Here is a 101,750-nt window from a genome sequence, read left to right on the forward strand (position 1 = left end):
AACTCTGAGCTTATAAGACTCTGCGATATGGAATCAAATCACACTCATATTCTCGCAGATACTTCATTTTATAAATTTTTTTAATTCATAATTAGCGCATCTTATTCATTATTAGTAACTTTAATTCCTATTCTAATAGTTCTATTAAAATTTCCTTTAAAAATTGTGCTTTAGTTCTTTTTGTTTTTTTTTATTTCTTATTGGTTTATATGGATTATGCATAGTTCTTTTATAGTTTCGTTTTACTGATATGCATATTCGTGTAGGGGAAGTTTCTGTAGACAAGGATTTCTAAAATACATTGGTTTCTAGATTATTTTATAAAAAATTAATTTTTAAAAAATTTAATTTTTTAAGAAAAAGTTTAATTCTTGACTTTACTTGCTTGTTTCTCAAAAGACTTAATTAGTATTTTCCTTTTTGAACTTTAATTCTTTAATGTTAATACTTAAACGTTAATTTCTAAGAGTACCACTTTATTGGAATTACTTTTGGTTTTGACTTTTACCCTTGCCTGCATGAATGACGAAACACGAATTGAATGATTGGAGAGTTAGGTTTGGAGGCAACTTACCCTTGATAGTCTGTCTCCTGCCTACTCTACGATCATTCACATATGCAGTTTTAAAAAAAATTGTTTAATTTAATTTTAATTTATTAAATTAGTAGATTTATTTTCATGGATAGATTTTACACTTGATTTACTTATGCTTCTGAATTTAAATGATATTGTAGATTAGTTCGAGAATTAAATCTTTTACATTTTTGCATATTTTAAAATTATTTTAAATTATTTTGGCTTTTTTCCCTTTTTTTTAGAATTTAAATTTGCTTTTCTACTTTTTTACTTTTATACGTATTTGTTTAGAATTTAAATTTGTTTAAATTTAAATTTCATTCCTTGCAGCAATGGCGCAAAGAATATTTAATTAAATATGTAGTTAAATTTAATTTTTTTAATTAAACTCAATTTATTCTTATGAAACAATTATCATATGTCATGATACTATTTTATTACATATTACGTAATTTCTCATCACACTTATCTCGTATTACATAACTCAGTGCAACGTATTACTGTAAATCATACTATGATATTTGTTCCATAATTAATGTTTCTGTTACACTATTCCTATAACATTTGCTTCTGAAAAACCTCTCCTCATTAACAATAAACATGCACTTTGAACCTATTAGTCTAGACTTGACGTCTTCCAATATTAGGGACAAAGTTTACAGAAAAAGAAACAGGAAAAAAATTCCCAGGTGTAGCAACTTCGGCTTTATTTTAAAATCCGCATATCTCATTGTCTGCAATGCTATTCAGCAAGACAGAAATAAGATTCATATCCTTGTTAGCATCTAATTGTAACTTTGATGTTGAATCGAATTACAAAAAATGAGGCTATAGAACTGTTAAGTTTTCTGGAGAGAGAATTGTGAAAAATCAGCTACATCATGGTGAAATTCAAAGCACGGATCTTCCAACTGTGGTAACACGTTGTACTGTTCCGAGTGGTAACACGTCCAACAGCTAGCCGGACATGTTACCACTTACACCACACACAAGCACACACTAGGGAAAGCAATACAGTGATAGCTTGGTATACGCCATTAATCTGTTTCAGATTCTTGGACGTTGGACGTTTACGAAGCCAACTTTTCCAATAAGAAATTAAGAAAAATAATCCGGTCTTATAAAAAAGTCCCATTATTATTATTATTATAACTGTTTAATAATAAAATGCAAACGCAGTGAATGTAATATATATATATATACTGCACATAAATGAAGCGCTGCACATAATGCTGTACTTAAATGTTTCTGTGTATCCGGATCAATAATTTTTTAACATGCTCTAACGTCTCTGATCTTCGTTTGGTAATCGATTTCACCCCCTTCGTAACGTCAGGGAATATTAATAACGCCTTTGTTTTTCACAATCGTAAGCAATAATCATGTGGTAAGCAACAGTCAAGTCCCGGATGCGTAATTGCAAACCGCACATTTAGTTGAACAATGTTAAGCAAATTTCGCTTATTGCGCATGCTTGATGGTGTACCTTTGGCGCGGGGAGAAATATTGGCGACTAAGCAACCCTACGCTAGCTTATCCGTGATCACCATGGCTGTCGAGTGTGTTCGAATGATGTTTACAATTGTAATGTTGTGGAACTTTGCTTATTAGTTATTTTAACGTCCATACCGATTGTACTTGCTTATTTTTCTAATATATATTTCATTGTAATTTGTCAATAACAGTGCATTTAATATTTGTTAACATATGTTCGTAATAATTCGTTATTTAAATGTAATTTGTTTACATGTTATAATTCAGTAATTGTAAACTGGAGTATCTCGCTTAGTTTGTTAGCGTATATTCGCGCTTTTATTTTCTCATTTCAAAGAATTTAATAACTAGCATTAAGGAATTGTAAAATTTCTTCAGTGTTATTTGCAAGCACTTGTTATATTCCTCAGTGTTTCTTTATGTATGTACGAATGGAACGTATGGTAAATGCTGAATTGTTTTTATTGCTTAAAAGTATAATGAATAAATTTTCAACTAATATATCCTAAATTTCAGTCTTTTTCTGAACGAAAATTTGTATAGTTCCAAAGGAATGTGCAGAATTTCATAGGTATTATATTTTACATTTTGAATGCAAACACTGCTTCACATTACTTCGCAATAATTTCAGCTTTCTAGTTGTTTGAGCAGTACAGCAAAAAATAGTATTTTAACACAGTAATTAATTTAAATTTACATTATACTCTACGAAGATTTAAATGCCAGATTTGATTACGATCAGATGGCGGTACATCTACCATATACCGTATTTATCTTCTTTTCAAATCGCACCAACATAGTAATTACGCCAAATTGTTTTCTGGGCATGCGCAGTATGCGACATTCGTTTAACACTGTTCAACTTAATGTGCGGTCTGCCACTACGCGTCCCGGATACGCATGCCATCTTTATATTTTTCAACAATCTCTTTTTTTTTTTCACTTCCATGGAGATTCTAACAGATTTCCGGAGGTACCATTCTAGTTCCTTTGAAGAGTGTTGTGACTGAATGAGAAAAACAAATGCACTTCAGTTTTAAAGTTTAAATCTTCTTTTAATGTCGATTTTAGTTGAAAGAATTTCAAGTATTTTACAGCATGTTCTGTTCCCTATTGATAATGCAAGTTCAATATGACGCGAAATTCGCTCAAAGCAAGACCAGACTAAACTCCGGTGTATGCGGTTTATCAACTGAAGCTGCTTTTAAATGTTTTTAAATTCTTGATTTATTTCGTTACTTTAAAATTGCCATTTCGCTTTATGTCACCAGTCACTTTTCATTAGTTAATGAAGATATAAAGTGATTTTCAAACAACGTTTTCCCCCTATTCGAAAAGAAAAGTCAAAGAAAGAATTTTACAAGGTTTTTATTATCCATTTTGATGCAAGAACTTTCTACCTCGAACACAACCTTTGCTGTCTACTACTCATATATTTTTGAATGGACCAATTAGATGCGCTAGCACTATTTCCTCTCCGAGAAACTCCGAATTACTTGCATTTGATTACTGATAAATAGTATTACGTCCCTCATTGATAGTACAAAAGAAATTTTGATAGAGCTTTTTACATTACAGATTTGAATATTTAAGTATATAAATTCTTTTACCGCTTCCCGCCCTTTTTTTAGCCCAAAGGAGTGTTAGCCCAGGAAGGCTATTATTCTCGAAACGCATTTTGCGTTGGTTTACTCTAAGCGGCGTATCACTTTTTAAATTGTTGTCACCAAATATTGTCGCCCTGTATTATATTTAAAGAAATTAAATAATGAAGAAGCTGCGTGAATGTATGTATTTTTTTCGCATTATGAAAAAACAACGGTATTTAGAGCCATCAAATTTTGCATAACGTAGATTTGCATCCGAATATGGACACCAAGAAGCCCGAGTTTGGAATTGGTTTTATTGTGTATTTCATATTTTGTAAAACTTTAACGGATTTTTGATTTACAGACTCAATGATTTCAAAGAGAGCAATGGCAACATTGTACGGGGGGAAAGAAATTTATCTCCAGTACACAAGACTGTCTATTGGAAATTCTAAAGATATGCTCTTTTTAAATATTTTTAGCCCAAAGGGACATTAGCCCTAATGTTTTCGAAATGTGTACATGTAAATGAAAATAAAAACGCCCCTTTGGTCCTAATATAAAATCTGAAAGCTTTTAGACTTTTTTATTTTATACAGTCAAAAGTCTTTAATCCGGACTCGTCGGGACTTCGGCGATTCCGGATTATCGATTTTTCCGCATTATAGATCATCAGTTTAAATCTGGTAAGATGGTATGCAGAAATTATAAAACTAAAAATATGAAACTGTAATTTATGAAATAAAGAACAATTATGATCTAAAGGGTATCAAAATTTACAAAAAAAAAAAAAAAAAAAAAAAAAAAAAAAAAGGCTTATTATTTATTTGTTTACTTTATTAAACATTTCTTTCAACGCGCGCATGCGTGAAGCAATACGTTACGCATAGTCGAAATTAGAAAATTGCAACCAGAAAACTATTTATAATGAATTTGATTTAAATCATATCAAAGACACAGTACATCGAGATGAAATACTACATTTAGTAATGAACTATAAGCCGAATAAAATAAAAACATCTGCCCTGAAGATAAGGATGGTGCTGACAGATCAACTTCCAGTTCATTGCGCGCCGCGATGTTCCCCCCCCCCGCAGAGCAGCGTGAAATTGATAAACAGATTTCGCAATGGTTAGAGAAACAAAGGATATGCCTTTATCCATTTTTTTGCAGCAATTCCACTTTTTGTTTGATGGACATCGAAACATGCTTTCGCTTTGTAGATCCTTTGGCAGCTCCAGAATCGGAAATTCTTTTTGACATAATCGAAAGTTCAAGTTTACTTTTATAAAATTGCTCTAACAGCAATAAAAATAATAGGCCGGATTCAATTTGAAGATTAAGGAACAACGCAATCTGCAACATTAACTGAAATAAATAATTAGATAATTTTAGCTTAGCATATACCGTCCGTTATACATTTAACGCGCATGCGTAAACGTATTATTAGCATGCGTACAAGCATATGCGCACGCGTAAAGGTATTACGCGCATGCTTCAACGCATATGCGCATGCGTGAACGCATTATGTGTTGACGCATGCGCAAAAAGTTTGTAGCTTTGAGGTCCGGGTTATAGATTATTCCGGATTATGGGCGTCCTGATTAACGACTTTTGACTGTATCTATTTGTTTGTTGTGTTCTTTTTGTTTCCGACAAGGGCAGAATTCAAATGAGAACTGATAGTATAGATTCAGTAATGTCTAAAATGCGCTTGTACATTGAGATTTGTATACCAACACATTTTAATTATCTATTTTATCATTTATCGCATTATAAATGTAGGTAAGTAAATATATGAAGCAAGTTTTGGTTTCTCCACTCGTTGCTTTCGTAACGTAACTTATAAGCCATTCGGTCAGCAACTGAAAGATCGGGAGTTCGGATCCCGAGAGCAACATTTTTTCCCATTTCCGGCTATCGGGATCCATTAAAAGGACGATGGGCGATAACTTTGGCTGACTAGGTGTCGTTTCCCTCTCCCGGTTTGTCCTTTAAAGGGGGAGAACGTAAAGAATTTTCACCTTCCTTATTAGTGCTCTCGAGGTGTAACTAATAGCATATACGCCTAATAGTTGCAAGATTCTAATCCTAATTGGAACTAACTTCGAATCCTAACTGGAGTATACATGATTTCGTATGTTCCTCGTTTCAAAAATCTAATAGGTTTTTACAATTATAATCTGTAAAGGTACAGGAAGGTTGTTTGGGGAAAAATGAACAAAACAGAAATATAAAATAGTTAGATGTATATATGATACAGTTTAAAATACTGTTGTTAAGAAATGTGTTTAAATGTCTTTACTAATGCAAGTAAACTTTTCAGTGAGTATGTCATATTACACTATGATCTTTCTTCAAAACTAAATAATTTATTTTCGTATAACTCAATTTTAAAATAATGTTTTTAACTTATGTCGATCATCAGAAATGTTTCAAAAATGTTTAATGTATATATTTTATCAACTGTAAATGAATATTTTTTCCGGTAAACAGTAGTTTCATATTCAGAGAATTTCAAAAACTAAAATTGCCATCCTACAAATTATCACTTTTCCCTCTTAATTTACATTAAAATTAACATTAAAAACCATTTCTTATTAGCAAATTAATGTTTTAAAAATTTCAGTTAGCACAAATATGTTCTAACCTCTGCATCGAATTTACACTGAAATTCAAACGAATTATTTGATAGTTAACTGAACTTATGACGGATAATTTAAAAGAATAAGTCTGCGTAATTTCTATTTTTTTTTTAATGTAATGCCAGAAATATACTCATCGAAGAAAGGCTAAGTTCTTAAAATTTCTGGCACTAAAAACAACACCTACGAAGAGATAGCTTGTGTAAAGCAATAATTAATTTAGACTCTTATTAGGCATTTTGAACTTAACTTTATGTGTGAAAATAATTCCTCTAATTCCTAAATAAGAAATATCCTTTGCATGATATATTGTATGTAGGAGCTATTAATCGAGAGATATCGATTGCGATGAGTTTCATTTTACAAGTTTTCATTCCATGACATAAAAAAGGATAGAAAATTCTGTAATTTTTCTCAGCGCATAAAATTTTTGAATTTGAAAATAACAAAATTGTGTTTTCCCCAGAAGCAGTCTAAAAATTTTAATTAGATTTCAGCCTAGATTCAAAACTATGTAACATTCAAACTAAGCGATATGCCAAACGATAATACTTACATTGCTTTTGCCATTAAGTATAAGAAAAGATTCGTTAAATTCCTGCTGAGCGACAGCCAACGTAGTGACTTACAAAGCTCTCATTAGCAAATTCAAGCTCCAGCAGATTTAAGATTGGAAAGCTCCAAGGAGCTGAATCGCTAAGCAGTTTTAATTGGATTTCCTTGTAACTAACTAACCCGTTTACTTTCGGAAGTGCACAAGTATGATGAATATGCCTATCTGTTATCCAATGGACTGTGATTCGTTGTTAAGTTAAAAATCTGATCAATAATAGGAAGCTAAATTCAGGCGGATAAAAGGCGAGTTAATTGATACTGTTCCTTTAAATCATCATTTGTAAACTGTACGGTAATTTAGAAAGCTTCTTTAGTGTTCATACATCCGAAGAATGTTCCGTGAACGATAGTTCGAAAACTTCGAAAGTCCTGTTTCAGTGAAAGATATTATTAGCCATTTTGCTTGGAAATCAATAAATATTGTTTCGTGCGTACGGGTTCCTAATAGATTGAATGACCAAGTCCGATAAAAAGTTAATAAAATTTATTAACTTATCACGAGAAATATGACAAAATGCTGGATTTTCTCCTCACAGATATTCGTATAATATCACAATATCACGCAATATCATGCAGTAGTTATATTTTAAACTACTAAAACGTTAAATGGAACGCAATTCAAAGCGCAAAGAAAGACGCAGAATGCGCTACAATCAACAGCAAAGTAAACAACTGAACTGAGATGTTTTTTTCGGCTTTTTAAAGCTTTTTAATCGTGCACGAGAATGTTCTGGTAATTTTCGTTTTCTCGAGATTTCTGGAAAAGTCACAGTAGTCAATTATATTTATTCAGTTCAAATATAAATTACGAGATATCTATTTATTAATTGCGTGTGCTCCTGTATTTTTACTTTTCCGGCATAGCTTTCTCTTAAAATATGTCTAGTGCTGCATCACACGGGGATATAAAACAATTTTAATTACAGTCTCCTAAAAATAGCTAACTAAATACAAAATCCGTAACAATATGTTCAGATAAACAATTAACTTCATTGCATAGGTTTACGGCAAAAGGTGTTCTTCAAGTTAAGAAAGTATAGATACGAATATGAAACAAGTAAAGAACTTCCGTTGATTAGCCTTAAAAAGAGTAGCAAAAAATTATGAAATAATAATTTCTTGTAAATGAATTTGTAGCTAGCGAAACTTATTTTTTTTTTTTTTTTTTTTTTTTTTTTACAATTAAAATTAGAGTTTCTACGCAAAAGCAAATAAGTCAGCGAACGGGCAGGAAGAAAAAAATGGTGCACTAAATTGAAAGTTATCTTTTGGTCACACTGGGCATAAAGACACTGAAGTAAATGCACCAGCTGATTTTATTCACTGTTCTGCTAAGAGTTTCAAATCTAAATGGCCTCTATAGGCTTAACATCACTTTTAAATTGTTGATAATCCCAAAACTAATGCATACACATTAACTAAAAAGACATAAAAACCTTAAACGGAATATAAGACCAATATGATTCAATCACTTTTATAGCAAAACATGCACGATTTACCGATACCCAAGAATAAAAAAAACTGAGCTCACAGAACTGGTCACAGTAACAGAGTGGAAATATTTATATATATCTTTATAAGGCTACTCCTAAAAAAAAAAAAAAAAAAAAAAAAAAAAAGAGAGAGAGAGAGAGAGAGAGAAAGAGAGAGTCCTCATGTAGAAACATCGTTCAAGTGGATTTGAGAGCGGCCAAAATGGATATTTTCGCTGAAATATGATACCCAAAATTTTTCGCGATTACCATACTTTCTCAGAATTACAGGTTTTTTATCTGCAACATTTCAACGCAGTGATGAACTAAATAGGTTTTTTAAGAAGTTACTAAAGTGATTATGCAAATAAAAGAAAAAAGTAACAAATACAAAAGTCCTCAAAAGACTTATCAGAAATGCCATTGTACTACGACTGTGATACAAATGAACATTGTTAAAAATGAAATAAAGAAATGACCCTGCCTGAGAGAAAGGATCGCTTCAAATTGCGATAAATATTTTGTAATAGTATAATCTATACTTGAAATGAAATTGTTAAAAAGCTCCTATGGTAACACTGATCATTTTTGTAATTAATTAACAACTGCTGACAAGTTCGGGTGTGATGCGATTTGTCAACCCAGGACATCTGTCGTGACTTTCGTAAGCAGAAGGCCATCGCACTTCTCAAGCAATTTGGAGACGAGTCATTGTTTCCATCCATCGTATTGGACATTTTTGCAACTGGCCACACATGGGATTGGCATGTTACTGTTAATGGTTAACTTTGTCAGTTTATAAGGTATTTCTCCTGCCTTCTTATCATGCCTTCGTAGTATAATGATCACCCCACTCGGCGCGTATTCGAGAGGTTCGAGTACCGGCTAAGGCATTGTTCATTTTTCAAGTCTTCCCCGGCTTCAAAATAACCTAATGACTCTACAAGTTTAATACGTTAATAGTGCTTGATCCCTGTTGTGTGCCGAATCGTAAGTTTAATTACATCGAACAAAGTATGATGTTAGTATTCATCAGTTTCTAGAAGATGTCACCCCCCCCCCAAAAAAAAAAAGTTGTGAGGTCGAGAAAATTTCTCGAAGAAGAGTTATTTCAAGTAAAAGGTGTGATGCCTTCAAAATGTTTCTACGGATATAAATGAATATTGACAAGTAAATTTTAAATGATTATTTGGAATCTTGATTTCGTTTGTATCGTTAGACAACAGGGAAGACAATTCTTGTGACTGCATCACGCATTTTGAGAAATGAGGGCAAGCTTCAAATGAAAACTAATAATACTTGAAGTATAAATTAAAACAAATTGGTCAAAATCCCAGTGAAATGTCTATTTGATGAAATAGGTAAAAAATTTAGCGATCTTGTGTCCTTTCTTTACTTGAATGCGGATTTAAAGGTATCGTTAAACGTTGAGCAAATTTTAACATAGTGCATAAAAGGTTACAGTGCCCATTATCTGATGTACATAAACAAAATGGTTAAAGTTAGATAATTTACTGAAATTATCAAAAAATATGAAAAGCTTTCTCGAAAGTATAGAATGATTTTCCCCACTTCAAATGACCGAATTGAGAAAAAAAAGAAAGAAAAAGAAAGAAAGAAAAAGAAATGTGCATTACATACTTTTACTCTACTTATTGCAGATTATTATTTTATTATTTTTCTTACACTGTTTTAATTTCAAACAGGTATAATTTATGTATTTAAAAAATTACTGTCATGACTTTTTGCTTGTTAGGTTTTAATATGTATAACAAGTTACTGCTTATGTTATTAAAAACTACTACTTTATAGCATGCAAAGAACCGTTAATGAACGTAGGTAATGTATTGATAGAAGGAAAAGATTATAGTATGCGATTATTTTAAACAGCAGAAACTAAAGATAACTACATTATTTAGATATGATAAAAAGAAAGAGGTGATCTTCACAAGCATTAATGCTAAATATACAGAGGTTGAGCAAAAATAAAGAAACTCCGAAATAAAAACATATTGCTGTGATTAGTACGGTATAGGAAAACCGTTGGCATTCATAAGGTTGGCATTCATATATGCTGTCTTCTTCGAATGGATAAACGGAGGTCTTCTATGTTTTGCAAGGGAATCTTTTACTATTCTTCCTGTAAAACGTTAGCACGTTCAATTAAAGATGATGGTGGTGGATAGCGGGTGACTGTTTTAGTGGTCATGGTAGATGTGAAAGTTCACCTTCATGCGCAGAAAACCAGTTCTGGACGATGTGAGCTGAGTGAACAGGAACTCTGTCGTCTTGAAATAACAACAATCAACAAAATTTGTGCCATGGGATGGACGTGATTAGCCAAAATGGTCACATAATCCTTGGCAGTAATATGACTTTGCACAGTAATGATGGGTCCCATGGAATACAACGGTATGCCTTCCAGACCACGAGCAAACCACCGCCATGTTTCACTCTCAGCCGCAAAACCGTCTCTATCACACGTTTGGAACGGCGTTCACCAGATATAAACTCGCCTAGAACTCTGAGACAGTGGGAAGCAAGACTCATCCGACTAAATGACAATCTCCCAGTGCTCTACAATCCAGGTTTTATGACTTCGGCACCACTTTCTCCTCTTACAGGCATTTTAATAACTGACGAGTGGCTTTTGAATTGCCCAGCTGTCCCAAGAATACCCTACTTGTGGAGCTCCCTTCGTGTTGTTTTCATGCTGACAGGGTTTGCGAGTGAGACATTCAGTTCAACTTTCACTTTTGCTTCTGTAATCCTCTTATTTTCACCACAGTCCATTTCAATAATCGTTTGTCCTGATCACTCAAGGACAAACGACATCATCCGTGACTTCATCCGTGCTGTGTTTTAGGGGATATTTTCCCCCGAATTTCCTGTATAAGTTAAAAATCTTAAGATACTGTGCCTCTTGAAACACCAAACACTTCAGCTACATTGGTTGCGAAAGCACTCACCATACGGGCACCAATAATTTGACCACGTTCGTATTCCTTTAGCTCCGACATGATACACTCACAACTGCACAGAACAGTCTCGATAACGAATGAGATTTGCAACGCATTTGAGAATGTTACACAGGTGGCGTCGGTGACCAAACACATCAGAGCCATCGACAGATTTTGCAAGAATAGAAATTTCAGTTCAAACATGCATTTTACGAGGTGTTTCCATATTTTTGTCTAATCCCTGATGTAATCCACAATCATTGCATTTTTGAAACGCTGATATCAAGGAAATTCGAAATAGCTCCTAAAGTGTCAAAATATATATTAAATTGTTTTTATCTTTTTTTAGTTCATATTAATGATTGAGGACTTCTTGAAAAAATACTCAAATGTGTAAGTATCTTATGTTAATTTACCCAGTTATTATGATTTTGATCTTTACTATAATTTCTTCCTTCCGTATTCCTCATCAGAATACAAATTAGCTTTGAGAGTGCTTAAGCTGAGTGTTATGAATCTTAGAGAGAGAGAGTCTGAGACTTGCGCCATGCTGTTAGAATCCCCCCCTCAGCTATATCTAGGAGTGATTAGGTAAGCTTTTGCATTTTTTCGCTAGTCGATGTTTTGGACTTAAACGCCGGTAAATATATAGCTAGCTTATAGCTTATTTTGTTGGACGTGTAGTCTTAGACTACATTTCCCGTATTTAAATTTAACTGGCTGTTATTGCTCAATTTATATCGTCACAAATGGTTGTTTAACTGTAGTATAAGTCTTGGTGAAATGTTCGAAGATTTGAGATAAAATGAAACAGTTATTTTAAAACCTTCTCTTGTATTTGTGAATACAAGTATTTAAGACGCAGCTATAATTCGCTAAGTTGTTTAGCAGGATCTGTAGACTTTTAATTTAGTTTCTAAATCAATAGTATACTTACAAATGCCGCCCGAACTGATTACGAACTATATAGCAAAAACAGCCAAGTTTCAGCCTGGTTCTCCAAGGCTCTTCCTCCTGTAGCAGGAAGTTGGATGGAAGGCTTCGGTTTCATCATAAACGCTACGCTCGCATCAATGAAGCGATCTACCGCGTTTCGATGGTGAAACTTCGGTGTTGACCATATTTTGAAACATTTAGAAATTTACTTTTTTGATATATCCTACTGGAGAGCTGCAGAAAGTCATCATAGGAACCGTTGCGATTCAAAGATAGACTCCGAGCTGGTACAAAGGCATCGGACATTTTTAATAGTTGAACCAGGCAATGAATTTTTATAACTGATATTAAATAGTTTGTCAGCATCTATGCAGTTTAATCGGGAACTGACTGAAATTCTAAAAGTTTAACTTTTACGCCACAATCTAAGTACGAAATACCTCACAAAGATTGGCCCATGGGGTCCAGTTTTAATTTCTTTCCTGTTAGAAGAATCTATTGATACCGTCACAAAATTTATTTAATTTAAATCTTCGCAAAGTTGCTGAAACAACAGTAGTTCAATCATATTGAGAATGTGAGCTTCGCATTTTATTCTGCTTAGTCTAAACTTTATTTTAAAGAGCTTTGAAATTAATTTAGGTGAACAATCGGTTGACTTAAATATGAGATTGTAAACAGCAACGTGAAATGCCAGAGTTGCTTCAGAAGCTGCTGTTAAGAATTCTTTGTCAACTAAATCGGTACTTTTATAATATGGTCATGTATTTGTAGAAGTTCTGGCCGCTACTACTACGTTTGCCTTATGTTTCCATATTTCAAGTGATTTGTGATGTTCGAACGCACGCTATGAGGTACTGAAAATTCTAATAAGCAGAGTTCATATTTCGCTTTGTCAATATGATCAAAAACAATCGCTTTGTCAATATGATCAAAAACAATCGCTGTGTCAATAACACAGTAAAAACGCAGTTTCCTTTTAGAATTTTGGATATTAAATTAATGTACAGTACATAATAATCGCAAATGCTAACTTGAATTTGTTTGAACTTCAACTAAGATAGGATATGCGCAATAATAACGTGGCTAATGTAAGCTTCAGTGCTGCCAACTCTAATTGAAACAAAGAGATCCACATATTTTTATTTCATTGCTGTTACTTGCAGTCATTTTTTTGCTTCGCTGTTGTTAGAAATTCTGAGAAAAGTTATCTGGAAAAAAAATAAGACATCTAAATTCAGTAGGCCACATGCTACAACTGGGATGGGCAAAAGTCCTCTAGACAGTATTAAAAGTACTTAGATCTATAAATACAGAATATTTAGATTGGCAATAGCGACTATGACAGAGAGGATATATTAATTGCCAAATCGTCCTTTTACCCCAATTTTCACTATTTTTATTTCTTACATATTCGGCACTTTTGAAATTTTTTAAGATTATTTTCCGTTTATTCGAAGGGTAAAATTCAAAATTTTTCAATGAATAATTTGACGTTAAACAAGAATGTATGATAAAATTAAACACTAAAATATGTATTTACTTTTATTTTATTTTGGAAAAATAATTTTTTTTGTAATATTGTATTGTCGTCTCAAATCCGTATATCTGATAAATTATAAGATTATAAGTCAACTCTGTAGAAGGAGGTAAAAAGTAATTTACGAATTTACCCCAAACAGAAAATCTTGTTAAATAAACACTTTTCGTACAATAAAATTTTTTATAACTGTATGAATAGTCATGAAGAATGAATTTTTCAATGACGAAGAACGAATTATTCTGCTTGCCTAAACTACCCAATTTATGTGTTTTGTGCATATAAAAATAGTACACAGAGCATTAAATAACAGCATGTGAACAACATTTTATCAGTCAATAAAATATTTATATAAAAGTTGACAAAAACGTTTGTGCAAGTATTCTATTTTATGTGACCTCTTTAAATGCTTTTACTATGATTAAATCATTTATTTATTTGATTGGTTCTGTTATAAAGACAGATTGTTAATTATAATAAATAAATCCGTAAAATTGTAAAAGAAGAAATATGTCGCCAATTTTTGTTAAAAAGAAGAGAAAAGGAAGGCGAAAGATATTTAAAAGGAAAACTAAAAATGAAAAATGGGAGTTTTCTTTGAAGTAGATCTTAGATTCCGTCCTTCGAATGAAATATAATCAATATTGCTTTCCCTACATATGAAAATCAAGATCCATATTTTTGATACATTTTTAAAAAAAGGAACATAGTTCGCTTAAAATGGTAAACAATTCTTGCATAAACTGGAAAATTCTGCATACTAGAAATAAAAAGCTGGTTGAACGTAATTCAAAGAGAAGGGACTAAATTCTGAATGAAATGCTCTCAAAAGATAGGTAAATTCAAGAAAATTTGGAGTCAACAGAATGAGAAAATACAATAGAATTCAACAGAATTAGACGTATGCTATAGACTTGAGTTCATAAAATTCTAAAGGCGGAAAATAAAAAGTGCTATTCTTTTTCAAACTCTGTTCTTTTCATCTTATTATTAGTCGGGCATATTTCTAGCATCATATTTAAAATTAAATAATAGCGTGCGATTTTCGAATTACTACATCACATGCGAACCGACGCGCGTCATTTTATCTTTTCCCGCTTCTCCCGGAAGAGGGAGCTGGAGAGGCGCTCTCTCTGCGATCACGCCGCGCACAGGTAGACTTAGAATAGCGTCTCTCGGTGTCGTGAAAGGACTGCTGCAATGACGGAAGACAAACGGATGCCGTTTGATTCCTTCCGTCGTCTCTGAAGGTCTTCCAAATGGCAGAGGAAGGCGGTGCCAGTAGTGGCATCGTGGCATCCGAAGGGGAGGAGGAGAGGTCTGTAGAAGACAATGTCTCCTTTTCGTTTATGGATAAAGTTAGGTTCATGATGTACGGAGAACAGGAGAAAGAAGCCTTTCTCATCGAGAAGAAGGAGAAGGAAGAGAAGAAGAAAGGTGAGTGTGAAATTTGCTGATACACTTTCTCTCCTCTTTGCACTCTTCTCCTTTTTATCCGTTCCACTGGATAGCAGACGAGCACAGAATGCCCACCTATCATTCTCTAAGTGGGTGAATATGTCGGAAAGATTGTGCAATACTATTTCTACGTCCACTCATGATGCATAAAATCTTAGTTTCTGTTTATAAACGAATGCGGTTCCAACTTAAGATGGATGCTGATAGTAATTGACAGACATTTAACTCCAAGATAAGAGAATTCGAGAAGTAACTCTCGTTTTAATCTTCCATCAGTTTTAGTAAATGTTACGTATTTGATTTCGAAGAAAACTGTATACTCACGGCATTAAATATGCTCACGAAGCTGAAAGGGTTATATTGAGATGCAAGATGTAAATACAATACTCTTGTTTGCTCGCAGTGGGAATTCTTAGGCTTAGGTTAATGACAGGATTGCAGCTTTTCTAATATAATCTTTATATCGGAAAACTTTAAATTCAGTTACATATTATTTTATTTTCGATATAATTTGATATAGTTGTTTATATCTGAAATAGCTGTAATAAAAACTGAAATACTTAACATATGCAAAGGAAAAATACCGAATCATGATATAACTAGCAAGGTATTATAATATGGTCTGTATCTACCAGTATTTGTATTTTCAAATCCTAGGTGTAAAACATTTACAAAGTATTGTTGTCTGTTTTGGTATTAAACTCATTTAAGCACACTTATTTGTTTTTATAATTATCGGCTTTCTGTAAGCTGAGCTAAAATGTTTTCAGCAACCGTACGAAGATTCTCTTCAATTGTTATATGAAAAAAAATTAGAAAATTGCACGTTAGCATTGAATTATCAGAAAATATTAACTTAATTTATTTCAAAATATAATTAATTTCAAAATATTAACTTAATTTATTTCAAAATAAGTCTTATTTAGAAGATGGAAATTGCAGATATTGACTAATATGGAACGAAAGAATTCGACATATGTTCATGTGATCATTCATTTATTTCATGAATCAAATATACAGATTTCTTGCACGTAAGTGATTTCTAAACCTTTCCGAAAGAAAATTAGTAATTAGTTAAAAAAAAAGTTGTTGCAGTTTGCTTGTGCGCAGTTTTAGTTTTATATTAATGCTTAGTTAGAAAAATGTAGGCTTAACTTGAAGGCTAAGATTTGTTTTCAAATGATTCATCAAGCATGGGTGAATGACTTACGTTTAAATCGCTACGAATTTTTATTAGAAAAATGTGAATTTTTGATAAGTTAAAATGGCGAACTTATTCATATTATTTGATGCATTTTTATTTTAAAAACTTCATTTACATAATTGTTTCGGCTATTTTATTAACTGGGAAAATATACATATTTTTTCTACGAATAGAATTCTATGTAATTTTATTAGGAAGCGTAATGATCCTTGTTGAAAATTCCAGTATATTCATACTTCAAGTTTCATGTAAAGGTTCTTACAAGGTAAACGAATCAGCGCTGTTTAAAAGGCTAACGTATAACATTTAGTGCGATTATATGCAAAAGAGCTCTTAATTTTGAATTTCACGAGAGTACAAATAGCTTTAAACAACTTAGCAAATTTGGGGAATTGCTCACTTTTAACCAATGTAATTATTCTACAATTTCAATTCATGACCCATTACTAAATATTTAAGTCAAATAAAACTTTTTGCTGTTATTATTGAAGTTACATATAAATATTTAAGCTAAAATTACGTACAGAATAATATGTATTCTGTAATTCATTGTCTGACTTTTATAAATGGTCCCCTTTAAAAATTAATTAAATGTATGATGAATCGCAGGTTTTTAATATCTTCCAGAAAAAGCCTTACTTCTGTGAATCGAAAATTTAGCGGTTAAGTTATATTTGACTGAGGCAAAGCACGCAAAGGCTATCATAAGGGGAGATTGCCTTTGTGTCTTTTCCGATGACTTTTCCCGGAGATTTAGACATTATAAACAGATTAAAATAATGATGAATAAATAAAACAGAGAGAGGGAAATAATTAACCTCGAGGGTAAAAAACAAATGAAAATGGTAATGATAAATCAATAAACGAACTGATGAATTTAAGATAAAATTCAATTTGCAGCATGCAATACAAAATGTTTTACAAGCGTATAAATAATCTTTTGTGCTGAAAACACTTTTTAAGGTATAAAATACAATAAGAGATTTACCTATCTACACAACAGGTAAATTCTTTCAGCCCAAAGGGCTATTAATTTCGTTTTGGCATTTGCGTCGTCTACTATAAAACGGCGTTTCACTTTTCAAATTGTTGCCACTAAATATTAGAGCCCTGCATTATATTTAAAGACATTAAATAATTAAAAATCTGCTTGAATGTATGTATGTTTCTCCCACTGTGAAAAAACGACCTTATCTAGAGACAGCAAATTTTGAATAACGTAATCCTCCACTCGAATATGAGGATCTGGAAGCCCAAATTTGGAATTTATTTTATTATCTATTTAATATTTTGTAAAACTTTAACGAATTTTTTACTAAAAAAAACCAACGATTTTTAAAGCGAGCCACTGAACGAGGGGAGGAAAAAAAAAAAAAAAAAAAAAACTTTTAGTTTCAGCGCACGAGACTGCGTATCAGAAATTCTAAAGATATGCTCTTTTTAAATATTTTGTGATATTGCTGTTAAATTGAATTTTATGGTTAAGTGCGAAGAACATGATATTTAATAAATAAAAATAACACACAAAACGTTAAAAAACTTCCCTTTGGGCTAAGATAAAATCTGAAAGCTTTCAGATTTTTATATTTTTTTAAATTAAATTCTCTAATTTTTATTTTAGCAATAGTTTTTGCTAGAAAAATATTTCAAAACAGCCTCAACTTCTTTAATAAACTAAAATAGTTCTGCTAAGAAATCAAGACTGTTAATGGAATGTATGTTTTAACTAAATTTATATTTGCAGATTAATTAACTTGAGCTATTGGGTTAATTATGTTATAAAATTACGCGGCATTATATTATATAATTCTCTAACAGTAACAAAACAATGGGAAGCATGATGTCAACCAAAATTTTGCGAAAGAAACCAAAAATTGGGTTCAAGTAATTACAGTAATAAATTTTTATTTAATTTGAGGCGGTTCACAAGTAAAATAAAGAAAACAGTATTACATCGATACAAAATGCATATTGTGTGCATATACTATAAACGTGCATGTGCTCTATCTGCCGTCCCCCCTTACAAGCTTCAATCGTCCCCCCTTACAAGCTTTTGTTGAATATAATCTCTATCTTTGCTTAGTAAGGAGGGATGATAGATCACATTTATGAAAACTGTACTGTTTTTAAGGTTCAGAATTTTAGAAATACATTATTTTCCTTTTGGGTAAACCAAATAGATATTATGATTATAGAAACAATTATAAAATAATAAAGGTTTCAAATTTTCATGAGAAAAGTCAGAAGTTTTAACCTGTTGCTTAGCGCATTTTGAGTAGCGTGGCTTGAAACATTGAAGTTCTTTAAAATCTTTTAATTATTACTATCGATTTGCTTTTTCTGATTAGTTTCCACAAAATTAGATGATTAGAAATGATTACAAATTTCATTAGATGTGACAAAATTCAAGACTAAAACTGTACGTGTTTTCCAAAGGCATCAAGTATTTGTTAATATAAAGCTGGAAAAAAAAACATAAGAAGAAATTTATCGTTACTTAATATCTGAACATTGATATCCTAGTAACTTTTAAGGATAATATGTGCGAGTCGACTAAAAAAATTGAATTTTTTTAATGAAAAAAATATCTATTACCCCCCCCCCAAAATAATATATATTTTTTAAAATTTTACTGCCTGAAGCAGTTACTCGTATATATGTAAGAAGAAATTACTCAGATTCTAAATTCTACAAACCAAACTTTGCTGAAATGCAAACCAGAGAAGCTTTTTAATTAAAAATAATATACATTGTAGAAATTGGATAAAATCAAATCTTTCTCAAGAAGTAAAATAAAACTTAAAAAATACTGCAGTTTTTAAAGCCAGAAGGCTTGCTTCCATATTTACCTTTTGAATATGAAAGAGAAATGTAGAAAACAGGCAATATATTACTAAAATATCTAGACTAAAACTATAAAAAGGAAATGTATTTTTCAGTCTATATTTTGTTGTCGAATTTTATAGTTAATGCTATGTTCGATTTTGAAGGAAATGGGAATTGGTAATATAAGCAAGAATTATCGTGAGAAATTTGTAATTTATGTATGCACTTTAAGGCGGTAGAAACGTGCTTTTGGTTTAATTAATATTATATTATAAACCTCAATAATACATATTGTAAAAGGCTATTAAAGGCTATAGAATGTTTTCAAATTATTCACTTTGTTATACTGATCAACAGCATAGTTTTATAATATGGCAGATAAATAAAAGATAGTATTTATCTCATTTGAATGGCAACAACTTCCTATTCCTAGGTCGAAATTTCTACATTTCGGTCAGTGAAAAAGAATGACACTTGATTTCAGGTATAAAAAAAATGGTAATTTAAGGCAGAAGTGGAAGTATAATCTTGCCTTAATATGCATATTTATTGTTTTTTGATTTAGGTTTAAATGCTGTTTTTACAAAATAGCACAACATGTGAAGAAATTTATATGCAGAAATGTAGACTGTATTCAGTCGTTTAGTTTTCTAAATTTTAGAATGTTCAGGTATGAGGACACGGATACGGTTTTCCTTATTGCTAACAAATATGTATGAAAAATGTATCGATTTTTAAGTAAACATTCTGCGAAATAAATCTATGGTATGCACAAGTCTCCTAGTTAAAATTATAATTTATATATTATCAGTGAGTTTGAGTTCGAAATCCTGTTAAGGCTGGTTTACCAATTCGAATCTTGTTCTGAATATTTATGCTTGTAACACCAAGTCAAATTACAAATACATTAAACAAGATTACCTTAAAGTTTTCTTGTAATTAGGAAAAATAATTAGGGCTAAAATAAGAAAAAAAAATCCCCCTTGCAGAGTGAATGTATGTATGATGGCTATGAAATGCGCGTTCTTCCAATGTGCGCTTGTGAATTACCGGTCAGCTCGAGCTCATAGATCTAATTATTCGAATGTCTAAACTCTAGAGTTAAACTATAGGAGGGGGAATTTATGATTAACCTTTCTGCGTAGCTTTATTTCAAAACTCTGTTCTTAGAAAGTTTACCACGAAGGCATCCCTTCTCTCTCGATCACTTCCGATTAACTATTAAAAATGATTATCCCTTGATCTGTTCAAAGCATGTTTTTCATTGAATCTTAAAAAATGAGCAAAAGTTACGCCGATTTCTTCTCATAAAAATGAGAAAGTAAAAATTTAAAAAAAACCTGAAAGCTTTCAGATTCTATATTATGCTCAAACGAGAGTTTTTATTTATTATTATTATTTACAGACACATACACGTTTCTATATCATTTGGGCTAACGCCACTTTGGGCTAAAATATTTAAAAGCAGCATACCTTTATAATTTCCAATGGACAGTTTCGCGCGCTGGAGATAAAAATGCTATCTTCCCTATATTGTTGCCATTTTTCGCTTTGAAATTGTTGAGTTTTTTAATAAAAAGATTGTTAAAGTTTTACAGAATATAAAATAGACCATAAAACAAATTCCGGCTTTCAGGCCCGATGTTCAGGTGGAGGACTATGCTACTCAAATTTTGATGTCTTCAGGTACCGTTGTTTTTTCATAATGCGAGAAACATACGTGCCTTCATGCAGGTTACTTAGTTTCTTTAAATATAATACAGGGCGATAGTATTTGGTGGCAACAATTTGAAAAGTGATCTATCGCAGTTAAATGATAAGACGCAAATGCCATTTAGAAACTAATAGCCCTTCTGGGCTAACGCCTCTTTGGGCTAATTATTATCAATAATTTCATAATCATATTTGGCGCAGTTATGATCTTTCCTTAAGAAGTAAGGGGTATCAAGTAGACAATTTTCAAGACTCATGTCTTGTAAAAATCGAAGCGGATGATGTAATATTTATCAGACATATTTTGTGAAAGGTAGCAGAAATCCTATATTCAGTAACGCACGAAAGCATTGTAATCTTTAAGTTACCTAAATTAATGTGAAAATATTAAATTCATTACACTAAAAGAATAAAATGTGATTTCTTCTGAAGCATGCATTTACCTAGTCGTCTTCTGACACTAAACTTTTTTTTTTCCTAAAATAAATCATTAGTTTAGGAATTAATATTTTCTCTTTTAACTGAAATCCTAATTGAATACTTACTGATCTAGCAAATCAAAACTGAAATTTACTATTTCTTGAAATTTAAATCTTAAATTATTTCTAATATTTGTATAGTTATAAAATTTTTAATCTCTATAGAATGGATGCAATTTTCCTCTGTGTATCTTCTATTATATATGCACCTTATAAAGTCACCTTTCCAGTGATTTTTAGTCCAAAAGGGCAATTTGCCCAGAAGGACTTATTAATTTCGTTTTTGGCATTTTGCGTCGATTCACTATAAACGTTGATTCACTTTTCAAATAGTTGCCACCAAATATTAGAGCCCTGTGTTATATTTGAAAAAAAATTAAATTATGAAGAATCTGCTTAAATGTATGTATGTTTCTCGCATTGTGATAAAACAACGGTACCTATAACCATCAAATTTTGAATAGCGTAATATTCCACGGAATATTGGGGGCATCTAGAAGGCCTAATTTGGAATTTGTTTTATTATAGATTTTATATTTTTTAAGACACTTTAACGAATTTTTGATTAACAAATTCAACGATTTAAAAGCTAGCAATGGCAACACTGAAGGGGAAAAAAAAAAGTCTCCAGCGCCCAAGACTGTGCATCGGAAATTCTAAAGATATTCTCATTTTAAAATTATTTGCTATACTGTTGCTGAATTTAATTTTATGGTTTAAGTGCAAAGAACATGATAGTTAATAAATAAAGATAACACACAAAACGTTTAAAAAAAAAAAAAAAAAAAAAAAAAAAAAAAAAGAGAGCTCCTTTGGGCGTAATATAAAATCTGAAAGCGTTCAGATTTTTTACATTTTTTGTTTATTCTAAATATTTTCTTTCTAGATTTTAGACTTTATTTCTTTAAAAATATTGTTTCTTTTCTGACACCAGTTGTTACGTTATTTTCTTCCTTCACGTTCGTACGGGGTTCGTGTGGATTTGGAGTGAATAACGACGATTATTAAATAATGAACGATTATTAAATAATGAAAGACACTTTATTGGCCAGTGTTCTCAGGACAGCTCCAAAATCCCGTTTACACAGTCTTCGAAGAACTATGCTGGAACTATAAACATGCTGGAACAATCAGCGACACAGCCTCCAGGTTAACAGGCTATCACGGTGGAGACAGCTTCCCGGCAAAGCACCCGAGTGCAGTTCCCAACTCTGCTTGGTCGTTCTCGGAACTTCACGTACTCTCGCGACTCTCCACGCGATGCTCTCGACGATACACAAGAGAATAGCTCTCGACTCAGCACCGTCTAAGACAAAACTCGACGATGCATTAATTCGCGATGCACTAAAAGATTCTCTCGATGCATTCGACGACCAACCCGGCGCTACACTTCGAGACACTCGCTCAATGACTGACTATCAGCTCGCTAGACGAGGCACACACTAACTGACTAAACCTAAACATGTGACTGCGGACCAGCAGGGTTTATATAGCTTTCGGCTTGTGTTCGAGAACATTCTGGGCTAAACCGGTAAGAATTCGTTCCAGAAAATTCTCTATCCGTCCATGGCATATCGCCAATTTTGTCGCAAAATGTCGCCAAATGGGCGATTTCTCGCCAAATGTGGCAACCCTGCATTCTTTTGCCATTTTATGGCAACTCTAAAACTGCTCTGCCATATTACCGCGTCTGTACATTTTGTAACAATATGTTGGATGAAGTTATTTGGTTCGGTTTATTTGATTCTGGAAAAGAACTCATCACTTTCCTTGGGATATCTTGCCCCAAGGATTTATGCTTTCGTGGACTTTCTAAGGGAAACTGGCTAGTATCCAGTTTACGACTAGTAAAACCGCGAAAACGCCAGTGCAGCCAAGTCGTTTACGAGGATCCGTAGAATTAAATCGGACTGTAATAAAACATTACGAAATCTCAGAACTAATAAAACAACAAGAATCGTACATGCATAGGAGTAAGTACACTTAGGATCACAGGTTTAACACAATACGAAGTAATTTTGTAGACCCCTCTTTTGAGCTAAAAATTTCAAAATTCATTTTAAACTATCAACATGCTTGTACTAATTTATTACACCATCCATAAACTTAATATTATGGTTTGAAAGCGCGATATATATCCACATATCATAACCCTCCTTCAGCCATTTTCTATCATTCTTCCGAATTCTTCTATAGCTTCTTCACTATAAAATGGTCATCCTAATCAAAAATATTAAACTACGTTCCGTCATCAGATTTTACCTCATGGCAGTATTCAGAATTGTAATTTTTCATCAATTTTGAGAAAGAAAGCTGAAGTTTTCTGGTCTTCCGCAGATGCTTTATTTTCTCCCCTCACAATCTGATTATTATATCCGACTGTTATCATTATTTCAACATTCTGCGGATTAATAAATTCTCTGCATGGTTATATAAAATTTAGCTTAAGTTTGCAGCCACCTATTTTTCTATTATTTTAATATTTCCAACAATATGTGCTATATACGGAAGTTCTCATCTTTGAAGTAGCTTTTTTAATATTATTTTATTAGAAAATTATTTTGATGTTTTAAATGAACAGTTTCAACTACTTTTTTACTTCCTTGTACGAAGTAAAGAAAGTATTGCAATCGTGAAAAATGTCCGGTATCATATTTCAACAGCAATATCCATTTTGACCGTTCCTGAATCGATTTGGAAGATTTTTTTATGTGAACCTCTGTACGTACGGAAGAATAAAGTTCTCTTTTCCCGAAAAGGATTGAAAATGAATTTAAAATAGATTCAAATGGGATATTTTTCGTGACGTCTGTACGTACGTACGTACGTATGTATGTATATATCTCCCATGACTCCAAAAAAATTAACCGTAGATCATTTAAATTTTGTATCTGGGACTGTTATAATATCTAGCTGTACTATTCCTCTTTTTTATTGCAATCGGCAGTGCCATATATGTATATATATATCCCCTAACTCATTCTTTATTTTCGCAGTCGTCTGTCATAGTCATATACTGCCAATTACAAAAACGTTTTAAATGACAAAAATAAATGCATTTTGGCAATGACAAATTTTAAGAAAGGAATTAATTTTCGACAAATAACGAAATCTAAGTACATATATAATAACAGTTACTTTATATAATTAGTCTAACAGTAAATATCTAACAATATATAATATTAGTTTATTGTTGTTAATATCTAACAATATTAAATATCAGTTTATTGTTGCAGCAAAAAATGTATATTTATTAGTAGACCATTCATTTATTTTTTAGTAGACCATTCAAGGAAATCATGTGGTATTTCACATCAGATTTTTAAATAGATGTAGCCATTTCCAGTTTCAAATTAAGAACCACTTTGTGAATTTCTATTCGTTTTTGTTTTCTTAAAGCCATAACTTGAAAAAAAAATTGAAATAGTACAGATTCTAAAACATTTTATTGAAAAATCGAGGGAAATGATTTTCAAATGTTGCTTGCTGTAATCAGAGTAAACTAGTATCGTAAATTTACATAATTCATCGCAGATGATTACTTCTGCCACCTCAGTAGTACCCGAAGAAGTCCAAGATAGTTTCGATCATATTGGTTCAAATCCTCGCTGTGAAGAAAGTAAATTGTACGAAGAGGATAAATTTTTCAGGGTGAATAAAAAGTTAAAAAAATAATAATAGAAAATAGATAAGTAAATCTTAGCTTCTTTGACTGTATAAAAATAAAATTGCAAATCTAAGCTCGGTGATGTTATGTTAGTGATCTGATGTCAACGATCTGAGAAATGGGTATGAAGTTTCTAGAATTTTATTGTAATTACCTCTTGTTTATTATTAACCCAAAGGGGCGGTAGCCCAGAAAGGCTATTAGTATAAAAACGACATTTTGTGGTGTTTCATTCACTATAAACGACGAATTACTAGTTAAATTGTTGCCACCAAATATTCTTGCCCTGTATTACATTTAAAGACATTAAATAATGAAGAATCTGCATGAATGTATGTATGTTTCTCGCATCCTGAGGAAAAAAAAAAAAAAAAAGACTATATCTAGAGCCATCAGATTTTGAATAACGTAATCCTCTACCCGAACGTAGGCAACTGGAAGACCGAATTTTGAATTTCGAATTTGTTTTATTATCTATTTCACACTTTGTAAAAATTTAACGAATTTTTTATTAACAAACTCAACGATTTCAAAGCGAGCAATGGCAACACTCTACAGGGGGGGGGGGAATTATCTCCAGCGCGCGAGATTGTTTATGGGAAATTCTAAAGATGTGCTGTTTTTAATTATTTTGTGATATTGCTATTGATTGAATATTATGTGGTTTAAGTGCGAATAACATGATATTTAATAAATAAAGGTAACACACAAAAAGTTAAAAAAGTTCCTTTGGGCGTAATAAAAAACCTGAAAGCCTTCGGATTTTTCTTTTTAAGTTTTTATATTAATTTTTATTAATGTTATATGAAAAAGTTACAAAGCTTCTAAAAATATCATGATGTAATTTTTTTAAGTTTCTTTTATTTACTTCTTTGTTATTTAACTAAACAACGTTGAGGTACAAAAGTCCTTCATACTATTCTAATATGTTGCAGTACATCATCTGAAAACAACCCAGCTTTAAATCGTTCAGCCTTTATTGATTACTATTAAACTGATTAATTAGATTTTTGAATCTAGGACTCGATATCGATGAAGAAATCATTATATTCCTTTAACTAACGAACAGTTTGTTTAGCTACGCCTTTTAATTAAATTAATTTGAATTAGTTTGGCTATTTTGGAATATTTTTCGATTTGACTAATTTCAGTATTTCATAAATATTGTTTTGAATTTAATTGGTTATTAAATAAATAATTACATTGATTTATATAGTTATAAATATTATATATTTTTATCTTGAATTTGCTCTTTTTTTAACCCTTCTGTCTTTGACTTTTAATCTGAATATACGTCTGTTACGTTTTTATTTTAATAAATTGGTACTTATGTATTAACGCCACCGCAGCTGCAGATGTGGCAGTTTTTAAGTGCCGCCAATAAACACCTAAAACTTTTGCTTCAAATCACTTTATTTAAAATCAAAACACTTTCAAAAATCAAAACACTTTATTTAAAATCAAAGTAGTCAAACTAGTCGGTGGAAAATGGGCCGATATAGAGTTTAACAGAGATTCAAAACAGTCGCTATTTCCGTTGACCTGATGCTATCGCCATATAAACTCTGCTAAATAAGATTCTAAATGATGTCTTGCTGTTCCCCTATGTCTCTTGTTCCTCCATTTAGCATTGCCCTACATTCTCTCAACTGTTTGTGTATGAACTCCTGTATCAGGATCAATAAAATTGTATTTATGATTAACTTTAGCATGTAGGACTCCTTCTTTTACTATTCTATTTGTTTAGTAACCTTTCTAACTGTCAGAATAAATTTTATGCTACCATCTGCAATGTTTTCAATAATTTTATTAAGAAGGGTAGAGCCAGTTCTATTAGGAACAGTGACAACAAAGGAATCTTTTGCTTCTCTCCATATACCACCAAACACCCACTGTTCTGGTAATACTCAACCATTATTATTTTTAAGTTTAGTCAACAAACTTTCATCAATTTCCACAATGCAATCTGGTCCTCCTACTTTCTAGTTCGGTTTATTCTCCCTATCCAAGACACATAATTCACGCTTGTTAATTGTTCCAATCTATAACAGTTTTATTCGATAAATCAAGTTGATTTTCACAAAATTTAATCGACGTCAACTCCTCCCACCAGCAGTATATGAATCTCAAAGCTGAACAAAATGGAATTCTACTTCCTTCAAACCAGTTGTCTTTTCCAAGTCCCACTTACTAGATCACACTGTCTTAAATTACATTTCCAAAACGCACGTTTACCAAAATAAAGGTTCATATCATGCAAATTGGTACATTTTCGGGTTTTTTTTTCCTTTACAATATCGGAATCTTACATACTTCACTATTTGCTCCCATGTAAGGCGCCCCCATTAGACCACATTCCCAGTAGTATTGCACTAAAGAAATTACGTGCGATCATTCAGTTTTTAACATAATATTTAAGATATTCGCCAAAAGCGGTATTTAAAACACGGCCTCACAGCTTCATTTTTCCTAACATATACTATTCATTTAAAAACAACACACAAGGTTACAACTGAATTCCTTTACGGACACACTCACTTGTAATTAGATAAAGGAAAGAGCGTGCAGTGGATGGATATATCGTTTGAACGCAGGTTTATCGAAGCATGGAATTTTACAAATATTTCCGGGTACGATAGAGGCTTCTAATTCGAATTTATGGGATGTTTCTATTATACGGTAATCTCTGTGATATGACTAAAATTGCAGTTACTTGAACAGGGAGAATCATAATGTGTTTTCAAAGATAATCAGTGAGAAATATATGAAAAGTCACATTTGGGTTCCAGTACCTTGATATATCAATTATTAAAGATTAAAAAGAACCATAAATATGAATAAAAATTATCGAAAATGGATAACTTTTTGTTAAATTCACTTTCTTAAAAACCGAAGTTAGATACCTAATTTCAAATTCCAGATGCATAAACGATAAATTGATAAATTTTACTCAAAAAAAATCGCTCTTGAAGTAATAAGAAATTAATGTCTAAATTCTTGTTAGTTGAAAATTAGTTTTTGCTTTAGATTTTTGATGTCTTTAAAAAAAAAAAAAAAATCTTCTGTAAACTGCATGAAATTATTCAAATATTGTTTGTTCACAAACCAAAGAAATTGTAAAGACTATTATTATCTGTGGGAGTTAAGCAATAAAAATCTGTTTTTTCAAATTGAGTTAATGATTTTTGTAACCGATATAGATTCATTTCTAATAAATGTTTTCTAGGCAGATCTTATTCTTTAGTTTAAGTGATGTGTCGGTGGTAACAACTATTACTGTGAGCTGAAAGTGAGATACATTTTTTTGTTTGCCAGATTTCATCATTTGAAAAAAAAAAAAAAAAAAAAAAAAAGATTGTGTGAAGCTGGTTTTGTACTTCTTCATTGTTAAGATGTCTTTCTGAGTCACTAGTACATTTTTATCCATATTAATGTAACCATCACACACTGCCTACTTACTTTACTTTCATTTCGCCCAGATACAAAACATAGATATCTTACATTTACTTTATCTAAGAATATGCACTATTTTTTAAATTCTCACTCATTTTTACTTCAGAAGATGATGTACTATAGAGGAAACAATAAAATACAATTACGAGTATATTAAACTCGAATTCTCTAAACATCGGCCCTTAGAAAGACTTGCAAATAGAAAAGTGCTTTAAAACTTCAAATGCCAGTGTCCAGCTAACACATTTCCGGCCCGGAATATGAAAATATCGAGATGATACGATTAATTATGGTACAATTATTTTATCTGAATACAAGTAAAGAACAAGATGGCTATCTACTTAAGATAAAGGGCACTTTCACGGAAGACTTTCTAAGGAAATTGGTTTGTACTAATGGTTGCACATGCAGAAAACTACGAAAACCATCAATGTAGCTAGCTCCTCTGTCTGGGTTTGAACCCGGGTGGAATACCAGTATTCAGCTGTTTTAACCACTCGACCACTGGCGAAGCTGATTATGATACGAATGATCCAGCTGATACCATTCTGACCATGGCGTCTCGAATCAGGATATCAGATGCCTCAATTATTAGCAGTACCTTTCTCCAGCCGCATAACTGCGTAAGTAGCGCCCTATTGGGAGTTATATATAGTTTAGTGTGTACAGTTTAAAATACCATCACATTATGCTTTAGAGCCCACCAGTGGCCGAGCGGTAACGTCGCTGAACACTGGTAGTTAGTTAGGTTCGAATCCCGCGAACAGGAAAATTATCACCTTCTATAACGTGAAAATTATCACAGAGTTCATATTTTTCAGACGATTTATCGTAAATTTTATATACAGTGTCTCACAAAAGTGATGGGACACTTGTGCTTTACAAAAGGAAACTGTAGTAAAATAAATTATGAAAACATGTAAAATTTTTTGTGGGTGTGTTCCATACTTAAATTTAGTAACAATTCTTACATAACATACATTTTCTCAAAATATTAAAATATTAATTTAATAAAAATACAATTGTTTAGAACGGAGCAAAAAATGGCTCACATACGTGATGGGACACTTACTTTTCCATGAAATATTTATCCAAAAATTTTACTTTTTAAAAGGTTTTAATATTTTTTTGGATTTCCTTTTACTTTTAAAACACGATTTAATCTTCTTGGGATAGATTCGACTCATTTTTTTTTTTTTTTTTTGTGATTTCTGGAGTGATTTTACCCCATTCTTCTTGAAGCACCGATTTTAACTGTTGTTTTGAAGAAATGGTGTGTTTGCGAATTCTTGATTCCAATTCTTGCAAAATATTCTCTATGAGATTTAAGTCTGGAAATTGTGGGGGTGTTTTTATTATTTCAGGACAGTTATACAGCAGCCAGAGTGAAACGTTCAAAGCAATGTGCTTGGGGTCATTGTCCTGGTAGAATTTAAAATCGTTATGAAGGTTCAATTTTCGTGCTGAAGATTTCAAATTTTGATTTAAAATGTCAATATACTTGTACCGATCCATTATACTGTCAATAAAAACAAGATTACCAACTCCTGCAGACGACATACACCCCCATACCATAACTCCTCCTCCACCATGTTTTACTGTTGGCACCAAGTTCTGTTTACGAAATTCTTCTCTGGGTTTTCTCCACACCAAGATTCTACCGTCAGAACCAAATATATTAAATTTACTCTCATCAGCAAATATAACTTCATTCCAGTAATCAGAATTCTTATTTATGTTGGATTTTGCGAAAGCCAGTCTGAGTTTTCTATTCTTTTCACTTACGAAGAATTTTTTCCTGGCTGCTCCACCGTGATATCCAGCATATTGAATTACTCTTCTAATAGTCTCATGATTAACAATTACTCCATATAATGCTTGTAAATCAGCAGCAACTTTAGGAGCACTCATTCTTGGATTTTTTTTTAATATTTCGAACAATAATTCGCTTTATTCCATTGGATAGCTTTGATGGTCGGCCAGGTCTTCTTTTATCCTGAATCATATGATTCTTTTTATATCGTTTAATGATATTGAAAACTGTTGAATGACTGAAGTTAACTGTTTCAGCAGTTTCTCTAATAGATTTTCTGCGTTCAATATGCGAATTAATAACTAATTTTCGAATTTCAAGCAAAGTTTCTTTTCGTTTAGCATTCATGGCTGCACAGAGCTAAAAAACACAAAAATTCCAAAACAAACTGGAGAGAAATACTGCAGACGATTTTATAAATGATTGCCAATTGCTTTTTAGTAAAAATAAAAAAAGCCAAAAATATTTTTATTGTAGTACGTAGTAGGATCTAATGGTGTCCCATCACTTATGTGAGCCATTTTTTGCTCCGTTCTAAACAATTGTATTTTTATTAAATTAATATTTTAATATTTTGAGAAAATGTATGTTATGTTACTAAATTTAAGTATGAAACACACCCACAAAAAATTTTACATGTTTTTTTAATTTATTTTATTACAGTTTCCTATTGTAAAGCACAAGTGTCCCATCACTTTTGTGAGACACTGTATATCATGTAATTCTTTTTACTAAATTGTTTCCTCAATCGCTAGTTAAAGTAAATAAGTAAGTAAACTAAACTTTTAAAACTGGAAATTTTTGCTTGTCAAAAAATGCTCTTCCACAATTAATTTTGTTTTTTTATAAATAGACTTATTATTATTTTTATCGATATAAACTTAGTATAAATTTTATCGATTAACTCATTAATATGAATCTTAAACAAAAGTAGCTGTACATCTATGAATTAAATAAAATTTTACTTTTAATTTTAACTGGGTGGGAATATACAAGAAAACACCAAGCCTGATTTTTTATATACATTAATGTATTAGTAAGGAAAAAGATAAGTAGTATAAAAAGAGCAATGAAGTATCACCAGATCAAATGTATTGATATAACATGTTTCCTGTATCAGAAGAAAGGACCTGTAATGCAATTACTCATCCTCAGCGAGACGTGGTATTTCGCGAAACTTTACGAATCGTGAGGTTGTTTAAACATTTCCTTTCCGACAGAGACAATGCGCTTTTGTCGCTTATATTGTGTCACACCGAGGTTTGTTTCGAAAAGAAGGGAAATGATGTTTTCTGCAGACAGCACAGCTTCAATTATCGCATTTTCTGTCGCGAATTCTGCCTCTTTTTAACAAGACATCCGAGGTTACCGTGTACAGGTATTTCTTTGCGATGTGGTTTCTAGGAAAAGGCGAGCGGTTAAAAACGTTTTCCATCCGTTCTGCTAGTGTGCTGCAAAGCAGCTGCCATGTCAAATATTTACGAACCTTTTCTGTTCATTTGAAAACAAATGGTGATTGCGATGAGTAAGCAGATTGCAGATAATTTTTTACGTCACTTTAGAATTATTAGGAAGAAATACGATGCAGAAATTTTCTAATCAGGTGTCTCAGCAAAAAAAAATTCTGCATCGTTGATGGAAAAGAAAATTCTGGATTTAAATAATATTCTTTATTGAAGTATACGAAATACACTTGCATTTGTTTTACGATAATCAAGCAATTTATTGGAAAAAAATTATGAAATTTTATTAATAAATATTTTTTAGAGATTTCAAATTCTCACACATTTATACATGAATAAAAATTGTTAGACACACACACACACACACACACACACACATACCAAAAAAAAAAAAAAAAAAAAAAAAAAAAAAAAAAAAAAAAAACTAATCAAGTGAATATATGTATATAATTAGCTAAAAAGCCATCAACCATTACCTTTCTTCTTAAAAACGAGAAATGTTTTTCGTAGAACATTTTTTTTTAGGTCAGATGGCTCATAATCATGTTGCATATAAGGAAACATACGCAAACTTTGTGCAACCAACCAGTCAAGCCTCCGGAAATCGAACCAAAATAAACTACCAGTAATTCTTTAGCTAATAAATAATTAACCCTCGATCTTTGGCGGCATGTGGCTCTATGCGACATGAAAGGAAACTTCGCTTACCAACGGACGAGCGGTAAGGTCGCTGAACACTGGTAATTGTACCTGGGTTCAGTTCCCAGCAAACGGACTGGCTGCAAGGGCATTTTTGTGGTTTGAGCCAGTTTAGCTTAACCGAAATGAAATATATTTGGCTAATCTTTGGAATATGGTAACAGATAGTTTGGCGACATTTTGGTAAGGCGATAACGGTTACTAGCTAGGACTTTAGCAGTGCACATGGATAAAGTCAAGAGTGTGCGCAATGCCATTTTTGTGCAATTCTGGGATGCTTTCTCAAGTGAAAATAGGTCGACGTGCACATGGATACCGTGTATGTGCAATTCTTAAAAACGCGGCAAGCAGTTTGCGATTCTGCACTTTCTCCCAATTTCGCTCTTCGTCATTATTAAGCACTTTTGTTCCATAAAAGTTCTAGCATAATCGTAATTCGGCTAGCAGATTGTTGGGAAAAAATGGAAAAAAAAAAAAAAAAAAAAAAAATGCCTTTACTTCGTGAAAACAAAATGGCGTCCAAACAAAAACTAGCAGGTTGCTGTAGCAGGGTTGGTCGCCAAATTTTTGCCAAAAAATCGCCAGGTTACCATAATCCAAAGATTAACCATATATTTATATCCCTTGCAAACAGTGACTGGGGGGACACCTACTCTGAAGTAAAATTTTTAGTCTCAATCTAAACTTTTGCTTATCTTATCACGGGTATTAAAATGCCGACCAATATAAGATTGGTGGATTTAACAATCTCATATGCACGCCTTGAGCTAATCTGAATTGCGTAGTTGTTTGATTACGTTTTGACGTAGAACGTACCTCTGACGTAGTTGTTTGATTACGTTCATGAATGGCAGTTTTGATTTTCGATTACTTTAATTATTAGCATACATTCGTATAATTTTAGCATTTATAATGGCTGGAACGTTTAAAAAATAAACAAAAATTCCTGACGACAATAGTTTACTTCAAGACAAATGAGAAAGGAATATTTTGTTGTGCAAATGAAAGTGGTTCAAACCCATTTTTGTTGATAACACGTTTGAAAGTATGATATAATAACAACCAATGTTATATTTTTTAATATCATACATTCCGTTTGAAAGTATGATATTAAAAACATAACATTGATCGTCATGATATTAAAAAACATAACATTGATCGTCATGATATTAAAAAACATAACATTGATCGCCATGATATTAAAAAACATAACATTGATCGTTATGATATTAGAAAATATAACATTGATCGTCATGATATTACGAAACATAATTATTTAATGACATAATTCTGTGCAGGTCTTTAATAAGAGATGAAAAATTAACCTTCTTCTAGAAATCTCTGCAGCAGAACAAAGTAATATCAGTAATTTCACGAGATACACCCATGACAAGAGCATCATATGAAATTCGTTACAAACTTAGCAAACTTAAAAACATTTGCTATTTCAGATGAAGTGGAAAAATGCTTAATCAGTGCTTTCAATATACTTTATAATAGATTTAGTAACAAAAGTTAAGTAATTGCCCAAGTTAAAAATGTGAAGGTTTCAGATTCTACATGAATTAGGTCCATTAAAAATATTGCAAAACATATCTCGGATCGCACCACAGAAGATTTAAAAAGTTATACATATTTTAGCCTGACTTGTAATATTCTCTGAGACATTTCATCAATATCCTAAAATTCCGTTTTCGATACATACTATAATGAACAAAATTAAATTCATGAACATTTTTTGAAATTTCATTCAGAGACAGAAATTATCTCGATATTGTTAGTACATTAATGGAAAAGAATTATATTGATTGCGTGCACAAATACATCGATGACAGAATCTAAAAACAGATTTATTTCCTTATCTTAAAAGAAAGATCTATAATTTAGCAAATATCTTATCATTTCACCAAGAAAACATTGATAGCACATGCCTCTATTATACCTAAATTAGAAGTCGCAATGAAATTTGTAATAAATGTATAGTGAATTTTATCTGTTCATGAAAAGTGAACCATAAAAAATTTAAAATCTTGTAATAAAGAAATAAACAATGATTATAACGACTTTCCTTCGCATAGCTCAGTGCGATGGTTAAGTTAAGTAAGAGAAAATTCTTGATTTTTTTTTTTTTTTTTTTGGTAAGACACGAAATTATTATTTTTACAAGAAAACGATAAGGTGTTATACAAAACCTAAATATGATGGATGGTGAAGTGCCTTTTTTTTTTTTTCTTTTTTTTTAATGGAATGAATATAAAATCATTTCTAAGATGGCAAAGTGGTTTGATTTTGAACTAACCCTGTTAGTCAACTAAGTTGGTAACTTAGTCAACTAATACTAGAAAATATAAAGAGTAAATACTGAGTATTTTTCCTGTCATAACGAAAGCTAAACAAAATGGCATTCATACATCTCCCGAAAATATACAATACTGTCGAATTATTTAGCCGCTTTAGCCAAAGAGTTTAAGAGTAGATTTCAAGATTTAAGAAATATTAAGAATTGTTTGCTGCTCGAAAAAAATCCTTGGAATATTGAAACAATAGTTATTACGAAATTAGCTGTACTGGGATAAGATTATGTACCGCTAATTGATTCATTCTTGGAGCTAAAAAATAATAGGAATTTGGCAGTTATTTGTAAAGAAAATAGAGAAGAAGAAGAGTATACTGAGTTTTGGAAGTTGGTGCTTAAAAATACAACGGTATACGAAATTGCGCAAAAAAACTGCTCACATTTTCTGAATCAATGTATTTTTATGAATCATCATCCTGTTTTAATATGAAACAAGAGCTTATACAGAAATCGGATTATTGTCTATTTCATATTTTGTAAAGCTTTAACGAATGTTTGATTAAAAAGCAGAACAATTTCAAAGCGAAGTAGTGGCAACACTGTAAGGAGTAGAACTCCAGCGCGCGAGATTGTCTATCGGAAGTTCTAAAGACATGCTGTTTTTAAATATTTTACCCCAATGTGGAGTTAGCCTAAATGCTCTTGAAAAGTGTATGTGTCTGTATATAAAAAAAGCCCCCCATTGGGAGCAATATTTAATGATTTATTTTTTTTTAAGTGAAAAAAAATATACACCAAGAGGCTTTTCACGAATATGAGATATTTCTTTTTTTACATTCGATTCACAATTACTATCCATCGCCGAATGGAAAATTTCAGAATAAAAGACCATCTCTTTATAAACTCAGAAGTAAGATTTTGCTGCAAAAGCTCATCCAAAATTGAAAGCTCATATGTGAGCCGAATTTAAAACCGCCTTATAAAATCTACCAAAAGTACGAATAATTGGTCGTGTAACTCAGCTAAATTCCTAAATGGCGATGTAAAATTTAAAATTAGGCTAAAAGCCTCTTTTGAATGTAATTCTACCGATTTCGAATGCGATCAGCTACAGATCCCCTTTCTTCTTAAAAAAAAAAAAAAAAAATCTGAAATGTTTCAGATTTTAAATTACGTCCAAAGGGGCGTTTTTTAACATTTTGTGTGTTACCTTTCTTTATTAAAATATCATGTTCCTCGCACTTAAACCATAAGATCCAGTGCAACAGCAATATCGCAAAATAGTTTTAAAACGAGCATATCTTTAGAATTTCCGATACAGAGACTCACGCGCTGGAGATAAAAATGTTTTTTCTGCACAACGTTGCCATTGCTCGCTTTGAAATCCTTGAGTTTGTTAATCAAAAATTCGTCAAAGTTTTAAAAAATAGGAAATCGATCATAAAACAAATTTCAAATTTCAAATTGGGTCTTCCACATGCTCATATTCGTTGGAGGATTACGTTATTAAAAATTCGATGACTCTATGTACCGTTGTTTTATCACAATACGAGAAATATACATACATTTATGCAGATTTTTCATTATTTAATTTCTTCAAATATAATGCAGGACTCTAACATTTTGTGGCAACAGTTTGAAAAGTGAACCTACATTTATGAGTCCGAAGCAAAATGCCAAAACGAAACTAATAGTCCTTCGGGATTCAAATCCCTTTGGACTAAAAAAAAAAAAAAAAAAAATGTTTTGCAGCTTAAATTTATAAGAAATTTGTATAGTTAAGATTGGTAAAAAAATCATAAACTATTACAAGTGATAGAATTTTAACGGATATGAAATGCTTCAAGATAATATTATTGCACCAGTTGAAATGCTTCGAATAGTTTGGGGTAATTACTTTTTTAATCCATTTTGCCTTATTTACTCAAAATAACGCAAAACAAAAACTGAATTTTGACTTTTATCAAAATTTACTTTGCTTTCGCATGTACTGCATTTATTTAAATAAATAAATAATAATAATAATAAAAAGGATAAGTGATATTCTTTTTCGCACAAAATAGGTCTGATGCCACGAGACCGATCATTTATCGTATCCTGAAAAGTGTTTTCAGCTGATATATTTTATGTATTTCAACAAAATGGAAATTATAGCGAAAAAGGGTGGAGTTGCGTCTGAGGACAGCCATCTATTTTTGGCTAATTCCCTTTGCGGTGGATCTTCCTGTGCATCCTTACGCACTCTAGCTGTAAACAGAACTGTTTTTGGATGACTGAGAGGTATTCAATAATGCAGAGGGGAAAAAAAAAAAAAAAAACAGTCTCTACTTCCTCTGACAGCTACAGTTCATCACTTTTCTAAACTAGATTTATATTTACACTTGTCAAAAATGCCTCCACTAGGGGGATTTTCGATTAAACTTCCTCAGGATTCAGATTAAAATTAAATTTCAGGTTAAAAGAAAAATGTGAGAAATTATTGCTTAGGCTAGTGACTAAGCCCTTTTTTTTTTAGTGTAAACCTCACTAAAGATCTGCTTTATTTTTGAGACCGCAAATTATCCCGTAAATAAATAAAATGTATATTTTTACTTCCTTGTACGAAATAAAGAAAGTATTGTAATCGCGAAAAATTTTGGGTATCATATTTCAACGGAAATATCCATTTTGACCGCTATCGAATACAATTTAACGATGTTTTTGCGTGACATCTGTACATAAGGACAGATTAAGTAATAATTTTTGTTTTCGCAAAACGAGTTACAAAAAGGATTTAAAAAGGATTCAGAGTAAATTTTTTCGTGACTTCATTTCAAATGCGTGCAGATTCTGAACGGGGTGTTGATCCTTATTGTTCATTTACTTGTGTTTTTCTATTAAATATGACTGATATTTATCTATGATCTTCCACTTTAAAATTTTTACATTTATTGTTACCATGTTCGTTACTGTAGGCGGCTGTCAATTTCTGTCTTAACTATTCTGGAAAATCTTAATATAATAACTTCAGATGTATTTCTTCAACGTAAGCAATATATCCAAATAACTCTGTATATTGTACAAATGTAAAACTTTGAAATTTGACTTGGACAATTAATGCCCTGTTTTGGCTCCGACCTAAGGTTGTGGCTAGAAGATAGTAGATAGTTTTACTTCTGAGTAATATATTCCGTTTGTTCCCTTTAAGCTAACTTAGGTCGGAAGTTGCTTAGTAGGTCAGTGTTGTATGTACGTACGTATATTTGCAAGTATCTCGCATAACTCAAAAAACGAGTAGCCCCAGAACGTTGAAATTTTGTATATAGGACTGCTATAATATGCAGTTGTGCACCTCCCTTTTTGGTTGCAATCGACCGCATCAAAAGTTTATAAATGCATATATATCCACAATAATTTAGGTTAAAATAACACCCGCAGAAATATTAATTTAGAAGTCAAATAACAAAAACTTTGTATTTGTAAATTTTCACAGGACTAGTTTCGATGGTTTTACCGAACCATCAGCCTCAACAGCTAAAGCGCACTTGCACTTTGGCAACTGATGATTCGGTAAAAGCATTTTATTAAATTTGGAAAATTTTCATTTGGGAGATTATTTATCAATCTGTTTTATGACGTAAGGATCAAATTTTGCAATGATTACTCTCATCTTAAACAGGGATTCGTGTAAACATTTCAAAAGTATGTAAGAAAATACAGTACTTACTTATTAAGACAACCATCCTGGAGCAATTTAGCGATTTTTTACAGATGAAAAGGTAAAAGTGGGGAAAGTGCAGAACCACTCACTGCTTGGCGCGTTTTTAAGAATTGCACATACTCGGTATCCATGTAAACATCGACCTATTTTCACTTTAAAAAAATCCCAAAATTGCACAAATATGGCATTGCCCCCTCCCTTGACTTTAACCATGTACACATCGACCTATTTTCACTTAAAAAGTCAAAGAAAATTGACAAAAATCGAATTATTCTTACTCCTGTAAAAAGCGCCAAACAAATAAGTGAGCGATTCTGCACTTTACCCTAAAAGTTACTTCTCGGGTGCAAGCTGATGGATTTCGAAGCTTTTTTTTTTTTAATTTATTTTTCAGAAAGATCTCCAAACAACATACTTATAGTAAGTTGGTAAACATTATCAACATACGACAAGCAAGCATACTTAAGCAATTTAAAATATGAATTTAATTATTAAATAAGGATTACGTGATACATTAAAAAATGAAACACTTACATTCTTCTTAAAATCTTTCTGTAATTTTTTTGCGCTGTTCTATCAAAGTTTTCTGTTTTCGCTTAAAAAAAGTCAAAGAATTACGGAGACTCTGCTTCGTGCAACCCTTGGCAACAGCGACTATCCAGGAAACGCATTTCCCCCTTGTTCCCTTTAGAAAAGTTTTACTTTCCTGCAGAAATTTTACCGAAGTTTCTTCCACTGCTAGCAAATTCCACAGACTCATATTTTAAAACGGAAAAAATATCACGATTTGCTTGTAAAAGTCGTTGGAATACAACAAAAAAGGACGCATACGAAAATGGCGGTGTTGTTGACTGAAGGATTGCTATGAGCATGGTTGCCAGAGTTTGGCGCATTCTGAAAATTTGGGGACTACTACTACTAGTGGTTGCGGTAATACACGTAAGTACAGAAAATATCTTAAATGAATTTTGGTGGAAAATAGGTGGAGTATTTTATTGTCATCACAAATACAGTGTATATAAAATTTAAAAGCTCAAAAATTAACTCAAAATTTGAAGTAAAAAATAAACGCAGAAATCAAGTTAAATAAAGCCATGTAAAATACAAGCTAAAAAACTATTAAATTATATATTTTTGAAATAGCATTATTCCCCAGCGCAGTTGCGTTTATCAGTCAAAAATATATAAAAAAAGTGTGTGTGTGTGATTATGGCAAAGCCTCGAGGTCTATCTGCCTAAGGAGAGGGATGCCTTCGTGGAGGACTTTCTAAGGGAAACTGGCTCGTATACACGTTACACATGGGGAAAATCACGAAAACACCCATGCAGCCAGCCCGTTCGCGGGATTCGAACCTCGGACCGAACTACCAGTGTTCAGCGACTTTACCGCTCGGCCGCTGGTGAGCATATATTTAAAAAAAAAAAAAAAAAGAAAAGAAAAGAAAAGAGAGAGAGAACTTTTATCTAGAAAAGATAGAATATATTGAAACAAAATCCCTCTTAACTTAGGAACAAAGCATCTAATATAGAATGCTATGAAATAAAATGAAAATACTACTATTAAAAATTTGAGGTGACGCTTAGTATATTCTGTGTAAGCTTAGATATAGTGTGAATTGTAGACTGCTTTAGAATAAAGTACTACATTAAATTTTTAAATATGCTTTATAAAATTAAATTTGACATATAATGTTGCTGCTATTAAAAATTTTTGAAAAACACACTCAACCATCTTAATGTCATGTACCAAACATAAGGACATTTTATACTTTGTTTAAGCGAATTGATTTTACTAAGATATTACACACCACCCAAAAAAATTTAGCTTAGAATATCCGTGATTTCATCGTTGATTTTGCGCGTTTCGCGTTCAAAGAAACTAACAATTCCTACAAAATGAAACAGTAAAATTTTTTGGGATCGTTTTGAAATTAGTCATTAGCACAATGTTACCGAAGGGTTTTGTTGAACATTAAAATAAATTTATTTTGTAATTTTTCTTTAGGTTTAGGGGATTTTAGGGAATATGTAATTCCGAACGAATATACGTTTTGAAAAGCGATAAATTTGTTTCCTAAGATAAAAACGTATGTACACATAAGCGTATGTACCGTTTCGAATTTAAGTTATTAAAGCAATATAAAAACTTTTATGCACATAAAGCGTTCCACCTTCGCCACAGTAAGTAAAATAATCTCAAAAGAAGTCTTTCTACTCATTTTGAGAAACCCTGTTACTGGAAGCAGTGTCTGGAATCAATACTTAAGAAAATAAAATCTATTGTCAACGTTTTCAAGTATCCTGTATGTATCAAAACATGATCTTCCTAAACTAAAAATTGTAGAATGTAAAAAATCAGGAAACCGTTTTTTAAATATTTCGAGTTTGGTGTAACTTACTCGTCAGAAATGAGATTTTTCATTTAAAAGAATTAAACAAAAATATATCTCTTGCCTAGAATGATATTTGTAATATCATAATTTTCTCTTTGTTATATTTATAATTATATATTAATTTTTGCTAGCTTGCTAAAAAATTTTAAATGCTTATAGTTCTATGCTTAAAAAATTTGATGTATACACGAGGTTAAGAAAGAAATTACTACATAATTTGATTTTGCCAGACTGAAGACAACCCAGATCGCTATTCTAGAAATTCGATTTCACTAAAATCTAATTTCACATCATTTTGTCCAACTAGTTTCCTTCAGCTGTGGAGAACGTCTTTTGATATATTTTCCAAATCGAAATTTCCAAATCTAAATTAAGAAATTGGCGCTGGAATTTTTGGCATTGTGAAAAAACCATGGCACCTAAAGTTAGTGTTGAACACGTCTAGTTCTGCACCCAAACAACTTTTTACAACTACAGTTAGTCAATAAAGTCTGCATACATCAAGAAAAGTAATATCAAATCCAAATTTTAAGGTGCGAAAAGGGTAGTTTCTTAAAGTTTTATTTTTTAAATATTTAGTTTCAATAAGGGACTTTGAAATTATTTAACTGTAATATTTTCATATCTAATAATTTATGCACACTAATTTTTAAAAGATAAGTGGCCAGAAATCAAAGCCAATAAAGTTTGCGTACAACGCGAAGGAGGTGGAGGATTTCTTATCTAACTTTTAAACTTCAAATTTGAGAATGCAAAGAAGGTTACACTTTCAAGCTCATTGACTTCCGAAGCAAATTTCATGTTGATTGGAAATTGCTATTTCTATTTTCTTTGACGAAAATGACAACCAATAAAGAAATTCCTTTGGTTACTAGACAACTAATTATCAAATTGAGAGATAAAGGTAAAACTCTTCGTTATATTGGTAAAGCCATTGGAAAACCATTTTCTAGGGTGCAAAGAGTTATTCAAAACTATCTTGACACTGGCAGTCTTGCTGTAAAACCAAGATGTGGGAGACCGAAGAAGCTAACGCAGAGAGAAGAAAGAAAAATTCTTTTACGAATTAAACAAAATCCTAAACTTTCTGCTGCAAGCATTGCAAAAGACATTTTTTTAACTAGCAACAAGGACATTTCTCCTGAAACTGTACGAAAAGCGCTGCGAAAGTCCGATTATCATGGACGCAAACCTAGGTCTAAGCCATACATTTCCGAGACAAATAGAAAGAAAAGAATTGCTTTTGCCAAAACATATTTAAACTCTTCGCAGGACTTCTGGAACAACGTAATTTGGTCAGATGAAAGTAAATTTACAATATTTAAAGTTAATGGCCACCCTATTGTATGGAGAAAACCAGGAACAGAACTGAATCTGAGAAATTTAAATCCAACTGTCAAACATGGAGTTGGCGGTGTGATGTTATGGGGGTGTATGTCGTCGAAAGGAGTTGGAAATTTTCACATTATTGATAAAGTAATGGATAAGTATGTTTATCTGGATATTCTGAAGAAAAATCTACGAGACAGTGCCCGAAATTTAAACCTTTCTAATACCTTTATTTTCCAACAAGACAACGACCCGAAACATACAGCTAAAATTGTGAAGGAATATCTCCTCTATCACACTCCAAGACAGTTGCGTACTCCTCCACGGTCACCAGACCTCAATCCAATCGAACATTTGTGGGCAAAATTGGAGGAACGAATTCGAAAACACAATATTACGTCGCGAAATAAGCTAATTAGTAAATTGCAGGAAGAATGGGCGAAAATTACGTCGGATGACACTGAAAAACTAGTTCAGTCAATGCTCAGACGTCTGCAAGCTGTTTTGAAGAATAAAGGATATCCTACAAAGTTTTGAAGTAATGTAAAAGCTTATATTTTGCTTTTTTTTTAAAGTGTACGCAGACTTATTGGAAGGAATTTCTGAGTTTTTTTTGACAAAATATATTTTTGAAAAAATGTAAAATGTATTACACTGATATTATTTACTTTTTATTTAAGCTTACAATTTTAGCTAATAGAAGAAAAAAAATGCAATGATTAAAATACATTTTTCTATGCTTTAAGTGTTTTTTTAAATTAAAATTTAGTCTGTACGCAGACTTTTGTGACTAACTGTAGTTTTGCACCCAAACTGCACACTTTGAACCGCAAATTTTGAATTTCCATTTGGTTTTTATTTCTCTTAAGTTTTGTGTGAATTTAATGAATTTTGTGTTTAAAAAGACTCTCTGAATTAATGCGTATGTTACTTCTGCATGCACATTGCTATAATGATGCACGAGTCGTTTTATTATCTCGAGCGTGAGATATTAAAATTTGAAAACTGCATAAAATAAAAGTCTGATGTACCTCCCCCCAAAACAAAAATTGTTCCTGAGAGATATTTGATGTGTAGTGAAGTGCAAAAGCTTTCCTTATAAGTATATTTTGTTTATTTATGATAATTCGGTAACATTGTTTTAGATCATTATGTCCTTCTTTAGTGTTTAAAAATTAAATAAGGAGAAGGAAATATGGGGTATTATTCGGTTTCGAGGGCCGTAAAAAATTGCCAAACTATTGTTGATGCCAATGCTGCCAAAAATAATTGCGGCAAGAAAGGAAGTATAATAGTAAATAACTATCTAAGATTGATGTTTTAATTTAGATGAAAGGTTAATTTCATATAATACTTTTTTATTATTATAATTTATATGAAAAAGGCTAAACATGACTGAACGGAAGCAAAAGAGTAAATAACTATTTCAGATCATTATTATAATTTATATAAAAATTGCTAAACATAACTGAATGGATGCCTGCATCGCTATTTCGCTACCGACTTATCGCTAAAGCATAATTTTATCTCGTTGGTTGTTCAAACGCAATTTTCTATAATGAATGATGCCTTTTCTTTGAAAATATTCTCGGTAAAGTGCAGAATCGCTCACTTATTTGTTTGCCGCTTTTTACAAGGGTAAAAACAATTGGATTTTTGTCAATTTTCTTTTACTTTTTAAGTGAAAATAGGTCGATGTGTACACAGATAAAGTCAAGGATGTGCGCAGTGCCATTTTTGTGCAATTCTAAGATTTTTTTTTCAAGTGAAAATAGGTCGATGTGCACAGCACATGGATACCGAGTATGTGCAATTCTTAAAAACGCGTCAAGCATTGGTTTATTCTGCCCTTTACCCAAAATTCTATTACCGAGTTTTCCTCATGGGCAATTCCCAAATTGTTAAATCCATAATATATCAAAAAAAGGATATAAAATCAAAAAAGGATTTAAAAATTAAACTACTACTTCAATGGCCTCTTAAATATAGAACTATATAAACTTACGCAATCTGAAATCAGCACGTACGCTAGATTTGGCGCGCTGTTAACTGGGCGCGTTTGCTAGATTTGGCGCTTTTGCGCGTACATTTTCGCTGCAAATTTTTTACGGCCCTCGAAACCGAATAGTACCGAAATATGGATCCATTTATTTCTTTTCTTCAGATTTCCTTAACGATGTTTGTCTTATTTTTGGTATATTATGTTTCAGTATTTCAGAACATAGCATTCAGTATATATATTGGCAATACTAGTATTAGCTTAATATCGATTGTTTATTTTTTTATTTTTATTTTATTTTATTTTATTTATTTTTTTTTTTTTTGAAGAATCCAATAATAGGGAGTGTCTCGTTCGTGCTGCGCGTAAGCTAATAGACCCAGGGCTACGAAATTTCGTACATAGGGGGTGCATCGAGACTAGAGCCAGTGCACCTCGAAGGGATTTTTCGAATGAGATTTTTTTTTATTTTATGTTTTTTGATGAAATAGCATCAAATCGATAATTCTCTCTCATTATATTAGCAACAATTGCACGCAGCCATAGTTGCTGATATATCACTGTTGCCACTCGGAAAAATGAGAGCGATAATTTGTGGATTTTTTTAATTTAATGTTTCTCTTGGATACTGGACGTTTGTTGAGAGAAGACAACGGGAAGTTGGTTAATTTATTTATTAGGATAATTAACATTTGTATTAAGGGATATTGCTTATTTCATTGTAATTTTTTTATATGTAATGCATTTTTATTGAAATTATATATATATATAATTTGTTTTGCAGTTTTTGAATTTCATATCTGGTGTTTTCTTTAGGCACTTTTCCGGAATATTTAAAAGCCAGGCGAAGGCTGGCCGCGTAGCTGCTAGTAATAAATAAATCATTAAATTTATAATTCATATAATGTAAGAATTGAATATTTTATCCCTCATATAATCATTCTAAAACCTATACGCCTGAAAAGTTTTTTTAATAAAGATATTTCTCATTATAAATTTTATTCGAGTTTGAGAAAGATATGTCTATATGTAATTTAAGAAAAATAATTTTGACTGTTTCTTGAAAATAAAATTTATGTTTTGTTTTGCCGATAAGCTTTATAATGTTCTGGGATTCGTGACAGGCATTTATTCTTTAGAAAAACACATTCTTAGTTCTGCATCAATTCGTATTTGATAGGATCATAGCAACATTAGCTGCCTAATTTCTGTTCATAAAAAGGAAAACATGAAGCCTGAAAGAATTTAGCAAGTGAACCGAGAAATACTTCTGAAAAAAACTCGTCAACCCTTATACCAACACTGATATGTCCAAACATTTGATCCGTTTAATCTCTCTATTTATGGTTTGAATTTCATATTTTCTACCGAAAATATTTTTATTAGCTATAAGTCTTTCCTCAAAAGATGCAGAACTAACTAAAGTCTGATTTCAAAAGATATGATAAGACACGATGCCACGAGAAACTCATCCAGCATCACAACAATAAAAATTGGATTGTGTAATTCTTTAATCCAATGATATCGCTTTCAGGAATGAAATTAGAAACAGAAGTCTATGTTGCGAAGAAGTATATCATTCAAAGCTAAAAATAAATGTGATACAAAACACAAAGAAATATAATTTGAGTATTCATTGGGAACAAAGTTACGAATCTGATTTATAAAAAAATTAATAAACCATAAAATTACATCTTTCCTTGCAACCTCTACATGGCATTTGCCTCGAGGTCCAGAATGTACCATTCCGTTTTTGAGGTATTGCTGTTACAGGTCAGCAGTAAGCTAATTTTGTATTTAAATGCATCATTCTTTGACATGTAAATAAAGTTGTATTGGTTCTGTGACTTCTTACTTTCAACTTAAAAAAAATATTGGAATAGTAAGTCGTCATCTCGAACCCTGAAAATTTGCGACACGGTATCCTAAAATATTATTTAAGCTTATAATCAATATACAGATATCACTAATGTTCACTAATACTGTTAAAAGATACTATCTGACGTTAGTATTTATGATCCTTACGGAAATACATTGGCCATAATTTATTAATTCGTCTTCATATGGTGCTTTGTAATGATTGCTTTATGTCCAGCATTTATTACAAGTATTTTACGTTTTTTAGCAGACAGAACATAACCGGGTACACATAACTCTAATTCAAAAATTACCGTAGTAAAATTCCTTATCAAAAATGCTTTAGAATAATAACTATTTTTCTTGAGAATTGCACTGAACAAAATCCTTAAAATGTAAATTTTTAAAAGTATTTATTGAATTTTGGATCCCATTATATGCCTTAAAGCAATAAAATCTATCCGACAAGGTTATCTAGAGCAGACCTGGCTGTTTTAAATATTAAGGAAGTTAATAAAACCAGATATTGTTCTACTATTTGCAGACGAAGTACAAGGAAAAGGTGAAGAGATTTTTAGCTTCGTAGTGAAAGGAGTGTTTGAGTTAAAATTTCTTATTATAATTTCTGCCTTCTATATCAATGCACTTTTGTACTCTATACTGCAATTTGTCGTTATTGTTCTGCGGTAAAATTTCTTAGAACCCATTCAGCCAACATTTTTTTCGTAGATAGTTATTGATGGATACACATTTGATAGATATCTGTAAACACTGTCCTTACAGTCTCTTGACGATCGTCCATGATCATACCAAGCACAGAGCTGGTGTTTTCCTTTTTGTTGTTGTGGTCGCAATAAGGTCTTTTCGACGAAAGTACCGGTCTTCGACGAAGTCCTGTCAGCTAATCTCTTCTCTGACACTTCATTCGTATTCAACTTAAGAGGGGAGAGAAGAGAGGTGTTGGTGTATTTAATTATGGCAAAGCACACTAGGGCTATCTGCCTAAGGGGAGGGATGCCTTCGTGGAGGACTTTATAAGGGAAACTGGCTCGTATACACGTTACACATGGGGAAAACCACGAAAACACCCATGCAGCCAGTCCGTTCGCGGGATTCGAACCACGGACCGAACTACCAGTGTTCAGCGACCTTGCCGCTCGGCCGCTGGTGAGCAGGGAGAGAAGAGAGAGAAAAGAAAATATGTTGATTTCTTAAAATTTCCAGCGTTGGATCGTAAAATTACAACCTAATGGTCTACAAAATTTTAAATATTTAGCACTTTTACTTCCTTGTGAGGTTCAAAAATTTTCACCTTTGCTACGTATTTTGTACTAGATTATTTTTAAAAACTATATTATCAGCATTAAAGCAATTACATGCGAATACAAAAAACAAACAAACAAAAAAAAAAAAAAAAAAAAAGAGGGTGTGGGGGAAAGAAAAGTACCGGGATCCAACCACTGGAATCAAAATTAAAATTCTAATGTTCTTCCACTTCGAAGTAATTTCAAACCAAAGAAAATATGTTATTAATTAAAAAGTTATTTGTTCTTTTTAAAGATATGAAAGGCACTGAAAAGAATAGGCTAACAAAAACAGTAAAGCGAATGTTAGCAAAGCACACGAGGACCATCTGCGCAATGGAAGAGATGTTTTAGAGAAGAGTTTTCTAAGGGAAACTTTCTCGTGTTTACGGTTACACATGGGGAAACCATGAAAACCAGCCACTTAACCACTTTAATCTAAATGTTCCTTTTTTGTATAATTTTAAATGTCGTCTGAGGTTTAAAAGTTCCAGAAGTTCTATGAATGATCAAGAACTTTTAACAATATTTTAAACTACTTCAGTTATTCGCAGGAAATGAATTCTCGGCTAGAGTTTAGAATATAAACGCTTATTTAAAAAATTCGTCAAATGTTAAAACTGCTCAGAATGAAGATTCTGTTCATCGCCTTCGAGGGCATAAATAAAAGAGTAAATAATAACTTACAGCACTAATACAGAAGGATTTACTTTTTGTCGGTTATGATTCTTTCGGTGCGGAATACGTGAATAACTAACTTTGCAGGATACGAACTGTGAATTTTCGAATTGTTAACCATTTCTATTGCAAGAAAACCTCGGGTAAAGGCGATAATTCCTTATAATTCACTTAAAACATCCACCACGAAGGCATCTTTCAGAAGGGAATGCTCGTTCCGTCGTGTACTTCTGTCATAATTCAAATAGCTTAACCTAAACTTATTCCTTTCATTTAAGAATGCAAAAAGCATTACAGATTTAAGAAGTATTGCTACTTAAATGATAGACCTTATGTTTGAGGAGAGGGAAATCACCACACTAGTGCTGATCTTCATATTCCGAATATGAAATTTAGATCTTTGGAAAGAATTGAGACATGAGGCACGTATATTTTTCTTTAACCTGATATAGTTCCAAGAAGGCGTCCACTTCTTGAAAGTTAGTTCTCGTGTGTTTTGCCTTAAAATAAATTAATCGACTTTTCTGTTCAGCGCAGAAAGTGAAATTCAAAAAGATTAATCGTAATTTAGTCCGGGTTAGAATTTAATAAGAATGTCCTCTCCCTGAACTGGGATCAGATCCTCAACTGAAACAGCCTTTTTCCATTGCGAATTGTCATATGGATCTGTTTGGATCGCATCCCGAGAGCAGGCCAAAAAGAATAGCAATCGAATTCACAGGGTCGAAAATTTCTGTCATCCTCTTCTCCACCGACTCCTCCCTTGACGCAGGTGACGGGTGGCAGTGCATTGCGTGCGCGTCTCGGCGTCTGTCGCGTGCCGAAATGTTCTCCGCCATTGGGTGTGTCTCAATGGGTCGAGACACGCCAGAGTATCCGCTCGCTTCCTAATGACTGCATCGATCCGCTTCAGTTCAGAAGAATGGGACACGCTTTTTCTTTCGTTAGTAGAGCTTGGAACTTAGTTCGCGATCCAATGTGATCAATATAGGCCTATTGTCTACATTTTTAAACTTGGAAATCGACGATTAACACTCCATTCCCCCCCATGCTATTAAATATTCTGTCGAACGATATATGATTTTATTTATCACTGAACTCTTCAATGGTTACGCTTGAATAAGGAGGAAAGGGTCTTGTTGTGATATTGCTGGCCGAGTAGTTAAGGCCGCTGAATGCTAGGTTTTCGACTCGGTTTCAATCCCAGGCGAACGGTCTGGTTTCATGCTTTTTCCCGATGTGTAAAGTGAATATGATATAGGTTCCCTTAGAAAGCCCTCCACGAAGGCATTTCCTTTTAGAGAGATAGCCTTCGTGTGTTTTATCCAATTGAAATAAGCAACTAAGCCAAGCAGCCAGCGCGTTCGCCGAACGGTTTGTTTTATATTTGCTTTATTCCATTATGCCAGAGTATACTAGGGCTGTCTTCCAAAGGCAAGGCATGTCTTCGTTAGGACTTTCTAAGCCATTTGCCGGATATTAAACTCTGGTCGAATTAGCGGCATTCTTCTCAGTGGCTGTTGTGTGCGGCATATCATGAAGGAGCTCTAAGCAGCAGTTCATGAGATGAAACTTTTAAACTCTTGTTTTAGTTCTCCTTTGAGAGAAAGAGATCCTTTTGTTTCTAATTCAAACCCAAAGCTCAAGAGACACAGTCATCTTTCTTAGTAAAATTTCAAAGGGGAAATGTAATAATTCATCTTCAAATAAATGTTTGGAAAATTTTAATTTTCATATATACCACGAAGAGTTATTTTCCCCTCGACTTTAATTCAAGTCTCAAATGCCTAGTCGTATTCTTGACAGAAAAAAAAGAAAGCTTGCATCTTAAGAAAAACCTTTGTTTAAAATGGCAGAAAGAAATTGTTGATTTGTCCTAATTTAAATAAAATAAGTGCATTGTATTTACTTCATTTAAGCTCAAAGATAAATGAATTAGTTAACTAATTAAGTGATGTACATGATGCACTGTATTCCTGTACGGTTTCAATCAATCACATGCTTGAAAAAAGTGACTGTTGTGCATTTTAATTTCTGTATTGTGAATCGGACAGTTTTTCTAATTAATAAGTAACGGAGCTCCTAACAGTAATGTGAAATCTATCGTTATCCTTTAACTTTAAAGAATAAATATTAGTTTGAATATTATGATATTCAATAACAGGTTATGTTTTCCGCAAATCTGGCGTTCCTTCGAATTTGCAGGAGGGCATTATAGTTACTATTATTTTTCTTCCATTATTTTTTATTGAAAGGCATTTAAAATTTTATATTTGGGCGTAAAATACTCTATCAAAACATATCAAGAATTTTTTTCTTGCCTAATGGTAATTAAAAAAAAATATTTATTCGAGATACTTTTTAAAGATTTGCATATATTGGCAAAGAAAATATATTCATTGAAAGACTTTTTATGATTTTTCTAATAGTTATTTATTATAAATATACGTCGGTAAGTTGAAAAATAAGTTTCCCCTGTCGACTGTGGTCAGAGTTGTGTATGAAAGTCAAAAAATAGAATGAGACATTAAAGATATGACATACCTTTATTTTTCCACATAGGTACCAAGTACATTGAGACATTTGTCATATCGCTTGATAAGCTTCAAAAATCCCTCCAGGAAAAAATCAGGGCTTTGGATATGGAAGAAGCGTTGAACGGCTTGTTTCACTTCAGTATTGCTTCCAAAGCGCCTTCCCCCGAGATTTATCCGCTATGAATGGGCACGTGTAGTATCAGGAACAGAAATTCATAACCGCCTCGTGGAAGTCTATGGGCCACGTGTGATGTCGAAGCAAATGGTGTGGAGGTGGTGTCGCACATTCAGTGATGGACGTCAGCAAGTGGAGGACACACCGAGAGCTGGAGGGACGCGCACGGCCACTACAGATGCAAATGTCAGGAAGGTGGATGACATGATTAGAGCGAACCGGCGTATCACCATCGATGAAGTAGCGGAAGAACTTGGAATCTCACATGAGCGAGCTCAAAACATCATCCACGACATTCTTCGATACAGAAAAGTGTCAGCACGATGGGTGCCCCGACAATTGACCTCGACTCACATCTGGCGTTCTGCTGTTGGATGACAATGCCAGACCACATTCGGCGACGGCAACGCAAAACCATATTGCAACTCTTGGTTGGGAGCGCCTACACCATCCGCCATACAGTCCTGATCTCGCACCAAGCAACTTCCATCTGTTTCCGGCTTTGAAGAAAAATCTCCGGGAAAGGCGCTTTGGAAGCAATACTGAAGTGAAACAAGCCGTTCAACGCTTCTTCCATATGCAAAGCCCTGATTTTTTCCTGGAGGGCTTTTTGAAGCTTATCAAGCGATATGACAACTGTCTCAATGTACTTGGTACCTATGTGGAAAAATAAAGGTATGTCATATCTTTAATGTCTCATTCTATTTTTTGACTTTCATACACAACTCTGACCACAGTCGACAGAGGAAACTTATTTTTCAACTAGCTAGCTAGTAAAATACTATAAAAAGTACATTCTATTCAGATTTAGGAGTACAGTCTTCACATGAAATTATTTCATCCAGAAGTTTTCAAATGCCATTTTTAACCGGAAGTATTCCCCATCCAATCAAAAATTTCTTAAGAGACAGGTTCGTATTTGGAAATTTTGTTCCATAGTGTTAAAATTCTTTAATATACTTTTTATTTTCAGTTTACACACTGCATCTAAAGCAAAACGGTCAGTTTGTATGAGCTTAGTATTTCTAAGTGATATTTTCGTTTACAATCGTAAGCCGTGTAATTCAACCTTTTAAACATTATTACATACATAACATAGCTTTTAAACATAGCTTAAATAGAATGAGCGTTTTTTCAGTTGAAATGAAAAATTAATCCCGGTCAAAAAGTTAAAGATATTTTAATTACTCACAGTATAAGATTATCAGGACTTATCAACACTAGAATGTTCGGTTAATCTTTGAATTATGGTAACTTGGCGATTTTTTGGCGAAAATCTGGCGACCAACCCTGTTACAGCAATCTGCTAGTTTTTGTTTGGACGCCATTTTGTTTTCACAAAGTAAAGGCATTTTTTTTTTTTTTTTAAACCTCAACATTTTTTTTCCAACAATCTGCTAGCCGAATTACGCTTATGCTAGACTTGTATAGAACAAAAGTATTTAATCATGACAAAGATTAGGTGCGAAATTGGGACAAAGTGCAGAATCGCCCACTGCTTGCCGCGTTTTTAAGAATTACACATACACGGTATCATCCATGTACACGCTGACCTATTTTCACTTAAAAAAACATCCCAGAATTGCTCAAAAATGGCATTGCGCACACTCTTGACTTTATAAATGTACACTGCTAAAGTCCTAGCGAGTAACCTTTATCACCTTACCAAAATGTCGCCAAACTACCTGTTACCATATTCCAAAGATTAGACGAATGTTCTCAGACACGTTTTCTCATTCACGTTCTTCTAATGAGTTTTGGTTTAGTTTATTAGGGCAAAGAACACTCAGGCTATAAGCCTAAAGGAAGGATACCTTCATGAAAAGACTTTCTAAGGGAAACTGGCTCGTATACACGTTTCAGATAGGGAAAATCACGAAAACGGCCGTTCGTCTGGAATCGAACCCTGGTCAGAAATACCAGTGTTTAGCAATTTTACCGTTTGGCCGCTGGAGGGCTCTTCTGCTGATGAGACTTGAACTTAAAAATGCGCTTGTCAAAAACCATGAGTCTATTATTTGGCGAAACGTTTCTACAGAGGTTCTATGATGCACTCAGAACTTTACAGTATTATTTACTTCCCCCAGAATGATACTCATAAAAGAAGCTATTATTCGATTTAATTCGAGCAGTTTTCTAACATTAAATTGCGAGAAAAAAAGAACTGCAAATAAATATCAATTAACTTTTTAATAAGCATTTCCTTATTGCGCATTGCGACTGATGGGCTAAAGCGCATCGAAGACAATTCTGAGCTCTTAAAAGGATGGATTCAATGAAAAGAGAGGTTCTATAAGTATCATTAGCCGATGATTTCATTTGAGGTGTGCGTACCGCCTCAAGCTATAAATTCCATTTGTAGATTCTTTTAGGTAACTAGTGACCTATCTTGGTAGATAATGTTGCGCAAAACTTCGTATCCATTGTGACTATAGCAAGTTTGCGCACACCCAGTGTTTGAATCGCGTAAAGTTGTGATGAAAAAACCGAAACCGCACCCCCGCATCTCAATAGCAGAACTACTTTGCTGGGTGCCCCATAAATGAAACTCTTTGTCTGGGTTTTCTTTGACCTGTCATCCGTAACCGCCTGTTTCCCACAAAGCCCTGTTATTTGTTCCGGCAGTTCAGTTTCGGTAATGATCTAGGTGACAGAAAGTTTCGAAGGAAGAGAAAATTCTGAGTGCATCATACGATTTAGATCTTCCCACAAAGAAGAGTCTCCTTGTTGAAACTTTTTGCCAAATGATGGACTCGTGGTTTTTGATGGGTAGATCCTTGAGTGATGTTTTATTAGAAGAAACCGAAATGAGAAAACGTGTTTCTTGGAAAATGAACCTACCTTAAGTAGAACATTTCTTATTGATAGCCCCTTAATAATCTTAAATAATATTAGTAATTAAAATGTCTTTAATTTTTTACTTTGATTGATTTTTTCATTACGACTGAAAAAAATGCATCGATCTATTTGCTCTAAGTTTAGTTTAACTAGTGTTTAAAGGGTTGAATTTCCAGATGTTACGATTATAAATGAATTTATTTTCAATTTTTGAACAGTAAGTTCTGAGCTAATTTAATGTTCTAATGCCATTTTGATACATCAGAATATTCCAATTGTGTTTGTTTACATCAATAGAAATAAACCACTGACGGCAAACTAGCTGGGTAGTCTAATTAGACTACCCAGGTAGTTTGCCCAGCTAGCTAGACTAGCTAGTTAGACTACCCAACCTCTTCCACTAAACTACACGAAAAGACTTTAGGGTAACCAGTATTTTAAGTGCTTACATGCCGCAAAGACACTGTACATTTACAAAACAAGTATGGTTTTCTCGGGGATTCGAACCCGCACTGCAGGCCACTGACTTGATAACCGTTTTTGGTAACCGGTGCAAGCTCAATTTTCGTTAATTTAAGCGTTCTGTCACAGTTTTCTTGAAACGTAAGAAAATTTCGTAGATAATGATGAAATCGTAAATGAGACACAATCATCGTGATAATGAGAGACAAAATGGGTGACCATCCGTTATTAATGATGCATTGGTGCAGAAAGTTGATGAAAAAGTTCGAGGTAACATAGGTTTTTCAATTTTTACAACGGAAGTTTGAAATCTCTTAATTGTAGATTGTACAGCAGAACGATGCCTAGTTATCAGTGAACAAAATTATTTTGAAAAAAATTAGCCTCTTTCGGAAACTTCATGATTATCTCTTGTCCCACAAACTAACCTGCAAAAGGCCCATTTAAACTACCGGGACTTTGAGACAAAGAAACGCGTGCGAATTTAACACTCCGTTAAGAGGGGGGAAAAAAGGTGCCACTCTTTTTGAGATAAAATAAAGTATCGATGCATTTATTGCATAACACAGATAAACAGCCTTTGCGATAATATCATTCAAAATTTCAAGAGTGAAATATTTTCTCCGCACTTGAAACTAAATTTAAGAAAAGTTAAACTAAGTGAACGCTTTATGTACTAAATTGAATTAATGATGAAGTTTTTAAAATATGCTATGTTAAAAAATAATAATAAATCTGAAAATTTTTAGATCTTGTATTACCCCCAAAGGAGCGTTTTTTCGTTTACGCATTACATACGTTTCGAGAGCATTTCGACTAACGTTACATTGGGCTAAAAATATAACGTTACATTGTGCTAAAAATATATAAAAACCCCATAAATTTAGAATTTCCGATCTCGCGTGCCGGAGATAAAAATGTTTTTCCTGCAGTGTTGCCACTGCTCGCTTTGAAACTGTTGAGTTTGTTAATCAAAAATTCATTACAGTTTTACAAAATATAAAATAAACAATAAAACAAATTCCAAATTAAAGTAACTATGGCTTTTAAGTACTTGGAATAAGACGGTAACCTCAGTGAGCATTAACAACCTCTTGGAATTTAAAATGTTGCATTTTTAATTCAGTGGTATGTTTGACCATTTGTTATGAGATAAAATCAAGTGAGAATGCCATCAAATCGTACTTCTTCATCGATTGGCTTCTTAATTACACCGGGATCTATCTTTAAAGTAAATCTTTTTTCGACTTTTTTTTATCTGTTGTGAAAACAACGGTTATTTTTTTATGTCAACTTTAATTTTAAAAACAACTGCCGTTCGTTTATTTGAATGTGACAAAGTACTTTGCTTACTGAGCTTTGTCTGAGTTTGGCTTATGGTGAGGGATATCTTCGTGGAAGATTTACCAAGGGAAATTGGTTTCATTTACGTTACACAGCCGAAAAACTATTAATTACTTACTCAACAGTCTGATTTCCGGAATCCAAAGCAGAATTAATTGCTAGCATTCAAAGGTCTTAGTCATTCAGTCTTAGCCCCAGGTGCGAGAAATTGTTATTGTTCAGTTTAAGGTGTAGTCACTATTTAGACCTTTACTCGAGTTTTTCTAAATTACATGTAGTGAATGATAACACTAAGCATTACTCAATTTTCATTCATCGTTCATTCGCGAAAAGGTTTCTAGAGAATGGTAAAAGTATAGTTTAGGGTACCCCTTGGCGAAACTTGGCGGTACATGGATACCGATTTTGTGCAATTCTTTGAATCGTTATTTTAGCTTGCAAAGCCAAAATAACAAGACAAACAATTGCACAAACTCGGTATCCATGTACACATAGACTTATTTTCATTTAAAAAAAAAAAACCGAATTTCACAAAAATGGCATTGCGCACTCCTTTGACTTTATCTATGTACACGTCGACCTATTTTCACTTAAAAAAAAATCCTCGAATTGCACAAAAATGACATTGCGCACTCTTTTAACTTTGTCCATGTACACATCGATATATTTTCACTTAAAAAGTCAAAGGAGCACCAAATTCTACAACGTACAATATAGGCAAACAAAAAATACATAATCTCAATAAAATACATTTTAAACCAAACAATAAAATAACATAAAAAAGGAAAAACATGTTATACATTTAAGCACTACCAAAAGCAAATATTCACTTACAATGATTTTCGAGTTCGCTTCGTACACCGAGAGCCACGTAAAAATCAAAATATCAATCATACTCAAATGACTTTTTTCTAACCAGGTACTCTTTCTGATCGAACGCTTCACATAGTGACCATCTGAACTTTTCTTCCTACAAACCCATCTAAACGATTTTAACACACACCACAAAAACGTTTACAAAACATCCCACGATTCAAAATTTCCCAGAATAATTTATTTACGCTAAATAGGAGTTGGCATTTGGCAATCCTAAGATCAAAGAGCATGCGCAATCGGTTTTCAGCGGAAAGATTTGGTGTATTCAAGTATTTGATTGATAGCTGTGTTTAATCTTTTGGTGACCTTTGAGTTTTGGCAAGACTGAATCTTATTGCAGGCTATGTTAATGTGAATATAGGGCACTATATTTCTTTGAAGCATAAGCAAAGCTCATAACATATCTTAGAATACGGCCCATCGTCCATGAAGAACAATTTCAAGAAAGAAATGCCATCAAATTCGTCATCTGAGACTTTGCGTTTACTCAAGACGATTAGATCATAACAGAAATAACTACCGTATTGCATCTATAAAATTCTAAAACAGCTTCCTTATTAAAATTCTGTAAAAAATTCAATATTAAGTTCAAACGATAAATTTTAATTACTTAATTTAATATAACTTTTTTAAATTGTTTATTTAGTATATATTAATAAATTTCGCTTTGCCGTTCGAAAAAGCTCTGCTTTAGATGGGTAGATAATATATAATTAAAAAATAAATACTAAAAATATTGTAAAAAAAACAACGTGTAGTCGAGTTGTGTGCCTTTTCTGTAAAGTCCATTTAAAACATTTTCGGTAATCTTCTGTTAGCGGGAACGAATTCAGAAATGTATGATGGTATGCCGGTATGGATGGATGGATGTGTTCATGTATCCATGTACGTTCATTTGTATACATGTATATACACATATAAATATAGGCACATGCATACATACATATATTTCTTAATTCCGTCCTGATAACAGGAAGAGTACCAATTTTTCTTCGACCTCATGAACCAAAGATTTTTTGGTACTATTCCGTTTTGAAGACCGTAAAAAATCGCCAAACTATTGTTGAAGCCAGTGCTGCTAAAAATAATTGCGGCAACCCTAACGCAAGAAAGGAAGTATAATGGTAAATAACTATCTAAGATTATTGTTTTAATTTAGACGAAAGTTTAATTTCATGTAATACTTTTTTATTATTATAATTTATATGAAAAAGGCTAAACATGACTGAATGGAAGCAAAAGAGTAAATAACTATCTCAGATCATTATTATAATCTGTGTAAAAATTGCTAAACATAACTGAATGGATGCCTGCATCGCTATTTCGCAACCGACTTATCGCTAAAGCATAATTTCATCTCGTTGGTTGTTCAAACATAATTTTCTATAATGAATGATGCCTTTTCTTTGAAAAAATTATATTGCAGACTTTTCGTCATGGGCAATTCCCAAATAGTTAAATCCATAGGATATCAAAAAAGGATTTAAAAATTAAATTTGTATTTCAGTGGCGTCTTAAGAAATACAGAACTATCTAAACTTACGCAATCTGAAATCAGCGCGTAAGCTAGATTTGGCGCTTTTGCGCATACATTTTCGCTGCAATTTTTTACGGTCCTCAAAACGGAATAGTACCGATTTTTTTGTATTATTGATAAGATGAACCAATTTCGTAAAATCAATAGTAATAAAAGAAAAATTATTGCAAAAGGCTTATAAAATAGAGTTATGGACTTTTATATTTATGATTTTATTGCTCTACAAATATAGTTTTTCAATCAGTCCCCCCCCACCTAATTCTATAACGATAACAAGCCGATTTGTAACCTGAACGTCAAAACTGGATACTCAAACAGAGAAAGAAATGAAATTTATTCACCTAATTAAATAACGTTGTTAAGAATTAAAAAATTTAAATGATATTAAAATCAAAGATACATCAGTTTTCAAAATAGCAATGCAAAGAAATTTAAAATGAAAGAAAAAGGCTTTTATTAGTAATAAGAATGTGAAGAAGTTAAAAAAAAAAAAAAAAAAAAACCGCCAAAGTCAAGAATGGAAAATTTACTGAAAAGCATTAACAAGTAAAATAAAGCAAAACACAATAAATTAAAAATACTGAGCATAATTTCTAGTAAGATGGTTATGCTAACATATAAAAATACCTCCTGCCTGTTGTATAGCTTCGTGTATGAAATTACCTCCTAACCATGTTATGTTTAGATATTAAGTTGTGGTAAAATACGCGAAGGCAATGTATATAGGCAATAGATACCTTTTCAGGAAGTTTCTGTTAATAGGAAATAGTAAGGTGACCAAATTTTTCGGAGGGCAAAGAGGGACGCGGGGATCCAAATTTGGTTGCTGGGGGGGGGAGGTTGGGAGAGGGCAGAAGCCACCACTGAAGGTGAAAATACGGAGTACAAAATTTTTAGTGAAGTCACATTGTCCTGTAAAGAACTACCCATCATTTGCCAATTAGCGTGTGTGTTAAGGGGACTCGTACACCTTAAAACCTATAAAATTTTGGAATATGTGACTGTTGTCCTGTAAAGAATTACCCATCATTTGCCAATTAGCGTGTGTGTTAAGGGGACTCGTCCACCTTAAAACCCATAAGATTTTGGAATATGTGACTGTTGCAAGAATTGGGATAACTTATTTATTTTAAAAGCAATTACTTCCAACTTTTTACAGATAACTACATAATATAGCTGTTTTCTGAAATAGTGATCAGAAAGTTTGTGTTGCCACAAATATTTTTATAATTTAATCCGCTTTTTGACAAAAGTTTTCGTCATGTTTCCACCTTGCGCGCACAGTTTAAAACATTCTGTTGCATAATTTAATTCCATATTTAATATATAGCTTTTATAACATTTGGAAACTACTGTGAACCAAAAAATTCTAAGAATTTCATGTTAAAGTTTTATTTTGTTTGGAGTCGAGTTTATAAAATGTATTTTATTAAAAAATCTGTAATGTTTTCGTCCACAAAATTTTTTAATATTAAAATATTCATTAGATTTTAAGTTCAGTTGAAAGATAGGGCTCATATAAAGAATTCCATCCAATTTCAAGTACGTACCATTAGCCATTTTTAAAATATCGTGCGCGCAAGGTGGAAAAATGACGAAAAATTTTGTCACAAAGCGGATTAAATTACAAAAATATTTGTGGCAACACAAACTTTCTGATCACTATTTCAGAAAGCAGCTATATTACGTACTCAGCTGTAAAAAGTTGGAAGTAATTGATTTTAAAATAAATAAAATATTCCAATTCCTGCAACAGTCACATATTCGAAGGGTGTTAAGAGGTCTAAGGTGTATGAGCCCCCTTAAACATATTCTATTATTGAAAGAAAAAATAGAATTTATCTATATCTCAGACTGAATTAATTATTAAATCAACAATCACGGACTTTGGGATCTGGACTGAGACAACTCAGATGCGCTTTCAGTAAGAGTAAGAGAACGAAGAATAAAAAGCAGTCGGAAAATAAAAGTTTGTAACTTCCTACATACCTTACTTCTTGAATGTGTCCATCCAGCACATGACGCCGCAAATGTATTAATTCGAAGCGGACGATAGGCCTTCCTGATCAGCCGCTGACCTAGAATGATCATCCTGTGTAGGTGCCCCGTAGATGTATTTCATTGACGAATGAATGCTTCTATGAAGTTTTGCCTCTTGTAGAAGTCTTTCATAGACTTATCACAGGAACTACAGAAACTGTCAAACTCAAAATTGGCACTTCACCATTAACATTGCTTGTAGTGTTTCCAATTTCAACTGTGTCTTTTCAGTTGTCCATATGATATTTATAGACGAGAAAACTCTTTCACTGACGGCGTTTGTCCCTGGAAGACACAACAAAAACTTCACAGTTTTCTGGATTTGCGCACATGGCACGTTTTTATCCTTGTAATAACGAAAAATTTCAGCCCATCAACAGTCGAGACTAGTTTTCTGACAATTCCAATCTGCAAACTTTTGTGGTGAAGTAAATCGCCTAATGTAGCTTACTTCGTGAAATAACTCATTATTATCGATGTCAACCTTCGGAATCTTCCACCCAAAAAGTTGCACGATCTCTTGTACTTTTCCCACGACGGTGGCTCCTTTAACGCAACCCAACTAAATGTCTTTAGATCTTCGAATTGCTCAACCCTCTCTTTGAGATATCCAGCACAGTTGTCGTAAAAATTTACAATGGTCCTTATAATGTCATTTTTTCTCGCCAATCCTTCCTCGTCTAATTTGGTAATCAGCATACGTACTTCATTTGGCAAAAAGTTTTTTGCGCTTCTCTCAGTGCATTTATGTATTAAATCATCCAGTTCAGAAGATACTTCCAATGCTGTTACAGTCTGTGCTTCTATGTGCAGAATGGCCGCTTGAAACACCGCAGCGATATTATGTACGAAATAGAGCCACAGTTCAGCACAGGGATTCTCAAAAAAGTTGCGGATTAGAGTGGGGCACTTCCCTTCCGACAAGAAATAGGATTTGAGTGCAAGAAACAATTTTAAAACTCTCTCTTACTGCAGGCATCAGTGATAACATCTAGTTTTTCCATATCCTAAAATGCGCTGGTACTCTACACAGGCAAAGTCGCAAAATTACTATGAATGACTCAACATGAACAGTGTAAATATAGAAATAATAATAAATTTTCATAATAACTGCTTCCACATCAATTTGTAAGCAATCTCCTGCTGTTTGGATTGAGTTGTGGGCGGTATGAGCAGCGCAACCAATACCTAGCAGTTTCCTCCCGAGAATGTCACTCACATTAGAAAAAAATAAATAACCATCGAAACACGACAATCGCGCGCACAAACCACCTTAGCCAAAGAACATCTATGTAAGAAGAAAAAGTTCCATAGAACGCAATGTAAACCAGTTTGCTATTACATCTCTGGAAAGCGGAGGGAAAATTTCAACTCGGATTTTCGCACTTTTTTCGCTCAAAATAACTAATCCATTAATTAATTTACTTGCGCGAAAAAATATTTTTTTCTTTTGCTTTAAAGTTTAAAGAAATTTAAAACGATGTTCGTTTTATGGACTCTGTAAATGCGACCTTCGAACTTCGACAGCCGACTTGGAGCTTTGGCGTCAGATATTTCGCGCATTCTGTTTCTTTGCCTTAGCCCCCAACGCTGTCGCCCGCGTTTCTGAGTGCTTTATCGGAGCTTTATCTGAGCATCATAGCTTTATCGAAAGCAAGCATCAGAAAGGCGTCACCAATGCGTCGTGGAGCCCAATTCGAGTTAATTGACGTTAAGAGTGTCTTTTGCAGAAAAGTGGGATAAACAGGCGCCCCGCCGGGACAAGCGAGGGACCTCGGGACATGAAGTCTGAAATCCGGACTGTCCCGCCTAAATCGGGACGTCTGGTCACCTTAGGAAATAGACTAATATTTGGACTCTAGTGTAGAATTGGGTGCCCTTTCGATTAGCGACAATTTTTTTAAAACTTGAAATCTTGATAATGAGGCGATGAACCTCATTTCTGGGTACCATGATACTTTCAATTTTGTTTTAGCTTCTTGATTTTATTTAATTGAAAATAGACTGATGTGTATATGGACAAATTTAAGGCAGTGCTCCATTGCGCACTGCCTTAGTTTGTGCAATTCTAGGATATTTGTTTTAAGTGAAAACAGATCGATGTGTACATAGGCACAAAGTTTGTGCAATTCTTTGACTTCTTATTTTGGTTTCGTGTAGCGGCCATCTTGAAATTGTGCCTTTCTGGCGTCGATTTTGGCGTCAAAAAAGAACCGCCAAAAAACAAGAGGCACCGAATTGTAAACTTTTACCGGTATTTGTACTACACTTTAAGAAAATAACCAGAGAAACTGTTGCATAGCCTTATTCTGTAATCAGAACTTAAAATATAAACTCTCAGGTTACCGCGACTTCACTATACGTCCGCCATGCGCCGAGTTATGGTTTGGCTTTTGAGTGATACAGTAAAGAAATTCTATATACTGAGAAATTGTTTCAATTCAGCATTCAGTATAAAGGGGCTAATATGTATTCATTTGCTGTATGAGGGATATGAAAGGTCGTTAATCGTTCAATGGAAATATAAAATAAAATTTTAGTTTGCAGCAAATTCGAGTTCCGTAATTAAATTGGGTACTGTTCTGTTATCGGGACCGGAGTCGTCACCAAATGTCTGCTAAACTAGCCAAGATACTGATTTATATGAAGTCGCCGATGTTTACTTTTAAAAATTGTTACAATGTTTACATTTTAAAAAAGTAAAAGAATGCATTTCAGAATTGGCAACGGCTCTAGTGTAGAATTGGGTGTCCCTTCGATTAGCGACAATTTTTTGTAAAATTTGGGCGATGAAATCTTATTTCTGGTTACCATGATAGTGTAACTTTGCTTTAGCCTCCTGATTTTTTTTAAATAAAAATAGATTGATGTGTACATGGACAAATTTAAACAGAGCGCAATGCCTAGTTTGTGCAATTCTGGGATGTTTTTTAAGTGAAAACAGATCGATGTGTACATGGACACAGAGTTTATGCAATTCTTTGACTTTTTATTTTGGTTTTGTGTAGCGGCCATCTTGAAATTGTGTCTTCCTGGCACCGATCTTGGCGTCAAAAAAGAATCGCCAAAAAACAAGGGGCACCCAATTGTAAACTTTTACCTTGGCAACGAGAATACAAATTTTAAATATGTAACGGTCACTTTTGTTTTTATTATTCTTGTATCTACCATGGAGTTGAAAATTTAGGACTTACCTAATGATAAAACATCTTCCATATAATTTTTTCGGGAACAAATAGTCGTTCACTCTGGAAGAAAGTGCACTAAAAACCATAAAATGAAGTTCTATTTCAATTCGAAAGAAGAATCGGAATAGCGATGTGAAGATCCAGCAGAATGAACCATGAGGTGTAATTTTATCCATGAGTATAATTTTATCGATCCCAACACTAGTTACTGTACTCAAACAACTGAAAAGTTATGGACAGTGCGAAACAGACTTCAATGCGGCAATGAACGTAACCAATTAGATTCACATTTGAGTTAATGTGACGGCAGTAGTCTCCTAAAATGCAAATCGTTTCAGTCAGACGTTCGCCGCTTTTTCGAATGGCACAGGCTGTCCTTCACCATCGATAGACAAAACTATCAATATATCGATAGCAAGTGGGGTTTGTTTATCGATTACGAAGTTTTCAAATGAATAAAATTCAATGATTTTTTTCCTCATGTGCACTACCATGCGTAATTATTATTTTAAATCGTACATATACAATCACTAGATTCTAATACCTGTTTTATAATCATGCATTATTTCTGCTTAGGCAACAGTACAGGCATATATTAATTTTCATTAATTTTTAGATTCGTTACAGGCACAATTGCTGTTTTTTATTAAAAAGATAACTAAAGAAAGCATATCAATACTTTTGATTATTGTATCGCCAACATGGGCCAGTTTCTGTTTATTAAAACTTTTGTAAAGATATTACTGTGAATTAATTTGAATAATTGGAACGATTGACTGTATCATAGAAATTTACTTGCACTGCGTCCAGTCTCGTATATAACAAGAAAAAAATTAAATACGAAGGTTGGCCCTTTTCCTTTCTGCAAGATTTTCTATGTACAACCTTACCACAATTCCGCATAAAACGCAAACGAAGCATCGATTACAGAGCGCACGATTATCAGCTGTTGTTCCCCATCGATGGTGAAAGGACAGCCTATGGCCATCCGAAAAAGCGGCGACCATTTCAGACATATTAAATAATATCCGCAGTTTCATGCCTTCGCATTAGTCTTAATGCACTAAATTCTGTAACCGATTTTTTTTTGTTCTAGTTTCTTTGGTAAGTTGTTTAATTTACATGAAAAATTTCTACTTGTACGAATATCTGTTATTTTTTCCCTTGGACTTTTCTTCAACTAAACCCTATCGTAAATATTTTGGCGATGTCAGAATCCGGTCCCAATAACAAAACAATACCTTAAATTGTCAAAAAAAAAAAAAAAAAAAAAAAAAAAGAGAAAGAAAGGTACTTCAATTTAATCCAACTTGTTGAATATAAAAAGTATTCAATATATGAACCTTTTTTTTTCAACAATCATAAAACAGCAGTCAACATTTTTAGTACTTGTAAAGTTAAAATATTTAATTAAAAAAAACACTGATGGGTAAAAGTATCTCTTATTTGAAGAAAATCAGAGAGCATTTTCCTTGCTTTTTTGAAGTTGAGTTATTTCAATATGGTTGAGCAAAGGTATTTTGATAAAGTATTCCAATTCCTATTTTGCCAATTATTCTACTATCTTATGCTCATGCTCATGAGACTGATCGGATTTCAAACAAACAAAGTCTGATAAAACAGTTAGCCAATGAATTCGTTTTTGTTATTAATTTAGAATTTTGCATAGTGAGGAGATTTGTTCACTTTGCAAAAGTTAATCATAATCTGTGCACCTGTTACTGGCAAAATATGAAATCCATTCTGTAGAATGTCGGATTTCGGTCAGCTTTCGACATTCTACAGAATAACAAACCGGAAAATGGCAAACCAGAATGCCAAATGACAAACCGGCAAAGTATGAAATACATCTGCGATTCTTTTCGAATAACCGAAACTACTTACCAGAAGTTAATAGATGAGAAAAAGACAAAATGACTGCTAAGAAGGAACCACTGGACTGTTGGTTGCTGAACGGCTATAATCTGATATTTGTAGAAAGCAAAAGTAAACTCATTTATCCTGTTAAAGATGGCATCAGTTATTTCACGTACTTCATGAAATTCATTTGGCTGTTGGGCACAGAGAACGTGACAGAATGTTGAAGGAACTTTAAACCAAATACCGCGGAATGATATTGACTTAACCGTACATCCACCTTTGTGAGCTCTGCCAGAAAAAAACAAAAATGGTATTAAAAAGGGCATTATTGTGAAACCTATGATTGTTCTGAATTTAAATCCCGTTATCAACTAGATCTTATTGATTTCCAGTCGGATAGAGAATAGAAATTTATTATGGTGATCAATCAAGATCATCTCACTAATTTTTTTTTTACATATTTAGAATAAAAGTTTTTTAATAGCTCATCATATCGCCAGTTATTCTATAAAATTCCTAGGTGTTTTGTAGAATGGTGGCGTTTCATACATTGCCGGAACACAAAATCTCAAAGTTGAAGTTTTTATAAACATTTATCAAATTCCATCTAAATATTTGCCTTAGGCTGATAATACATTACTATGATATTGATTTATATGCGCAAAAGAACAACGAACATGCTGGCTGCATCACATTTTACGCCTTGATTAAAGATTACGTGAATAAATTTTTTGTTAAAAGGTATATAAAAGTTATAGAAGAATACTGTTCACTTCGCAAAAAAGTTTTCTTGAGAGAAAAAATTTTGGGTTTGCAAACGCCGCGTGACTTTTTTTTTAGTCCAAAGGGCCTTTGTCCCTGAAGGACTATTGTTTTCGTTTTGCGATTTTGCGTCGGAGTCATAAACGTCGGTTCACTTTTCAAACTGTTGCCACAAAATGTTAGAGTCCTGCATTATATTTGAAGAAATTAAATAATGAAAAATCTGCATAAATGATTGTCTATTTCTCGCATTGTGATAAAACAATGGTACATAGAGCCATCGAATTTTGAATGACGAAATCCTACTGCGAATATGGGCATCTGAAATCCCAAATTTGGAATTTGTTTTATTATAGATTTTATATTTTGTAAAACTTTAACGAATTTTTGATTTACAAACTCAATGCTTTAAAAGCGAGAAATGGCATCGTTATATAGAAAAAAAAATACTTTTATCTCCAGCTCGCGAGACTGTGTATATCGGAAATTCTAAAGATATGCTTAATTTAACATTATTTTGCGATATTGCTCTTGAACTGAATTTTATGGTTTAAGTGCAAAGAATATGATATTTAATAAATAAAGGTAACACTCAAAACGTTAAAAAAACGCCCCTTTGGACGTAATTTAAAATCTGAAACATTTCAGATTTTTTTTTTTTTTTTTTTTTTTCTTTAACTCTATTTTTCAAAGATAATGGAAGGAATTATTCGAAAGCTCAGATTTGTAGGAGTCGTTCCACTGAAAAAACAGCTGATAATTGAAAACAATTGATTATTTTTTATGATACCGATTATTGGGTTTTTATGTTATTTTCTTGAAGTGCTTGTTGTTACTTATATTCTATTGTTAAGTAATGGTTTCTTTGTTGTAGAATATTAAAATTATAGCTATAATTTCATTTCGAATTTTTATTTAGTATGATTTTTTGTAAAATGCATGATATTTGTGTACTACTTTGTAAAACTGTATTATTATGCATGTATTGGTAGAGAAATAAAAGTTTTGTTTGTTTCTGTGTAGTCACTTTTTTTCTCCTAGCATGAATTTGTGTTTCATTATGATGCTAGTATTCAATATCTAAAATGAAGGAAGAGAAACTATTTTTTTTTTCAGTTTATAATACCCATTCTCTCTCCTTTCATAATCCCCCCCTTTTTTACAATTACTCTTACTCAATACCAATTCCATATAACGTAGTTATTTTGAAATACGATCAATATCTTTGAGTTTCTGATGATGCATAAAAAGTGAAAACTAACAATGGAACCTTAACGTTTATAAAAATGATATGTTTCTTTTTTATTCATTCAGAAAAAAGAGATGGTTTATAAAATATTAGAAGTATAATCAGTGCTTATTTTCGAATACGCAAATGTCCGGATTAAAAAGACAATTATGATGATTGATTAACTAATTATAACAGCAAAATGTATGAAGAAAAGTACGGAACAGTTTCTTAAATAAAAGCTTCCGAAATGAATTTAAAATAGATGCGAAAGAACTACACTCAGTAACAGAATCTTAAAATGCGTGGAATATTATAACTTTATCTATTATAAAGTCAAATTTAGTAAAAATATTGACCTAAAGTGAAGCAACGCAACATAGTAAGTGAAAAGTGTTTTCTCAGCTTTATCATTCTGTGCTTTGTTTGTCATGCAGGATCTAAAAATTGAGCTAAACTTTGTAGGACTTGATGACGAATATGTACTCAGAAGCTAATTAAAATCTTTAATAGTATAAAACCTAAAATAAAAAAACTATCTGTTTGTAATGCTGCGGGATTTCAATCTTAAAAAATTAAACAGTAAGCTTTTTATCGTAGGGTAAATAGTTTATTTCGTACATTATTTCAAATTATGTATAAATATAGATCTTATTTATAATGTCATTGACATACTTAAATTTAATACATAATTTACTTGGAACGTGAACTTTAACTTCAGTTTTGCTCACCGCTAAAATACCGCACATTAAAATAGAAACTTAACTGTTAGAATATTTATTAATATAAAAGATAAAAGGCTATAATTTGCTCAAAACAAATACTGTCTATATATATTTCAATTACCTAATTTATCGTTAGCAACTAATTTCAGCCGATTCGTCGTTTTAATTTAAATATGAAAAATTTAAATTGAGTTAAATGCAAAATGCGATAGCTGTGAATGTTATGCATCGAACAAAAATATGCGTAAGCTCAAGTTGTTGAATATTTTTTTGCATTATAAATGCCGGTAGATTTGAGGAAATGTGATAATATCAACACATGCAAGGCGGAGGAAACAGAATTCTGTATGTTCTGACTGCCAAATATTATTTAACCCACAGAACTGTGTGGTGGGAAAAATAAATAAAGAAGAAAGGCATTTTAAAATAAATAAATTAATTCAAACAACAAATGGAAACAATACTATACACTTATGAAGTTATTAACCTAAAGTGAAGCAACGCAATTATTTTGCTTGATTACTGTTTCAAAGTGTGAGTAAGCTCTTTATTAATTTATGTCCACAGCTAAATTAAGCATTCACGGGACTAATTCTTGTACAGTATAAAATCCCCAAACCTTGATTCTAGTTGCCACACTGTGAGGGTAAATTACGATAGAAAATGTATGCTTATCTAATGTGTTTAATCCCGTTATTATGAAAAGGCAAATATGTACTATTAATTCATTGTAACTGAAAAAAGGAAGCATTATGCGTGTTCTCAAGTTATCTTGTCGGTATTTTCTCAATTAATCATATTCTATGATTAATGGTGTTCTATGCGCACACTGAAGCGGAATATTCTGCTTCAGGTATGAGGACCCGTGCCTTGTCCTTGCACCAGCAGGGCTGGTCCTGGACCAAGATTGCTACAGAACTGGGCTGCCATCGGACCACTGTTATGCGTCTTGTGCACAAGTGGCAGCAGACAGGATGCATTGCGGACTTGCCCCATAGAAGGAGACCTCGCGCGCTTTCTCATCAACATCTTCAGCAGCAGCAACAGCAGCAACCGCAACAACAGCAAGTTACGTGTGGTGGTCAACCTTTACCGGCGCACAACAGGTGAGAAATTATTTCTTTCATATCTAAGAAGACAGTTTTAAAGTTTAATTGTAGTCATAGTATATTAATACGTACCAGTTTTTGCCTTTAAAACTTAATGTGGATATCCAAACGAGAGGGACTCAATTCCTGCCATGATTTGAAATTGGCCCTTTGGAATTAGCTTGTTCTATTGCTTCACTGAAACTGGTTCATAATGGACAGAATCTAATATCAATGGCACTCATATTTTTCATTTATTAGGAATAAAAATAGTGAGATACACTATTTCATTCCATTGATATTTAGTGAACTACCATATGATCATTTAATGAACTACCGAACTTCTTTATTTCGATTCGTTTGAAATATCTTCTTTCCATTGAGTATTTTAATCAGTTTCAGTATGAATAATTTGAGCATACGATAGAACTTCAACTACCCAGTCTCCAGATATCCAGAACCGTAATTATCCAGATCGCTTGTTCTGTCTAGTCAAATATTCAAAATTACTTATCAAATATTCAAAATTAAATAAATTAACAGCAAGCTTTTATTAATTCATTAATTTAATTTTTAATTTTGCCACAGTTTAAAATAATATTTAAAAATATTTAATTTTTAAGAAGCTATCTATTATAAATTTTATTATTTTAAATAATAACGTCTAATTTTAATTGAATCAAAATAGTTATGCATGCTGTTTTATGTAAATACAAGATAATGTCTTTGTTTGATTTAAATACAGTCAATATAAAAGGAATACTATTTTCCATTTTAGTTGCTATACAAAGAAAAATTAATTTCATGTGGATCGTGTGCTTAGGCCAAAACCTTAATACATAAATATTATGTATATTAATAACTGCATTGTATAATTTTGTAAAAAGTATTTTGGTTTCTATTTTACTGAAATAAAAATATTCCCATTGTTCCATTAATACTAGAATCTTTGTTTGATTAAAAGCAATAAAACAAAACATAAAAAATCCCCTTACAATGAGTATGTATACTTTTATGTACCAAATACTTAAAAAGGGGATTTTTTGCGTTATAGGACAAGGTGTGCTAAAACAGGACAACATTTTCACTAGAAAGATATACACCCCAAATTGATACTTCCAGCAAGTATACATTCTTTTGTCATCAACTCATTTCGATTGTAGTAAAATTTTCCTAGACTTGAGAAATATAAGTTGCTTTCAATAAGCTAAGGACAAAATAGAATGAGACAATTTTTATTGACTTTCGAAACATTTTATTGCCCGTGCTTACTTTGGAAACAAAAACACTTGTGTAAGAAATAACAGCTACGTATTTAATTTAATGATGCCAGTAGGGAAGGTTGGTACATATCTCTTTGGGGTGTATTTCATGTAAAAGAAAAGATAAAGAAAATTCGATATTATAAATACTAAATTAAAATTTAACATTAAATGCATTGGATAAAGAGAGTTATTACACAAAGCATTTCATTGAACAGATATTCCAATTGTAAACCCGAGTTTTGATCACTATTGCAAATGTTATCTCAAAGCTTCCTTTAGCGGTTACAGCAGAAAACATCGCGTACGAAAATGTGGCGGAGAAAACAACGCAAGGCGAAAACGTCGTGCTACAAAACATCGTGGGAGAACGCATTGCAAAGAGAAAACATCACAGTTCTAAAACATTATGGTACAAAACATCGTCGTCGAAAATAAAGCGGTTCAAAAACTTCGCAGTTTAAAAACATCCTCGTCGAAAATATCGTGATAAAAAATAAAGTATCTACAAGTCGATATAACATAGAAAATTAATGCAACTTTATAGCACTTATTAGAATTTTAAACCAACATAGTTAACTAACAAAGCCCATTAATAAATCATTTTTCATAAAGTTTTTATTGTTATTTTTTCATGAAAAGTATAATCTATAAGTCGCATTTAATTTTTTATGCTTAAGTTTACTTCTTATTTTTTCAGCAAAAATTGATTAGTTTATAAAAAAAATTCGAAAGTAAAAATTATACTTCTTCACATCTTGCGCTCACAAATCATTATAGGAATATCCATTTACAATTATTAAAACCTGAAAAAAGCATGTCTGCGATGTTATCGTCATGCGATCATTTGTAGATACTTTATTTTTTACCAGTATATTTTCGACGACGATGTTTTTAACTGCGAAGTTTTTGAATCGCTTTATTTTCGACGACGATGTTTTCTATCACGAAGTTTTCTCTTTGCGATGTTTTCTCCCGCGACGTTTTTGCCTTGCGTTGTTTTCTCCGCGACGTTTTCGTCCGCGATGTTTCTGCCGCGATGTTATCGGCGGACACCAAAGGTAGCATCGACAGGTTCAACGTGTCAGATAGTATTTAATAATGTAACAGGTATAACAGCAATTTTCAAAGCTCAAAACCTTTCTATATATTAAATCTTAAAAAATATATTCGTTAAACTACAACATCACACTTCGGACTCATCAGTAATTCTGTCACGCTGAGGCTGACAAGACAAGGAAACTATGGAACACTTTCCATCACTAAATCTTTGTTTTCATAAGTACAAATACTAAACTAATTATGTATTACTTCAGAATTTACATCCTTATGGTAGTTGAACATAAAAGGAACCATGTAAATATTTAAACTTAAGATTTTTATCGAAGTAATTCTATTTCAAATTTTAATTTTAATCAATTCGGTTCAGATGCAGTCTTAACAGCATTGTGGTTCCATGGGCAAACCTGTGTACTGGCACCCCTACGACCACCACTCACAGAAATGAAATTTGAAATAAAAATAAATGGATTAGCATGAGGCCTTATGTTTGTGAAACAATTATCCTATTTATTTAACAGTCTTAGTAACAACAAAAGTCAGCTTGTCATGACACAAATCCCTACGTTATTTCGAATGTTATTTTTATAAATATAAGTACAGGTTTAGTAAAAAGAAAAGGTACGAGAAAACCAAGAATTAACATCACGTTTATATACATGTATATATCTGTTATAAATTTATATACATGGGAGCCTCAGATCTGTTGCTTAGCACCACTGTGGCAAATTACACAGATCTTTGACTCTTGGATTCATATCCGAATGAGCTGAATGGCGAATGAGCTGACTGCATGAACGTTTTCGTCGTTTTTTACCCATGTGAAACTTAAATGCATGCCAGTGTTCCTTAAAAAGTGTTCTGCGAAGGCACCATTTCCATTACGCACATAGTATTCGAGTGCATTACCATGATGACCCAAGTAAGCCTAACCCTTCTGCTACTGGTAACTCACTGGTAGTTTGGTCCAAGGTTCGAATCCCGCAAATAGGCTGGCTGCACGAGCGTTTTCGTGGTTTTCGCCATGTATAACGTGTATACGATCAGTTTCTCATAAAATGTCCTCACAAATGCATTCCTTCCCCTAGGCAGATATCCCTCGAATGCTTTTCCATAATCAAAGACACCAGAACCTTCTCCTACAGACTGCTCCATCAGCGGCCGAGCGGTAAGATAGGTGAACGCCGACAGTCTGGCCTGGTTTCAAATCCAGCTGAACTATGCGCAGGAGAGTTTTCAGGAATTTTTCCCATATGTGATACGAAATACGAACAAGTTTTCCTTCAACAGTTAGCTCCACCAGAGGTTGAGTGGTTAAGACCGCTGAATAATAGTAATTTACTCTAGGTTAGAACGCCGGCGAACGAGCTGCCTGCATGGTTGTTTTTCATGGTACTTATGTACATATAAAGGAGATACGAGTAAATTTCCCTCAGAAAGACGTCCATTAAAGCATGTCTACTATTAAACAGCCCTCACGTTCAAACAACTTAAACCTTTAAAAGTCCTCCACAATGTTATCCCACTCCATGGACAGACAGCCTCGGGTTTCTTTGCTTAATTTATTAACTCAACCTAGCCTTTTACTACAGACTGTTATATAAAATTGTCCCATTTCTGGATTGAATTAGAACCAATCAGTTTTTGAAATGTGCTCTGTAATTGTAATATATCACTTTATTGTTTGTATAAATGTTAAATTTAAGTCATTGGTTAAATATAAAGTCTGGTTTTAAAAAGAAATTTCGTATTTTAAAATAAAGTCCTATAACAATCATACATGTGTAAAATTAGTAATACATTTAGAAGAGATTACTTGCAGGTATGTCAAGAATTCAGTTTCGATCGATTCTTTTTCTTCACTTAGCTTCAATTATATTAGCCATTTAGCCATTCTGTCAAGTACAATTTCTTAATGGATAATATAAATATACCCTTCTTCAAACCCAAATTAATCTTGATTAATATAAGCCTGTAAAAAAGTAACTCCTGACTAGATTTGGACCTTCGTTTTAATTTCTTGAAAATAATTACTAATTACTTTACCTCAGTTCTTTGGCAATTATCTGCTTTTAAGGTAAAAACTGAACATGTCAACTAGCCGTACTGTTATAGCATTCCTAGCCGAGTTTTTTTTTTTTTTTTTAATTTTTTGAAGACTTTATTATGTATGACCGCAAGGATTGGATTATTTGAATTAGGGCTATTTGCCTAAGGAGAAAGATGTCTTTTTGGTCTTTATGGTCTTTTTTAAGGAAAACCACGGTCGTGTTTACGCTACTCATGGAGTTAAACCACTAAAACTTCCATGCAAACAGTCCATTCTCCGGGATTTAAAAACCGATCGTACTGCCAATAACATAACAAACGGCGATAGTCGGCTATGGAAATATAATAATAATAATAATGATGTAATTCAAGGGTTCCCAGATTTTTGTTCCTAAGAGCACATTCTACAATATCTCCTAGACGGCCGGCACCATTTACTTTTTCAAGGCGAATTTATAGTTGGGTAGAGGTTAATAATACAACATGCAACATTAAAAAAAAAAAAAAAAAAAAAAAAAAAAAAAAAAAAAAAAAAAATTGGTCGCATTTCGCTTTATCCTGGTGTTGGATGCAATTTCTATTTCATTAAAAATGAGAAAACTTTCACATAGAATTTTATTGAAAACCAAAACATTTTTATTCTGATCGCAACGCGGCGGGCAGCATATTTCACAAGTGCGCATCTGTATAGCCACCGAGGAAGGCAAATATATATAGGAATGGAATATAGGCAATTATGAAGGAAATATAGGCGAGGAAGGAATAAATTCGAGGAAGGAAATATAGGCAATTATGAAGATTTTTCACTACCTGTTTGAAATAAATACAAACACATGTTGGATACTTCGCAAAAATATCGATGTTAAATATTACTTAATAAGTGGTAAATAAGATGAAGAAAGAAATATGTGATAAACATCTGAGCCTAAATGCAATCTTTACATAAAACTATGCGTATGAGAAAAATATTTACTCCAGTTATGTATGTGAATAGAAGTCATCACTTTTTATTGACAGAATTTAATTGTAACAAGCAAAAAAGTGTTTAACAGCAGCATACAACGAACGGTACTTAAATTAGTTCAATGATTGACTAAATCGTGAAACTCTACAAATAGGACCAGCATCTGTATCAACAAAATATCATCTGTATACAGAGGCCCACCATCGACCGAATGGTAAAGTCGTTGACACTGGTATTTCGGTCTGGGGCTCGAATCCCAGCGAACGAGCTAGCTGCATAGACGCTTTCGTGGTTTTCCTCATGAATAACGCGTATACGAGCTAGTTTCCTTTAGAAACTCCTCTACGAGGTCATCCTACCATTTAGGCAGATAACCCTCGAATGCTTTGACATAATCAAATAAACATACTAACCATCTCTGTTTAACGATGATTTAAAATATTCCCAAAAATCTGGCCGAAACGTCAACGAATTTGCGTCCTTGAAAATCTAAAAAAAAAAGGAGAAAATGTTTGAACAAGAACGAAATCTGACATAGCAGTTAAACTTTAGTGACTCGTATCTCCTTGAGTTTAAACAGTGCAAGCAGTGTGGAATCAGGCTGTGACGTATATGTTCTACTGTTTCCATCACGTAAAACATTTCTGACAAAGAGGATACCATTAATTACTCTGATAACAACTGTCACAGAATTTAGGCACAGTACTGAGTATATAAACTTTTTGAATCAATATCTAGGGTAAAATTTCTCCATATATTTCTCAATACTTTATTTAATAAATATAAGACAATTTTTCCTCCATACATTTCTCAATGCTTTATTTAATAAAACTTCTAAGCGCTTTCTAACATTTTGTTCTGTAAAATGTACAGTTGCTTCTAATGTCTACCTATATTCTAATGTCTATGTTTTACACTGATGTTGCGTATATTGCTTATTCCTTCGATCAAACAGATACAATAATCCTTGTTTCAAAGAGCAATTCAACCTCATTAATGACGCAAATATTCATGAGCAGTTTATACCTTTCATCTCCTTCCTAAATTACATGTTTTTCGAATGAAAGTTTTCATACAAAATCACACTAACGTATTCTAAGTATTTCATGAGTGATGCTTTGGGAAAATTCTATCATATTTTGGCCTTTTTTATCATAACCAAAGAGGTTTAATCATATTGAAACAATTTATTGATTTTTAGTACTAACATCATATTGTGACTCATAAAGTTCGTTATATGATAAAACTCGAACATATTTTTTTTTCGCCTTTGACATTTCTTAATTAAGTTTCTACATTCGTTACAAAGAAGAAACTGAATAGAACTGAACTAGTCACCATAACTAACATCTGACTTATAACAAAAATCCGAAACTACATTTCTGCATTTTGTTTTAAAGTTTCTACACAAAAGTGGCCACAGAATGAAATTTGTGAATAACGCAGTATGTAATGTTCTAGTTTTAATTAGTTATTTATTTCTTAGACTGCGCCCTTAAAATTAGCTGTTTCAATCATTTCTGTTAGTATCATCTGCAGTTCTCATAATATTAGTAAAGTCTGAAGGACTGAGAAAGTTCCTGTTAATCCTGCAGACGTATTAATACTCAACTAGTTCAAATTTATTAATAAAAGTGGTGACTATTTTTTCACTATGCTGCCAGACATTCATAATGTATATGGCTGAAACGTGTTATAAAAACTGCCCTTTTAAGGGTTACTCCTGATTTTGTTTTGTAAAATTGGAGGAATTTAAATTCAATGAAATTGAAAATTTAATAGATTATTAAATTAATTAATGAAATCATTTTCATTACGTATTCTTAATTATTTGTGTTTATTCTCATATTAAATACAAATAATAACTAATAATAATTAACTAAAAGTGGTAGTTCGTATACTACATCATTACCTAAATTTCTGACTAAAACATGTTTACATTTTCTTCCTGATATTGAGCCAGTTATCATAAATATTCTTAATATTGTAATAAATGCTGATGGTAACATTTTTATACTCAAGTCTTTTGTAGTCGGCATCGAGCATTTAGTAATTAACAAAGGAATAATCCCCTCTCTCTCCACACACATTTTCGACATTTACTTTCTTTGTGACCACTCACTAAAAATTTACATGAAAATATTTTTAATAAAATGAAATAAATTTGTCTTTAAAAAAAAATATGTATTTCAATTATCTTCTTTTTAAACGAGTATCATGAATGCAAATAACATGTCACTTTATTTTTCATTGGCGAACAACGGTTTTGTTTTGTTTTTTATGGCATCAGCCTACTTAACCTAGAATGTTTCTTACAGACTGGTCACGCCTTCTCATCCTCTGAAGTCGCGATGGCAAGAAGAGAACAGAAAGCTACCCGCACCATCATCTACTCGTAGCACAACCGTAACTGTACGTCGTAGACTCAAAGAACTCCGTTCTCAACTGGGCATACCCTCACCACCCAGCCCAAAGCCTCCTAGCGTGTCCTCCCTCCATCACCACAACATCAACAGCAAAGCTTCTCAACAACAGGTGCTTCCTTTGGTAACGCCAGAGAAACAACAGAGCAAACCTCCCAGGGCTCTGCAAGAGATCTGCGCCTTTTCGGCTGAAGAACTAAGCCACATTGTGTTCAGCGACATGAAAATTTTCCTAGCTGACAGGGAAGGAGGAGTGAGAGTGTGGAGGTTAGGACAGCCTCCACTAGACAGTTACAGTGGTTTGCAAGAATTCTTTCAGCGAGGTGGCCTATCAGCCACATTTTGGGTCTGCATCTCAGGGTCGGGAAAGAAAGGCCATCTTCTGCACATCCCCAACGAACTAACGGAGGAGCGGTATGTTCAGATACTGCACAATGGACTTCTTCCATCCGCAGCAGCCATCTACGGTCTTAATGCTCACAGGTACGTTTAATAAATATCCCTTCAATCCTGCTGTGGCCATAAAAGCAATAGATTCAATATTCAGTTTTCTTATTAAAAAAACGAATACCAATTTTTTTAGTAAAGCCTTATATCGAATTCTTTTTTATTGTATCCTGAAATTTGAAAAAATATTTGATAACGCTATCTTGTAGCTAATCTCACTTGTCTGATCTAATCACAACAAGTTTATGAATTTTATCGTGGCAAGGAGTGCAAAATTTCGTCTGTCTTTAGCATCAACCATGAGCACCATGTAGGTGACAGTACGACTTCGCTCAGTTACGCCCCAATTTTGAAGGACAGCATCTCGAGAGACGGGTCCTAAGATCTGCCATCCCTCTTACCTTACCGCCAAACCACTCGAGAAGACTTTGTCTCATCCAATATTTTGAGTATTCTCATGCCGCACAAGCACTGTCCATTTACAAATATCCATGCCTTCTCCGTTCGAACCCACAGGCATGGCAGTTAACGTACTAACTACAATGGTGAAATAAATTAAGATAATTTGCATATTTTATCGAATTGCATGAAAAGAACTGAACTGAAGGAAAAACTACTGCTTCTAGATAAAAATGCAAATCTTGTACGGCAAATACGTAAGCGTAAAACGTGTGTGTTGGGGGAGCCAGCAGAAAAACAGGCTTTATAAGCGCGTGGATGGTAAGACGAATTGCGTTCGCTAGCACACCTCGGCAAATTTATTGGTGTTATCTTGCATTAAATTCTCATCGAGACAGTAAAAATGAGTAACCACCAACGCTTATATGATGGAATGAAGTGGCGAATTCTGGGGAAGCTAGAGACAGGTCAATCGCAAGTCTAGATATGGAGAGAGTTTAATTTAACGCTTAGCGTCATGTGTAACCTATGGAAACAATTCCAGGATACTGGAATCATCGAGAGAAAGCCTGGGCAAGGTCGTCCAAGAGCCACGACGACGAGACAAGATCGCTATTTGTCCATTTTAGCGAAGCGTAACAGATTGGCTGCAGCTTCTCAGCTTTCTCGGGGCCTGTATTCAGCCGCAGGAACACGTGTAACAAACTATGTGTATGTGACTGTTTCCAAAAGGCTGAATGAGAGAGGTTTGTTTGCCAGAAGACGGCTGTTTGCGCCCCGCTCACGTCTATGGACAGTAAAGTCCGATTAGCTTGGTGCAGGCGGCATAGTGATTGGAGTACGGAGCAATAGGTGACCTTTCTGTTCACCGACGGGTCCCGTTTCAGTCTAAACACCGATTCCAGCCGTACTTTCATATGGAGAGAACCAGAGTTTCGTTATCTACCCTCCAATGTCCGCGAAATCAACAATTATGGCGGTGGAGGTGTAATGGTCTAGACAGGCATCATGTTGGATGTACGCACACCTCTCCACGTCTTTGACAGAGGTTCTATGACTGTTTTGAGGTATAGGGATGAAGTCTTGGAGCCCTATGTTTGCCTTTTCCCGGGTGCAGTGGGCCCCGAGTTCATCTTACAGGACGATAACGCGAGGCCACATAGAGCTCTTCTGGTCGACGAATTTCTCGAGAGTGAGGATATTCGCCGGATGGATTGGCCAGCCAGGTTTCCAGACCTCAACCCTATAGAGCATGTCTGGGATGCTCTGGGAACGGCATTTGCAACTCGCAACCCCCTCCGAGAATTATCCAGGAACTGAAAACAGCGTTGCTGAATAAGTGGGACCAATTACCATAGGCAGCATTTCAGACATCCAGACTCCCATAAGTGTTACAGACGAACATGTGTATCTATTATAACTGTTGAATGTTTATTTTGTTTGTATTACATCAACCTATGTTCACACCAAATTTCATTAAAATCTGTCCAATAGCTTTGCAGATCGTAGATCAAATATGAAAATTCTCTTAATTTATTTCACCAGTGTACTACACCGTGTGGGTGCGTTTGATAATGCCATCTTTGTATAAACTATTATTTTTCCTTCTAATTCCTTCTGTCAGTTAACAGATTACATGCAATATACAACACAGATAATGTGGAACTAATTAGATATAACATCAGAAAGCCAAAACGTTCTGAACAATAAAGATGTTCAGAACTTCAAAATGAATGTAACTAGTTTAGCTTCTAGACAATTTACACGCATTTCAGTGCCTTTAATAAAGCCAAACTCTCTTTATGACTAAAATCACTCGGCAATTGCCATTTGGGTTTCATGATGTTATCATTATTCTTTTGCTGATTTTTGTTCTTTAACACCTTAAATTCCAGCTTAAATTAAAATAAATTTTAAATAATTAGCAAATAACCGGAATTTTATCTTGTCTTTCAAGTCGCTTCCGTATATGTGTAATCTAAATTATAGTTTTCGAGTTATGAAAATATTTGTTTCTGCTCTTCGTCATGTTCTTCCATAGCGAATTTAAATCTTGGTGATATAATCTTTTATATTTTTCCAAATTCATGTAATATGCACAAATTTAAATTAGTTTTTGCAAAAACAATATATTATTTAGGTGCTCCCTCAGCTATGTATTTCCTGTAATAAATTTTGTAAACCATTGATATCCTGCTGTTCTAGGGATAATTGATATCTACTCACAAACAACTCAGATAATCTCCGGATCGTTACGGTCTACTTCTGTATCTCTGAATATAAAAGGACTTCTTTTTCGTGAAGATTTAGGCTCTGCGTTTTTGCATCTTCCCAAAATAAGCAATACTTATACCAAATAATTGCTCTGAGACTGACTGACTGACTGATAACTTATAGCCAGAATACCACTGAGATCAGTAGTTTATCTGGCTCAATCAAATTTATGCCAGATGGGCACGATAACATAGAACTGTCTTCACATAATGTCCGCAGTAAGGAGGAGCAAAGACGGATAAAGAATAGGAAGACCAGCAACGCAAGAGCTCACTAGCAATTAACCGACCCGGTAAAGGCGTGACTAAGTGAGAGTTATAAAATGAGTGCAGAATGTGAATAAAACTAGAGTTCATGTTCACCCTATTTTAAAGAAAATTTCTATAAAATAAAAGTGGTAAGAATCTACTAGCCTGATTACCACTATTCTGTTATATCAGTACAATGACTTTAATATTTTCTTCCGTAATTAAAAAATAATAAGTGATAATGATTTCAAATTTTATGCCGAATGAAATAAATAGTGGAGAAAATGATGGAAGATAAACTAGCTTCCAGAGATTCGATGGTATTTTTGCATATCGCGGCACTTTTATTAGGCAAATGAATTTTTAAAATTTTAAACCTCAAATAGTGGCTTCCGGATGTTTATAACCCTTCACAACAGATTGTTATGGAAACCGTTAATATCAAAGAGAACTGAGATAAATGATAATTCAACTTGTGCATAGTGCATCTTGCCAGTCGTTATCAAATCAGTGTCTGTCCAGGTAATTAACCATTTAAGTAGGATTTCCTAGGTCCGTCAAGTACATAAAATAGATCCGTTAGGTATCAAGCAACATGAGTAGGTCCGCTGTGTATCAGGCAACTACAAAGTACCATTTTCTGATGGCCAGTACTTGATCCAAATCTCAGCTGAATCCCAAGATATCACGAATTTTAATGGAATTATAGTTGAGTAGTTTTGGATGTACTTTAATATTCTAGATAGCAGTAATAATATTCAATCATGCAGTATAAACTGGAAAACTTTAGCCATAATGAATAATAATTTAATTTCCGAAAGCAGTAAAATCAGTAAATCTAAAAATGGGACCATTTTCAAATCTTATCTTATAGTCTGATTACATGAGAATATACATTAAAAGAATGCCAACGTAGTTTGCCGAATTTGATAGCCCGTGGGATAAGCATTAACCTACATAATGAAAATAATTTCGTAAAATAGTCTCATACTGAAAAATACTTGTCTCATATAAAAGGCAACACTTTAGACATAGCATGATTCCTTGATAAAAGTGACCTAATTTCATTATTTTAATTTCGATAAATTTTGAAACTATATTCTTCAGAAAAAAAATATTGTGAAAAATTAGAAGAATTCTAATGAATTTTCGGTCAATACTTCTGACTTGCAAGTCAGTGCTCTGATTTTTGTAAACTCGTTACCTATTTATTTAACATCAAATACCTTTTCCTTTCTTATTTTTTAAAATTTTTTCTTTAGGATCTTCGGTTCGTTTTAATACTCATCACCCTTTTCTTTGACTGTGCTACAATATTCTTTTGACATAATTGCCCTGCTATTGTTGAGCCATCTTTCTTTCATTTTATCTGATTTTTTTTTTTTAAATTTTACTTAACTTTTTAGTATAATATGGTTTTGTTTTACCTTCTTGGTATAACATCTGCTTCTGTCAGAAGAAAAAATTCCATTATGAAGAAATGCAAATTTTAACTCAAAATTACGTTTTCTTGTGACGAGACATTACACCAAATGTTACAAATGTAAGTTTTTTGCTCAATTGCTGTAGTAGGCTTGATGGATCACACGAATAGGCCTCATCATGATTCCAATGCTTTATCAATGGAGATTCAAAGATGTTGTTATATACTCCTATCTTCGTATGATATAGTAGCAGTGACTTACACCAGGGTACCTGTGTACGTAACCTTATCCCTTGCAGAACATATTAACATTCCTAATTTTATATATGCAAGACTAATTGATATCTAGTAGTAAATCAATATATACAATAACATTATACATAGGATAAAATTATAAGAACCTTTTTAATATAACAGATTAAATATTAAGTATATCCTCAATATCGAAATCTGATCCATTATCGAACTGTGTGCATTTTTCTTACAGTTTCGAATGATTCTTCGACTGACTGCTACAGCCAACAAAATCGTCTATTGTGGATAAGTGGATCGTTTTACTCAGAATCGAATGATCGAAAGTTCAGGCAGCGGTGTAAATAACCAAAAAAATATGGTATCGCCTATAGCATCATATGGCGTGAGTAAGAGGTTTTTAGGGCAAAAGACATTGCTATACAAAAGTGTCGGGGTCGTTTATCTTTCGCAAGTAAAGACCGTTGTCTGGCCGTGCAGGTCATAAGACATCTACATCTCACAGGGAGTGATCACAGTTAGCTGCGCATGAGCGCAGAGAACATGATAGCATTGCTTTTGTTGTGCAAGTTTTTTACAACCACCTGTGCTGCATTTTATTAAAATCCAAACGCACTGGCAGAATAGTTGAAGCAGTGCATCACCGGAATTTTTTGCTATGAGTTTTATTTCCGATGGTTGACTTGGTTGGCTGCAGGAGAGTTTCATAATGCGCAGAGTAAATATAGGCCAATTTCGTTAGAAAGTATTCCGTGAAGACATTTCTTCTCGTATAGAGATATTCTTTGTGTGCTGTGTCATATCCATTCCAGTTCAGTCTGTTAATATTTACCTACTGGAGAAAGCGTTTATAGTAGTGCACAAACAAAGCACAATAGAGTAAATCCTAGATATCTTGACACGTGACACAATGTGCGGGACTTTTCAAGATAGCCTAAAGCTGCTCTTTTCAGAAAAGGTTTAAATCTTCCTCAATAGCGCCTTCATCGTATAATAACTAACACGTTTGGCTGGCAATTGGAGAAACCGATCGAATCCTAGTGAGGGTAGCGCTGAGTTTTCGTGTTTCTTGTTTCGAAAAGCTTTCCTTGGCGAATTAAAAAATGTAGTAAATAGTAGTACTCTTCACCACCTGGATTTTGGCGAATAGATCTCCTTCCTTTTAGTCACTTTTAAGTGGAGTGTTCATTTCTCATTGTGTACCTTTATTGATTTACTTGGTAGCACATCCATCTAGCAATCGGAAAATCTGGAGTTCGAATCCTGGTGATAGCATCGCTGATTTTTAGTCTTTCCTAATTTGACATTAATATTCTACAACTTAAAATATCCTTTCACAGGATAGCTCACTTGAAATGCTCTTATAATATTCCTTCACTAAAATATAGAAAATATTGCGAGAATAAATCGTTTAATAATGGGGTAAAGTTCTGCTTACCCCATTATTCAACGATTACCTCTAGAGTTTTTGAGTGTCAGCTGATCAGACGACAGGTTGGAAGCATTCTCACGGAAAGCATTGAAAGGAATCGCATAGATGACTGCGATATTCTCGTTTAGGAACGGATAGTTTAAGTGAGTACATGAAATTCCAATAATTAGTGAATATTATTATAATGAGGTTATTTTCACTCGTGTTATTCTGTTCCAAAATGTCACTGGCGCTTTATTACTAATTTAAGATCATTAGTGGTTTATTATAGTTCAGTTGCTGGAAAGTGAGAATACTTGATGAACCGTTTTTTACGTACCTTCACTAACATTAAATTACAAAGAATGACGTCTTGCTGACATTCACTGGAAAATATCTACCAATTGAAGATGGTTTTTGTGTACAATGCAACTGACTAAAAGGAAATTGTCATATCTATTACCGAAGATCACTTCTTTCTCTTCGCTATATCTTCGAGAACTGGTACATTTGGATTAGGATAGCCAATGCTATGTAAATGAGACTATGCGTGAATCTATTCAAAGTTAGTTAGCAGTTACCGCTGACCAAATTTCTGCTGCATCCTTTTGTATTTGTTTTATGCCGATATTATGTCCGTCTTTATTTTCATATATCACAAGGTTATGGTGGTATGGGGCTTCCAATGGCTCCTTGGATATACAAAACATGAAACATTAATTTCCAAGAGAAAGTAAAATGGGCCTGTGAATTAGATTACTTTTCGAAACCATAAATTTTTACCTTTTATTTAATCTAGGTGATTCCAAATGTTATTGTCCTACATAATTAATTCGAAAGTCTAAGGCTTAAAACTCGCCATCTTCATTATTAAAAGACCGATGCTACTATAATAAGACTGCTTAAGGAAGTCTTGAAAGTAATTTTGTTTACAGACTGTTTTGACGCATTGTGATATAATACATTTTCATGTGGTCGACTGTGCTTCCTACATATGTTTTTCTTTTGCAGGTTCCTTTTCGCCCAGGACAAGGCGTCTATCCAAGCCAGTCCTGTTGTTGAGGATTTTCTCCGTCAACAACAAGTGCAATGTGCTGAATGGCCTGCCAGATCTGCAGAATTTAATCCTTGCGACCTCCTCTGGCCAGAAGTGGAAAGAGCGTTACCCACGGGCCGACAACCCAGGACTGTACCGGAACTCGTTCAAATGGTCCGCGTGGGCTATGAAAGCGTCGATGTTGAGTACATACAGTGGCTTGTAGCACCAGTCCGAATTCGAAGCCTCTGCAGGAGAATGATGAGGGCCGCTGGTGCAGCCACTTCTAGTGAAGAACACTCACATCAAGACAAATAGCGAATTACAAACAATCTGCTTCTCATGTTTTGTGAAATTCCCTTAAAGCCGTCGAAGACGCGAAGAATTTTATTTGAAAGGAAAAGAAACAGCTTTGCCTTAATTTATACATAATGGATTTGTAAAAGCTCGAACATCACTGAACTGAACCTCTTACCACAATAGAATTTGGAAGGGAACATTCAAATTGCTTCAAAAAAGTAATCACAAATTTTGTTTGAAATATTTTGAAAGGAATTTTAAAGTTCCATTTTAAAATGAAGATGAAATTTTTCACTAAGAGTCAGCTAGCCAAAAGCAGCAGCAAGCTGTTAGCTTTCGTGTGTGTGTCTTTGCAGCAGTTAACTGTGGCACAACGCAAGTGAACTTGTCATTTACTACCTCGCATTCATTGCAAATGAAATTAGCATTTTCAATTTTCTGCTGAAGGAACTTTCAGCATCCCTAAATTAATAATTTGTTGTTGAAGTTTAACGTGGTAATGAAGCTTATCTCCGAAATAGTATTACGGACTCAGTACATCAAAGGCAATGTGTGAGACTCAGTACATTAAAGGTAATGCATTTCTTGATACAAATCCTTCACTGCCTTACGGGCGTTTACAAAACTGATGAATAGCGCATGTGTTTCATTTCTGAAATTCTACCTCGGTGATTTTTATATTCTCCAGCTTGTGTGCAAGTGCTTCCCATAAAGTTCATTAAGTTATTAATTGACTGGAAAGATCATGTGGTTTTGTTCTCAGGAAATATTTTACACTATTTTCTCTAGTCACTGTTTGATTTTTTAATGGAGGATTTCTTTTTCTGTTTGAAATACGGGTGGTAAGACATAAATGTATTTTGGACCTACAGAATCTACATTTGCTGTAATACATAGAGATATTTAACTTTTTATGCAAATGAAGATATCATTTTTCTGTATTGCAAGCATTTTCAAGGAAAATAAATTGGTGAAATTCCAACACATTTGCGTCCGCTGTTCACGAATGTTACTTGGAGAAATTTCTGCATAACATTTAAGGAAGAATTCAAATGACGTCTCAGAATATCTCATCTATGTAACCTCCGCCTTTGTAATGAGAAATGAAAAACATTAAGGACTTTATGGTTCTCTTTTTGTAAACCAGACTTGTGTCTGCGTGTGTATGTGGAATCGTTGTCAATGCTTTAAAAACGCATATATAATGACCAGTCGTGTACATATTAATGTTTAATATATGGTTCCTGATTCAGTACCAACCATAACGAGAAGACACATTAGACACCTGATGCTTTATTTGCTACTTAATAAAACGTGCATGTTTCCAAATTGATGAAATTCTTTTTCGTTCTTAGCACTTTTTCTGTTTTGTATCTTTCATACAAAATAAGTTCATACAGATAAAATGCACAAGGTTCAAATTAAGGCTTATTTTTTTTTAAATAGGTACAGCAAAAGAATGAAAGTCAATTATTCGGAATTCTTAAAATAATAAGTAACTTTTCTTAAAGAATCCCGGTTTTCATTTAAATCTCATTTAAAAAGTTCATGATAACCATTCGTTTTAAATGCTTTAGTTATTTTTTTCATATATTCATTCAGTGAAGTTGAATTTTAAAAAAAGTAGTTCAGTATATTAATAGAAAATTTTATGAAAAATAAAATCTAATTAAAGTTTGAAAAAATAATAAATATATATACATGCATAGAAAGACAACTTTGTTCACAACAGTTATTATGTAAGCACAAACTAACATATTAAAAAAATTCTACACTATCTGCAAATTAACCTTTTTTTGCACAATTATTAAATTAATTCAACATGAAAATATTCTGATTGACTATAAGTACTTACAAGATTGGTGCTAGATTTTTCTGCCACCTGGTGTCGAGTTGACTACTAAAACTTTTGACGCTCTAGTTGCAGTGGCCGTGGGTACTAAATTGTATGACTTCCCTACTAAAATTTTCATGTTGCGGCATTGGCTTCTTTAAAGCGGTTAAGGGACATAGCAATGGACAAAGTTCGAATCCTGGAGAAAGTATGAAATTTATAGTTCTTCTTGCTATGATTGTAAGATCAGTAGCTCTCTGTGGTGCATTCTGGGCAATGTTTTCGGAGATGGGATGGTTAAATAAAGAGTTCGATCAATTTCCACCTATGATTAACGAGCAAGTGCCCTGGTATTTGAGAAATAAAAGTAAAGTCGATAAGCTTACTGTCAAATGAAAGAAATCATTTAAAAAGTATCAATGTATTTCTTTCGCATTAGTCATCAGTAATAAAAAATTATTTGCAAATATGTCAATTTAAAATCAAATTACTTGTATTTTGATTTAAAATTGATTTAATTCAGTTACAAATCAATTATTAGACACCAAAAATTTAATAAATAATTTAAACAAAATTATCATGATCTTCTGTCAGCGGGGAATATGTCTTATTCTGAGTTAATACAATTACTTTTAAAATTTCGTAAGTTTAAATGAGTTTCTTTCAAAATGTATTTCCATAATATCGGTCCCAAATTGAAATTTGCTAAATTTAGAAAACACATTGTTATAAATTATTTATTATAAACCCGTGTATATTTATATCGCAAACACAGACTCTAAGCTCTCAAAAGAAATTAAAAAAGAAACAAGTTAGGGCAACATTCATTTGGATTGCTTCCCATAATAACCAGTCAAAGATGTAAGGATTTCTGAATATGCTATTTATTATCTCAGAACTACCCGTCTATCTGGTAGATTTAAAACACCCAAATTCTGAGAATTTCACAACCAATAAGACTGTACGTCTGATTAAAATACTTAAAACTGTTTGTGGTTGCAATACAACTATTAAAGGAAATACCTTGAAAGTTCGCCTTCTGGTGAATCATTAGTATGTATGTTTAATTTCAGGATTATATAGGAATAAATGCAAAAATAAAATGCAGCTGAAATCTTTAAAATTTTGATTTCCTTTCATTACATTGAGTTAAAATTGAGTACTGTGCCTTAAAGAAAAAGAGTGTCGCTAATAAACTCATATTTTTTTTACTTGTTTTTAATTTAATTAATACCAAATACCCTTTCTAGATATTCATATTCAGAATATTACCTCAAACATTATATTTTGGGATCTGTATTTAGAAGACTATCATAAATACCATTCTTGATAGTTTTATAATTAAAATTCCACCAGAAGCATTACATTTTTGGCCCACCTATAAGATATCTTTCTCAGGTGTACCAAGAATTGATACATGTCTGATCAAAAAGAATATACTTTACGCAAGAATGGAATTTTTAATATTTGTATCTTTATGTTATATTTTAAATAAATGTAAATCTCTTGCATCAAAGATTTGGATAAATTTTTATATAGGAATAAATGCAATAATAATGGAATAAATGCACTTTCCAATCTATTTTACTATACCATTCCTGTTAACAAGGGAAGTTCCTAATCTTCCACCACCATTCTAAGTGCTTTTTACTTCTTGGTCATCTATTCATTTCACATTTTTCACTGTCTCACGCAATTAATCATATGCAAGTAAAGTACTTCACGTTAGCCAAACACTTGTAAGCAAGGACAACAGATATTCCAATGTTCTAATCCGTATTCCTCCCTTCTCTCTCTCTGTGTATTTTGGATAATGATAGTTATTTTCATCTGTAAAATATTAATTATACATATAACTACAGCATCTTTCTTTTGTGTTACTGAAATCGATATAGAAGCAAACAATAGAACAAATAAATAACATAAAGTAACGGAAATAGACCTAAAAAATTAACATATTTTAATTCAAATAAATAAAAAAAATTAGCAACGTTCTGCAAAGAAAACAAATATTACAAGTTTTCTACATTTTTGTTGTTTATATAAAATGACTTTTATTATTAGGTACATAGAACGTAACAAGTATTCTCTTTAGATACTTGTTAGAATGTAGAAGATTCAATATTAAATTTATTTATGTATTTCAAGCCCTGCGACAGGAAATAAAATAAAATTCAGCGAAGTGACATTTAAAAATTGCAGTTCGTTCCATTTAAAAATAAATTTTGCTCCCCATCCCCCAGGTATGTCTTCTTTACTTGAAAAAAAAAAAAAAAAAAAAAAACCACGGCGTTCTTTCTCATAATTAATTGGCTTTCATTTTATGACAGACACAAATAAACAAAATTTCTTTTTTTATCTTGATAGCGATATAAATCGAGAAAGAATGAACATTTGAATTAACTTCAGTGATTATTGTTTAAATATGCATTGGCGGAACAACATAAGGCAGTATGGGTATCATATATCGTCCGAGCTATCTAAGAAACCCGGAATCAGTATTTTTATTGTATGTCCTTAATGTATTCTCTAAATTATTTTCCGATATACCTCCACAAAGTTGCCAAACCTTTAAATGGTTATTCTCGAAACAACGATTTTTCAGCCTAATGGTTTTGACCTGGCATCGACGCTGAATTTAATTATTCTATGTCTAATTCTCAGTTTTCGGAAAAAATAACTTGATATAGAGACAAATTATGTGCCTTTTATTATAGAAAATATACTTTATCTGAGTAAAAATGATTGAAATGTAAATCAAACTCTAGAAGATAATTTTTTTAGGTTTTTATGGAGCACAATAAATAAAATTAAGAGGTGTCCAAATGAATCTCGTCTCGTGTGTGGTTGGTACGAACGAAGCTACCTCAGATGTTCATCGATCACTGACATTATTTATTGCCCATCTGTAATGCTCATGGAAAATCATTGCTTTTCATTCTACTGGATAAGATTTAGCATAGTTTCGATATAATAAAAAGTGATCGGACAGAAGCATGTGTCTATGTTTAGTCGGCGGCGTTCCTTCAATGGATTTGTATTTGTCTGCTAGCGCTTGCTTTTTGATATCAAGTATGCAAATAAAAAATGCGCACATCGAACTTTGGGACCTTACGACAAACTAACTGTTATTTCTCTAAGATACAAAATTGATTTTTATACCTCTTAAATGGACGTTATTTGATTTCATTAAGTTATCAGGCTTTTTAAAGCTTCAGATTTTGTTAAATTGAAATTTTTAACAAAAACTTAATTTTAAATCTGATTGATGGTTTCATTTACATCGTTATACATTTCTTATGCCCAAGTGACGCATCTCATCAAAAAAATTGAAAAATTATTTTTTTCATATTTAATTTTGTTTATTGATAAAATTCTTGAACATCTTCGAAATAACATTAATGAGCGTACAATAATTCTAAGACTACGTATAGTTAGTACAACATATTTTCAAGAATTTAATTCTTTTAAGAAACTAAAGGCTTAAAACTTCTGTAGAAAATTAAAGCTTCTAAAGAAAATTTCATCAGGAATTCTAAATGTGAATGCTCTAACACTTTTGTAATCAAAATGGGAGGGGGGGAGGTAAACCACGGTTTTGGTAGTTGAAAATTCCTAATTTGGTTATATCTTGTAATCAATCTTTCCTGTTTTCACTACTGATTCTCATAAATTGTAAAATGCCGTCATGTAAGTAAAAACATTAATTATTTACTATTACTTATCTGGATGTTTTTCATTTACTGAAACCTAGCTAAAAAAGAAAAACTTAATAAAAATTCTCAGGGATTTAGACTGTAAAAATATGAAATTTCACTCATTTTAAGAATAATAGTGGGCAAGTATTATTAAAAAATATACATAAATAAAATTTATGTCTTACTGGAACGGAGTTCTAGAACTCGGGTATCTCAGCATACTAGTATTAATTGGAAAGATATGTTAAATTAAATTTTCCGAAATTCATAGTTTGGGGAGAACTAGGGTATATAATATGAGGATTTATATTTTGGATATATCAAGGGTTTTTGAAGTGTTGTACTATAAAAAATTTCATAACAAAATACGAAGCAGTAATTAGAAAGTGATAGAAAATATTTGTTCACCAGTGGCATAATGGGTAAAGCCATTGATCTTCAATAAACTTGTGCTATTTTTGTAACTGGTGTCTGAACGGACTGTCTACATGTAATTTTCATGACTTGTCCCATTGTAACACATAAATGTGAATCAGATTTTTCTTTAATAAGTCCTAACGGAGGCATCCTATACTTAAGATAAACGACTGTTATGCCATAATAGTTATTCAAACTTAAAAGATGCTTCTGTAAATCATCGGGGTTAGATTGTTTAATTATGGGATACTAACTAGAAGGCTAAGGATGGTTTCGTGGAAGATTTTTTAAGATAGGTTGATTTGTGTTCACATTATACAAGAAAAAGGCCATGAAAACACTCATGTGGCCAATCTGTTTGCCAGAATTCGAACTGTAGTGGGCTATTAATATTCAGCGGTCTTATATACTCAACCATTGACGGTCACTCAGTTTCTTTAATAAATGTTCGCAACGTAAAACAAAGAAATTATTCTCATATTTCACTTGCAGTTCAAGCGAGAATGTCTACGGGAGAATCTGAAGAATAAAGATCCGAGTCTCTTGATATTCATAGACTGCTTAGTTTAAATCAGCGCTGACCTAAACATAAATTTTGCATAATGTTAAAGTTGGCCTACTTCTCCGGAAATTTTCTTCTCTATTTTCTTAGTTTTATTTTATTTTATTCATTATTATTTTAATTTTGTTATTAATTTATATTAATTCGCGATAAAAAGAATACGAATTTAGTGATATAGTTAAACATTTGATTTTAAGAAGGGATATATCTGGTTTTTCACTAGCTCTTTAATTATCTGGAATTCCGTTTCTTATGCTCGAAAATAATGTTATGTTGTTTTCATGCACTGTTTAGTAACCGTAGTGTTAAGAATACTGAAGTCGAAAACTTCCAGGAAAAACAAATCCTGAATTTTCTAAAATAAAGGTAATTAAATTGAAGAGAAGTAAACAAATTTAGAAGCTCTTATAGCGAGGATTTATATATGTATATTCATAAATCGTTTAATATACGTAGAAACATTTTAAATATCTCTTATTTATTGTCTAAGATGATAAATCTCAGTTTATCATTTCTTTGCCTGATATCAAAGGAATATTAGTAAACCTCTTTAAAATATTTTACCTTGGTAGGAAAAAAGACTAACGTTTTGCAAGAATTCCGGAGACCAGAAGCAGGTTATATGACTTTTTTGTAGTTTTCACAAAAATGTATACAGTAAATGCGAGTTAGTGGGCCTAGAAAGTCCTTCTTGAAGGCATTCCTTCCTTAGGCAGATAGGTTTAATGTACTTAGCTTCAATTAAATAACAAGCCAATCTATTTGCAAGTTCTAAGGAAAATCTCTTTTGGTTTAGACAAATTTTTGACTCTTTACTTTTCGTCAAAAAAGTATTTTCGGAGGAGTAATACTTTTGTTACGTTTGAATAGCCAAGCAGTTACTTCTCATTTTAACGCTAATACCAGTAAAAGCATTAATATGATAATATCGTTCAAAAAACGTCGTTTTTGTTGCTAATGCTCCCTTGTCTGGCCTATAGTCAGCCCAAGCCCTCGCGGCAAGAAGCGCAAGTTTGTACCTGCCGTTGACAACTGCCTTGTGCACCTTACAAGTGACAGTGCGATCTAGCTCAGTTCCGTCCCCAAGTCTGTTCCCTTACCAACAGCCTCTCGAGAGGACTTTCGGCTCGCCGCATATTTAGAGAGACCCCATGCCGCATGGGCACTTATACATTTACAAACATCTATGCCTTCAAGACATTAAGCCTTTCTTCTACGATAAAAGTCGGCGAAAGATTGGTGTAAAAATTTTAAATCGGACATTTTCAATCTGTGTTTTATTTAAGGAGGTTTTTCTCATCATCCCAACTATGGTTTTCTTCCTTTGTTTATTTTTATGAGAAGGCACTTGAATAATACGAATAAGTTCAATATTGGCGTATTCCGTTTTTACGAAATTTCGCTTTGATATAAAATAAATTACAAGAGTACTTTTTTGGGTTTACAAAATAAATTTGAATATAATTTTTTTTCTGAAAAAAAAAAAAAAATATGAAATAACACGGTTAGCGCATTTTTCTGAGGGGTTTTGACTGCAAAAAATTGTACAAAGAGAAATGTGCCAGATTAAGCAAAAGCCCGTAACACTGTATTTAAATCCTTTCATATCAGTCAAAAGAGATGAAAAACACCCATTTCTACTTTGAGGCAGACATACTGAAAAATTCCAGATATAGAACTCTGAGAATTACAGATGCCTAGCTTCTTTATCTATCCCCTACTCTATTTTCCCTTGCACGGCTTTCATTCCAAATTTTTAAAGATGAATCGCATTATACATGTTATTTCTATTTGTTTTTGGCTGTGTATCTACTACATTGTTATTACTTTTGACTTTATTACAGTTTAATACGCTATTTTCTTTTTCAAATGTCTGTGAACACTGAAGTCTAAAACTTCCCGATTTAGATAGTTATAAAACTGGTGAATTTTCCAAACGTTATTAAATTGGAGAGAAATAAATAAATTTTAAAATATTTTACAGAGGGGACATATATAAATATATTCCGCACCAGAAAACATTCAGTATACGTACTATGTTTCCCATATAAATCAATAGTAATTGTCATTTAATTAAATATTCCCCATTTCGATCTAGGAATGTTTCATAGAAATTGATTATGTATCAATAAAGGGAAAATACTGCATAGAATTCGAATTCCCAACTCAAACGATATTTTATTCAATTCAATTGCTAAGTATCAAAACACTGATAAGAAGTATACTGATTATTCTGGAAATTGTAGTATGCTGTTTATCAAATTATATTACAACAATTTTATGCTTATGACAGCACAACATATTATACAATGTTTAAATTTGGAGGGTTTGAGTTCGAAAGCTTCAGTTTGAGTTATACATGTCTTCGCATTGGCAAGAACTCATTGATTTCCCAGGGTCCACAATTTTATTTTCTGACTTTTTCCATGACGGTAAAAAAGTATTTTGATGGCTTAAAATGAGTCTTTCATGCACAGAGAGACAGTATCGTTCCTTTCTTTCATTATATGACTATTCATTGCCATTTTTCTATTATTCTAACATGCAATAATATGATCTCACATGATATGAAAATAAATATATAAAAAATATGAAAGCTTTCAGATCTTATATTATTCCCAAAGGGGTGTTTTTGTAGATTTTGTCTTTATTTAGATGTTATTATGTTCTTTCATATCTTTAGAATTTCCGACACACAGTCTCGCGCGCTGAAGATGAAAAAAAATTTTTTTTTTCGTGCAGTGTTGCTATTGCTCGCTTTGAAATCGTTGAGTTTGTTAATAAAAAACTCATAAATACTTTACAAAATATGAAATAGATAGTAAAACAAATTCCAAATTTGGGCTTCCAGATGCCCATATTCGGGTGGAGACGTCCGTTATTCAAAATTTGATGGCTGTAGGTAGGTACTGTTGTTTCATCATAGTGTGAGAAACATACATGCATACATTTATGCAGATCCTTCCTTTATTTAATTTCTTTAAATATAATACAGGGCTGTAATATTTGGTGGCAAAGATTTAAAAAGTGATTCGCCGTATATAGTGAATCAACGCAAAATGCCAAAACGAAATTAATAGTTCTTCTGGGCAATTTTCACGTTTGGGCTAAAAAGGTAAGTACAAAATTGTTTGATACCAATTGAATAGTGCAGGGGAAAAGTAAATAAATACATAGCTAAATAATCAACGAGATATTATAGACCAATTTCTTGAAAGTGTAATTTCCTAATTAACGAAACGAAGGTTTCAATAAAAATGTAACTCAAAACGATGTTTTATCATAACCATCAATCACTTAAGAGAGAAATTCTCAACTTAAATTGGAAACAAACTGCTGTAAAAGATGACAGAAAGGAATTTCGATGGATTAGAAGATACCTGTTTCCTTAATGTTATGAAAGGGGTAGCAAAGAATATCACCCTCCTCATTTTTAGAGTTAATCGCCTTTTAATTGCCTCCTAGATTCTCTCACTCTCTCCTGAATTTCCGTCGCCTGCTTGCCTTTCGAGAAGAGATCGGTGCTTCCCGTTCTGTAGGGTAGATATTGATTGGGGGCGAGAAGCACCCGCAGAAGACGCACCATTGTTCTTGTCCGTCTGTCTGCCGTTGCCAGGGCGCTCGATAGATGGTCAGCCCGCCCCCCCTATCTATTGACCGGGAGAAGCATCGGAAACGTGCCTGTCGAAGACCCTCCGAGGGATCTGGCAGCTCTGCGCAGTTGGCCAGCCTACTAGCACATGAAGTGACATGGAATCCGTGGCCGGGCGACCATTTTGTGTGGATTCTAGATAAATTACTTCACGAGTGAAAAATGTCTAACAGAAAATTGTAAACATTATGACCTTCTCGTTTGGCATCTTTCATCATCAAAATTCGTGGTTAAAAATTTTATTACTTTTTATTTCATTGCGTCACACAGCGAATGACCCAGGTATTAACTATAGTGATAGTGATAGTGATAGTGACGGAGGACGTGGCCACCACCCCTTTACTATTAAGTTAATTAGCAGGTATTAACTATAAAAAAATTCCTTTGAATGTCACCAGTAATTTCCGGACTTTAGCTGCCCACAAAATTTAATTCGAAAACATATGAAGTCAATATAAGCACTAGAGCAATAAAGCAAAGAAAACGCCTTCAAAATTCAGAACGCATTCTTTTAAGCTGAAAATTTACCAAAAACGGAAAGCGGTGAATGAAATTAAATATTCATGCTTACCGTAGGGAAAAAAAAAAAAAAAAAAAACTAGAAATTTGTCATTCAAAATGCAAAAATTTAAAGCCAGTTAAACAATTTAAATTTAGGATGCCAGATTAGGAGCTCTTTTAATTCTTTGCGCTTTATCTTGTAGCAACGCTAAAAGAAAAATTAAATTTCAGGAAAATAGAGTATCACCTGTCATTTTCTTTGTCTTACAAGTATAAAGCAAATCTCATAACTCTTCTAACTTTTAATCATCATTTTCTATTATCTATCAGCCAGAGGCATTCAAATGAACAAATTTAATCTATCAAGACGCAAAAAATAAAATTTAGCTTAAAATATGATGTTTTTCCATCATATTTAGAATAAAAAACTAAAATACTGTTTTAAAAATGCACGGTATTGTATAAGAAAGCGTATAATACGTATAAAAAATTCTTATGTAAGTTGGATAATTAAAGGACATTATATTATATGCCATGGAAGTTGTTTAATTAAAGGGTATTATTAATATTATTATATTCTTTATGAAAATTATTGAGCAGTTTATAAAACTTCACGTACCATTATGTGAAATTTTAATATAAAATTCTCTCCATGTAAGAAATAAAACTGAGTTATAGTATCGTGTTAAAGGTATTTTTTATTTACCATGTTGTGCTTAGAGATAGCTTTGGGTTTTCAAATATTATATTTTTGTCAAGCACAATAGGTTAAAGGAGGCCAAGGAACAGTAATGCGACAATTTTTCAATCTATTTGATTTTTTATCCATATTATGAAAGGTATTATAAAAAAATAAATCTTCGTTATCTGTGGTGGTAGGAAATAGCTAAATTTCCTTCTATCTTTCTATCCTCTAATCTGTCTGTATCTGTCTATCCCAGTGGTTATCAATCTTTTTATACATACCTCTTCCTTTGTAGGTAGTAAAATTTTCTTACAGCCAAACCGGTTTTGCAGTAATTTAGTTTATTGAGTAAATGCAAAGTAATTTTTTGAGTGGGAGCTTACTAAAAATATACAGAGCTAAAATTTATAAATAAACAGAGCATTTATTTATATTTTATTATTCTATAGTCACAGAACAACACCTAAGATAAGTGCCAAGCCTTATAAATATATAGAAACAGGGAAGAACTACGCGCAGAACGGACGTTCATTTTCGGATGGACAAAAGAGCGGCCAAAATGGATATTTTCGTTGAAATATGATAATCGAAATTTGTCGTGATTAAAATACTTCCTTTCTTCGAATGGGGAAGTAAAAAGGAATAGCTTCCTACATTGAACTCTCAGTTTTTTCTGAAACAAGGATGTATATGAATCTGTTAATCAAAAAATATAAACTAGCTGTTATATATATAGGTAGCCGGTTAAAAAGTTGTAAAAAATAACGATGTTTGGCGATATAGCCCTATTTTGTGAATTTCAAGATTGTTAAATGCAGGTTTGAATAAAGTCATCAAGCTGAGTGATTCGCGTAGCGAAAATACAATATAACTAATGAAGAATAAAATGCGAATGGAACCTATTTCGGCTGCCAATACACAGTAACTTAAAAGTTTAAGAGTACCGATGAAAATTTAGGTTAGAATACAAGAAACGATAAAAAGACATTTCATGTTTTAGTCATTTTAAGGCGATACAAGCATTATGCAATTTATGTAGTGATAAATACGCTGATTAAGATTGAATGCATAGCACAAATGAAATGCAAAAAATAAAAAACAAAAAAATCAAGTTAAAAAATAAAAAAATCAAGATTGCTAATTGCCATTCGAAAATTAAGTTCGCCAATTACCATTCGTAATTAGCAACTAAATTAAAAAAGTTTAAAAACTGCGAGGCCATGACGGCCGAGGGGTAAAACCCTGAACACAGTTATTTGACGTGGATTAAGTTCACCAGCAGTGAAGCGGTAAAGTCACTGAACACTGATAGTTCGACCCAGATTTAAAGCTCAACAGAGGGATATGCTGCGATGGCGTTTTCGTAGTTTTCCTCATGTGTTTCCCCATGTCATGTGAATACGAGCAAGTTCTCCTTTGGAAGTCTTCCAGGAAGGCATTTTAGGCAGATTAGCCCTTGCTTGGTTTGCCATAATCAATCAAAAAAATCGACTTGAGTTATATTCATGGTGAATAGAGTTAGCTGTGTATGAAGTTTTAATGCTTCATATTCACACTCGTATTATTCCCTTAAAACGTCTTTCCTTTCTTAAAGGAGGGGGGGGGAGAGAGCTATATATTTTTCACTTGCTTAATTTTATTTTGAACGCACTGCAAGCTATATTTTTTTAATTGTTTCTTATATAAACTAAAATTTTACCGCTGTGATACGTGACTGGGACTCCTTTCCCTTCTTCCGATTAATTAATCGTATTAAACGAATCAACTATATAAATCAAATGTGCTATACGATTCAGTTTTACAGCCAGTCTTTTCGGCTGACAAAGCAAGAATTTTTTTTTTTTTTTTTTGTTTTTTGTTTTTGTTACTTGGACAACTTTAACTTTCCTTTAACTTTCTTTTGAAAACCTCGGAAAATATGTTTTTCAGTTTAATATTCTTAAATTATTGTAATTTCCGTTATTTTAAATTCTTTCTGTATAATGCTGAAACAACCCCAGTTCAAACCATATTGCATGTACTTATGCCACCAAATAAATATATAGCTTAGAATTAAAAGACTAAACTAACGACTGTCTTGTTTGTAGACTTTGGCGATCAAGTTGACTGAAAGTCAAAATAAAAAAAGGAAGCTTTTACTTAGGTCTGTGGAGGAGAGGGGGACAACAATTGACATTTAAGCGAGTACAAAAAATCTGATGTGGACATCGCATTGATTTACTTATATGGCCTATTAAATTATACAAATTTTTTGCTGCATTTCATTTAAACATATTTCCTCCAATTTCATTATTAGAGATATATTTCTCATCCAATTATTTAAGTTCTTACTTCGCGGCAAAGCAAAAATACATAAAAACTCAAAACGTCTTCATTAAAAATGGTAAAATACAGAAAACCATAAAACACCAAATACAGTTAAAACAGCTAAAAGAGCAATTTTTAAAATTCAAATTAGAGTTTCTACACAAAAACAAGTAATTCGGCCAGCAGGCAAGAAGTCAGATTTTTCGGGGCACAAAACTGAAACTTTACTTTTGGTCCCACTTTGCAAAAAGACATTGATGGTGCAGAAACAGACTTAATTCATTATTCTATCGAGTTTCGAATGCAAACAAATGGCGGCTCTTTTGGCTTAACTCTCCACATCAACTTTTAAAATGTTGATAATTCTACAAATATTGTATGCAGATTAACTAAAGGCATAAAAATCTTAATTGAACATAAAAAACACATAATTTAATCACTTTTAAAGCAAAAAATGCACAACTTAACAATATATAAGAATAAAAATAGTAAGCTAACCGAGCCACGTAACAGAGTGGGAATGCTCACATATATGCATATTTATATACGATTGGTACAATCGATTGCAACGAAAAACAGAGGTGCACAACTGCATATTATAGCAGTCCCATATACAAAATTTCAACGTTCTATGGATATTCGTTCTTGAGTTATGCGAGATACATATATACGTGCATACATACGTCAAGAAAAAATCTCTTCTGAATCCATTTTAAATCCATTTTAGAATCCATTTTGGCAAAAACAGTCCTTTATTCTGTCCGTATGTACAGATGTCACGTAAAAACATCGTTCAAATGGTTTCGAGAGCGGTCTGAATGGATATTTTCTTTGATATATGACACCCGAAATTTTTCACGATTACAATACTTTCTTTACTTCGTACAAGAAAGTAATAAGGTAACATAAATAAAGCGTAAAGCATTTTTGGCAAAAACAGTCCTTTATTCTGTCCATATGTACAGAAGTCACGTAAAAACATCGTTCAAATGGTTTCGAGAGCGGTCTGAATGGATATTTTCTTTGATATATGACACCCGAAATTTTTCACGATTACAATACTTCCTTTACTTCGTACAAGGAAGTAATAAGGTAACATAAATAAAGCGTAAAGCATTTTTGGCCAAAAACAGTCCTTTATTCTGTCCGTATGTACAGAAGTCACGTAAAAACATCGTTCAAATGGTTTCGAGAGCGGTCTGAATGGATATTTTCTTTGATATATGACACCCGAAATTTTTCACGATTACAATACTTCCTTTACTTCGTACAAGGAAGTAATAAGGTAACATAAATAAAGCGTAAAGCATTTTTGGCAAAAACAGTCCTTTATTCTGTCCGTATGTACAGAAGTCACGTAAAAACATCGTTCAAATGTTTTCGAGAGCAGTCTGAATGGATATTTTCTTTAATATATGACACCCGAAATTTTTCGTTATTACAATACTTCCTTTACTTCGTACAAGGAAGTAATAAGGTAACATAAATAAAGTGTAAAGCATTTAAACAACTGTAAAGAACCAGTTACGTACTGCAATTTCTTCCGAACGTTTCGCGAAAATAGAAAGCGAGTTTGTGGACAATTGGAATAAAAGAGAAAAATAAAGGACTGATTAAAAATTTATTAATGAAGTTGGCTCAACAGCAGAAATGAGGATGCGTTTCTGAGATGATTTACTTAACTTTAATCTAGAGTATATAATGTAGTCAATCATATATATATATATATATATATATATATATATATATAATATAATCATGTATGTATATATATAATCATTTACTTTAAAACAGATCGTAGCGACCTTGTCTTCGTTTGCGATTATAGCGTGAGTCGTCATTTCCCTACAAAGGGAATTAGGAGATTTAGTAAATTAGAGGATTCGATCACTTTTCTACACAGCGGTTGCCATGGTTATAAATCATGGTTTGGCGACAGAAATTGGCCTTGAAGTACCTACTCTAAAGCAACAGAATATAATTAATACAAAGCTCTCAAGGGCTAGTTGCTATTGGAAAGAATGTCTAAGTAGGTGGATCCGAAAGCAAGAGGAATGTATTTTTAAGGGAAGTCGTCTTATATTCCCATTACAATTAAGTGGAAACTACAAAAGACTTAAGAGGGCTCATACACCTTAAACCCCTTATGAGCTTCGAATTATGTGACTGTTGCAAGAATTGAGATATTTTATTTATTTTAAAAGTAATAACCTCCAACTTTTTACAGCTGACTACATAATATAGCTGCTTTGGAAACTAGTAACCAGAAAGTTTGTGTTGCCACAAATATTTGTGTAATTTAATCCGCTTTGTGACAAAATGTTTCGTCATTTTTCCACCTTGCGCGCATATTTGAAAAATGGCTAATGGTACATACCTGAAATTGGATGGAATTCTTTATATGGGCACTATTTTTTAACTAAACCAAAAATATGATGAATATTTTAATATTAGAAAATTTTATACATGAAAATATTACAGATATTTTTAATAAAATACATTTTATAAACTCAACTCCAAATAAAATAAAAATTTAACATGTAATTCTCAGTTTTTTTGGTTTACAGTAGTTTCGAAATGTTATAAAAGCTATATATAAACTATGGAATTAAATAATGCAACAGATAATTTAAAACTGTGCGCACAAGGTGGAAACATGACGAAAATTTTTGTCACAAAGTGGATTAAATTATAAAAATATTTGTGGCAACAAAAACTTTCTGATTACGATTTCAGAAAGAAGCTATATCATGTAGTGAGCCATAAAAACTTGGAAGTAATTGCTTTTAAAATAAATAAGTTATCTCAATTCTTGCAACAGTCACATATTCGAAGATCACAAGGGGTTTAAGATGTATGAGCCCCCTTAACTCAGACAAGTTTCATCACCATTTATATAACTAGAAATGGAAATTCCACCGCTTCCTTGTTTTAGCCACTCGATCACTCAAATTCCGTTGAAAGGCGAAAGATATTAAAGGACTGTCATAAGACCTAAAAACCTCATTCTAAGTTTAAAATGTAAAGCAAAAAATTCAGGTAATTCATGAAATACTACAAAAGAAAGAAATGAGCTCTTGGAAAATTTGAGAAGACAAAATTATTTGCTTAGTTGATTTTGGCAAAGTCTACAGGAGATATATTAAGGGAATGGATGTCTTCAAGAAATACATTTTAAGGAAAATATGCTTGTATTCATGCTGCACAAGAAAAACTGCGAAAATGCCCATATATCCAACCTATTTGCTGGGATTTCAGTCAGTTTAAAGAAATTACCATGTTTACGCTAAGGAATTTTATGAGGCCCCACTTAGAGTGTGGCTTTTGCCCTTTATTTGAACTTCAGGTAATGACAAACTTCGTCGAATAATATAAAACAACTACAGAAAATGTTTACACATTTTAGAACGACTTGGGGACCGTTTAATTAATGTTTAAAATGTAAAGAGTATTTTATTAAACGTTTGATCTGATAGCCTTTTTTCTGAACTATAAATTCGCATCTTGATTTCTATGAGAGAAGGTTTTTTTTTTTTTTTTTTTTTTTTTTTTTTAAATCGTTGTTGTGGGTCTTTTGAAAGAGCTCTTTTCAAAAGACCTAAGGCACGATAGTCCATAAACGAAACTTTGCAGAAATATACTGAAAAGATATATATGCAATACCTGTATCAGTCTCTATTTTTCAAGGATTGCAGTGGTGCTTTTCAAGTATGACCATGTGCTTTGTT

General features: G+C 32.8%; 1 protein-coding gene across 1 annotated transcript; it reads left to right on the plus strand.

The window, feature by feature from the left end:
- Positions 1 to 14,970: 14,970 nt before the first annotated feature.
- LOC146997954 (uncharacterized) lies at positions 14,971 to 89,194 on the plus strand. Its single transcript, XM_085812723.1, has 4 exons — positions 14,971 to 15,265; positions 68,585 to 68,837; positions 76,472 to 77,059; positions 84,042 to 89,194. The coding sequence occupies exons 1-4, from the start codon at positions 15,088 to 15,090 to the stop codon at positions 84,382 to 84,384; spliced, it is 1,362 nt and encodes a 453-aa protein (XP_085668849.1). The 5' UTR covers positions 14,971 to 15,087; the 3' UTR covers positions 84,385 to 89,194.
- The last annotated feature ends 12,556 nt before the right edge of the window (positions 89,195 to 101,750 follow it).

This window comes from Stegodyphus dumicola, chromosome 3 (assembly GCF_044657685.1).
Source record: "Stegodyphus dumicola isolate Sdum_Otavi_A_Nest chromosome 3, ASM4465768v1".
NCBI lineage: Eukaryota > Metazoa > Arthropoda > Arachnida > Araneae > Eresidae > Stegodyphus > Stegodyphus dumicola.

What these genes read in the sequence shown, in the direction of transcription:
- LOC146997954 (XM_085812723.1), top strand. Translation starts at nt 15,088, where the DNA reads ATGGCAGAGGAAGGCGGTGCCAGTAGTGGCATCGTGGCATCCGAAGGG. An exon ending in GAAGGAAGAGAAGAAGAAAG is followed by an intron (nt 15,266 to 68,584) that starts GTGAGTGTGAAA and finishes ATTCTGCTTCAG; the next exon opens with GTATGAGGACCCGTGCCTTG. An exon ending in CCTTTACCGGCGCACAACAG is followed by an intron (nt 68,838 to 76,471) that starts GTGAGAAATTAT and finishes TGTTTCTTACAG; the next exon opens with ACTGGTCACGCCTTCTCATC.